Source organism: Ovis canadensis, chromosome 20 (genome assembly GCF_042477335.2).
Source record: "Ovis canadensis isolate MfBH-ARS-UI-01 breed Bighorn chromosome 20, ARS-UI_OviCan_v2, whole genome shotgun sequence".
In the NCBI taxonomy this organism is placed as follows: domain Eukaryota; kingdom Metazoa; phylum Chordata; class Mammalia; order Artiodactyla; family Bovidae; genus Ovis; species Ovis canadensis.
This window is the reverse complement of record NC_091264.1, coordinates 22,221,821-22,352,802: the sequence shown is the minus strand read 5'-3', so window position 1 is coordinate 22,352,802 and position 130,982 is coordinate 22,221,821. Positions and strand designations below refer to the sequence as shown.

Here is a 130,982-nt window from a genome sequence, read left to right as displayed (position 1 = left end):
GTCACAATGCCAGATTAACCATCAAATAAAATTTCCATTGAGAAAAGTTCAGAAATGTAATCATCTTTTTTTTTTTACTCGAATATGTTTATTTATTTTTAATTTTTAAAATTATTTATTTTAATTGGAGGCTAATTACTTTACAATATTGTATTGGTTTTGCCATACATCAACATGAATCCGCCATGGATGTACACGTGGTCCCCATCCTGAACCCCCTTCCCTCCTCCCTCCCCGTACCATCACTCTAGGTCATCCCAGTGCACCAGCCCTAAGCATCCTGTATCCTGCATCGAACCTGGACTGGCGATTCATTTCATATATGATATTATACATGTTTCAATGCCATTCTCCCAAATCATCCCACCCTCTCCCTCTCCCACAGAGTCCAAAAAGGTGTTCTATACATCTGTGTCTCTTTTGCTGTCTCACATACAGGGTTATAGTTACCATCTTTCTAAATTCCATATATATGTGTTAGTATACTGTATTGGTGTTTTTCTTTCTGGCTTACTTCACTCTGTATGATGGGCTCCAGTTTCATCCACCTCATTAGAACGGATTCAAATGTATTCTTTTTAATGGCTGAGTAATACTCCATTGTGTATATGTACCACAGCTTTCTTATCCATTCATCTGCTGATGGGCATCTAGGTTGCTTCCATGTCCTGGCTATTATAAACAGTGCTGCGATGAACATTGGGGTACATGTGTCTCTTTCAATTCTGGTTTCCTCGGTGTGTATGCCCAGCAGTGGGATTGCTGGGTCATATGGAAGTTCTATCTCCAGTTTTATAAGGCATCTCCACACTGTTCTCCATAATGGCTGTACGAGTTTGCATTCCCACCAACAGGGTAACAGGGTTCCCTTTTCTCCACACCCTCTCCAGCATTTATTGCTTGTAGACTTTTGGATCGCAGCCATTCTGACTGGCATGAAATGGTACCTCATTGTGGTTTTGATTTGCATTTCTCTGATAATGAGTGATGTTGAGCATCTTTTCATGTGTTTGTTAGCCATCTGTGCGTCTTCTTTGGAAAAATGTCTGTTTAGTTCTTTGTCCCATTTTTTGATTGGGTCGTTTATTTTTCTGGAATTGAGCTGCAGGAGTTGCTTGCATATTTTTGAGATTAGTTCTTTGTCAGTTGCTTCATTTGCTATTATTTTCTCCCATTCTGAAGGCTGTCTTTTCACCTTGCTTACAGTTTCCTTAGTTGTGCAGAAGCTTTTAATTTTAATTAGGTCCCATTTGTTTATTCTTGCTTTTATTTCCAATGTAATCATCTTAAACCTGAGTCGCCTTTGCTTAGGCAACAATGGGCCGCTGCTCTGAAAATGTGATGCGGTACTGCTACAGCCAGATGGTGATCGTGGTGGAATTTAAGTTGGTTTTCTTCAAGTTCAAGAAATGCAACAAGGCAAAATGGTTGTCTGAGGTTGCCGGGGTCCAGCCCCGGTGGATCCAGGGTAATTCGAAGGGGAGACAGAATCGGTGTCTCAGAAAAGAATATTTAATTAGAAATATAAGATTAGGAAAAATAGTATAGGAGGAAAATTTAGTGGAGAAAAGAGGCTGGATAACTTGGTTTATTCGGAGAGCTAATAAAACCTCAGGACAAGAGGTTTGCACCATCTACGTTAGGCCACCGGCACCTGCTTGAATAATGGAGGGTGCCCCGCCTTGGGCTCCCTCTCGTGTGGGTCTTAGAAGCCAGGGCAAGTAAGCAGATGTGGTGAGCCTCTGCTCTCCAGATGGGAATTCAGCCTGAAAAGGAAAGGGAGGGAGAGGGAGAAAGAGAGAGAGAGAGTCTACATGGGGGGAGCCAGATTTCCAAGAAACCAGTTCGAGAAGCTGGTCTGAGAAACTGGTCCATCCTTTATTGTCCGGAAAGGCTTTTTATACTTTTAGTTGTACATAGAGATCAAGGGATAATACAAAGTTATGCAGCGTCAGCAGCCCTGACTCTTATCGAGACCAGGCTTTCACTCAGCATACCTAGCTGTATACACAAGTCGTAGGTGATTTACATCATCTTCTGGCCAGAAGGCCAATTAACATTTTACGGCCCTTTTCTGATAAGGGTCTGTCAACCAGAAAACTTATTTGTCTTAATAGTGTGTGCTTCCCAAAGTCTGGCGCCACTCTCAGAAAGCACTAAATAAAGTTACATTCTTACATAGCAAGGACACAACAATTTATAACAAAGAAAGAGGAGTACAGTGATTTATAACAAAGAGAAAATTAATTAACTCAAAAGTCTAGTGTTGCTAACATCAAAACTACTATGTTCCTTTTTCTATATCCCAATTACATTGATTAATATCCTTCAGGTGCCTAAAAGATAAAGAATATGGAGGCCTGGCAACAGTCATTGACTCAGCAATGAAACCCGTCACCAATATAATTTTTAGCTTTTAGAAAAGTCTCTATATCTTTAAGATGCTTTAATCTTCGTGGTAGGGGGCCATAAACAATTCACAAGTGTAGTTAAACCTGTCAGGCAAGTTAGAGAACCATCGGAGGGATTTGAGCTGAAACATTCTTTTCATATGCAGGAGACTAATTGGAGCTCTAAGTTAACTTTTTCCAGAGAAAGGTGATGGGGGACAGCCCCTGTTAATGTCAGAAGAGTGGAAAGCACAGTAAAATAAGGCAGGCAAACTCTAGTTTTGGGGGTAGATGCTCAGGAAAATCCAGGGGGAACCCCTGAAGCCAGATCATGCCTTTGCGTATGTCAGGCTTCCTTCCTCATGATCTTTGTCACAGGCAGGATTCCTCACGCTGGCTCCCAGCATGAGGAAGCCTTACAAATAGCTGTGAATAGAAGAGAAGTGAAAGGCAAAGGAGAAAAGGAAAGATATAAGCATCTGAGTGCAGAGTTCCAAAAAATAGCAAGGAGAGATAAGAAAGCCTGCCTCAGTGATCAGTGCAAAAAAATAGAGGAAAACGATAGAATGGGAAAGACTAGAGATCTCTTCAAGAAAATTAGAGATACCAAGGGAACATTTCATGCAAAGATGGGCAATAAAGGACAGGAATGGTATGGACCTAACAGAAGCAGAAGATATTCAGAAGAGGTGGCAAGAATACACAGAAGAACTGTACAAAAAAGATTTTCATGACCCAGATAATCATGATGGTGTGATCACTCACCTGGAGCCAGACATCCTGGAATGAGAAGTCAAGTGGGCCTTAGGAAGCATCACTATGAACAAAGCTAGTGGAGGTGATGGAATTCCAGTTGAACTATTTCAAATCCTAAAAGATAATGCTATGAAAGTGCTGCACTCAATATGCCAGCAAATTTGGAAAACTCAGCAGTGGCCACAGGACTGGAAAAGGTCAGTTTTCATTCCAATCCCAAAGAAAGGCAATGCCAAAGAATGCTCAGACTATCGCACAATTGCACTCATCTCACATGCTAGTAAAGTGATGCTCAAAATTCTCCAAGCCAGGCTTCAATAGTACGTGAACTGTGAACTTCCAGATGTTCAAGCTGGATTTAGAAAAGGCAGAGGAACCAGAGATCAAATTTCCATCATCCACTGGATCATCAAAAAAGAAAAAGAGTTCCAGAAAAACATCTATTCCTGCTTTATTGACTATGCCAAAGCCTTTGACTGTGTGGACCACAACAAACTCTGGAAAATTCTTAAAGAGATGGGAATACCAGACCACCTGACCTACCTCTTAAAAAATCTGTATGCAGGTCAGGAAACAACAGTTAGAACTGGACATGGAACAACAGACTGGTTCCAAATAGGAAAAGGAGTACGTCAAGGCTGTATATTGTCACCCTGCTTATTTAACTTATATGCAGAGTACATCATGAGAATCACTTGGCTGGAATAAGCACAAGCTGGACTCAAGATTGCCGGGAGAAATATCAATAACCTCAGATATGCAGATGGCAGACAGTGAAGAACTAAAGAGCCTCTTGATGAAAGTGAAAGAGGAGAGTGAAAAAGTTGGCTTAAAACTCAATATTCAGAAAATGAAGATCATGGCATCTGGTCCCATCACTTCATGGCAGATAGATGGGGAAACAGTGGAAACAGTGACAGACTTTATTTTCCTGGTCTTCAAAATCACTGCAGATGGTGATTGCAGCCATGAAATTAAAACACACTTGCTCCTTGGAAGAAGAGCTATAACCAACCTAGACAGTATATTAAAAAGCAGAGACATCACTTTGTCAACAAAGGTCCATCTAGTCAAGGCTATGTTTTTTCCAGTAGTCATGTATGGATGTGAGAGTTGGACTATAAAGAAAGCTCAGCACTGAAGAATTGATGCTTTTGAACTGTGATGTTGGAGAAGACTCTTGAGAGTCCCTTGGACTGCAAGGAGATCCAACTAGTCCTCCTAAAGGAGATCAGTCCTGGGTGTTCATTGGAAGGACTGATGCTGAAGCTGAAACTCCAATACTTTGGCCACCTGATATGAAGAACTGACTCACTGGAAAAGACCCTGATGCTGGGAAAGATGAAGGCAGGAAGAGAAGGGGACAACAGAGGATGAGATGGTTAGATGGCATCACTGACTTAATGGACATGAGTTTGAGTGAACTCCAGGAGTTGGTGATGGACAGGGAGGCCTGGCGTGCTGCAGTCCATGGGGTCACAAAGAGTCAGACACGACTGAGTGACTGAACTGAACTGAACTCTCCAATTTCATGGGGGGAGTCCCGGTGGAAATCTGACATTTTCTAAGGGGATTTCTGCACTAGCCTCCACGTCTCCTTTTTCTCATATTACCTCAGTCTGCAAGGCACTGAATGGAGCAATGGACAACATGGAAATTCAGGGAAGGGAGAAGAGGTGATGAGGCACTTTCCAGTCCAGCCAGAGAAGCCCTGTGTTTCTGTCCCCTCACGGCCTGTATCCATCCCTCCCTCCTTAGGCCACTGTTCTTAATTATTACTGTCACCGACCTTACAGAGGAAGTCTGCCACTGTATCGATACAGATCTGGGTGAAGGACACATTGAATTTAATATTCTATAAGAGGATCGGTTCAGTTCAGTTCAGTCGCTCAGTCATGTCCGACTCTGTATGACCCCATGAATTGCAGCACGCCAGGCCTCCCTGTCCATCACCAACTCCAGGAGTTCACTCAGACTCACGTCCATCAAGTCCGTGATGCCATCCAGCTATCTCATCCTCTGTCATCCCCTTCTCCTCCTGCCCCCAGTCCCTCCCAGCATCAGGGTCTTTTCCAGTGAGTCAACTCTTCTTATGAGGTGGCCAAAGTACTGGAGTTTCAGCTTCAGCATCATTCCTTCCAAAGAAATCCCAGGGCTGATCTCCTTCAGAATGGACTGGTTGGATCTCCTTGCAGTCCAAGGGACTCTCAAGAGTCCTCTCCAACACCACAGTTCAAAAGCATCAATTCTTCCGTGCTCAGCTTTCTTCAGAGTCCAACTCTCACATCCATACATGACCCCTGGAAAAAATATAGCCTTGACTAGATGGACCTTTGTTGGCAAAGTAATGTCTCTGCTTTTGAAAATGCTATCCAGGTTGGTCATAACTTTCCTTCCAAGGAGTAAGCGTCTTTGAATTTCATGGCTGCAGTCACCATCTACAGTGATTTTGGAGCCCCCCAAAATAAAGTCTGACACTGTTTCCACTGTTTTCCCATCTATTTCCCATGAAGTGATCATGTAGATACAAACCCAAATCTGGTTTATTTTAACTCGAGTCAATAAGAAGCAAGTCCATTGGGCAAACTGACTATTCTGTGACCTCAGGGCACTGACCAGCTTCCCAGTCACCACGAGAGGTCACCTCATCACAGGCTCTAAGGCCTAGAAGGGACAGTAGAGATGACCTAGTTCAATCCACGAATTTTTCAGAGTATAATGCAGGCAGTTCTGCTAGAACTGAGCTTCAGGAGACAAGGAATTCTTTCTTCTTCCCCACCACTGATGGATTCCTGGTGCCTAGAACAGAGCTACTCAATAAATGTTGATTCACTGAGAGTAGGAAGTCAAAAAATTCAGGCATACAGCCGAGATTAGAAAAAGAAACACATTTCCCTTTTTGATAGCCATATAAACAATGGAAGCCATATCTATTCTAACAAAAGTACCACATGCAGTTTTCTAGTACACAGCCTGCCCATTGCTGTTCATAACAACTGGCCTCTAGGGTGTATATCAAGTTCTACAAATTTGGAAACATCTACTAATTCAGTTTCTTCATTAGTTTCTGCCAAGTGAAAAAGAGAATACCCCCTTTTACTTTCACTTTGTAATTTGAAAGAGGAAATGTATGACAGAAGAGTTCTTTAGATGTCATTGGCAAAATTAATGCAACTGGTTGCCCAAAGATGGTATGGGTGAAAAATGTGCCAACTTCAAAAATATTGCAAAGAAACTGATTAATTAGTAGATGCTAATGAAGACTGTCACGACTTAACGACTAAACCACCAGTAAAGGAGAGAGTGCATTGGAGAATACCTAAGATTGCTGAGGTTGGCATAAATAAAATCACAGAAAAATTTGGTCATAATTCTTGGTTTCCAGATTAGATACAAAATAAGACATTGGGTTCTCTGATAGAAGATTCTGATGTTGACACTGAAGTCTATCCATAGAGCAAAGATTCTGAGATGCTGGCTAAAGAAGTTAGTGCTTGTCCTCAACAAACTTCCGAAACCGAGAGAACTGGCTTTTCACAGATGTGCTCACCAGAGAAGTCTCTCTCGACTGTTGTCCACTCCTCCAGTTCATATCCACGGCTTTGCCTTCTCAGTCTTTATTTCCAGGTCCACATCCGTCTATGAACATGTAAGTGTTAGTCGCTCAGTCGTGTCCGACTCTTTGCAGCCCCATGGACTGTAGCCTTCCAGGCTCCTCTGTCCATGGAACTCTCCAGACAAGAGCACTGGAGTGGATAGCCAATCCCTTCTCCAGGGGATCTTCCCAACCTGGGTCTCCTGCATTGTAGGCAGATTCTTTATCATCTGAATCATCAGGAAAGCCCCTCTGTCTATGCTCGTTGCCAAACAGGATCATTACAAGGACTTTACCCTTGTAAATCAAAAATCAAAATATTTTCTTGCTCCAAAGAAGACATACGGATGGCCAAAAAGCACATGAAAAGATGCTCAGCATCATTAATCATCAGAGAATTGCAAATCAAAACTACAGTGAAGTATCACCTCACACTGATCAGTGTGGCCATCATGAAAAAGTGTATGAAAGAAGGCTGGGGACTTACCTGGTGGTGCAGTAAACGAGTATCTGCCTGCAGTGTAGAGGGGCACGTGTATGGCCCCCAAGGACAGGCAGATGTCTCTGCTTCCTCAGTGGGCTGTGGGGTGAGTGGTGGTGGGTTTGTGGATGGGGTTTAGGTGAGAACTTACATAATGTTATCAACCAATACTACTTCAAAAAAAAAAATCTCTACTAGAGATTATATAATGTGTTGAAGGTCACAGAGTCTATTTTTTGTAAAATGATTTCTTTCACTCTACAGCATGTCAAATAACTCTACAATTTTCAGTGGTAGCATAATACTTCTTGTATGAAATTATGTTATAATTTACTTGCAAGTCCTTATTAGTTTGTTTCCTTTTTAATTTTAAAAAATTTAAAATCTTTTTTCTATGCTTTATTTCACTACTTTAAAAATTAATTTTTATTGGAGCATGGTTGCTTTACAATGCTGTGTTAGTTTCTAGGACTTCCCTCAGACGGTGGGTGAGACGGTAAAGCGTCTGTCTACAATGCAGGAGACCCGGGTTCGATCTCTGGGTCGGTAAGATCCCCTGGAGAAGGAAATGGCAATCCACTCCAGTACTATTGCCTGGAAAATCCCATGGACAGAGGAGCCTGGTAGGCTACAGTCCATGGGTCGCAAAGTGAATCAGCCATGATACTCATATATCCCCTCTTTTTCAGGGTCCCATCCCATTTAGATCACCACAGAGCACTGAGTAGAATTTCCCTGCGCTATATGGTTACAGAGTTCAATCTTTTGATACAAGTACATCTTCCTCAAAATCTGTTGTTTTACTTCATATCTCATGGTATCTCATAAGTCAAGGAGGGTAGTGAACAGCTTTTAGACAATCATCTTCTTTCCCAAGGAATATCATTTCATTTCTTTCCACCTCTGTACAGTCAAACCCTGAATATGAGAACCGGAAAAGTTGAAAAAATGTCCCAAGAAGAAATACGCCAATTCACTTTCCTTTTTGGTTCCTGAAATCTCCAAGCACATTTTCAGCGATCCAGTTCAGTGGGTTTTGGTGATGACCTAGTGATGGGTGCCTATCAACGGTCCATGAATACTTTTTGAATGGAGAACTTTCTTTGAAGGTGTTCTACCCAGAGACAAATGAGATCCCAAGTCACCGGATTGATTGGCCTTTCCCCAAGGTACTGTCCAATCCTAAAGTTCACAGGTTTTCTCATTTTCCTGCTCTGCAAAGTGAAGCGTCGGGTCCGTTGGTGGCAGCTGCGGTGACTGCCAGAGCTTCTCGTACACCGTTTCTGTTTCAGGGGTGGAAAGATGAGGGTGACCGTCCCCAGGAACCCTGGGACTGTGGCTGGAATGGTGATGGCTGTGTTTCTGGTGCTGAGGATCCCCGAGGCTCACTGCAGAGAGGCTCCGAGTAAGTGCTTGACAGCTGCTTTTCAGAGCTCTCCAGTCTGGGAATTAACCTCTTATGTCTCTTTGGTTTAGGGCTGGATACAGTGCACTCTGGTCAAATCGCAGGGAGAATTTAGAAGAGCTTCTATCAAGGTCCAGAGTTCTCCTCTTCAGAAAAAAGAATGTTGCTAGATTCCTTTTTGCAACCTCTGCATTTAGAGGGAAGGCTAGTGTCTCTCAGGGAAAAGACTTTGGGATCGCAGAGTTCTGGCAGAAAAAGAGAAAGTCCATTTCTATACCAGAGGCCAGGCAAAATGAGAAGCATTAAGACTGCTCAGAGAGTAAGTGGCAAGGATTTACTGTCTTAGGCACTCTTTGGGGCGAGGGGTGTTTATGTCCGCTCGGACTGAAGGTTGGAGAAATTCAAGGCAGCTTTACTCTCTGAAGAGGGTGAGCTCCTTGAGTGCGAGCTGCAGGTCCTCAGGCCCTTTGCCGGGTCTGAGAGGAGAAACGGGAAGGGTCCAGGCAACGATTGTCTCTAATTCTGAGTTTATGTACAACCCTGAATTCATATTGCTGAGGAATAGGGCTGTGAGACTAGTGAGAAAAGAAGAGAATTAATATTTACTGTGCATGCACAGATTTCCAAATCCTGTAGTGATACATTATACACAAGCACATGTGCACAGATGACTCTAGGGCAAGTGTTGTTAGCCACTGTTTATGTTTAAACATTGGTTATTTTGGAATACAACATTATTTGTATAACACAGACATTATGCAAAACATATATGAAAAGTTTAATAAAAGTGATACAGAAATATCCAAAAAACCAACAACCAGGTCTGAAATGACTATGCCCAGCACCCCAAAAGACCCCCATGTCCATCTTCCCAATCACACCCACTTCTAATTTCCAGAAGTCAGCTCTATTCTGACTCTTCCAATCTTAATATTACTGCTTTTCTTCACGGTTTGGACATATATGAACATGTCCTTAAACAATATAGCTTAGTTATTTCCCTCTTTACATGTTCTACAAGTTTTTTATTGTTACCAAACTATTTCTTATTGAAGAATAGTTGGTTGACAGTGTTGTGCCAATTTCTGCTGTGCGGCAAAGTGACTCACTTGCTGAGTCACATTTACACACATTCTTTTTTGTTCTTTTCCACGACGGTGTATCACAGGATGTTGACTAGAGTTCTATGTGCTCTACAGTAGGACCCTGTTGTTTATTCACCCTGAATGTAGCAATTTCCTCCCCCAAACTCCCAGTCCATTCCTCTCCTTCCCCGCAAGCTGCTAGAAACCACATACCTGTTCTCCACGTCCGTGACTCTGTTTCTGTTTTGGAGACAGGTTTGTTTGTGTCGTATTTTAGATTCCACGTTTAAGTGTTACCATATGATATTTGTCTTTCTCTTTCGGACTCACTTCATTTAGTATGATAAACTTTGGTTGCATCTGTTCTATGAATGTCTTGTCTCACTTCTGCTCAGAATAATGTTTGAGCTCTGTCATAGATCTTTCATATAACAATCATCAATCCATTTTCATTGTTGTGTAGGAGATCCCATGTTATGAGTGTGCTACAATGTACTTACCCATCCTTTTTTTTCTTTTATTTGAATTTCAAAGGTAGCACATATTCATTGTAACAATTTCAAACCTTATTAATATAATGTCAAAAGTAGAAGTAACTTCTTTCCCCTTCGTCTCCCCTTCCCCCACCCCCAATTCCACTTCCTGGAGAGAATCCCTTTATCAGTTAGGTGATAACCATCCAGATTTTTCTCTGTGCAAGTGGCTGGTTGGGATGCAAGGCTGAACTAAATCTCACTCCACGGGCTCTCCTGTAGAAAATTTCGTGTACTAGTTTATATATGGCAAATATATATGTTAATTGCCAAGTTTATCTCTGCTTGCTGTCTCATAGGACACACAGGCTTAACAAGGACAAATGGACTGTGGACTTTCTCCACTAAACTTCTTTCTCCCCCAGGTTTTCTCCTCTTTGTAAATACCACCACCATCCCACCCAGACGTTCAGGCCCTGAGGCTGGGGGACGTTCTTGAGTCCTTCTGCACTGTAGGACCCCAAGTCCAATCTGCTGGCTCTGTCTCCAAAATGTGCCCCTGTCCAGACACTTGTCACACCCTCCACTGCCAACCACCTGGCCTAAGCCCTCCTGTGCTTACCCATTTCGATGTGCGCTTTTGGATTGCTTCTACTTTTCCCCCTATGTATCCTGAAGCATATGAGCCTGCTTTTTCTTCGGCTGTATATTTAGAATGGAATTGGAGGTTCAAAATGGAATATGTATCTTTAAAACAGAATATGCAAAAGTTATTCAAATTGATTGCTTCTGATAAAAAGAACCCAGTTCTTGGCATTTTTGGTTTTTTAGATGTTATGCTTTCTTATCTGGTAGATATAGAGTTGTATTTCACTGTATTTTTCTTTTGAAGTGTAGTTGATTTACAATGTGTTAATTTCTGCTGTACAGCAAAATGATTTAGTTATATATATATATACATTCTTTTAAAAAATTATTCTGTTCCACTATGGTTTATCACAGGGTATTGAATACAGTTCCGTGTGCTGTACTGTAGGAACTTATTGTCTGTCCATTCTTAAATAACAGTTTGCATCTGCTCATCCCAAACTCCCACTCCATTCCTCCCCTCCCAAAGGAAGTGTCTGTATTTCACTGTATCTTTAACTTGAATTTCTTTGATTTTAATGAGGATGGGCAACTCTGCCTATGTTTATTGTCTACTTGTGTTTAGTCTTTATTGTAGTACCTATGTTGACATTTCTCCTTTTTTTTTCTATTATAGTATCTGTTATTTGTTTTTAAGAAATAAAAAGAATACTATACTCCAAACCAAGCATGTGGTCACCCCATGCTTTACCAGTATTTGTTGGCACTTCCTGGCTTGTCTTTTCATTCCCTTAAGATATCTTTTGATGAGCACAAGCTGTTATTCTAATGAAGTTGATCATTCATTTCTCCTTTATGACTTGTCATTTTCATGATTTGCTGAAGAAATACTTTATACTTCCAGAGTCATGAAGATGGTCTCAGATTTCATCTCTAATGTATTGGCAGGATTGCATTTCATACTCAGAGCTTTAATTCATCCAGGTTTAGTTTGTCCAGGGTGTGAAGAATGGTCTAGCTTCATCTAAATTTTTCCTGGGGATATGATTCTAGGGGTTGAGAGCAGATTTTATTTAATCCTTTGGTACTTTCCTTCTGTCGTCCATGCCTTCCTAAGACAAGTGGCTGGTTGGGATGCAAGGCTGAACTAAATCTCACTCCACGGGCTGTCCCGCAGAGAATTTCGTGTACCAGTTTAAAGGCATGTGCTACTTCACCAATGGGACGGAACACGTGAGGCTTGTGGCCAGACAGATCTACAACAAGGAAGAGATCCTGCACTTTGACAGCGACCTGGGCGAGTTTGTGGCTGTTACAGAGCTGGGCCGGGTGTGCGCTGAGATCTGGAACACCCAGAAGGACCTCCTGGCGGAGTTTCGGGCTTACGTGGAGACGCTGTGTAGACACAACTACAAGGAGACGGTCGGCTTCACTGTCCAGAGGAGAGGTGGGTTTAGGACGGGCCGAGATGCCTTCACACAGAGCCTCGTGGGGAAGGACGCAGGAAAGTGATCTTTTGTGGTTTCCCAGCATCTTGGGGGGACCAGGAGGGGTGTCAGTCTCTAAGGGGGAAAAATGTTGGAAGGTCTGGCAGGGTAGAGTTGGGAGGGTGTGAAAATCACTGGGGGCTTCCCAGGTGGCGCTAGTGGTGAAGAACCCACCTGTGAGTGCAGGAGACCTGAGAGGCGTTGGGAACAGTGTCTGGCAGCTTCAGTCCTTCGAATGTCCCAAGCCCTGGCTGTATCTGGTGGGGCTTCTGAGTCCCTGTCACCTCCTAGGCTCCACACCTTCCTACAGCATCTGACTCTTATGTACTTCCTTCATCCTTACCCTCGCAGAAGTAATCCTTCATCCTTGAAATGCTCTCCTTTTCTCCACCTTCCCTTTTTTTCTCTATTGAAATCTCTCATCCTTTCAGCCCCAACCTCAAGAGCAGTGCTTCTGTCTGCTTTGCTGGGGCAGCTAGGTGGAGCTGGCCTTGGTCCTCCAGCTGTGAGCACAGCACACTTGGCATATATGGACCCGTGCACATGGATGGTATGTATATACAGTTTAAACGTTATCCTGTCTGTTAGCAGATGCAAGCTATCATATATCGGATGGATAAACAACAAAGTCCTGCTGTAGAACACAGGGAATGATGTTCAATATCCTGTGATAAACCACAATGGAAAAGAATATGAAAAAGAGTATATACGTGTACACATATATAATTGAGCCACGTAGCTGCATAGCAGAAATAAACACATTGTACATCAACTATGTGGTGGTTTAGTTGCTAAATTGTGTCTGACTCTTACGACCCCCTGGACTATAGCCCGCCAGGCTCCTCTGTCCATGGAAATCTCCAGGCAAAAATACTGGCGTGGGTTGCCATTTCCTTCTCCAAAAAATCAACGATACCTCAATAAAAATCAACTGTACTTCAGTAAAATAACCTACTTCAGCAAAAAATTATCCAGTCTGTGTTACAAAGAGCTTTCACATAAATGATCTTGTTCAAGAAACCAGTGATTGCTAAACAAAGGTATTCTTCTCTTACAAATTAGGCTAGCATATAAGCTAAATAAACCCAGAGCTGGAATTCTAATAGGTGACAAATATTTGTTATTTTTGTGGATGTGCATGCAAGCAGGTTAAAAGAGCATTATTTATAACAAAGCCTGAAAACAACCCAACTTTTCGTCAAGAAACAAATTGAGGCATAATTATATAATAGACTACTACTCAGCAATTAAAAGGAACAAACAGGGATTTCCCTGGTGGTCCAGTGCAGGGGTAGTGGGGTTCTTGGCCAGAGAACTAAGATTCCACATGCCGTGTAGCAACTAAGCCCATGTGCCAAACAAAATATCCATGCTGTAATGGAGGCTCCCCTGCCACAGCTAAGACTGGATGCAGCCAAATACATAAATAAAATGTTAAAAAGAGAAACAAGCGAATGGACAAATGAATTGAGTTATAACCATACAATAGAATAGCATGCAGCAATGGAAGGGACAGGAAACCATTAGGTGGGCGGGTCTCATAGAAACTATGTTGAGATGCAGAAGCGAGAAGCAAGGTGGCACAGATGGCAACGTTCCATCCACACAAAAATCACAAACAGGTAAGATTAATCTACGGTGTTGGAAATTAGAATAGTAATTGCCTCTGGCCACTCCAGTGTTCTTGCCTGGAGGATCCCAGGGACGGGCGAGGCTGGTGGGCTGCTGTCTATGGGGCCGCACAGAGTCGGACACGAGTGAAGCGACTTAGCAGCAGCAGCAGCAGCAGAGGCGGTGGTAATACCTGCTATCTGGTCTACTGTGGTTTCTAAGGACAGACTGCAGCCCCTGGTAAGAATTCTTTGTTGCCTCATTCTCTAGTTTTGTCTCTTTTCCTCCTAGTGGAGCCTACAGTGCCGGTCTCTTCAGCCAGTACAGAGGCCCCGAACCTCCGTAATCTGCTGGTCTGTTCAGCGACAAATTTCTATCCTCGCCAAGTTAAAATCAAATGGTTCCGGAATCAACAGGAGCAGACAGCTGGAGTTGGGTTCACACCTCTTACTCAGAATGGGGACTGGACCTACCACATTCACGTGATGCTAGAGACAATACCACAGCTTGGAGACGTCTATGTTTGCCACGTGGACCACCCCAGCCTCCAGAGCCCCATCACAGTAGAATGGCGTAAGGGCCGCTTCATTGACCCTACGGACTCGACAGAAAAGAAAAACTTCAGGGAGAGCGCTGGGTCTGGGGGGGTGGAGTCCGTCCTCATCCCTCACGTCCTGTGTAACCCCCTGATACAATGTCTGGGCTGGAAGTGACCGAGGACTAGATCCCAGTATCTCAAGTTGAAAGGCATCTGTTGAGTCCTTATCTCATTTTCCCCCCAAGATGGGATGGTGGTCCCTTCACATGATCGGACCCCTCTCCCCTCTCCTCCAGGCTGCAGTTCAGCCTGAGTAATGCACCTTCTGAAGTGTTCAAGCTCTGGGCTTTGACATAGAGGCTGGTATCTGAAGGTGACCCGTGGAGGACAGACAAATGGACATGTCTCCTTGGGGCTGCCATCCTCTCCCCATCATCCATCAGAGCCCCTCGGGATCTTTGCCTGCCTTCCCCTCTTCTGTCTGGTTTCTGAGCCCCTCTGTCTCTTATACACACGACCAGACTCCAGGCTTCCAGACAAGGATGCTGTGGGCCGTGGGGACACTGACGTGTGGGCTTTTACTTCCAGGGGCACAGTCTGAATCTGTCCAGAGAAAGATGTGGAGCGGAATTGGAGGTTTTGTGCTGGGGCTGATCTTCCTTGGTGTGGGCCTTTTTGTCCACTTTCAGGATAAAAGAGGTAAGGCACCTTGGGAGAAAAAGGGGAAGACAGGCGCTAGGCTGAAAAGCCTCTGTTGATCCTTCTCTAGTGACTGTCTCAGTGACATTGGGGTGGTCTTCTTTTGTGGTAGTTGAATCTTTATTGTATGTGGGTGGGAGCAAAGAACGTTCTGGAACTGCCCCCCTCATTTCCTTTTGGAGGCTGAGATGAACAGAGATGTTATTTTCTCACCAGCCGGGTGAATGAGTTTTTATTTCCCTTCCTTCCAGCTAGCCAATCCTGAGGCCTCATCCACAGGTAAGACCCCTCCCCTTCTGGTCCGGAACAATGGCACACACAAGATAGATGAAGCTGTGGAGTGGGTTGGTCTGGACTCTCTCACCGGCCTCTGTTATTCCATTCTTGGTTCACACCACATTCACTCATATGAGTTGAGGTCAGGGAAAAGTCTGGAACCTTCTGTGCAGTCTCTGCAGGAAACCTCAGAGGTGGTTTCTCCAGAAGAGGACCCAGCCTTTGCTATCAGCCATTCAGAAGTGTCTGAATGATGCCCTAGACTCCACCATGACAGGAAGTACTCCTGAACTTGCCGGTAGGAGAAAGGGCAGGACCCACAGTTCTCACCAATCTGATTGGTCCATGACCTGTGCTCAGAACCTGGCCACGTGGCCCTTCAGCTGAAGATGTGTGTTCACTTTGGTAGAGTATGGTCCTTCCCTAGTGCCAGGAGACACAGTGAAGAGCAGGTGTTAGACGAGATTAATCTCAGTGTCCCCAAGGGACCCAGAGGGGCTAGGGCTGAGTCTGCCTTGGGGTGGGTGTGACTTGTGAGTCCCGCGTCTCTCCTCCAGGGTTCCGGCACTGACCCCAGTGTTCTTCCTCCTGGGGTCTGTCAGGACTCTTTCCCGATCTTGTCCTGCTAGTCTCTGTGGTTCCTGCCTCCCTTCTCTCAGGACCTGTGAACAAGCCAGCTCCGCCCGCACCATCCGTCAGGACCTGACTCCCGGTGACCCAGAAGCAGCTGTCACATGCTCTTTTTGTTTTGATTTTTCCTGAATTTCTGCCCATGACTCAACTTTCCTCTTCGGCTCTCTGAGCTGCCTGCTGAGTCTGTTTGAACCATAAATGGCCTCAACAGGCGTTTCTGATCTCGTTCTCTTCTGAAGACTGCCCGTGAATTCAGTGTCAGACTCTTTCATCTTTCCATCAAATAGTTTTCAAAATTAAATAGAATCGTGAATCCCTTGTGTTCCCAATTCTTATGGAGTGTGATGGTGGTGGTCCTGGGGAAACACTGACAAAGAAAAGGTCAGATTCTCAAGTGCAGTTATGTCCCCAAGAAGGTCAGATCCAGGCAAGGAGACTGGAAAGTCATGGGTCCCCATCCTTGGTCTAATTCAGGTATCAGGTAACAACATGAAGTGAGGTGTGAAGTAAATTCAATTTTCCACTGTCTGTGGGTCCTGGAAGCTGGGATTGTGTGCAGCAGATTTTCCTGACTTCCACTACAGTCTAGTCTGACGAGTTTTTATGTATTTGTGCAAGTGAAACGGTTTGGTCCCTTCATGGACCCAATGCCTAATGTGATGAATCAAACTGAGAGCACAGATATCTTCTGTCAAGTGCCCTGTCTCCTTGGGGCAAAAGATCAATAAAATTATTGCTCATTGAATCCAAACTGCCGGAATGTATAATTAACAGTGGAAGGTTTTATTAGCAAGTATTTTTTCCCAGTGCATATGATGAAAACTCTCCTAAAATCAGCCTAAACGGAAACATTCATTTGGGGGTCTCATGTAATTGGAAAGTTTGTGCTCGGATTTGACTTCAGAAAAATGCCTAGATCCCAGGATGTCAGTGAGACCCTCCCCCCTCTCTCTTGGCCAGTCTCTGGGCCCTCTCCCCACCTTCTGCCTCAGTCTCTCCTCTCAGCGTACCTCTCTGTATCTCTCTCCATCTGTATCTCTGTTTTCCTCTTTTTGTCTTTCCATTTCTCTTTTGCCGTCTGTCTGAAGGACCCTTTCTCTCCCTGTTAATCTGTTCGTCGGTTTTCCTGTCTTTCTGTCTCTGTGAGTGCTTTTCTTCTTATATCCGTGTTTCAGCTTCTGAGTGTCTCTCTTTCTCTGTATTTTGCTGCCTCTTCTCTCTCTGTGCCTCGCACGTGCATTTCCGCCTCTCAGAATGCCTCCTGCCCACCTCTCCACGCCTCACTCTGCTGGCTCACGTGCCTGACTGTCGCTTCTTCTCTTTCTGTCATTCTCTCTGCCTGTTATCCTTTTGTGTACATTCTCTCTTGATATTGTTTGTCCCTCTGCTTCTCTCTGTCTCCACCTCTCATTTGGGATACGGGTTTCTTGCTTTCTCTGGCTCATGCTCTGCGCGTGTCTCTTGAGTTCTGCGCTTCCCTGTTTGTGTCTCTTATTTTCTCCTATGGGAATCAAGCATTTTCCACATGGCTGGTAATACGGCCATCTCAGATTTTCAGCCCATCACCCAAACGACAAAAGACCATTCTGTTGAGTTTAATTTAAAAATCTAGATGAAGTCTGATTGAGCGACACTCCAAGCTTTCACTTGGACCGTCACAGGACAGTCACTTTATCCATAGGTATGAGGGACTCTGATTGACCAGGCTTGAACTCAATTCTCTGTTGTAGATGGAGACTTTTTTCCTTTCCCAAAACAAGGATGGAAAAGAGTAAGACTGGATGGATAAGCAACATGTCACCACCATCATCCATTATGCAAAACTTTGATACCTGAAGTTTCTCTGTCTCTGCTTTTCTGTTGGAAAAAAAATTCAGATGTTTCCTCTATGTAGAATTTATGTAGTCCGTATACAACCAATGCTTTACTTTCCTATTCTAAAGGGAGAAATACCAGATCACATTGACCTCCAAATCTAGGATCTCTGATGATGTAAATTTCTTTTTCTACCATAGATATGGCTCTTAGTGGTCCAAAAGTTGTGGTGAAATGATAAGTTCACCCCCCACTAGTACAGGAGGAAATGATGGCATAACCACAACAAACATAATCGTCAAATGAGTGAAAGGTTCAGAGTGTGTCCAACTCACTGAGCTGGCGGAGGAGCGTAATACGTCACAGAATCTGGCTGAAACTTGGCTCTGCTCCCAAGGAGGGTCTACACTGCCCCGGTCCTACCTGGTCCCTCTGTGAGATGGCCCAGGACAGGGCTCTTCTGTGTCACAATTTAGAAGTCCTCCTCATTTTGGTGGGTTTAAAGGGGCACGTGACTTTGTGTGGGCACTCTGGATGCTGAGGAATATCTTAGACATGTATACTTCTTTTTTTAAAAAATTTACCCAAGGTATTTTTTTTTTTATGATTTGGAAATAAATTAAGGATACTATCTCAGTCTACCATTCTGAAGAATTATTCATCTACACGACATAGTAAGCCTTCATTGACGTTCTTCTGCTATGAAACGAACAATCTTTAGACAGATTTGACATAACACCTAGAAATTTTTAACTTTTAAGCTTATATGTGTGTTTTTAATTGTGCATTAGAAAAGATGCAGAATTTCATAGAAGACAACTTCATATTCGAACCTATGCAGTTATTCCACTCAATGCTGAATGTAAAATCCCTAATTCTTTTTTTCTCCTGGGAATTCGTTTTTTCTCTCACTTCTTTCTTGTTTTTGCATAACCTTTATTTTTTAATATAAATTTATTTATTTTAATTGGAGGCTAATTACTTTACAATATTGTATTGGTTTTGCCATACATTGACATGAATCCACCATGGGGGTACATGTGTTCCCCATTCTGAGCCCCTCCTCCTACCTCCCTCCCATCCCATCCCTCTGGGTCATCCCAGTGCACCAGCCCCGAGCACCCTGTCTCATGCATTGAACCTGGACTGGTGATTCGTTTCACATGTGATAATATACATGTTTCAATGCCATTCTTCCATATCATCCCACCCTCGCCTTCTCCCACAGAGTCCAAAAGACTGTTCTATACATCTGTGTCTCTTTTGCTGTCTTGCATACAGGGTTATCATTACCATCTTTCTAAATTCCATATATATGTGTTAGTATACTGTATTGGTGTTTTTCTTTCTGGCTTACTTCACTCTGTATAATAGGCTCCAGTTTCATCCACCTCATTAGAACTGATTCAAATGTATTCTTTTTAATGGCTGAGTAATACTCCATTGTGTATATGTACCACAGCTTTCTTATCCATTCATCTGCTGATGGACATCTAGGTTGCTTCCATGTCCTGGCTATTATAAACAGTGCTGTGATGAATATTGGGGTATGCGTGTCTCTTTCAATTCTGGTTTCCTCGGTGTGTATGCCCAGAAGTGGGATTGCTGGGTCATAAGGCAGTTCTATTTCCAGTTTTTTAAGGAATCTCCACACTGTTCTCCATAGTGGCTGTACTAGTTTGCATTCCTACCAACAGTGTAAGAGGGTTCCCTTTTCTCCACACCCTCTCCAGCATTTATTGCTTGTAGACTTTTGGATAGCAGCCATTCTGACTGGTGTGAAATGGTACCTCTTTGTGGTTTTGATTTGCATTTCTCTGATAATGAGTGCTGTTGAGTATCTTTTCATGAGTTTGTTAGCCATCTGTATGTCTTCTTTGGAGAACTGTCTATTTAGTTCTTTGGCCCATTTTTTGATTGGGTCGTTTATTTTTCTGGAATTGAGCTGCAGGAGTTGCTTGCATATTTTTGAGATTAGTTGTTTGTCAGTTGCTTCATTTGCTATTATTTTCTCCCATTCTGAAGGCTGTCTTTTCACCTTGCTTATAGTTTCCTTAGTTGTGCAGAAGCTTTTAATTTTAATTAAGTCCCATTGTTTATTTTTGCTTTTATTTCCAATATTCTGGGATGTGGGTCATAGAGGATCCTGCTGTGATTTATGTCGGAGTGTTTTGCCTATGTTTTCCTCTAGGAGTTTTATAGTTTCTGGTCTTATGTTTAGATCTTTAATCCATTTTGAGTTTATTTTTGTGTATGGTGTTAGAAAGTGTTCTAGTTTCATTCTTTTACAAGTGGTTGGCCAGTTTTCCCAGCACCACTTGTTAAAGAGATTGTCTTTTCTCCATTGTATATTCTGGCCTTCTTTGTCAAAGATAAGGTGTCTATAGGTGCGTGGATTTATCTCTGGGCTTTCTATTTTGTTCCATTGATCTATATTTCTGTCTTTGTGCCAGTACCATACTGTCTTGATGACTGTGGCTTTGTAGTTTTTCTGAGAATTTTTGCAATAATTTATCATTTTGTGTGGTGTATTATGAAACCCTAACGGGGGAATCTGTTAGGCAGTACCTATTGATAAAACTAAATTCTTGATGAATCGAGATCCTGAAATGCAGGCTCAATTACTGTAGCTTCTCTCTCTTTTTGCTACGACTTCAAGTATTTCAACTGCAGCCCCAGGTCCTCAGCTTATCTATTCTTTCCTCCTGTGAATGAGCAGGAAAGGATGACAAAGAGATAGATTCCTCTGATCCATCTTCCCAGGTTACATTCTAGTGAAAATCTTCAAATGAGAGGCATTTAGACCTTTATTAGGGAAGAACTGCATCACATTTTAAGGTTCCTAAGTGGTCATTCTACCCCCTCACACAGATTTTCCCTGGCTCCTCCTAGGTAGCAGGCACATCTCACCCTGAGTGTTCCTTTTTTGTCTAACTTTACTTCTAACAATGTCTTTACGGAGCAGATACTTTAATTTTTAAACTATTTGACTTAGTTATGTTGGATTTTTGGCCATGAGCAGAAAGTAGGCCTCTTAAAGATGATTTATATTTATGCTTTTGATGGACCAGATTGAAAAGATTTGATTCTTTCCTGTTTAAGACACTGTCATTTCTTTTTTGAATTATTGAAACAGCCTCCCACTCATTTCTCTACTCCTTTCTCAATTCCTACAATTTACTTTCCGCAGAGCAATAAGAAATATTCTGAAAACCTAAATCACATCACATCTATGTAAGGCCTAAATATCTCAAGTGTTTCCCTACCGTACTTAAAATTAAACCTAGATTCCTCAGTTGGCTAACAAAATCCTCTGTGACTTGGTCTGTGTTCATACTTCTGAGTTCATCATATGCCTTTCTACTGTCCCACTTCATCTGTTTGGGTTATACTGGATGCTCTAAGAAATCAGTCTTAAAAATTCAGCAGATCAGCAAGGCCGCTGAAGAAAATGTAATTCCCAGCTTTTAGGTTGCGCACACTTGCCCGTCAACACCAGTATAGTCCCCGATATAGAACAGGCACGTGGTACATATTTGCGGTTGGCTTCATGGGGATCTCTGTTTCAGGGCTTCCTCTGTCTCTGGAATCTTTTCTATTTGGGTGTATATTTGTACTCTTGTGCCAATACTGCACTTCTAATGACTACACTTTTATCATCTGCTTTGGTATCTGGAGTGTCTTCCCTCTTCCACTCTAGATTTTCTTTCCAGAATTGTCTTGGCTACTTTTGCTCACCGACACACACAGACGCCTTCCTACAGCAGGATTACATCATTATCATCCCGTGTCACTTTGCTGTTTCCCATATGTCTCTCTGATGGATAGGAAATGGTCCTATTTGAGTGGGATTTAAAAGTTGTCTCCATACTGTGTTCTCTACAGGAACAGAATTGCTTCATCATACAAGATCTTAGAGTCAACAGTCTTGCTAAATTCTTATAAACCTCAAAAGTGATTTTTTTTGGATTCCCTAGCAGCATGCAGAACTTCCCCATCCAGAGGCTGAACCCACACCCCTTACCCTAGACCACTGGTCCACTGGACTGCTGTGGGGGGCTCCTCTTGTAAGTGATCTTGAAAAATTTTTTGATTGCCCCCAAACACAGTTTTTGTACACAGGTATAATGTATTAAAAATAATGGGTTTGTCTCTTCCTTTCTGACCTTTATAGCTTCTTTCTTTCTCTACTTCTTTGAAAGAGATATCCAGTAAACTAGTGAATAGATGTCATTACAAGCTGCTATACTTGTTTTGTTCCTGAGTGCATATCATCCATCTGCTTTGAAGTTCTCATTCAAAGTATCTATTTTGGGGCTGTTAGTGCCAGGGACAAGAGAAAATGGTGTTTATCTAATTTCTGTTAATCACAGAAAACATGTTAAAAAGTGATGGCTTCTCCAAGAAAACCTCTTCAGTACTCAAAAGTTGACATTTTCATATGATTCAGAGTACATCTAACTCTTCAGTATTCTGGTTCTCTATAAATGAATAAGAGGTCAATATGTCATCCATTGGGACTTGGTACCCTGAAAAAAAATGCCCATGAAGATGATGAATTGGTAGAAAGACTTAGAAGCAGGGTCTTGGCCCTTGGGTGGAGATGCCAAGGTCTACTTCTGATGAAGGTAATAAATTGGCACTGACATAGACAGCGATTGTGAATACACATTCCTAGACGTAAGGCTCCACTATAGTAGGCATTCAGCACTATTATTTATTTATGGCAGAAGCAGGCATTGATTTGGCCTAAGGAGTTTCCCTCCCCACACCTCCGGCTGTTCAAGTGATAAACATAGCCTGTTTCTACAAGAAGAGCCCAGAGGAACAAAATTTACTTTAAATGCTTTTAAGCAGAAAGGAGTTTATTAAAAGGCTTACTATGGCTTAGAGAATCAGCAAGACACGAGGTGGAAACAAATCAGGCAACCTGGGAAGCTAGCTTGAGTCAGAAGCATCACATTACAGAAGGTCCTGACTACAGGAAGCTACTGGGACACCTGTCTCTTTACACCACGAAGTGACAATATCTCCTAACTCTGTGACCAAAAAACAAAGCACACCCACTGGTGTCTTTTCAGGAAAGAACACCGTCAACATGTCCAAGCTTCTCTAGAATGCCTCTGATCAGCCAAAGCCAGATGACACCTAAGATCATCCAGGAATGTGGATGTGGGTATGATTATAACAAGTGAGGTAAGTCATACAGAGAAAGACAAATATCATATGATATCACTTGTGTCATATGATGCAAACAAGAGACATCACTTTGCTGACAAAGGTCCATATAGTCAAAGCTATGGTTTTTCCAGTAGTCATTTATGGATGTGAGAGTTAGACTATAAAGAAAGCTGAGTGCCAAAGAACTGATGCTTTCAAACTGTGGTGTTGGAGAAGACTCATGACAGTCCCTTGGACTGCAAGGAGATCCAACCAGTCAATCCTAAAGGAAATCAAGCCTGAATATTCATTGGAAGGACTGATGCTGGAGCTGAAGCTCCAATACGTTGGCCACCTGATGCGAAGAGCCAACTCATTGGAAAACACACTGATGCTGGGAAAGACTGAGGGCAGGAGGAGAAGGGGGTGACAGAGGATGAGATGGTTGGACGACATCACCAACTCAATGGACATGAGTTTGAAAAATCTCTGGGAGACAGTGAAGGACAGTGAAGCCTGGTATGCTGCAGTCCATGGGGTTGCAAAGAGTCAGACATGACTTAGTGACTGAGCAACAAATCACTTGTACGTGGAATCTAAGAAAGTGGTACAAATGAACTTATTCATAAAACAGAAACAGACTCACAGATGTAGAAAACCAATTTATGGTTACCAGGGGGAGAAGTGAGGGATAAACTGAGAGACGGAGACTGATACATACGCACTGCTGTATATAGAATAGACAACTAACAAGGACCTACTGTAGAGCTCAGGGACCTGCTCTGGACTCTGTAATGGCCTATGTGGGAAAAGAATCTAAGAAAGAACGGATTATGCATATGTATAACTGGATCACTTTGCTGTACAGCAGAAACTAACCTGACACTGTAATCAACTATACCCCCAAAATTAAAAAAAATCATGATATGATTATAGATGGAATCTCAGAAAAAACGATACAAACGAACTTATTTACGAAACAGAAACAGACTCACATAAAAAACAAACTTATGGTTATCAAAGGGGAAAGGTGGGTGGGAGTGATAAGTTAGGAGTTTGAAATTAACATATACACACTATTATACATGAAATAGATAACTAACAAGGACCTATTATGTAGCACAGGGAATTCTACACAATATTTTGTAATAACATGAATGGGAAAAGAATTTGAAAAAGCATAGATATGTGTATATTTATAACTGAATCAATTTGCTATACACCTGAAATGAATAGAACATTGTAAATCAACTATAGTCTAATACAAAATAAATTTTTTTAAAAAAGAATGAAGAAAAAAAAGATTATCCGTGAATGTGCTTTCTGTCTATAGCACAGCACAGAAGCAGTAGAAGAAGTCAAGAGGAACACTGTTTGAACACCCACTACACAGGGGACAGCGAATCCTTAAAAATACTTTATTTCAGTTAGTAATATCAGTTATTTCCAGATAGAACCCTCTGCAATAAAAAATAAGGGGGGATGATATTGTTACACAATAGGTGATGTGCGGATCAACTGCTTCTGGGTTCAGTAGACGTTTTCTGCTTAGAACAACAACAATGTCTAGTCAACTTTGTCTCAAACTCACAACCAGTTCATTTAGGTGTGATTCTCAGTGAGAAATCACTGATTCGCCGGTCTCTTTATGCACTATTTTAAGCTATTTTTATGGCTTCCTTCTTTTAGTGACTGACAGCTGGCCTGAGAATGGTCTTATCTTGCAAACACAGGCTTTGGTTTCGCTGAGGAGAAGCCAGCATCACCGCACTTTCTTTTTCAGTCTGCTGTGGGCCGGGAGTTTCCAGAAAAGCACAGAGTAATCTGGGTAATCCTTCCACAGGGTGTCTGTCCTCCCCTCTGCTTTCACTCACTTTCTGTCCTCTCACTCCAGAAAATCACATTCTTTGTCTCTTTACGGCTGTAAAACATTTTACTTGAAGTGGTAAAATAGAACTCTATATAGAAAAGCAAGTTAAATCCACTGATATCACTATACCTACACAAATGGCTAAATTAGAAAAAAACAAATGGAGACTATCTAATGTCAAGATGCCTTCTAGCCTAAATGCTCACCTTTTGCGTTTGGTTGTGTAAAATAGTACAACCAGTGCTTTAGAAGGCTGGCCATTTCTTGGAAAGATAGACTTATCCTATGACACAACAATGTTGCTTGTAAATCCTTACCTAAAGAAATGTAAACATATGTCCATAAACTGGCTTATTAAAAATGTTCAGAGCTACTGTTTATTATTTATATTAGCCCCAAACAGAAAATAACTAAAAAGTCTCTCAGCAAAATCGGAAATCAACAAATTTCCTTTCTTCAGAGAATAACAAGGAGCGAATTATTCACACAGGCAACATGGATTAAACTCACAGGCAACAACAAGCCTCATGTTGGGTGAAAGAAGCCAGACAAAAGAGAGCACAGACTGTACAATGTCTTGTTTGCGAGGTTTTGGAAGTCTACCTCGACCCCAGGGAGCTGTGGCAGTAGTAACTCTAGCACAGTGCTCCTTCGGATGAGACACATGGGATGACTAGGGATTTATCACACGTGCACCTCCAGAAAAGGGCTTCCCAGGAGGCTCAGCAACAAAGAATCTGCTGGACAATGCAGGAGACGCCAGAGACGCAGGTTCAGTCGCTGGGTTGGGAAGATCCCCTGGATGAGGAAATGGCAACCCACTCCAGTATTCTTGTCTGAGTAATCCCATGGACAGAAATTAAGATGATCCTAGACAGTGTATTAAAAAGCAGAGAGATCACTTTGCCGACAAACACCCATGTAGTCAGAGTTACAGTTTTTCCAGTAGTCGTGTATGGATGTGATAGTTAGACCATAAAGATGGCTGAGCACCTAAGAATTGATGCTTTCAAACTGCGGTGCTGGAGAAGACTCTTGAGAGTTCCTTGGACAGCAAACCAGTCAATCCTAAAGGAAGTCAACTCTAAATATTCATTCAAGGGACTGGTGCTGAAGCTCCAGTACTTTAGCCACCTGCTGTGAACAGCCAACTCCTTGGAAAAGACCCTGATACTTAGAAAGACTGAGGGCAGGAGGTGAAGGGAGTGACAGAGGATAAGATGTTTGGATATCATCACTGACTCAATGGACATGAGTTTGAGCAAACACCAGGGGATAATTGAAGGACAGGGGAGCCTGGTGTGCTTCCGTCCATGGGGTTGCAAAGAGTTGGACAGCACTGAGCAATGGAACGTGCATGCGTGCATCAGCAAAAAATGACAAGATTGTGAACAAATGGCTATGATAAGTCACCCCACTGAAAAATTACAAAATACCCAAGCCCTTGTCTTAGACTGCTTTTAGGAGAACTTGATTTAAGACAAATGCTTTGTGCAATTATTGTCAAGAGCCAGGTTAAATGTAAATTTGTTATTACATTTTAGTCACTAAGTTGTGTCTGACTTTTTGTGACCCCATGGACTATAGCCTGCCAGCCTCCTCCATCCATGGGATTTTCCAGGCAAGAATACTGGAGTTGGTATTTGGAGTTGCCATTTCTTTCTTCAGGGGGTCTTTCTGACCCATTGGATCGAACCTGTGTCTCCTGCTTGGCAGGAGGATTCTTTACCACTGAGCCACCCGGGAAACCCAAACGCAAATATATATATAGATATATATGCTTAGTTGCTCAGTTGTTTCTGACTCTTTGTGACCCCATGGACTGTAACCCACCAGGCTTCTCTGTCCATGGGATTCTCCAGGCAAGAATACTGCAGTGGGTTGCCATGCCCTCCTCCAAGGGATCTATCTTTCCAACCCAGGGATCGAACCTAGGTCTCCTGCATTGCACGCAGATTCTTTACCGTCTAAGCCACCAGGGAAGCCCAAGAATACTGGAGTGGGTAGCCTATCCATTCTCCAGGGGATCTTTCTGACCCATGAATCCATCAAGACTCTCTTGCATTGCAGATGGATTCTTTACCAGCTGAGCCACCAGGGAAACCCAATATATGCTGTGTTTTTCATGTTTCATCAAGAATGTGGACCTAGAGAATTCCCTGGTGGGCTAGTGCTTAGGACCCAGTGCTTTCACAGCTCATAGCCCAGGTTCCACCTCAGTCAGGGGAAATGGGAACTAAGATTCCACAAGCCTTTGGCTATGATAAGTCACCATACTGAAAAATTACAAAATACCCAAGCCCTTGTCTTAGACTGCTTTTAGGAGAACTTGATTTAAGACAAATGCAAAAATAAATAGATAAATAAACAAAATGCAGACCTATAATTGTTTACCTCGAAGCACACTTCATTGCATTCTGATTACAATTTCTCATCTCAAAATCAGTAACAGACTTCCAGTAGGATTTATTTCCCTGTAAATTTAAAGAGACAACATATTAATCTACTAAGTTTTGATTATGAGGTTCTTAAAATCACTGCTATACCTTGCTAATCCAACAGCCATTAGCTCCATGTTTGTTGTTAACAGAGCTCCCAAACTGAGTTTAAGAATATGGGAGTAATTATCAGCTCTTTCTGTGTGCCTCTATCAGTAAATATTTTCCTTCACAATCTTACAACATATTAAAAAAGTAATTTGTTGAGATCCAGACAATTCTTTTTTCTATTTTGACAATGTAAAATTCAAGAGAAAATGATTCTGATGAAGTACCCCTAATTACATGTCAGCATTCACTTTTTTTCAGTGCATATCTACATGAGTGAAATCCAAATCAAAGGTCTTCTGCAGGGCACACAAGCCTCACTCATTATATTGAAACAATTTATATAATTTTTTGATTGGGTCAGGTCTTAGTTCCTCCATGTGGGATCTCTAGTTCCCTGACAAAGGATGGAACCTGGGCCTCCTACGTTGGGAGCACCAAGGCTTAGCCACTGCACCACAAGGGAAGTCCCTCATTCATTATTTTTAATTCTCTGTTTTGCCACTTCTGTTAGGAAACTATTGACCAAAACCACCCGCCTTGGCCAGGCACAATGATAGCCACTTGCATGAGTTGTCTCACAAAAGGATCTCCCGATAAGGAACAAGGTGTGGCCCCCGAAAACCAACTGGGAGAATTTGCCAAAGGCGCAAAGCGGGGAGGAGACACCCGCCCACAGTATGTGCTACCGACTTCCCAGAATCCTTTGCTCTGGAATTCATCTCGGCTGAGTGATGCGTGAGCCACCAGGAAGGACCCTGCGTCAAAACGATTGGCCAGAGACAAGCGGGAAACTAACCAGTCTCCATGAGACCCGGGCCTCGAGGCAGGGGGCGGAGCAGTCCCCCGGGCTCCCCGACCCCCTGCTCCCCGCCGGGCGCGCCTTTATAGCGTCTCTAGCTCTGTCAGCACGTGTGTCTCCTGGGACGGCTCATTTCCGAGTGTCCAGTCTCGGGCCGTGGAGGGGGTTGGGTCTCCCTTCCTGCAGCTCTTCCAGTATCTGGCTGTACCAGTGATGCACTCCCCTACCCTCTGCTTTATTTTTATTCTTTGGGTTTTTACTTTTCCCTGAAGTGCTTCCCTCTTCCTTCTTGTCTTGCTTTCTGAGGTACGTGTGAAGCGACCACTTCCAGTTTCAGATCTTTCCTAAGCCTGCATCTGTCGCTTGTCCTCTGGTGATGTTCCTTTTGAGACTTTGCCACCAGAAGAACTTTCCCAAGAAGGAGTCCCGTCATCCAACAGAAGATGTTGACTATTTTCCTCTATTGTGTCCAACAATATAAGCTTCATGTAACCTTTTTACCTTGAACTGAGCCTGCAGGTCCTTTAACGAGGATAGGATGGGTAAGAGTCATCACGATCCTTCCAAGTATTTTCCTTATTGATCCATATCCTTGGGCATTGGATCTTAAATTTCTATTAGTTTAAAAGGTCTTCATGTCTCTTAAGTGTAAACATATCATTTTCCTTAAAGAGCACATTTCCTGAAGTAAACTGGATTTATATTTCCTGAACTGGGTTTATATCTAGGAAAGCTATACACACAATTCTTTAGCTCATGACTTGAGAATATTTTTATAATAGGAGATATAATAATACTAACATTTCTTTTAGAGTGACATGTAACTTCTGTCGGGAGAGTTTCATGAACCTGTGTGCAGAGTCTCATCAATAACAAACCATGCGGTTTATAAAGCAAAACACAACCAGCTTCCCAGGAGCTTCTTGTGTGCACATTCTGATTACTATCTTTTCCTTTAAGAGGAAAATATTACTCTGAATTTTGTGAAAACTATCTTCTTATTTTTCTTATGTATGCATGACTTTGAATTTAATATAAATACAAAATAACTTTATTCTGTTTGTTTCTTTTGATAAATATTTTGTTTAGGAGAACCACCATTTTCTTGTGTGTAGTTATATGCACATCCATTGTTACTGTTTAGTCACTTCAGTCGTGTCCGACTCTGTGCAACCCCATAGATGGCAGCCCACCATCCCAGGCTCCCCCGTCCCTGGGATTCTCCAGGCAAGAACACTGGAGTGAGTTGCCATTTCCTTCTCCAGTGCATGAAAGTGAAGAGTGAAAGTGAAGTTGCTCAGTCGTGTCCGACTCTTAGCGACCCCATGGACTGCAGCCTACCAGGCTCCTCCGTCCATGGGATTTTCCAGGCAAGAGTACTGGAGTGGGGTGCCATCCATTAGGATGGTTATTATCAAAAACTCAGAAAATAACAAGTGTTGGCATGAATGTGGAGAAATAGGAACCCATGTACATTGCTGACAGGAATGTAGAATGGTGTAGCCATTGTGAAAATCAGTATGGTGGGTCATCAAAAAATTAAACATACGATTACCATATGGTCTAGCAATGGAACTCTCTATTATATCTCCAAAGAGTGGAAAACAGGGACTAAAAAAGCAATGTCCACAAAAGCATTATTCACAGTAGCCAAAGATGGAAACAGCTCAAACGTTTGTTGATGGATGAGTGGATAAACAAAATGGAGTATACGGACATACGAAATACTGTGTGTGCTCAGTTGCTCAGTCATGTCCAACTCTTTGCAATCCCATGGACTGAAGCCCTCCAGGCCCCTCTGTCCATGGAATTTTCCAGGCAAGAATCCTGGAGCGGGTTACCGTTTCCTTTTCCAGGGGATCTTCCCAACCCAGGGATCAAACCTGTGTCTCTTGTGTCTCCTGCATTCCCAAGTGGATTCTTTACCACTGAGCCACCTGGGAAGCCCAGTGGAATATTATTTAACCTTAAAAAGGGAGGAAAAGTGGACAAAGGCTACAACATGGCTGAGCCTTGAAGATATTATGCTAAATTAAAATGCTGCTAAGTCACTTCAGTCGTGTCTGACTCTGTGCAACCCCAGAGATGGCAGCCCACCAGGCTCCCCCGTCCCTGGGATTCTCCAGGCAAGAACACTGGAGTGGGTTGCCATTTCCTTCTCCAATGCATGAAAGTGAAAAGTGAAAGTGAAGTTGCTCAGTTGTGTCCGTCTGTTCACGACCCCATGGACTGCAGCCCACCAGGCTCCCCCATCCATGGGATTCTCCAGGCAAGAGCACCGGAGTGGGGTGCCATCACCAATCACAAAAGGACAAATACTGTATGATTACATTTGTGTGAAGTGTCTTGAATAGTCAAATTTATAGAGATAAAAAGGAGAATGGGGATATCCCTGGTGGTCCAGGGACTAAAAATCTGCCTGCCAATGCGAGGAATGAGTTTGATCTCTGGTCAGGGAAGATCCCACACATCGCAGGGCAACTAAGCCGATGAGCCACAACCACTGAGCCTGGTCACCTAGAGCCCGGGCTCAGCAACAGGAGAAGCCACCGCAATGAGGAGCCCGTGCAAAACTAGAGAGTAGACCCCACTCTCTGCAGCTAGGGAAAGCCCTTGCACAGCAATGGAGACCCAGCACAGCCACACACACACACAACTTAATACAAAAAAGTAGAATGGTGGTTATCAGGGGCTGAAGGGAGGGTGGAAATAGAGGCATCATTTAGTAGTTACAGAGTTTCAGTTTAGGAAGATGAAAAAGTAATGGTTGACAGTAATGGTTGCATAACACAGTGTAAATGTATTTAAGGCTCCTGAACCACACCCTCAAAATGGTTAAAATGGTGAATTTTAGTTATGGCTCTTCTACCCCAATCGGACACGACTGAGTGACTGAACTGAACTGAACTGAACCATAATGAAATAGAAAAGGAAAGAAAGAGAAAGGGCAAGAAACAAGGAAGTTAAGAATACCTCATGCCTGGAATTGGTGTAAAGATGTATATAAAATTAAGTAGTTTAAGCACAAAGAATGCTCAGCAAGGACTAAATGTGACCCCTGGAGTTTGGACATTGAGATTGGAGTTTTGATTCCAGATAATATGAATTACAGTCAGAGGTAACATGATGGGTGCTTTCCATGTGACACTCATTAGGCTAAGTGTTTTATATGTATTATCTTGCGGATCCTCTCAACAGCCCATTTTGTGGTTACTAAAGGATTATACTGTATAAAAATGTGAAATATGGTGGTCTTAATACATTACTGAAATCTCAGTCTATTTACAAAGTCTCATACAATAGAACAACACCGATTAAAGATAGTATGCTAATAAACCTAATTTGGGGACTTCCCTGGGCATTCAATGGTTAAAACTCTAACTTCAGCTGTAAGGGTCATGGGTTCAATCTTTGGTCAGAGACCTTAGATCTTCCATGCCGTGCAGCACAACTGAAAATAAAATAAAAATAAAAAAACACATAATTTGTGAACTTGAGGGTGGAGTGCGTTTACATAGTACTTATAGTATTGCTAAATGGGGGTACCTTACAGGGCAGTGAGGTTGCCCCTGCTCTGGGCCTGTCAGCCAGTCTCTCCTTTCTCCTTGATATTAACCCAGATAAGAGAAAGTGCGGGGCGTTTTCTGAGACACAGACAGCATTATCTTTTTCTATCGTTCTCACTTCTATGCTCTGTCTCATCCCACCTGGAGACTTTCTGTCTCATCAGGATGAAAATGGGGAGGAGAGCTTTACATCATTCTGCTCCTTCACGGATCCATGTTTCTGACTTTGCACTCTCAAAATCCAGTTTTGATGTTTAAAAGATTTTATTTCAGTGTCTGGTCTGGCACCGCCCCCCCGCCTCAACACACACTTTTTTGCATGTTAGATATAAACACTGCACTGAGGGGAGAAATTTTGCTTTATATTCATTGATACTTAAATGTAAGAAGAGAGAGAGTGCAAAGAGAAAGTTTAGGGAGGAAAAAAGGTCCCCATTTAAGAATATCATTTTCACACTTTGGCTGTGTGGTATTAACATGATCTGAGAAACAGGTTCCATGGAGCTGACATTTCCATGAGCCTTCCAACACAGGGGCTTCCATGCTTATACAGGAGTTAGCCCTAGGAACAGAGAAAATGGACACCCTGAACAAAAATACCCTAGAAAGAGATTTGTCTTTTAAAAAAATTTCTTTTTGTTGAATTACAATGTTGTGTTAATTACTGCTGTACAGCAAAATGACTCAGTTATACATACATCCATCTGTATATATTCTTGTGGTCATTTTCCATTATGGTTTATCACAGGATACTGAAGATAGTTCCCTGTGCTACACAGTAGGACCCTGTTGTTTATCCATTCTACAAGTACCAGTTTGCATCTGCTAATCCCAAACTCCCAGTCCAACTTTCTCCATCTCCCTCCTCCCTTGGCAGCCGCCAGTCCATCTGCTATGCTCCTGATCCCGCTTCTGTTTCATAGGAAGGTTCACTTGCGTCATATTCTAGATTCCACACAGAAGTCATACCCTATGGTATTTGTCTTTCTCTTTCTGACTTACTTAGCAAGACAGTCTCTTGACGCAAGATCTATTTATTTGTTTGGAACAGATGTTGGATTAAAGTGACCAAGAAGTAGGTGGCTGGGTGGAACAATCCAGGTCTCTGTGACAGGTAGGCAATGAATCAAAGACTAAGTTGGGAGAATTCGTGAGGGTCAGTGATCTTCGAAGGAAAATTCCTCCATAAAGTCCGCCCCAGCAGGGAGAGCAGGAGGGTGTGGAAGGAGCTCTGTGATGAAGTGGACCAAGGAGCACGTCTCAGTCAAGGTCAAGATGGGGAACTGGAGCTTGAACCATGCCTTTCTTTTCTTGTAAAGACTGATCACCTGAAACACCAAGCAGCATGAGGCTGATGGTCCTGTGCTCCTGATGCTGCAGTGAAAACAGAAATGAAGACTTTCCTCTCCTGAGAACAAGTGAAAGGAACAGTGCACAGAGGAGAGAAGCAGCATACACAGACCTGAAGGAGTTAATCACCCCTAGCTTTCCTTTCAGCATTACTCAACTGTAGCCTGTATCTCACAGAATGAACCTGACACCATGTAAATTATATCCGGTACCTACTGCCCCTTAACCCTACGCAAATTACATCCTGCACCTGGTGCTTACCTTCCCAGCGCTCCCTTTGCAGACCACCCCTTGTAGCATTTTGCACTGCAGAAAGAGGGCTGCAATATTATAAATCAGAGACAAACTGACCCAATTATTGGGCTTCCTGAAGCCAGTTCTGTTCTGAAACAGTAAAGAAGAATGCAAGACTCTCACTGTTTTGTTCCTGACCACAGACCTTGGCCTGTGAACCCCAGCTATATGGTCCCCTCCAATTCCCCATCGCGTGGGGCACTAGCCTGCTATGCTCTGCTGTGTTCTTCCCGCAGCCGACAAAAGCCATCTTTCTATTCCTCCAGACTCTGTCTCCGTATTTTTTATTCAGCATCAGTGGGCAGAAAAAACCAAGATTTTGGCGGTAACTCCGTCCCAGCGTCAACCCATCTCCAATTTGCCCACAGTTGTTCAAACACATGTATGTATCCTGGATGCCAATCTTCCACCCTTGCCTTCCCTGCCTGAAGTGCCATCTTTCTAGATCTGATCCTTACCTTCCCATCTTTCAGGCCATGACTCATGGCCCTTCGACGTCTGGAGGCAGCACCTGAGCACCGGACTCGGAGGATGAGGACAGTGCCCACCACGATGCCCATGAGGCCCATGGGCAGCCCCAGGGCACAGACCACAGTCTCTGTCAGCTCTGATGTAGGGGTTGGAATCTTGGGCTCTGAGAACAAAAAGACTTATAGGGTCAAAGTGATACCGAGCAGGGTCCTGTGATGCTCCTGTGCACAAAAGCCTTTCTGTGTCTCCCCGTTTGTTGTTTGCAGGAAACGGGCTTCGTTCAGCCTCCATGACCTCTCTGAGTTCAAGAGGCAGGCTCAAACAGGTGTTATTCAGGGAAGGGAGGGGATGTGGAGACAAGGGAGGAGCAGTTAGGAAACAGCAGTGCAGCCTTGGGGCAGGGTCCTGGCTCCCCGTCAAGGGATACACACAACACTCTTTGAGCTGTTTGGCAGTTGTTGAAATCTCCAACCAGTGGCGAAATTAACTATATGCTGCCCATGGCACACTGACCCCAGACTGGCTGTCAACAGAAGGTTAATGATGCTGACTCCCTCTTGGCTCACCATCAGCCAATTAGAAGAATGTTCAGGAGCTGATCACACTCTCTTTGACCACACCATTACTATAAAACTCCTCACTACCCCCTCCAGGTGGGGACACACAGTTTTGAGAGCAGTAGTCCACTGGGGCCCCCTTTGCCTGGCAAAGAAATAAAGCTGTTCTTTCTACTTCACCCCAAACCCTGTCTCCAAGATTTGATTCAGTCTCAGAGTCCAGAGGCTGGATTCAGAAGGAATGCAGGTGGATTGGATGTGGAGAAGGGCGTGTGTTTTGGAATGCACGTACCCCAGTGCTTGACGAGGGGCTCTTCCAGGCCCCAGTGCTCCACTCTGCAGTCATAGAAGTCTTCACTGGCGGGAAGAAAGGTGAGGTAACTGAACTTGAGGAAGGAGTGGTCACTCTTGGGGTAGAAGGTGGTCTCAGTGATACCTTCTGCAACAAACTGTCCATTGTAAAACCAAGTGATGTTGATCACAGGAGGAAAGATGTTGTCCACTTGACAGATGAGGGTGTTGGGAATCCCCAGGACCACGGAGGATTTGGGAAACACAGTCACTTCAGGGATGTCTACAATGAAGACCAAAGATGGATTGGAATTTCTGACAACCGTGCCTTATGCTCCTTACTCAGTTTAGGGGAGGCTCCCCAACCCTATGCACAATCTCCCCAGCTCTTAGTGTATTATTTCCTATGTCCTTTCAGACTCACTTTACAGTCAGCCATAACCTCCCTTTATTTTCACCTGTTTCTTAGATTATATATTGATCATTATTACTATTATTTTACTGGTAGGACCACCCAAAACTTTGACCTTGGCTCTTCTATCTTCGGAATGAGGAAGATTAGTGCTATCTGTGGTGACTTCAGAACAGGGGCTGACATCTTTATCTACAGATGCTGAACTGTCCTCTGAACTGTGCTGTGAATTCTCTTCTGAACCGTCCTCTTCTTTAGGGTCACTATGAAGCTTAGAACACGTTCTTCTCGCTGGGAATCCACAGGGCAGAGTGGGTCAGTGTGTGAGAGCTAGGAGACAGATGGGCCACGGGCTGAGCAGCTGCAACTGTTCTCCTGCTGATGCTTTAGGACACAATACCAGCAGGAGCACGGGGCCCTGATGAGGTGAAAGACAAAGCGACCACAGCTTCCTCGTTCTGGTGGTCAAGGGGATTTCCCAGCCTGAGGCATGTGCAGAAGAGGTCTTCAGTCTAGGAGGACAAATGAGGAAGGAGACACCAGCCCAGAAGATGTCCTGTCAACCCCCTAGAAACCTTTGCGCCAGAATCCACCTTGGCTGAGAGATGCATGCCCATCAGGAAGAATCCTGAGTCAGGTGAAAACTGGGCACAAGCGAGATGACTGGCCCGAGACAGCCCAGAAAACTGCCCCCATATAAGCAAGCTAAATCGTCCCTACTGTGTGCAGCTCAGCCCATTTGGAGTGAGTCGCCATTTACGTTTAATAGTGAAAGACTGGTTAATAATAGCAATGCATTGTAAAAACTTCAGAAGGAAAGGAGAATCTTTTATGGACCATTTGTTTTGTGTGTGGCAGTTTTCAGTTATTAGTTTTTAAAATCAGCACTTTCTAATGGAAATAGCTTGATAAAAAATCTGTCCAGGGTTTTGAGACCCATTAAAAAATGTTAAAAAAAAAAAAATCCAAACTCTGAGTTCTTTTATGAGCTCTTCCACACATACTCTGTTTTTAATAAACACTGTCTTGATTTCACAAGCTTGGTCTCTTTGCTGAATTCTTTCTTCAAAGGAGACAAGGGCTGAGGTACTACTTGGCTACTTAGGCCAAGAGCTTGGGAATATCCTCTTTTAGAACTTCAAGGAGTGGTTCTTGGAACTTGGGGAGGGATATTTCAAGATTAAATCTGTAGCTGAGGACTGGGTATTTGCCAGGAAATGGAATAGAAAGGGGGAACAATTTAGAGTGTTGGGGGGAAGACTAGCTACCTTGGGGAGGAAAAAGAGACCAGGAACAGGAGATAGATACCGTGAAGAGAGGCCACACTTACCGTTGGTGGCAGGTGTAAAGTTGGAATTTTTCATCAAGATGTCCAAATTTCTTTTTGACATAACAATGTTTCTCAGGGCACTCTGAATTTCAAACATTGTGATATTGTTAAACTCGGGCAGCCTCCAGACAGTCTCTTTTTTCCTCAGGTCCACGTAGAAGAGCTCGTCTCCATCAAATTCAAACGTGAACTGGCCAGAGGCGCCGTACGTCTGGTAGACATTTGTGCCGTAAGTGCCCACGTGGTCCGCTGGTGCGTGGCCATGCCAAAGCAGGAAGGTAAGAACAGGGAAGCGGGATACAGGGGAGGGGAAAGAATTGGATTAAATAAAAACAGATGAGAAGTGGTCTGTCTAGGAGTGTGGGTTCATATTTGGCCTGGTCCTACACCACTTCCTATTTCTGTCTTTTTTATCCTAGGCTTAGGGAGGGTTATGTACATGCCAAGAGGTGCTAAGATGCTGTCTTATTCACTCTGTACCCCAGTAACTTGAGGGGTTCATGGCACATAGCAAGATTTCAGTTAAATGAGTTAATGAATGCTTGTGTGTGTGCTAGTCTCTTCAGTTCAGTTCAGTCGCTCAGTCGTGTCCGACTCTTTGCGACCCCATGAATCGCAGCACGCCAGGCCTCCCTGTCCATCGCCAGCTCCCAGAGTTCACTCAGACTCATGTCTATCAAGTCAGTGATGCCATCCAGCCATCTCATCCTCTGTCGTCCCCTTCTCCTCCTGCCCCCCAATCCCTCCCAGCATCAGAGTCTTTTCCAATGAGTCAATTCTTTGCATGAGGTGGCCAGTCATGACCTATTGTTTGCGACCCTCTGGACTGTAGCCCAGCGGGCTCCTCTGTCCTTGGGATTCTCCTGGCAAGAATACCAGAGGGGGTTGCCATGCTCTCCTCCAGGGGACCTTCCTGACCCAGGGGTCAAACCTGTGTTTCCTGCATTGCAGTTGGATTCCTTACCCCTGAGCTGCTGGGGAAGCCCTAGGTAATGATTACATAATTTTAATTCTTAAGTTTATTTCTAGTCACCTAATCTCTTACTTCTCATAGCACCTATCTCATTCTTAACACACTATGGAATTTATTTACTTATGAAATGTGTTTTTTTTAAAAAGTTATCTGTCTGATTGTAAGAACATGAGTTTCCCGTGAATAGTAATCTTGACCTGTTGTTGTTGTTTGTGCCACATAGCATGAGGGATCTTAGTTCCCTGACCAGGGATTGAATCCTTGTCCTCCGGCAGTAGAAGCATGGAGTCCTGACCGCTGGACCACCAGGGCATTCCCAGAAATCTTGCTTTATGCCCAGAGGAGTGCTTGACACCTCGCTAAATATTTGTTCACCTAATGAATCACAGTTAGAAAATGTTTTGAAGATTCCATTCCATTCTTCTTCTCTTTTCCTTGACTTCCCACCCCACCCCACCCCGCCTTTGGGTTTCAATAACTATTGTCAATGCCCATGACACAGTAGGACAAAGTTTTGGACAGGACACTGAAATTTAGTGGAATAAGCCACCTTCAAGAAGGTGTTGTGAATACAGAATGGAGGAGCCAAGGGGGCTGATTAACCAAAATTAATCTGCTTTTATCCTCTTGTTAGAGCTTTGCTGGCTGGAGGTGACAGGACTGGTAGTTTGGGTTGACAAGCTGAGACTAACCTATTTTAAGTTCCCAGGTTTTCCACCAACATTACCTAAATTTCCAAAACAAACAATCAAATGTGAAGTTATAATAAATCATGCTATACTTGGGCATTACGTTGCTTTTTAGTCCATGGGGTCTCAAAGAGTTGGACAGAACTGAGTGACTTTCACACACATACACATACACACAACTCTTTGTTATTTAGAATGCACATCTGAAAATAGAGTTGCCATATGGTCCAGCAATCCCACTCCTGGGCATATATCCGGAAAGAACTATAATGCAAAAAGATAAATGCACCTTTATTTCACAGCAGTGCTACTTATAAGAGCCAAGACATGGAAACAACCTAAATGTCTACTGACAAATGAATGGATAAAGAAGATGTATATATATAGTTGTTTAGTTGCTAAGTCATGTCAGACTTTTTGTGACCTCATGGACTGCAGCCTGCCAGGCTCCTCTGCCCATGGAATTCTTCAGGCAAGAATACTGAAGTGGGTAGCCATTCCCTTCTCCAGGGCATCTTCCTAATCCAGGGATCAAATCTGGGTCTCCTGCATTGCAGGCAGATTCTTTACCACCTGAGCCACCATACTCCAATATAAAATAAAAATTAAAAAATTCTTCACAATTGTAAACCCCCACCCCTCAACTGTACACTCACCCACGATGTCTTCACCTCCACACAGGCTCATCATGGCTGCCAGAGCGAGAGCCCTCAGAATCAGAGCTTTCTTCATCCTCCTCCTCCTCCAAGGGTTTCCTCAGGAGTGGCTGTTCCAAGTGGTGCCTCACCAGGAAGGTGGTCTAAAGAGAACTGCTGGAGAAATCATGTTGGAGCAGCCCATGCCTCACCCTGCTCTATCGTGTTTCAGCCCATCAGAGAAATTCCCTGAGCTGACACCTCAGTTGCCAGCTGAAGCATTTTTAGGAAGAGACCTGTAAGAAGCCTGGAAAACTCCCTTGTTTTGAATTATCTAAGGGCATAGATTCAAACGCGAGCAGAAGGGTATCATACATAGGAGGAATCATCAAAGAGTAAAGCTTGTCGCAAGAAAATTTGAACGGTTTTGAGAGATCCTAAAGAAAGACGCTTGTGGCTTCCCTTGGGGCTCAGCTGGTAAAGAATCTGCCTGCAAGGCGGGAGACCTGGGTTTGATCCGTGGGTTGGGAAGATCCGCTGGAGAAGGGAAAGGCTGCCCACTCCAGTCTTCTGGCCTGGAGAATTCCATGGACATACAGTCCATGGGGCCGCAGAGTTGAACACGACTGAGCAACTTTCACACAGAGCATAGATTCAAAAGGGAGCAGAAGGAACTTCCATTGTATAAATGAAAGGAGAAACACTCTGACAGAAAATTCCAGTTGCATGGAGCTTACCTCCTATACTTTGGATTAAACTTGTCCTCAAAAAGATCTCTACCAGTACGAGTCAATAAATGTCTTTTATTTTTTTCGACCCTGATATTTTTCTGCTTGGTGTGCATTTTATGATTTGTTTAAAACTGAAGCTTGTGAACAAGGTGCATGTCAAAGAGAATTGTCCCCATTAGTTACAGGCTCTGAGGTCCTACGCGGGGTTCCACATCTGTGCAGAGTCAACTCTAGAATTGGTGGTGTGTATATTTGAAGCTACCCGTGGGCTCACACTCCACTGTCTCCTTTAACATGTGCCTTTATGGACTAGGAGATATTTCTGGGTCCACTCAGAATCTACTCCGTTTACCAGGAAGCCTCCCACTTTCTGTGTAAGAAAACCGGCTTTTTATCATATCATTCTAACCTACTTTCTATTTTGCAGAAGTCTCTTGAGATGCTAGCAGCAGACAGAATACTGTTGTTTTCAGTAATACTAGATTTCACCCGATGTTATTTTCATTTTTAATTTTTCTCATTCACTTAAGAGGCTGAATTTTTTATGCAGAAGATCAGAACACCATCAAACAGTAAGAGACCGCAGAAACAGCCTGGGAAACCCAGGCAAAGTCCTGCTACAAGCTAATAGACAATAGGGGTGCGTGCGCGCGCACGCGCAGTGCATGCGTGTGTGTGTGTGTGTGTGTGTGTGTGTACAGTTGTCAGGGAAGGTTGTAGGAAGATCTGTTACTATGACTTTCTGCCTGCCCGTCTGTCTCATCCATCCATCACACATTTAACCACTTCCTAGATGTTTTTGTGCCTGGGATGGCAGTTTTTCATTTGGACACTGACTAAAATGAATTTTTTTTCCTCAAAGGATACTGTCTAGTTTTTAAAATTTGTTAATTTTAAGTGTACAGAGTAAGGATTCAGTATCTGCATATATTGTAAAATGATCACCAAAATGAGCTGTTAAGTTCCCTCACCATACATGACCACAACACTGCTTCCCTTGTGATCAGAACTGTTAAGATCTACTCTCTCAGCAATTTTCTGATAAACAATACAGAATTATTAACTATAGTCACCATGCTATACATTACATCTCCATGGCTTTTTAACTTTATAGCTGAAGTTTTGTATCTTTTGACCCTCTGCTCCTATTTGCCCACCACATCTTGTTGTCTTTGGCAACAAGAAATGTGTTCTTTGTATCTATGAGCTCATTTTTGTTTGTTTTTCTAGATTCCACATATAAGTGAAATCATACAACATTTGTTTTTCTTTATTTGACCTGTTTTACTTAGCATAATATTTTCAAGGACTATTCTTGTCTCAAATGGCAAGTTTTTTTTTCTTTTTGGTGACTGAGTAATGTTTTCTTATATGTCTATCTATCTGTCTTATCTTTCTATATTCAGTTTATATCAGTCACTCAGTCAGCTCCAGCTCTTTGTGACCCCAAGGACTGAAGCACGCCAGGCTTCCCTGTCCATCACCAACTCCCGGAGATTACTCAAACTCATGTCCATCGAGTTGGTGATGCCATCCAACCATCTCATCCTCTGTCGTCCCCTTCTCCTCCCACCTTCAATCTTTCCCAGCATCAGGGTCTTTTCTAAGAAGTCAGTTCTTCTCATCAGGTGGCCAAAGTATTGGAGTTTCAGCTTCAGCATCAGTCCTTCCAATGAATATTCAGGATTGATTTCCTTTAGGATGGACTGGTTGGATCTCCTTGCAGTCCAAGGGACTCTCAAAAGTCTTCTCCAACACCATAGTTCAAGAGCATCAATTCTTCAGCACTCAGCTTTCTTTATGGTCCAACTCTCACAGCCATACATGACTAGAAAAACCTTAGCTTTGATGATATGGACCTTTTTTGGCAAAGTAATGTGTCTGCTTTTTAATATGCTGTCTAGGTTGGTCATAGCTCTTCTTCCAAGGAGTAAGTGTCTTTTAATTTCATGGCTGCAATCACCATCTGCAGTGATTTTGGAGCCCCCACCCAAATAGTCTGTCACTGTTTCCATTGTTTCCCCATCTATTTCCCATGAAGTGATGGGATTGGATGCCATGATCTTCGTTTTCTGAATGTTGACTTTTAAGCCAACTTTTTCACTCTCCTCTTTCACTTTCATCAAGAGGCTCTTTAGTTCCTCTTCACTTTCTGCCATAAGGGTGGTGTCATCTGCATATCTGAGGTTATTGATATTTCTCCCAGCAATCTTAATTCCAGATTGTGATTCATCCAGCCCAGCATTTTGCATGATGTACTCTGCATATAAGTTAAATAAGCAGGATGACAATATACAGGCTTGACATACTCCCTTACTTATTTGGAACCAGTCTGATGTTCTATGTCCATTTCTAATTGTTGCTTCTTGACCTGCATACACGTTTCTCAGGAGGCAGGTTAGGTGGTCTGGTATTCCCATCTCTTTAAGAATTTTCCACAGTTTGTTGTGATCCACACAGTCAAAGGCTTTGGTGTAGTCAATAAAGCAGAAGTAGATGTTTCTATATTACATTTTCTTTATCCATTCATCCATTGATAGGCCCTTAAGTTGTTTCCATATCTTGGTTGTTATAAATAGTACTGTAATGAACATGGGGGTGCATATATCTTTTTAATTTAGTTTTTTCATTTTCTTTAGACAAATACCAAGAACTGGAATTGCAGGGTCATAAGGTAGTTCTCTTTTTAATTTTTTCAGCACATTCCATAGTGTTTTTCATAGTGGTTGCACAAATTTACACTCCTACCAACAGTGCACAAGTGTTCCCTTTTCTCCACATTCTTGCCAACCATTGTTGCTCGTTGTCTTTTTGATAAAAGCCATTCTAATAGGTGTGCTGGTGCTGCTGCTGCTGCTGCTGCTGCTGCTGCTAAGTCACTTCCGTTGTGTCTGACTCTGCGTGATCCCATAGATGGCACCCCACCAGGCTCCCCTGTCCCTGGGATTCTCCAGGCAAGAACACGGAGTGGGTTGCCATTTCCTTCTCCAATGCATGAAAATAAAAAGTGAAAGTGAAGTTGCTCAGTTGTGTCCGACTCTCCACGACCCCATGGACTGCAGCCCACCAGGCTCCTCCGCCCATGGGACTTTCCAGGCAAGAGTACTGAAGTGGGTTGCCATTGCCTGAGGTGATATGATATAATATTGTGGCTTGATTTCAATTCCTTTGATAATTAGCGATGTTGAGTACCTTTTCATGTACCTGTTGGTTATCTGTATGTCTTCTCTGTAAAAATATTTATTCAGATCCTCTGACCCATTTTTAATGAAATTTTAAAAATTAAGCTATAAAGGCTCTTTATATATTTTGGATATTAACCTCTCATCAGACATATCATTTGCAAATATTTTCCTCTATTCAGGAGGTTGTGTTTCCTTTTGTTGATGATTTCCTTAGCTGTGCAGAGAATTTTTAGTTTGAAATAGTTCTACTTGTTTATTTTTAGATTTTTTGCCTTTGCTTTTGGTTCAAATCTTAAAAATCATCACCAAGACAGGTATCAATTGCATTCCCTTTAGTTATCTTCCAGGAATTTTTTTTTTTGAATTTTTATTTATGGAAATAATTTTATTTATATTTATATTTTTCATGTATTTAAACATTCATATTTTTAAAAGATCTTACTATTTTTTACTGAAATCACTTAGATGTTAACATAAATATTAACAACTGTTAATAAATTCTATTTTCATGACATTATTTATTGAGGCAGACATATAAATTAATTATAATTTTTAGAGTATAAATGATTAAATTATGTAATTTTGAAATAGTGCGTATGTTGGAAAAACCCACTGAGATCTAGATCACACAGACATGTACTCTCTCATTTCATATTTGCTAGATTTTGTGTCCACGTCTATAGAAGAGTGAGAACAATATCAATTACTTAAGGATTTAATACATAAAAATCATCTGGCACAATGATAAGATATTCAGAAACATCAAATTTAAAAACAAAACATGCAATGTTATAACCACTATATGTAACCAGAGTTATCTTTGTAGAAGTTACTTGTTTTCTGATAGCTTTATTTAACAGAAACAACGGAAACAATATTTCTGTTTTTGTGTCTGTATCATCTGAATTTATGTAAACTGATTTTATATCATGATTAATATTTTGCTTTGAAAAGACAGAATTAAATTGGGTAATTTGGATATTAATATTATGACTGCTTTAATAAATTTAACTTAAAAAGTAGTCCTCTGTTCTTGTAAACTGCTTTTATTCCAATATTGATATAGCATTTCAGATTGTAGTGTGTATCATTAATAAAGATTGCCAAATATTATTTTTAAATTTAGATCAGTTCAGTAATAAGTGCCTGACATACCACAGCTTAACTGAGCACACTCCCACTCAGCATCAGTTCAGTTCAGTTCAGTCACTCAGTCATGTCCGACTCTGCTACCCCATGAACTGTAGCACACTAGGCTTCCCTGTCCATCACCAACTCCCAGAGTCCACCCAAACCCATATCCATAGAGTTGGTAATGCCATCCAACCATCTCATCCTCTGTGGTCACCTTCTCCTCCTCCCCTCAATCTTTCCCTGCATCAGGGTCTTTTCAAATGAGTCAGCTCTTCATATCAGGTGGCAAAAATATTGGAGCTTCAGCTTCAACATCAGTCCTTCCAATGAACACCCAGGACTGATCTCCTTAAGGATGGACTGGTTGGATCGCCTTGCAGTCCAAGGGACTCTCAAGAGTCTTCTCCAACATTACAGTTTAAAAGCGTCAATTCTTCGACGCTCAGCTTTCTTCACAGTCCAACTCTCACATCCATACATGACCACTGGAAAAACCATAGCCTTGACTAGACAGACCTTTGTTGGCAAAGTAATGTCTCTGCTTTTGAATAAGCTGTCTAGGTTGTTCATAACATTCCTTCCAAGGAGTAAGCATCTTTTAATAGCATGGCTACAATCACCATCTGCCTGATTTTGGAGCCCAGAAAAATAAAGTCTGACACTGTTTCTACTGTTTCCCCATCTATTTGCCATGAAGTGATGGGACGTGATGCCATGCTCTTAGTTTTCTGAATGTTGAGCTTTGAGCCAACATTTTCACTCTCCTCTTTCACTTTCATCAAGAGGTTCTTTGAATTTTATACTGAAATCAGATTGATTTTGTTTCTTGCAGCTCAAGATGGAGAAGCTCTATACAGTCAGCAAAAATAAGACCAGGAGCGGACTGTGGCTCAGATCATGAGCTCCTTATTGCAAAATTCAGGCTTAAATTGAAGAAAGTAGGGAAAACCACTAGGCCATTTGTGTATGACCTAAATCAAATCCCTTGTGATTGTGCAGTAGAGGTGATAATTAGATTCAAGGGATTAGATCTAGCAGACAGAGTGCCTGAAGAACTATGGATGGAAGTTCATAGCATTGTACAGGAGGCAGTAACCAAAATCATCCCAAAGAAAAAGAAATGCAAGAAGGCAAAGAGGTTGTCTGAGGAGGCTTTATAAATAGCTGAGGAAAGAAGAGAAGTGAAAGGCAAAGGAGAAAGGGAAAGATACATCCAACTGAATTCAGAGTTCCAGAGAATAGCAAGGAGAGATAGGCCTTTAAAATTTTTTTAAATTTATATTTAATTGAAGGATAATTGCTTTACAACATTGTGTTGGCTTCTGCCATGCATCAAATTGTTAAGAAGGTCTTCTTAAGTGAACAAAGCAAAGAAATAGAGGGAAACAATAGAATGGGAAAGACTAGGGATCTCTTCAAGAAAAGTGGAGATATCAAGGGAATATTTCATGCAAGGATGAGTATGAGGACAGAAATGGTAAGGACCTAAAAGAAGCAGAAAAGATGAAGAAGAACCAGCAAGTGTACATGGAAGAACTATACAAAAAAAGGGTTAATGACCTGGATAACCATGATGGTGTGGTCACTCACCTCGAACCAGACATCTTGCAGTATGAAGTCAAGTGGGGCTTTGGAAGCACTACTATGAACAAAGCCAGTGAGGGTGATGGAATTCCAGCCGAGCTCTTTAAAATCCTAAATGGTGATGCTGTTAAAGTGCTGCATTCAATATGTCAGAAAATTTGGAAGACTCAGCAGTGGCCACAGGACTGGAAAAGGTCAGTTTTCACTACAAATCCAAATAAGAGCAATGACAGAATGTTCAAACTATCATATAATTGCACTCATTTCACAAGGTTATGCTCAAAATCCTTCAAGCTAGGCTTCAGCAGTACATGAATCAAGAACTTCCAGAGGTACAAGCAGGATTTAGGAAAGGCAGAGGAACCAGAGATCAAATTGCCAGTTCATTGGATCTTGGAAAAAGCAAGGGAATTCCAGAAAAATGTCTACTTCTGCTTCATTGACTATGCTAAAGCCTTTGACTGTGTGGATCACAACAAACTGTGGGAAATTCTTAAAGAGAAGGGAATACCAGAACACTTTACATGTCTTCTGAGAAACCTGAATGCAGGTCAAGAAACAACAGTTAGAACCAGACATGGAACAATGCCACTGGTTCAAAACTGGGAAAGGAAAACAAGGTTGTATATTGTCAATCCACTCATTTAACTTCTGTGCAGAGTACATAATGTGAAATGCTGTACTGGATAAATCACTAACTGGAATCAAGATTGCTGGGAGAAATATCAACAGCCTCAGATATGCAGATGATACCAGTTTAATGGCAGAAAGTGAAGAAGAACAAAAGAGCCTCTTGATGAGGGTGAAAGAGGAGAGAGGAAAGTTGACTTGAAACTCAACTTTCAAAACAACTAAGATCATGGCATCTGGTCCCATCACTTCATGGCAAACAGAAGGAGAAAAATAGATGACTTCTTTTTCTTGGACTCCAAAATCACTGTGGCTTCAAAGTCTCTCCAAAATGACCACAGTCATGAAATGAAAACATACTTGCTACTTGAAAGAAAGGCTATGACAAACACAGACAGTGTTTTAAAAAGCAGAGACATCATTTTGCCAACAAAGGTCCATATAGTCAAAGCTATGGTTTTTCCAGTAGTCACATCCAGTATGGATGTGAGAGTTGGACCACAAAGAAGGCTGAGAGCCTAAGAGTTGATGTTTTCAAACTGTGGTACTGGAGAAGACTCTTGAGATTCCCTTAGACTGCAAGGAGATCAATCCAGTCACTCATAAAGATAATCAACCCTGAATATTCATTGGAAGGGCTGACCCTGAAGCTGAAGCTCCAATATTTTGGCCACCTGATGAGAAGAACTGACCCATTGGAGAAAAAAAATACGCTGATTCTGGGAAAGACTGAAGGCAAAAGGAGAAGAGGGCAGCAGAGAATGAGATGGTTAGATAGCATCACCAACTCAGTAGACATGAATTTGAGCAAATTCCAGGAGATAGTGAAGGACAGAGGATCCTGGTGTGCTGCAGCCCATGGGGTCACAAAGAGCTGGATAAGACTTAGCAACTGAGCAACAACAACTAGGAGTTTTATGACTTCAGATCTTTAATCAAGTATTTAACCCATTTTGAGTTAATTTTTGTGTATGGTCTAAGTTAGTGATCAACTTTTATTGCTTTGCATGCAACTTTCCAATTTCCCCAATATCCCAATAATTTATTAGAGTCTGTCCTTTCCCCACTGTATATTCTTGACTTAAAAAAATAAATTCATTGATTATATATGTGTGGGTTTAATTTCTGTTTCATTGTTCCATATGTCTATTTTTATGCCAATAGCATACTGTTTGGATTACTATAGCTTTGCAATATGGTTTGAAATTAGGGTGCATGATGCCTCTAGCTTTGTTGTTGTTTCTCAAGTCTGCTTTAGCTAATCAGCATCTTCTGTACTTCCTTACAAATTTAAGGAATATTTGTTCTAGTTCTGTGAAAAATGCCATTGGAGTTTTGATAGGGATTGCATTGAATCTGTTGATTGCTTTAGTACTATGGACATTTAAACACTATTAATTCTTCTAATTTCATCAGTTTGGTATATCTTTTCATTTATTTACTGAACCTCTTATAATTTTCAGAGATTTTTCATCTCCTTTATTAGAAGTGAGCTGCTGTAGATCTATTCTTGGATTTTTTATATTGTTTCATTGATCTAAGTACCCATCCTTCCAAAATAGCCATTAGTTTTGATCACTCTAGCTATAAAATAGCTTTAATTTGGTTAAACAACATTTATATTTGGAAATAAATGTCCCACATGTTTATTTTTCTCCATTCAATTTGTTTTATCTATCCTAATTCATATGCTTTTTCATAAATGTTTCAGAATAAGTTTTCTACAACTATTAAAGATTTTGCTGGAACTTAGACTAAAATTACATTAAACCAGGATGTCAACTTGAGAAAGAATTGACATCTTTCCTATGTTCAGGGTTTCAGCTGATAGATATGGTTACACTTTCCATTTATTTATATCTTTGACTTCTTTCATCAGCCTTTTAGTGTACAAGCTCTTTACATGTTCTGTTAGTTATACTTAAGTCTCTCTTTCTGGTCTTATTGTAAATATTATATTTTTAACTTTTGTTTTATGTCTTCATTGCCATATATAGACATACATGTTGATTTTTTCAATTGATTTTGAAATCTACACTTTTGATAAAATCCATTATTAATTATATAGAATTTTTAAAATATAAATTTATTTATTTTAACTGGAGGTTAATTACTTTACAATATTGTATTGGTTTTGCCATGCATCAACATGAATCTGCCACAGGTATACACGTGTTCCCATCCTGAAGCCCCCTCCCTCCTCCCTCCCCATACCATCCCTCTGGGTCATCCCAGTGCACCAGCCCCAAGCATCCAGTATCATGCTTCAAACCCGAACTGGCAATTCGTTTCTTATATGATATTATACATGTTTCAATGCCTTTCTCCCAAATTATCCCACCCTCTCCCTCTCCCACAGAGGCCAAAAGACTGTTATATACATCTGTGTCTCTCTTGCTGTCTCACATACAGGGTTATTGTTACCATCTTTCTGAATTCCATATATATCTGTTAGTGTACTGTATTGGTGTTTTTCTTTCTGGCTTACTTCACTCTGTATAATGGGCTCCAGTTTCATCCACCTAATTAGAACTGATTCAAATGTATTCTTTTTAATGGCTGAGTAGTACTCCATTGTGTATATGTACCACAGCTTTCTTATCCATTCGTCTGCTGATGGACATCTAGGTTGCTTCCATGTCCTGGCTATTATAAACAGTGCTGTGATGAACAGTGGGGTACACATGTCTCTTTCGATTCTGGTTTCCTCGGTGTGTATGCCCAGAAGTGGGATTGCTGGGTCATAAGGCAGTTCTATCTCCAGTTTTTTAAGGAATCTCCACACTGTTCTCCATAGTGGCTGTACTAGTTTGCATTCCCACCAACAGTGTAAGAGGGATCGCTCTTCTCCACACCCTCTCCAGCATTTATTGCTTGTAGACTTTTGGATAGCAGCCATTCTGCCTGGCGTGAAATGGTACCTCACTGTGGTTTTGATTTGCATTTCTCTGATAATGAGTGATGTTGAGCATCTTTTCATGAGTTTGTTAGCCATCTGTATGTCTTCTTTGGAGAACTGTCTGTTTAGTTCTTTGGCCCATTTTTTGATTGGGTCGTTTATCTTTCTGGAATTGAGCTGCAGGAGTTGCTTGCATATTTTTGAGATTAGTTGTTTGTCAGTTGCTTCATTTGCTATTATTTTCTCCCATTCTGAAGGCTGTCTTTTCACCTTGCTTATAGTTTCCTTTGTTGAGCAGAAGCTTTTAATTTTAATTAGGTCCCATTTGTTTATTTTTGCTTTTATTTCCAATATTCTGGGAGGTGGATCATAGAGGATCCTGCCGTGATTTATGTCAGAGAGTGTTTTGCCTATGTTTTCCTCTAGGAGTTTTATAGTTTCTGGTCTTACATTTAGATCTTTAATCCATTTTGAGTTTATTTTTGTGTATCACGTTAGAAAGTGTTCCAGTTTCATTCTTTTACAAGTGGTTGACCAGTTTTCCCAGCACCACTTGTTAAAGAGATTATCTTTTCTCCATTGTATATTCTGGCCTTCTTTGTCAAAGATAAGGTGTCCATATGTGTGTGGATTTATCTCTGGGCTTTCTATTTTGTTCCATTGATCTATATTTCTGTCTTTGTGCCAGTACCATACTGTCTTGATGACTGTGACTTTGTAGTAGAGCCTGACGTCAGGCAAGTTGATTCCTCCAGTTCCATTCTTCTTTCTCAAGATTGCTTTGGCTATTTGAGGTTTTTTGTATTTGCATACAAGTTGTGAAATTATTTGTTCTAGCTCTGTGAAAAATACTGTTGGTTATAGAATTTTTTATGAAGGGGAGGGCATTCCTTGGAAATTTTTGTGTGGACCATTATATCAAATGAGGATAGGTATAATGTTATTCAGGGGTTTCCCTGGTGGCTCAGACAGTAAAGAATCTGCCTGGAGTGCAGGAGACATGGGTTTGATCTCTGGGTCGGGAAGATCCCCTGGAGAAGGGTACAGCAATCCACTCCAGTGTTCCTGCCTGTAGATTTCTCATGGACAGAAAAGCCTGGAAAGCTACAGTCCACAGGGTTGCAAAGAGTTGGACACAATTGAGTGACTAACATGCACAGACACACGCACAGACACACACACACACAATTTATTTCTGATATTTTTGTGTTCTGACCAGTTCCTCTTCATTCTGTAGATGAAGGAGGGTCCCCTACCTTTAATAGTATGAGATGGCTGAACAAACAACATCCAAATGGACAGATGAATTGATAGCAGTTTATTATGTAGACTCACAGCCTGAGGACACAACTCCCTCCATAGGGGCACATGGAGGCTGCACTCAGGAACACGGTGAATACCTAGGGGCTACGGAAGACAATCTTTGTAGCAACAAGATAATGGGGTCCCCCTGGACTTTATGGAAGGACGTTTTCGGTTGTCAGAATAGTTTCATTAGCTCATCGGGATGTGAAACCTTAGACTGAGAATCAAGGGCAGTTCAGCTGTTCAGGTTGATGGGAAGTAGCTGGGTAGAGAAACAAGCCTAGTGAAAGTAGAGAAGGAACTCATAATCTGGGACTCTTTGAGGCCTGAAGAGGTCTTGGCTGCAATTCAAATTATAGATCTCACAATATAGCACACCACTGATTTCTTTTTCTTGTTTTATGACGCTGACAAGACTTCCATTAGTGTGTTAACTAAAGAAGGAGAAAGGCATATGACCATGTGGATAGAATTATAAAATAGCTTTTAGAGATAGAATTATAAAAATTTAAACCTCTTATTAAACAATGAGTATGCAAGAGAAATTTTCTCAGTCTAAGAAGACTACTCTGCTGCACACGTCAGACTCAGTAGTGAAATATTTAAAATCTTCTTGATATCTGGAGTACTGGAGATGGTAGACAATGAAAAATGGAGAGAAAAATAAAGCTATAAGGGTTGCAATAGAGGTAAAATTGTCATTATTTACTCTTAATTTAATCCTACACTTTGAAAATAAAAATAATAGACAAACTAACAGATTTAATAGCATTGTTGGATAAAAGGCCAATATACAGAAAACCAACTCTATTATGTTCTACAAGAAATGAAGAAATATCAAAACTGAGAAAATAATATCATTCAGAGTAGCAATCCCAAATATCAAATATCTAGGAATAAACCTAACAAGATATGAGTAAGACTTCTGTACTGAAAACTACAAAACATCATTGGGAGAAGTCAGTGAACCCATGTAAGCGATGACAACAAAGATCAGAGACGGTAAGGGTAAGTATTTTAAATGCTAGTTACCTCTAAATTAATCTATATTCAATTAAATTTTCATTGAAAATCAAGATAAGGATGTTTGTTTGCTTGCTTGTTCCTTCTGCTTTCTCTTTGGTCTCTGTGTGTGTGAAGGTGTGTTTATGTGCTATTGTTCAGTCGTTCAGTCTCTCAGTTGTGTCCGACTCTTTGCGGCCCCATGGACTGCAGCACACCAGACTTCCCTGTCCTTCACCACGTCCTGGAGCTTGCTCAAACTCATGTCCATTGAGTCGGTGATGCCATCCAACCATCTCATCCTCTGTTGTCCCCTTCTCCACCTGCCTTCAATCTTTCCCAGCATCAGTATCTTTTCTAATGAATCAGCTTTTCGCATCAGGTGGCCAAAGTATTGGAGCTTCAACTTCAGCATCAGTCCTTCCAATGACTATTCAGGCTTGATTTCCTTTAGGATTGACTGGTTTCATCTCCTTGCAGTTCAACAGACTTGCAAGAGTCTTCTCCAACACCCCAGTTCAAAAGCATCAGTTCTTCAGCACTCAGCCTTCTTTATGGACCAACTCTCACGTCTGTTCATGACTACTGGAAAAACCATAGCTTTGACTATGCAGACTTTTGTTGGCAAAGTAATGTCTCTGGTTTTTAATATGCTGTCTAGGTTTGTCATAGCTTTTCTTCCAAGGAGCAAGTCGCTTTTAATTTCATGGCTGCAGTCACCATCTGCAGTGATTTTGGAGCCCAAGACAATAAAGTCTGTCACTGTTTCCTCATCTATTTGCCCCGAAGTGATGGGACTGGATGTGTATGCGTGAAGATTGTAAAACTAAATTGAAAATTTGAACATAAATCTTATAGCCTAGAATCACCTAGGAAATGTTCAAAAGTAAGAACAAACCTGGGAGGAAATTAGTACAACATAACAAAAGGCTTGTTAGATTATGCTGTGTTGTATTGGCTATGCTAATTGACACACTGTGGTATATTAATCAACATAGTGTGATGTTTGCTTGGGTGAAGATGAATAGGAAAACAGAATACAATAGAAATTCTAGAACCAGATCCTCTCTCAAATAAAATGCTCTTGTCTATGGTGGCACTGCAAAGCAATGGGAGGAAGATGGTCTTTTCAATAAACATGACTAGGTCATTTGAATGTCTCTTTGAGAAAATTTACCATGGCACTTACTCTAATCATTGGGCTTCCCGCATGGCGCTAGTGGTAAAGAATCCACCTACCAATGCAGGAGATGCAAGAGATGTGGGTTCGATCCCTGGGTAGGGAAGATCCCCTGGAGAAGGAAATGGCAAACCATTCCACGTTTCTTGCCTGGAGAAGTCCATGGACAGAGGAGCCCTGGTGGTCTACAGTGCATAGGCTCACCAAGAGTCAGACATGACTGAAGTAACTTAACACTCACATGCACACTCTAACCATTAATAAAATAAGTTCCAGACAGATTGAAACATTTGGTAGGTTTTTGAAATGGAAGGTGGTCCTTGTCCCCTCCTCCCTATGTCCTCAGCCTGCCATCTGTCTGTGGAAAAACTTTAGCCAAAGAATATGTCTAATCAGAGAAGTGAGAACACGCAGAAACAAAGGGAAATGGCCACCTCCCCTTACATCTGGACCGGCGCCGAGCTCAGACTGTGAGAACGTGGTGGAGAGGACACCACACGTCTTCTGAGACTACATCTGAAGAAGTCTTGGGGCATTTAGTTTCCTCTCGGAAGTGCTGAGCCACCAGGTGAGAACTTGTCTTCATTGCTGGTGGGACCACATGGGCCACGTTAGAGGCGCTGGATCTGCTGAGAGAGAAGCTGTCTCCACATCCCAAGGGAGCCTCAGGAGACCTCCCCCCCAGCTGCCATCTGACTGCAGCCGTATAAGGGACCTTCCGTGAGAACCACCTACTATGTTCAGTCAACTCTCAGGACTGTAAAAAAAATCACTACATGGCTGTAGTTTAAAAATAACTAATTAATTACTTTTTGGTTGCCTGGGTCTTTGTCACTGTGTGTGGGCTTTCTCCCGCTGCATGGAGCTGGGGCCACTCTCTAGCTGTGTGTGTAGGCTTCTCATTGTCCCGTCTTCTCTTTTGGTGAAGCTCGGTCTCTAGAGCGCCGGCTCAGTACTTGTGGCAGCAGGGCTTGGTTGCTCTGAGGCACGTGAAATCTTTCTGGAGCACGGATTGAAGCCATGGCCCCTGCCATTGGCAGGCAGATTCTTATTCACTATACTATCAGGGAAGTCCAAATGGCTGTAGAAGTTTTGGAGTAATATTTTTGGAAGTGGCTGTGGAAATTTTATTTTTATTTATTAAAATTTTTATTATGGAAATTTTCAAATATAACTGAAAATGGAGGAGTAGTGCAATGACTTCTACACAGAAGTATAGGTCATGAAATGGGAGAAGGCATTGGCACCCCACTCCAGCACTCTTGCCTGGAAAATCTTATAGATAGAGGCGCCTGGTAGGCTGCAGTCCATGGGGTCTCTAAGAGTCTGACATGACTGAGTGACTTCACTTTCACTTTTCACTTTGATGCATTGGAGAAGGAAATGGCAACCCACTCCAGTGTTCTTGCCTGGAGAATCCCAGGGACGGGGGAGCCTGGTGGGCTGCCGTCTATGGGGTCACACAGAGTTGGACACAACTGAAGCGACTTAGCAGCAGCAGCAGCAGCAGGTCATGAAATATTGTGGTTTTCAAAGAATTTCATTTAAAACGTCCAATCTACTGGCACAAAATTCTTTATATTCTGTTAGCATCTTTTTAATGTTTGTAGAATCTGTAGGAATGGCATCTTTTCATTATAGACGTTAATAATTTGCAAGTTGGATTTTTCTTCCTCGTCAATCTTGCAGGTGGATCATCAAAAAAGAAAGAAAGAAAGAAAGAAAATTCTAGCTTTGTGATTTTCTTTATTATACATCTATTTTCTTTTAAAATTAACTGCAAATCCTTTATTGCTATCAAATAAGAATCAATTTTTTTTTTTTTTTTTTGGCTGCACCAGATGGCATGTAGAATCTTAGTTCCATGACCTGGGACTGAACCTGTGCCCCTGCACTGGAAGCTTGAAGTCTTAGCCACTGGACCACCAGGGAAGTCTCTATACATCTATTTTCATTCTATTTATTCCCTCTCTCACTGTCGTCATATCCCTTCTTCTACTTTTCTTGGTGTGTGTTACTCCAGTTTACACAGCGTATTTTCTTAAAGACACTATTCTTTCTCCATTGGATATTTTTGGCTCCTTTGCCAAATATTAGTTGACTGTACATCCAAGGGTTTAATTCTGGGCTCTCTATTCTATTTCAATGGTCTGTGTGTCCATTTTAACATCAGGCTATATTGTTTTTATTACTATAACTTTTTACTAAAGTTTCAAATCAGGAAGTGTGGTACCTTTGGCTTTGTTCTTTCTCAGGGTTGCTTTGGGTATTCTGGGTCTTTTGTACTTTATGATTTTCTTTCTTTTTTTTTTTTGCTACCCAGGCTGGCTAGTCCTACCTTCATTCATGTAACACTTGGCATATTATCCCTTTGCATGGCTATACCATAGTTCATCTGTTCTTTCTCTGAAAATTAGACTGTTTCTTTTCTCTTCAATGACATTTTTAATATGTCATCTTGGGCACATATGTGAGAATTTATTTAGAATGCTTTTAACTAAGATGGAAATCTGGGATTATCTGACTACCCAAAGAGGTATACACCAGTATTTAACATATAATTTTTTAACATACAGAATATTTATAATCAAGATAAGTTTATAAGTTTCTCTCTTAGAATTGCTCCAAACCCTGGTGCAACAAACATTCAAGTAGAGGTTTCTTTAGGCTCATGTAGGATTGTTCCTGTAAGACAGATATTGTCTTAGTTCCTTCAGGCCCCCAGAACCAAATACTATAAGTGGGGTAGCTTATAAATAACAGAATTTTATATCTCACAGTTCTGGAGGCTGGGAAATCTGAGTTCAGGGTGCCAGCAAGGTTAAGTGCTGGTGAGAAACCTCTTCTGGGTTTGCAAACTGCCAACATCTCACTTGTAGCCTCTTATGGTGGGAAGGGAAGACACTGGTCTCTTTGGTCCTTTATAAGGGCATTAACGTCATAGACAGAAGAACCAGAGATCAAATTGCCAACATCCACTGGATCATGGGAAAAGCAAGAGAGTTCCAGAAAAACACCTATTTCTGCCCTATTGACTATGCCAAAGCCTTTGACTGTGTGGATCATAATAAACTGGAAAATTCTGAAAGAGATGGGAATACCAGACCACCTGACCTGCCTCTTGAGAAACCTATATGCAGATTAGGAAGCAACAGTTAGAACTGGACATAGAACAACAGACTGGTTCCAAATAGGAAAAGGAGTACGTCAAGGCTGTATATTGTCACCCTGCTTATTTAACTTATATGCAGAGTACATCATGAGAAATGCTGGGCTGGAAGAAGCACAAACTGGAATCAAGATTCTGGGAGAAATATCAATAACCTCAGATATGCAGATGACACCACCCTTATGGCAGAAAGTGAAGAGGAACTAAAGAGCCTCTTGATGAAAGTGAAAGAGGAGAGTGAAAAAGTTGGCTTAAAGCTCAACATTTAGAAAACTAAGATCCTGGCATCTGGTCCCATCACTTCATGGCAGATAGATGGGGAAATAGTGGAAACAGTGTCACACTTTTTTTGGGGGGGCTCCAAAATAACTGTAATGGTGATTGCAGCCATGAAATTAAAAGACGCTTACTCCTTGGAAGGAAAGTTATAACCAACCTATCTAGCATATTCAAAAGCAGAGATATTACCTTGCCAACAAAGGTCTGTCTAGTCAAGGTTATGGTTTTTCCAGTAGTCATGTATGGATGTGAGAGTTGGACTGTGAAGAAAGCTGAGCGCCAAAGAATTAATGCTTTTGAACTGTGGTGTTGGAGAGGACTCTTGAGAGTCCCTTGGACTGCAAGGAGATTGAACAAGTCCATTCTAAAGGAAACCAGTCCTGGGTGTTCATTAGAAGGAATGATGCTGAAGCTGAAACTCCAGTACTTTGGCCACCTCATGCGAAGAGTTGACTCACTGGAAAAGACTCTGATGCTGGGAGGGGTTGGGGGCAGGAGGAGAAGGGGACGACCGAGGATGAGATGGCTGGATGGCAACATCGACTTGAAGGACATGAGTTTGAGTGAACTCCGGGAGTTGGTGATGGACAGGGAGGCCTGGAGTGATGCAATTCACGGGGTAGCAAAGAGTTGGACATGACTAAGCGCCTGAACTGAACTAATAGGGGCTCAGCTTTCAAGACCTAATCACCCCCAAAGGCTCTGCTTCCTAATACCATCACATTAAGGGTCAGGTTTCAACAGACACATGTTGTAGAGGCACAAACATTCAGAACATAGCAGATACATAGATGCGGATTTTATTGTTGTCAATCATGCAACATCTGCACTCTTAATTTTAATCACCGTTTTAACTGCTCAGCTGTGTCGGACTTTTTGCGACTCCATGGACTGTGGGCTGCCGAATCCCTCTGTCCATGGGATTTTCCAGGCAAGATTTCTGGAGTGGGTTGCCATTCCCTTCTCCAGGGTATCTTCCTGACCCAGAGATTGAACCCAGGACTCCTGCATTGCAGGCATATTCTTTACCATCTGAACCATAGATACAACCAAGTTCATGATGTTACTAATAATATATGAGAGAATCCATTCTCACAGAATCTTCTAAATCCTTTATTTACAAAACCAGACTACTACATTTGCCAATTTGGGGGAGAAATATTTCATCATATTGCTATCTGAATTTGTATGTTTTTGATTATTGGTGTGTTTCAGTAAATATTTTATGCTTAATGGCCTTTGGTATATTATCATCTGTAAATAGTCTAGATCTTCGACCAATTTTCTGTTGTTTATTTTTGTTTATTTATTTATAGATTTGTTGGCGATTTTAGATGATAAGAAAGTTAATCCAATTGTCAGCCTTATGTGTTACAAAGTTTTCCTGAGCTTTACATATTTCTTTAAAACTTATTTTATCCATGCAAATATATTTTTAATTTTTATTCAAATACATATTTTTACTTATGTCTTCTAGGTCTTCTGTCTTGCTTAGGTAGACTCTTTTTCTTAAAAAAAAAAAAAAAGATTATTTTAACAAATCTCCTGAGGTGTAATTAGCTTACCACAATTTCATTCTTTCTACATGTAAAATTTAATGTTTTAGTAAATTATAGATTTTTTTTCTTGTTTTAAATTTATTTTTTATTGAGGTAACATTAATTTAGGAGAAGGGGATAACAGAGGATGGGATGGTTGGATGACATCACTGACTCTATGGACATGAGTTTGAGTAAGCTCCGGGAGTTGGTGATGGACAGGGAAGCCTGGCATGCTGCAGTCCATAGAGTCACAAAGAGTCGGACATGACTGAGCAACTGAACTGAAATGAACATTAATTTATAACACTATATAAGTTTTGCATTAAAATATTTTATTTCTACTTTTGTGTACACTAGAGCATGCCAGAAATTTAGTTCCCATTCACCTTCATGCAGTTGATCCCCTTTATCCATTTCAGCCTCCTCCCACTTCTGGGTACTTATCCAAAGACTATGCAAACACTAACTCAAAATGATATATGCATCCTCATGTTTATCACAGTAATATTTGCAATAGCCAAACTATGGAAACAACCTAAGTGCCCACCAACAGATGATTGGATTAAAACAAGACGTGGTATGTGGTATATATATATATGTATTTATACAATGGAGTACTATCAGCCATAAAAAAAGGTGAAATCTTGCCATTTGCAACCACATGGATGGACCTCGAGGGTATGATGCCAAGTAAAATAAGTCAGATAGAGAAAGATATATATTGTATGACTTTACTCATAATATGTGGAATGCAAAAACAAGCAAAACAAAATAAATAAAACATATCAAACAAAAATAAATGCTTAGATACAATGAACAGAGAAGTGGTTACCAGTGGTGTGTTTTGATTGGCTGATTCAACTTATTTACATTTAGGGTGATTATTGATCGATGAGGACACAGTACTGTTATTTTCTCTTTTGTCTTCTGGTTGTTTTCGGATCTCTATTGCTTCCTTTTTCCTTGTGTTTCTATCTGCCATTTTAACTTGGTGGCTTTGTAGTATGTCTTCTTCATTTTCCTTTTTTTTTAATGTTTCATATCTCTGCTCCAGATTTATGTTTTGTGGCCACCATGAAGTTCATATAAAACATATCGTAGTCCAGGTTCGATGCAGGATACTGGATGCTTGGGGCTGGTGCACTGAGATGACCCAGAGGGATGGTACGGGGAGGGAGGAGGGAGGGGCGTTCAGGATGGGGAACACGTGTATACCTGTGGCGGATTCATGTTGATGTATGGCAAAACCAATACAATATTGTTAAGTAATTAGCCTCCAATTAAAATAAGTAAATTTATATTAAAAAAGTGTATCGTAGATAAAATAGTCTTTTTTCCTGCTGATAGCATTTTATCTTCATTTACCTATTCGGCTTGTGTACTTTTCCCTTCCCTGTTTGTATTTTTTGTTGTCTCAAAAGAGCCCCTTTTGTGTTGTGTTTGTTCCCAAGTTGAAGTAGCTATAGCTATTTTTCTGCCTTTCCCCTCTTTAATCTTTATGCTAGGAGAAAGTGTTAAAAACTCTGTTCTGATTACAGAGTTGCAATTTTCTGCTTCTATGTATCACCTTACTCAAATTTGTTGCTTTTGGAAAGTAGCCCTTTGGCTCCTTCCCTGTTTGCCCATTTCTGTTCCTCTCTAACCTTAAAGGAACTTAGTTAGAGGAATGAGATCACTGAGCAGTTGAAACTGACTTCCGACTTATGCTCTCATGAATACACACCATGCCTTGTCTAACCTGTACAAAGATTCCACTCTCTTGTATTTCAAAAAATACATATAAAGAAATGTGTATGGAGGGAGGCAGCAGGGGTAGAGAACAAAGAGGACCAGGAAAGAATGAAGATAAGGTACTGGGATCAATCCTGGGGACTTCTGGGTGCAGGGTAGGGGCCGAAGAAGCCACCCAGGACTTTTTCTGCAGGGTCATTCAACCCAGAGCAAATTAGACCCTGAGCAAGTACTCTCGTGAGGCGTGAACGCTGTACAGCAGAAATGAAAACAACACTGCAAATCAACCATATTTCAATAAAATTAACAAATAAAGACTGCCAGGCCAGCAGCCACCAGAGGGGCATCTCTTTGATTAAAGTCTCTGAAAGTAATACAGTCAGAGGCCCACGGTCTGAAGTAGGAAACCTTTTCAAGCTGCAAAAAAGCTGGGACTGAAGGTTCTTGTCTGAGTGTCACGGTCTCTGCTCCAGCTCAGGAGACCTGCAGGGGACGGAGGAGAGGGCTGTTTCCATACCACCGCCTCACGCTGTTTCTTCCCCACTTCCTGGGGGCCTCCCCTGAGAGCTCTGCAGTAAGAAGGCGGAAATCAGTCTTAAGCCTCCCTGAACCACAGCAACCTCAGGCCATGGGCCTCTTATTTTATTATTTTTAGAGTTTTCATTGAAGAGATGCCCCTTTGGTGGCTGCTGGGCTGGCAGTCTTTATTTTTTAATTTTATTGAAATATAGTTGATTTACAGTGCTGTTTTCATGTCTGCTGTACAGCAAAGTGACCCAGTTATACACCTATATACATTTCAATGCTACTTTCCATTTATTTACGGTCGCACTGGATCTCTGTTGTGGGGCGCGGGCTTTCTCTAGTTGTGGCTGGTGGGCTTCTCACTGCGGTGGTTTCTCCTGTTGCAGAGCGCAGGCTCTAGGGCGCATGGACACAGTAGCTGTGGCATGCAGGCTTATTAGCCCTGTGGCATGTGGGATCTTAGTTCCCCAACCCCGGATGGAACCTGTGTCCCCTGCATCAGGAGGTGGCTTCTTAACCACTGGAGCACCACAGAAAACCCCACAAACATACATTTTTAAAAAGTTCTTTTCCTTTATGATTTATCTCAGGATATCGAGTTTCCTGTGCTATACAGTAGGACCTTGGTATTTATCCACCCTGTATATAATATCCATCTGCCAATCCCAGACTCCCAATCTCTCTCTTCTCCACCCCCTCCCCCTTGGCAAACACAAGTCTGTTCTCTTATTAACTGTGCAAAGCTTTACTGCAAACTGCCTAATCAGAATTCAGTCTTTCTCATTTTGTCTGTTGCCCCATTTGTCATCTCCACCACTGTTCCTAGGAGACCAAATCTCTCTCTAAAAGGGGACGAAAGGGCATTACCTTGGCTGAAGCCCAGTGTCCCCTAGGAAAGGAGAGGGAGGAGGCACATTCTCAGGATACAGTGTCTCAGCCCCTGACCACCCCCTGAGATTCCTCAACACCACAGCTTGCATCACTGAATACCAGGGTGGACAGGGGAGCAGACCCTGGAATGCATATGACCTAGGAAGCTTCCATCACACAAATCCAGCACCATTTCATCAGCCTTAGTGTCTCTTCTTGCATTTGCCCAAGGATTTCCATCTGAGATCTCCATGCATGCTAACCCTTCTCTTATCTCTACAGGCCATCACCTCTTATATTTTACCCATAGGTACTTTCTGGATTTCTAGGAAAGTTAAGATCAACTAGACAAAGGTTGTATTCAGAGAACTTCATTGAGTAAAGCCATATTTCTTCCTCCAAACAATCTGCGGGGCATCTCAGCTGCCAACAGGTCCCTTACCTCCTGATGTAGAAGAGCAGCCCCATCCCAAGGAAGAGCAGACCCAGAACACAGGCCCCAATTCCACTCAGCAGCTTTTCTTGTGAAGATTCGTCCTGTGCCCCTGAGAAAAGAAGCCAGTTTCTGAGTGATTTTTAACCCAAATCCAACTTCTGTAATTGAAATTGGGGGGAAGAAGCCTGCTCTGAAAAAACTGAAATAATTGGCCATTCCTAGAAAAGAGATGAAAATTCAAGCTGAGTTACTACAAGGTTCAGGCAGTGAATCATTTAAATATCCCAGCCCTGATAGAAGGCCACACATCTTCAACATCTGATGGATGAGGAGCCTGGGACTGGATGAGGTGGGGAAGTCTGTCTTGGCTGACAGAGCTAATAAAAGGCAGAGCTGGGACTGAACTTCCCTCAGGTCAGGAAGGTCCTTGGAGGGGGTGTGCCCCTTCTCAGATCACAGTGAACAACTCAGGGCAAGAGTGTCCGAAGCACAAGCCCAACTTGACACAGAGGACTGGTGCCCAGGAGGTCACAGGAGGCTCTGCTTGCTGGGCAGAACTGGCTCCCCAGGGGGCCCAGGCATTTACAGAAGTCATCAGGGATATCTGCAAACTATTGGAGGAGCTCCATCACAGGATGTCACACGGCAACCCCAACAACCTCAGCTGAATGAGACGAGAACATGGAGCCCATGGACACCTGTGCGGGGAGGGGAGAAACCTGACGCTTGGGGGTAAGTGGGCCCCCTCTGTGGTGGCTGAGAAACTTATGAGATCAGGGAGCGCCTCACTCCATTCTGCTGTGACAGGGCTCGTCCGGCTGGGGTGCTCCACGTGGCAGGTGTAGACCTCTCCACCCTGAGGAACTATTTCAAGCATCACCATGATCTGGAAGGTCCAGTCTCCATTAGGGATCAGGCCTGTGGAGACCACCCCGGTCTCCTCTTCCTGGCCATTCTGGAACCACTTGACTTCAATGTGGCCAGGGTAGAAACCATTCACAGAGCAGACCAGGAGGTTGTGGTGCCGTAGAGGCCGGCTCTTTACAGGAGACACAGCCACCGTAGGCTCAGCTAGGAGAGAAAACACAGCAGGGGTCATTGCAGGAGACAGACTAAGTCTCCTGACCAGACTGCAGCCTCCGACAGGCCAGGCTTCCCATGTGGCTTCAGAGGATGTGGTGCCATGAACCTTGCTTGAATTTAACCCCAAAACCTCCAACCCCTATTAGAGTTGAGAGATGTTGAGGAAAATTGTGGGGTTTCTTTTTCATAACTTGAAGGAGTTACTTATTGTTGAACTACAGTATTTACACTTTTTACAGGACACAGGGTATATTCATTAAAAGTGTGATTTCTGTAACTAGGCTCTTTGGGTTCAAATTCAGGCTCTGCTTCTATCTGGCTAATTCTGGAAGAGTTTTTAAATTACTTTGTGCCTCAATTTTCTTATCTCTAAGGAAGATAATGAAGCAAACTTACCTCTTTGAGTTAGATGAGTCATATATAAGATGGACCACTATATATAGAAAACTATAAAACACTGGTGAAAAAAATCAAAGAGGACACTAATAGATGGAGAAATATACCATGTTTATGGATCAGAAAATCAATATTGTGAAAATGAGTATCCTACACAAAGCAATCTATAGATTCAATGCAATCCCTATCAAGCTACCAACGGTATTCTTCACAGAGCTAGAACAAATAATTTCACAATTTGTATGGAAATACAAAACACCTCAAATAGCCAAAGCAATCTTGAGAAAGAAGAATGGAACTGGAGTAATCAACCTGCCCAACTTCAGGCTCTACTACAAAGTCACAGTCATCAAGACAGTATGGTACTGGCACAAAGACAGAAATATAGATCAAAGGAACAAAATAGAAAGCCCAGAGATAAATCCACGCACCTAAGAACACCTTATCTTTGACAAAGGAGGCAAGAATATACAATGGAGGAAAGATAATCTCTTTAACAAGTGGTGCTGGGAAAACTGGTCAACCACTTGTAAAAGAATGAAACTAGAACACTTTCTAACACCATACACAAAAATAAACTCAAAATGGATTAAAGATCTAAATGTAAGACCAGAAACTATAAAACTCCTAGAGGAGAACATAGGCAAAACACTCTCTGACATAAATCACAGCAGGATCCTCTATGACCCACATCCCAGAATATTGGAAATAAAAGCAAAAATAAGCAATGGGACCTAATTAAACTTAAAAGCTTCTGCACAACAAAGCAAACTATAAGCAAGGTGAAAAGACAGCCTTCAGAATGGGAGAAAATAATAGCAAATGAAGCAACTGACAAACAACTAATCTCAAAAATATGCAAGCAACTCCTGCAGCTCAATTCCAGAAAAATAGACGACCCAATCAAAAAATGGGCCAAAGAACTAAACAGACAGTTCTCCAAAGAAGACATACAGATGGCTAACAAACACATGAAAAGATGCTCAACATCACTCATTATCAGAGAAATGCAAATCAAAACCACAATGAGGTACCATTTCTTGCCAGGCAGAATGGCTGCGATCCAAAAGTCTACAAGCAATAAATGCTGGAGAGGGTGTGGAGAAAAGGGAACCCTCTTACACTGTTGGTGCAAATGCAAACTAGTACAGCCACTATGGAGAACAGTGTGGAGATTCCTTAAAAAAACTGGAAATAGAACTGCCTTATGACCCAGCAATCCCACTTCTGGGCATACACACCGAGGAAACCAGAATTGAAAGAGACACATGTACCCCAATGTTCATTGCAGCACTGTTTATAATAGCCAGGACATGGAAGCAACCTAGATGTCCATCAGCAGACGAGTGGATAAGAAAGCTGTGGTACATATACACAATGGAGTATTACTCAGACATTAAAAAGAATACATTTGAATCAGTTCTAATGAGGTGGATGAAACTGGAGCCCATTATACAGAGTGAAGTAAGCCAGCCAGAAAGAAAAACACCAATACAGTATACTAGTGCATATATATGGAATTTAGAAGATGGTAATGATAACCCTGTATGCGAGACAGAAAAGAGACACAGATGTATAGAACAGTCTTTTGGACTCTGTGGGAGAGGGAAAGGGTAGGATCATTTGGGAGAATGGCACTGAAACATGTATATTATCATACGTGAAATGAATCACCAGTCCAGGTTTGATGCATGATACAAGATGCTTGGGGCTGGTGCACTGGGATGACCCAGAGGGATGGGAGGGGAGTTCAGGATGGGGAACACACATACAATCATGGTGGATTCATGTCAATGTATGGCAATACCAATACAATATTGCAAAGTAATTAGCCTCCTATTAAAGTAAATATATATATATATATATATATATATATATATATATAAAGATGGACTACTGCTGCTAAGTCATCTCAGTCATGTCCGACTCTGTGTGACCCCATAGACAGCAGCCCACCAGGCTCCTCTGTCCATGGGATTCTCCAGGCAAAGAGTACTGGAGTGGGGTGCCATTGCCTTCTCCAAGATGGACTACTACTCAGCCATAAAAAAGAACAAAATAATGCCATTTACAACAACATGGATGCCCCTAGAGATGATCATACTAAGTGAAGTCAGTCAGATAGAGGACAGATACCACATGCTATCACTTATATGTGGAATCTAAAATATGACACAATGAACTTATTTACAAAACAGACACATGGACACAGAGAACAGACCTGTAGTTGTCAAGGGGTACGGGCTTGGGGGAGGAATGGAGTGTGAATCTGGGGTTGGTAGATGAAAGTTATTATATACAGAACAGATAAACAACACGGTCCCACTGTATAGCACAGAGAACTATATTCAGTATCCTATGATAAAGCATAATGGAAAAGAAAAGAGTATTAAAAGAAGAATGCATGTAACTGAATCACTTTGCTGTACAGCAGAGATTAACACAACATTGTAAATCAACTCTACTTCAATAAAAAATATTGACCATCATATTTTTAAAGAAGACTTGATAGACTTAAACTATGTTAAGAAACAGCTAGGGGAATTCCCTGGTGGTCCAATGGTTAGGACTCTGCACTCTCACTGCCAAGGGCCTGGTTCAACCCCTGATTGAGGAACTAAAGTCCCACAGGTTGTGTGGAGTGGCTGGAACTTAGTGCTCAATATATGTTAGTTACTCGTTGAAATTTTTTTTTTTTTTTTTACTATGAAAGAAAATACGATTCAAAGCTTAAGGAAAAATGAGAGAACAGCAGTGGGGTTGGCAGAGTTGTAGAGCTGCATGGAAACTGTTCTTCCCCTGAGCAGCAGAGACGGCCTCAGAGGTCATTCTCCACGAGGGGTGTCTCAAGGAAAACATAAGTCCTGTACAGGAAAAGCAGCAAGGAGAGTTCATCATTTTAAAAGTTGTTTAAGCTTTATACTCAGCTGATGAATCTCTCCCTTCGTCTCCCTTTTTTCCAAAGAAAGTCACAGTGGGATCACACCAGACACTGAATCTGCCTGTGCCTTGATTTTGGACTTATTCTTCTCTAAAGCTGTGAGAAATACATTTATGTCATTTTTAACATAAAGCAGTTTATGGTAGTTTATTATAGTAGTCGGATCTGATTATAGCTGTCTGACATTATACAAATGGCAGAGTAGAAGACGTGAGCTCATCTTTTCCTGCGAGAACACCAAAATTGCAACTAGTGGCTGAACTATTGACAGCAGAATGTTGGAACCCACCAAAGAAAAGATACCCCACATCCAGGGACAAAGGAGAAACCACAGCGAGATGGTAGGAGGGGCTCAATCAGAGGCTCTTGGAGAGTACAAACAAAATTTGCCCACACCAGGACCCAGGGAAAGGAGCAGTGACCCCCACAAGAGACTGAGCCAGCCCTGCCTGTGAGTGTTTGAGGGTCTCCTGCAGAGGCACAGGTCAGTAGTGGCCTCCCACAGGGACAGGGGCTCTGGCAGCGGCAGTCCTGGGAGGCGTGGTGTGTGGCTTACGTCCACTTGGAGGAGGCTTACGTCCATTAGCCCTATCCTTAGAGCCGATAGCCCCAGCTCAGAGACTGCAGAATCCAGGACTGGGCTGCCTCAGGGAGAGAGCACAGCCCCAGCCATCAGCAGAAAACTGGATTAAAGACTTACTGAGCACGACCCTACCCTCAGAGCAAGACCCAGTTTTCCCCACAGCCAGTCTCTCCCATCAGGGAGCTGGCACAAGCCTCTTATTGTCATGCATCAGAGCTCAGACAGAATGAAACTATAAACACAGAAAACCAACCAAAATGATCACATGGATCTCAGCCTGTGTAAGCCAATGAAACTGTGAGCCATGCCGTGCAAGGCCACCCAAGACAGACGGGCCATGGTGGAGTCCTGACAAAACATGGTCCACTGGAGAAGGGAATGGTGAACCACTTCAGCATTCTTGCCTTGAGAACCCCATGAACAGTATGAAAAGGCAGAAAGAATGACCCTGAAAGATGAGCCCCCCAGGTCAGAAGGTGTCCACTATGCTACTGAGGAAGAGCAGAGAAACAGCTCTGAACTGTGGCGCTAAAAAAAACTCTTGAGAGTCCTTTGGAGAGCAAGGAGATCAAGCCAGTCCATCCTAAAAGAAATCAACCCTGATTTCTCATTGGAAGGACTGATGCCGAAGCTGAAGCTCCAATACTTTGGCCACCTGATGTGAACAGCCGGCTTGTTGGAAAAGATGCTGATGCTGGGAAAGACTGAAGGCAGGAGAAGGGGGTGACAGAGGATGAGATGGTTGGACAGCATCATTGACTCAATGGACGAGTCTGAGCAAACTCTGGGAGACACTGAAGGACAGAGAAGCCTGGTGTGCAGCAGTCCATAGGGTCACAAAGAGTTGGTCTTGACTGAGTGATTGAACAACAATGTTTGGAATTGTTATCATTTTAGTATTATCTCTCCTTCTAAACTGACATTTGTGATCAGAGTATGGCCTGGGACTCAACACCTGAAACAACCTCTAACACTATCAAAGTGAAAGTGAAGTCACTCAGTCGTGTCTGACTCTTTGCGACCCCGTGAACTGTAGCCCACCAGGCTCTTCAGTCCATGGAATTTTCCAGGCAAGAGTACTGGAGTGGGTTGCCATTTCCTTCTCTAACACTGTCAGGCCCTAGGTAAATACAATTATTTTAAAAGAAAGAAGTGGGGGATGCATTTGTACAGAAACATGAAATAGTAGATTTAAGATTGATGGTAAACCATTAGTCACGATTTTGCTGTTTCTATTTCAGTAAATAAAAACTGTTAAACACTTAACATGGAAAATATTAAACAGAATCTAATAGAAACCGCAAACTGGAGAAAATGTTGACTCAAAATGTTAATAATCTTGCTGCATAGAGAAGTCATAAAATTACTGAGAAAAACACATGGACCCCAGCGATAACAGATTAATAGTGTTTGGAGCAGTCATTGCTGCTGCTAAGTCACTTCAGTCGTGTCCGACTCTGTGTGACCCCATAGACGGCAGCACACGAGGCTCCGTCGTCCCTGGGATTCTCCAGGCAAGAACACTGGAGTGGGTTGCCGTTTCCTTCTCCAATGCTTGAAAGTGAAAAGTGAAAGCGAAGTCGCTCAGTCGGGTCCGACCCTCAGCGACCCCATGGATTGCAGCCCACCAGGCTCCTCCATCCATGGGATTCTCCAGGCAAGAGTACTGGAGTGGGGTGCCAATGCCTTCTCCGGGAGCAGTCATTACAACTGGCAAAAAAAAAAAAAAAAAAAAGTGATAAAAGAGAATTTTAGAAATAAAAGAAATATAAGTTAAAAACAATAAGATATAAATTTCCAACTAAGTGACAATATGGAAAATAAAATTTACAATGGGGAGTGCCAGGTAAATTGTTTACAACCATACAAAGGGTTAATATCTAACTACCTAAGTAGTATTACATTATAAACATGGTAATATTAGTATGTTAATATTAAGTAACAAAATTATATCCGGAAGTTGGCTTCATAATCATTTCAAATATGTAAATATGTACATACCAAGAAAGCAAAAAAGTAGTCGGAAATTTAGAACTAAAAGCAGCTTCAGAAAGGTCAGAAGGGTGTGGGAGGTTCCCCTCTACTGCACCCCTAGAAATTAGTGCCCCCACTAATTTATTCTCAGCGCAACACTGCTGCACATAGACCCCAGCGCACTTACCACGGAGGGTTCAGCAGTGAGGGGTGTGCCCAGAGCAGACTGGAGCTCTTCTTACAGTCTCCCAGTCCTTTCACATTCCTCAGCTCCCCCCCAAACCTCCTAAACCACAGACACCTCGAGGCCCCATCCCGAATCTCTGCCCCACTTCAGCCAGCCTTCCCCTCCACCCGCCCCCCAGCCCTCCCTGGGCGGCAGGAGGCCCAGACGCCCGCCCGTCCCCCGCATCTGTCTTTCCACCTCGCCCCTCTCTCCCCCTCTCAGACCCCGATCCACTCCCCCACCACACCACCCTCTCTCCGCCCACCGCACACTGACAAAATCGCACACTAGCTTTCTGACAGCAGGCTTTCACGAGGACCCCCGTAGCCTGCCCTGTCCTCCCCCATCCGACTCACTGGACTGTCTAGCTCTGTCTCTCTCTCTGTCTCTCGGTCTGTGTCTCTGTCTCTGCCTGTCTGTCTCTGTCTCTCCATCTCTGTCTCTGTCTGTGTCTCTGTCTCTGTGTCTCTGTCTCTATCTCCACCTCTGAAATCTCCATCTCTCTCTCTGTCTCTGTCTCTCTATCTCCGTCTCTCTGTGTCTCTGTCTCTCTATCTCCGTCTCTCTCTGTCTCTCCGTCTCTCTCTCTGTGTCTCTGTCTCTCTCTGTCTCTCTGTGTCTCTCACTCTGTGTCTCTGTCTCTGTGTCTCTGTCTCTCTGTGTCTCTGTCTCTGTGTCTCTGTCTCTCTACATCTCTCTGTGTCTCTCACTCTGTGTCTCTGTCTCTGTGTCTCTGTCTCTCTGTCTCTGTGTCCCTGTCTCTCTATCTCCGTCTCTCTCTGTCTCTCCGTCTCTCTCTGTCTCTCTGTGTCTCTGTCTGTGTGTCTCTGTCTCTCTATCTCCGTCTCTCTCCGTCTCTCTCTGTCTCTCTGTGTCTCTCTGTGTCTCTGTCTCTCTATCTCCGTCTCTCTCTGTCTCTCTGTGTCTCTCTCTGTCTCTGTCTCTCTATCTCCGTCTCTCTGTGTCTCTGTCTATCTCCGTCTCTCTCTGTCTCTCCGTCTCTCCGTCTCTCTCTCTGTGTCTCTGTCTCTCTCTGTCTCTCTGTGTCTCTCACTCTGTGTCTCTGTCTCTGTGTCTCTGTCTCTCTCTCTCTGTGTCTCTGTCTCTCTATCTCCGTCTCTCTGTGTCTCTGTCTCTGTGTCTCTGTCTCTCTATCTCCGTCTCTCTCTGTCTCTCCGTCTCTCCCTCTGTGTCTCTGTCTCTCTCTGTCTCTCTGTGTCTCTCACTGTGTCTCTGTCTCTGTGTCTCTGTCTCTCTACGTCTCTCTGTGTCTCTGTCTCTGTGTCTCTATCTCCGTCTCTCTCTGTCTCTCCGTCTCTGTCTCGGTCGCTCTCACACTCCCCTCCCCTGCACCGATCTCTCACCCCCATCCCGGCTCACCTCTCCTCTGCACCGTGCGGCTTGCAAAGAACTCGTAGTTGCTGGCGCAGAAATCGTGCACGGCGGCGCGGGCCCGCTGCAGGGCGTCGGGCCAGCGGTTCCAGCGCTCGGCCGCCGGCCGCCCCATCTCGGTCCGCGCCCGGTACTCGCCCACGAGGCTGTCGAAGCGCACCTGCTCATCGCGGTTGTAGATGTACCTGTCCAGGAAGCGCACCTGCTGCGTGCCGTTGTAGAAGTGACACTCGGACTTGCCCTGCACCATGAAGAGTGCTGCGGGGACGGGAGTGCCCTGGTTACCTGGCGCCCGGCGCCGCGGGGCCACGGGGACCGCCAAGGGCTCCCCTCGGAGCCCCGGTCCGTCCTCCCCCGCCAGCCGCGCAGGGGGAAGACGAGCTCTGCCCCTGAGCCGATCGGGCTCCTCTTGGCCACCAGGCTCGCCTGGCGTCGCCAAGTGTGGCCTGGTCGGGGTCCCCACCACCGCCTCCTCCTGGGACCCTCCACCGCGGACACCAGCGCTGAGTCTCCCCACGACCTCTGCCCCCGCCGCCCCTTTCCTCCTGTGCGTGCTTGATCAGGACTGCCCACCTGCCAAACCCTCGCTGCCCCTGAGATTCCAGGAAGGGGAAAGCGTGCACCGTCCCTCTATTCGTGGAGCTTGACATTTAGTGAAAGTGATGGACGGAAGCCAAATGCACAGCAATTTATACAGGAATGAGAAATGTCAGGATAACAGGGTGGCGGTCTGTGAACGATGGGAGGACCTAAGCTAGGTTAGGGCGTCAGAGGCACGGTCTCTGAAGACACTGAAAGTGTGAGGTGTAAGGGGAAGTGGCTGAGAGCTCGAGGAAGAGTGTGTGTGTTTAGGGGAAAAAGAGAGACACATTTAAAGTAGAAATGTGGAAAAGAAGTAGACGTGTGGAAAAGCTGGAAGAATTAACTGATGAACTTCCTCAAGAAGACAGTTCACTGAACCACAAAAAAGTGAGAGAAAGGAGGCTAAAAGATGAGACTGGAGAAATTACATGGAACCAGGCACTTGTAGGCACTATTAGGATTTTGACTTTATGCTAAATGTAATGAAAACTATTGATGGGTTGTAGGAGATTAAAACCGTAAGCCCAGGTCCACCATTCCTTTTCCAAGTCTGGACAGCTCAGAAAGGCAGATTTTCTAAAAATTTGGTGCCAAGATTCATTTGGCAGTTCTGACCTGCTGACAGAAAGGGTCAGCTGGGTCTCAGCGCTCTTATTGGTTGCACATGGTTCTGTAGCTTCATTGTGTGTAAAGATACAGAGATACAAATATACACACACATACCATATGAGTGTATATCTTTGTAAATTTTGGGGTCTTTTCTTAAATTGCAGTATCGTTGATTTACAATATTATATTAGTTCCAGGTGTATAACACAGTGATTCAATACTTTTATAGATTATACTCCATTTAAAGTTATTACAAAATAATGGCTATATTTCCCTGAGCTGTACTATATGTCTTTGCTGCTTATTTATTTTATACATAGTACTTTGCATCTCTTAATACCATACCCTTGCCTCATTCTTCCTGCCTTCCGGGTCCCCACCGGTAGCCACTAGTTCACACTTTGTGAGTCCGTTTCTGTTTTGCCATACACATCTGTTTGCTTTATGTTTTAGATTCCACTTATAAGTGATAACAGAGTATTCAATTTTTTCTGTCTGACTTATTCCACTAATCTTAATACTCTCTAGGTCCATCCATATTGTTGCAAATGGCAGAATTTCATTCTTTTTTATGACTAATATTCCATTATATATGTACCACATTTTTATCCATTCATCTGTCAATGGACACTTAAGTTGCTTTCACATTTTGGGTATTGTAAAAAATGCTCCAGTGAATGAACATTGGGATGCAACATTGGGATGCATGAACCCCTGCAATCTAATCGCCATGTGGTAGCTAGAATTATTAAAAAAAAATTAATATAGGGCAGTAGTTCAGTGGCTAAGACTCTGAGCTTCCCATGCACAAGGCCAGCGTTCACTCCTTGGTTAGAGAACTAGACCCCACGTGCCGCAACTAAAATCCCACATGCTGCCACTAAAAAAAAAAAGATCGTGCAGGCTGCAACTACAGATCTGCGTGCCGCAACAAAGAAGGAAGATCCCACGTGCCACGACTAAGATCCAGTGCAGCCAAATAAATAAATAAATATTTTAAAAACTATACAAGTGGACTCACTTTGTAACTTCCCTTAGTAGCTTCACGTATCTCTGTAAATAAAAGTCAAATTTCTCATCATGGCCATTTGGGCCTAACATGATTTGGCTCTTGACTTTCTCTCCAACCTCACCTTATTCCACTCCTCCACCTGCTTTATTTGTTTCAGCTGCTCAAACCTTCTTTCTGTCCCTTAAACACAGCAAACATCTTCCCACATTTCTACCTTTCCCTTGGTCCCTGGAGTATTTGTCCCTTAGATCTTTCTCATGATTGTTTTCTTCTCATCATTTATTGGATGTCACTTTCTCAGGAAAAGCCCCCTAGACACTTGCACTGAAGTCAGGTGAACACTGTATATCTATTTCTATATCTATCTATCTATCTATCTATCTATCTATCTATCTATCTATCTATATATTATGTGGCTCAGACAGTAAAGAACCTGCCTGCAATGCAGCAAACCTGTGTTTGATCCCTCCAGGGTCTGGAAGATCCCCTGGAGAGGGGAATGGCAACCCACTCCAGTATTCTTGCCTGGAGAATTCCATGGACAGAGAAGCCTGGTGGGCTACAGTCCATAGTGCAACAAAGAGTCAGACACGCTAACACTCACTCATCACATATAATATACACATATAAACAGCATTTACTACTGTTTCAAATGTTTTTCTTGGTTCAGTGTTTATTCGGTTGTTGTCTTTCTTGACATTAGGTAATTTCCATGATCATAATGGACTTCTCTGTATTATTCAAATAGAATTCACTGAGCCTAGTACATAATAGTTGCTCAAAAAAGTATTTGTCATTTATGGTTTGGGGAATTAATCTTTGTGGGGCTTCTGGAAAGCAGGAAGGGGCTCCCACTCCAACACAGTTTTGTAATCATGACAACTTAATTCCTCAGCCAGGGTTGAACCTGTGCCCTCTGCAGTTGGAGGTGGAGTTTTAACCACTGGACCACTGGGGAAGACTCTATACCTTATGTCTCTGCTATATCCTGTGAGAAATTCAGACTAACTTCCTCTTTCTCTTCTTTCTACTGTAAAGAAACATTCACAGGTGATTTTAAGAGACAAGCAACATTTTATGAAGTTTCATCTCATCCAATGGGTCTATTATAGTGCTGCAGGTTTGTGCAAACTTTGGGAATTTTCAGTAGTGGTGATGACATGGTTGGGGAAAGAATACAGAAAAATGGAGGGAGAGGTAACCAAAGATGGCTGATTATGGAAAACTGTTGGCATGATGAATGAACATATGAAAATTGGGCTCAAGACTCCAAGAGGTAATGAGTTCCCTTGACTTCCTTACTGGCTTTCAGCTCCGTGGGATGGAAACAGCCTTGACACTCTCAGTATCCTGCTCAGGGTACATGGTTTGAACCACATGAAATGGCTGATGTGTGACTATTTTGGGTTTATAAAAATATAATTTAATATGGTCTATTCTATACCGGGATTCCCAGGTGGCACTAGTGGTAAAGAACCCACCTGCCAGTGCAGGACACATGAGAGATGCAGGTTTGACCCCTGGGTTGGGAAGATCTCCTGTTGGCAATCCACTCCAGTATTCTTGCCTAGAGAATCCCTTGGACAGAGGAGCCTAGTGGGCTATGATCTATAGGATCGCATAGAGTCAGACACGACTGAGCGACTGAACACACACACACGCATTCTATATTAGTTGAATCTCTTCTTGAAGGTTCAGGCCAGATCAAGAGGCGATGTAGCAGAAACTGAGAGGATAGAAAGGTTCAAAATAGCCACAAGAAGCACTGGCCTGTGCCGGGTTTTCAGTTCTTCTTGAGTTCTTTAAGGCATCACAGAATGCCCCTTAGATGCTCCTTAACTACAGGCTATTCCGAGTACTGAGGATCCCCACTTTAGTTCCGGAGTGCGTTACGCCACAGGAGAAACGAGAGAAAACGAACCCCAACTTGTGCCAGAGAATCTCCAGTCCAGGAACACAGGCCTTATAAACCGTGGGGTTTAGGGAGAAAGAAAAGGAGACAGCAGATAACCAATAAGGACCTACTGCATAGCACAGGGGATGCTACTTAATAATTTGTAATAACCTAAAGGGGAAAAGAATCTGAAAAAGAATATATATATTATACTATAAGAATATATATACTATATATATAAAAGAATATATATGCTACATATATATGTAACTGAATTGCTGTGCTGTATACCTGAAACCAACTCAATATTATAAATCAACTATGAAAAAGTGAAAGTATTAGTTGCTCAGTTGTATCCGACTCTTTGAAACCCCACAGACTGAAGCCTGCCAGGCTTCTCTGTCCATGGAATTCTCTAAGCAGGAATACTGGAGTGGGTTGCTATTGCCTTCTCCAGGGGATCTTCCTGACCCAGGGAACGAAGCAAGATCTCCTGCACTGCCGGCAGATTCCTTACCTTCTGAGCCGCCAGGAGAGGCTAGCACATACATATCATGTGTATGTATGTATAACTGAGTTGCTGTGCTGTACACCAGAAGCTGACCCAATATTGTAAATCAATGATACTTTAATTGAAAAAAGGAGGAGACAGTGGGGAGGCCACTTGGAACATCCTCACATACTGGGGAGAGGAAGCAGTGTCACAGATCCCGTGGAGGACACAAGAAGGGTCTTCCAGGAGAGGTCTTTCTAATTTCTTTTGAATCCCCTTAATGTTTTCATTTTGAATTATTTTGGAAATCATTTCTAAATCCTCTCAAAACCCTGAGGGAATGGGATGCGAGACTGGAGAGGTTTTATTAGAAGAGAGTTGAGAAGAAATAGGCTATATGCATATATATGAAGGCTCCTTGGGCAGGTCTCCTAAAGAGGGCAAGTATCCAGGCACCTTTTGAATGGAGGATTCACATGATAAAGATAGGGCTTCCCAGGTGGCTCAGTGGATAAAGAATCCGCGTGTGATGCAGGAGATGCAGGAGACTTGAGTTCGATCCCTGGGTTGGGAAGATCCCCTGGAGGAGGGCATGACAACCCACTCCAGTACTCCTGCTTGGAAAATCCCACGGATAGAGGAGCCTGGGGGGCTACAGTCCATGGGGTTGCAAAGAGTTGGACACGACTGAAGTGGCTGAGCCTGCATGCAAGCACTCATGATAAAGATAAGTAGTCACTGGAGAAGATGCTGATTTTTGAGCGATGTGGCCTGGACAGAGAGGTAAAGCTAACTCCCTTCCTCCCCCTCCCTCCACAGCAGCTCATCATCCAAGGTGTGCACTTACTTCTGGTGTTTCCAGCCCAAGCCAGGAGAGGGCTCAGCACCATCAGTATCACTGGCAGAATTACTGTCCAGGAGCCTGGGGGGTACCAAAGGCACACCATGCAGGAGAACAGAAGAAGGCAAAGTGCAGGGGAGCAGAAAAATCTCGGTGAGGACTAAGATCCCCCCTCCACCTACATCTCAAATATTACCAACCTGGGAACTCATTGCTCTGTTTCTGGATTGGGTCGGCTGTTTGGGAGAGCCAATCAGATTCATCCGCGGACAACATCATCAGTTGCTGGTCAGATATTCAGTATGCAGTTCCTCTTTTGAATCCTTAAAAGGATTGTTTTAATTTTGTGCTTTAAAAGTTTGATCCGTTTTGTAGTTGTAGCATTTTAATTGGGGCTCTATCGTGAGCCAGCTCTGCTGGTCAGTGATGGTCACCTAAGTTTTTCAGGATCATCTCCCAACGCTGCCTCTACCTTTAGTGGACCTCCAGAATACACATAAGAGAAAGCCGCTAACAGAGAGTGATCTGTGGGCAACGGAGTGTCTTGAAGGTACCTTTGCAGAGTGTGTAACTAACAGTGTAATAGGGTCCATGTCCTAATCCCATCCTGCAGGGGCTCAGAGATAGGTCTCAAATCAGCAACTCTGCTTTAGAATAATTAGTATTTTATGTGAAAAAGTGATTAATCCCTCCATCCTGGTTCCCATTTTTGACTCTCCTCTGCCTACTGGGGACATGTCCCCTTTTCTTGCTTTACCCGAAGGAAAAACACAAGCAGATGTTGCTCAGAACACAGTGTAGAGTGTTCAGTAAACAGAACCCTGTGAAAAAAACTATTAATTACCTCTTTTGATGCAACCATGATTTAGACATATCATTCTACTTTTAGATTAATGATTACATCTTATATTGATATATGCATTATCTGTGATTCAGAATGGACTTTAAAGGAAAGCTGTCATCTAAAGCTCTGCATTAATTCTTTGTCTACCACAATTCTGATAAACAGTCCATCTTTACGTGCTTTAATGTATCTAGTGACAGGAAACTCACCATGCTACCATAAAAATGACTAGAACTGGTACTTTCCTGGTGGTCCAGTGGCTAAGACTCCATGCTCCCAATGCAGGGGGCTCAGATTTGATCCCTGTTGAGGGAACGAGATCCCACATGCCGCAACTAAGAAGTCACACGCCATAACTAAAGTTCCTGCTTGCCACAACTGAGACCCAATGCAGCCAAATAAATAAATATATTTTTAAAAATGGCTAAAATTTATTGAGCAATTTTTGAGCTGGCTTTCTGTATCATCGTTTTATTGAATTCTCACATCATCTCAGTGATTGAATTACCAGAAGATGGACAGAATAAAAGGGTGGAGAAGAGCGACTTTTGCCAGGATGCAAATCTGATGAGTGATACTCTCCACACTCAACCAAGTTAAATGTGATTCCGAACCCCACAAGATCAGCTATTACTTCATAACAATCTACATTCAATTTCTGAAGAGAACAGGGTCCTTAGATTTAAAAAAAAATGTTTTCACTGCATCTCAATGGAAATGAGAATCCAAGAGAGGCCCATTTTCGTGAATGACAGCATTTTCTGTAAACTGAGGCAGTTGCAGTGTTGCAAATCCAGTTCCTCCAAAAGTTTCCCCTCATCTTCACTGTTGCTTTCCTCTGGAAACGATGAACTTTGGCACGGATCTTTTGTCATGACACTAGAGCTCTTGTCCAAGTCTCCTTATTGAAGATAAAAATGACCTTAACATTCCTAAATCCAGTGCATTGGTCTCACTTATCATTCCAGACTTTTCAGCATAATGTAGTGCAAGTTTGAACACTGCAAAAGAGAATCAAATGGTGCCTCACTTACTTTGGGAAAAAAGGTTTCTTTGCCTGTGGAGAGTTCAAAATTTTCTTGGACAAGGAGAGCTTGAGGAGCAGTTACTATTGTCCCTGGACTTGAGGAGCATCTGTGTCCCCAGGACCCCAGTGATAATTCAGTACTGCTAGCAGCTGTGCAGTTGCCCCAGGAAACGCTCATGTTTAATTTGACAAACAGAAAATCATAATTTACTCAGAATTCACCACTTGTGACAGTGTGGAAACCCTAACAAAGGCTCACCTGAGACGACAGGATAAAAGGAATGCTGAGGAAAAGTAATTCAATATCGCAAACATACCAAAGCCCCATGAAAGAGGGCACTACCAAAACTCATTCATACAAATCTGACATAGAGCTTATATAATCATACAAAGTTCTTTTCAAAAAGGATGGGATGTATACATTTATGAGTAACCAAGAGGTACTGCTTTAAATGTTATAAATCTCAACTTTTCTTCAATACTAAACATAAGGACAATTCAGGTAAAACAATGCAGTAACCGTCACCACATCATCATCCCTAAGGTGATCTTGAGGCTGAATTTCTTCACTGAAAACAAGAGGAGAAGCAATCCTGCTCAGCTCCGACTGTGTAAGAGAAGTCTCAAGTAAGAGCTTATCTCCTGAGGAAAATGCAGTTCATCTGGTTTCTGGAATAAAGTGTAGATTCAGTGTAGAAGTTCTAGTCTCTGCTCTCGATGCATGAGACCATACGCTTGCTTCTTTGGGCAATAAATCAACACTCGGGAACAAACAAGTGAGATCACATGCACAGACCTTCACTGACCAACAAGCAGGTGGAAGTTTGTATCATTACAGGATGCTTTGAGCCCCACAGACCGTCGCAGAACAGGACTCACTTGTAGAAAGCCTGGAAAGTTGCAATACATCTGGGAAAAATGGGTTCTTCATTTTCGCAGGCTAGTTAGCATGTAGAATGTCCCTCTCTTGTCCAAGCAGTTTAATATATTCTCTGTAGTTTTCAGAAGCTATCAGCACTAAGCTGGAAACAAAAGTGAGAAGCAGGTCAGTGGTTCCTTTATTTAACGAAAAATATTAATAACAGGGAATGGATCAACAGGACCCATTTCTTCTTACCAAGGAAGATGCATATCCTCCACGGAAGACTGTGTCATTTACAGGCTGCGTCAGCCCTCAGCAGGCTTAGTAGGATGCTTTCCACTGAGGTTTTAGCGATGTCCTCCATTCAGTTCAGTTCAGTTCAGTCGCTCAGTCGTGACCGACTCTTTGCGACCCCATGAATTGCAGCACGCCAGGCCTCCCTGTCCATCACCAACTCCCGGAGGAACTTTTAAAAACTATTCGTTTTTATTAATTTATTTGGTTGTGCCAGGCATTAGCTGTGGCGTGTGAATCCAGTTCCCTGACCAGGGATGGAACCCAGGGCCCTTGCATTGGGAGCTTGGAATCTTAGCCACTGGATCACCGGGAAGATGCTTAAAGATGATCTGGGGACAAAAAAAACAAAAACCCAACAAACAACAGCAACAACAACAAAACCCTTTTTTGCGCCAATAACAGTGTCTGCTGGCCGCCGGCCCCAGAACCGGACACCGGCTGTTGAAGCTTGCGGAGCCCCGCCCGCCGAGGACAGAGGGGAGCGAAGCGGCGACGGCGCGAAGGGGCTTCAGAGCGCGAAGGAGAGACCCCGGAGCTGCCGCTGGGGAGGTGGTGCGAGCGGAAAGCCGGAGCACTAACGGGAGAGACCAGCCCCCGACCGCGCCCTCCCTCTGGTCCCGGGGAGCCCAGGAGCAGGGCAGGCGCCCTCTGGTTCTTGGGAGCTCGGAGGCTGGCGGGGCCGGGGTGTGCGGAGGGGGTCATGGAACTTTAACTTTTTAGAGGATGAAGTTGCAGATGGTCACGCTTCCTAGTTCCGTCAGGCCGAATGCCCTGGGTCCTAAGAGGGAGGTGCTGGTGAGATGGGGTACCCAGGGCATCTTTCAGGGCAGCACTGGGTAAATGTGCACCGTGGAAAATGTCCGCTGCCCATTTTTAATGAGATTTTTTTTTTTCCTATTGAGTTGTATAATACTTCCTCAGATCTCAGTGACGCTTTATTGCGACTGTGCTGCTGAGTGCAGTTATCATCTTGATTTTACATTCTTTCATCAGCCTTTTTGGAGAAGGAAATGGCAGCCCACTCCATTATTCTTGCCTGGAGAATCCCACGGACAAAGGAGCCTGGTGGGCTCCAGTCCATCGGGTAGCAGAGTCGGACACGACTGAGCAACTAACAGACGCGCGCGCGCGCGCGCGCACACACACACACACACACACACATATTGAGTTGTATGGATTTTTAAATATATTTTGGATATTAACCCCTTTATCAGATACAAGATTTGCAAGTATTTTCTCCCATTCGGTAGGTTGCATTTTTGGTAGGTTTCCTTTGCTTTGCAAGACTTTTTTACTTTGATGTAGTTCTACTTGTTTATTTTTATTGCTTTTGGGGTCAAATTTTAAAAAATCATCAAGACCTATATCAAGAAGCTTAACACCTACGTTGACTTATAGAAGTCTCTGGTTTCAGGTCTTGCATTCAAATCTTCAACCCATTTTGAGTTAATTTTTTTGTATGGTGTTATTATTGATAGTTGTCTAATTTCATTCTTTTGCATGTGGCTGTCCAGTTCTCCTTACACCATTTACTGAAGAGACTGTCATTTCCCCATCGTGTATTGGCTCTTTTGTTTTAAACTAAATGACTGCAGCCATGAAATTAAAAGACGCTTGCTCCTTGGAAGAAAAGCGATGACCAACCTAGACAGCATATTAAGAAGCAGAGACATTATTTTGCCAACAAAGGTCCGTATAGTCACAGCTATGTTTTTTCCAGTAGTCATATATGGATATGAGAGTTGGACCGTAAAAAAAAGCTGAGTGTTGAAGAATTGATGCTTTTGAACTGTGGTGTCGGAGAAGACTCTTGAGAGTCCCTTGGACTGCAAGGAGATCCAACCAGTCAATTCTAAAGGAGATCAGTCCTGAATATTCATTGGAAGGACTGATGCTGAAGCTCCAATACTTTGGCCACCTGATGTGAAGAACTGACTCATTGGAAATGACTCTGATGCTGGGAAAGATTGAGGGTGGGAGAAGAAGGGGATGACAGAGGATGAGATGGTTGGATGGCATCACCGACTCGATGGATATGAGTTTGAGCAAGCTCTGGGAGTTGGTGATGGACAGGGAAGCCTGGTGTGCTGCAGTCCATGGGGTTGCAGCGTCAGACACAACTGAGCAACTGAACCGAACTGAACTGACCAAATATATGTGAATTTGTTTCTGGGCTCTCTATTGTGTTCCATTGGTCAGTTTTTATACGAATTCCATGCTGATCACCACAGCTTTGTAATGCTGTTTGAAATAAAGTCTGGAGTCTATAGAGTCTATTGCTCTTACTGCATCTTCCATACTTCATGAGCTTCCCAGGTGGTGCTAGTGGTAAAGAACCCCTCTGCAATGCGGGAGATGTAAGAGGCACAAATCCCTGGGTGGGGAAGATCTCTTAGAAGAGAGCATGGCAACCCACTCCAGTATTCTTGCCTGGAGAATCCCACGGACAGAAGAGTATGGAAGGCTACAGTTCACAGGGTTGCACAGTGTCAGACATGACTGAAGCAACTTAGCACGCATGCACATACTTTGTAATGTTTCATTTCACTAAATGTTAAGAATGAAAGGGGCTTTAGGGACTATCCAGACAATTTCAGCCTCCATTTACCGTAAATACCAATAATCAGATTCAGATCAGTCATGTCCAACTCTTTGCAACCCCTTGAATCGCAGCACGCCAGGCCTCCCTGCCCATCACCAACTCCCGGAGTTCACTCAAACTCACATCCGTCGAGTCGGTGATGCCATCCAGCCCTCTCATCCTCTGTCATCCCCTTCTCCTCCTGCCCCCAGGCATCAGAGTCTTTTCCAATGAGTCAACTCTTTGCATGAGGTGGCCAAAGTACTGGAGTTTCAGCTTTAGCATCATTCTTTCCAAAGAAATCCCAGGGCTGATCTCCTCCAGAATGGACTGGTTGGATCTCCTTGCAGTCCAAGGGACTCTCAAGAGTCTTCTCCAACACCACAGTTCAAAAGCATCAATTCTTCGGCTCTCAGCTTTCTTCACAGTCCAACTCTCACTCCATACATGACCACAGGAAAAACCATAGCCTTGACTAGACGGACCTTAGTCAGCAAAGTAATGTCTCTGCTTTTGAATATGCTATCTAGGTTAGTCATAACTTTTTTTCCAAGGAGTAAGCGTCTTTTAATTTCATGGCTGCAGTCACCATCTGCAGTGATTTTGGAGCCCCCCCCAAAAAAATCTGACACTGTTTCCACTGTTTCCCCATCTATTTCCCAGGAAGTGATGGGACCAGATGCCATGATCTTCGTTTTCTGAATGTTGAGCTTTAAGCCAACTTTTTCACTCTCCTCAGCAGGCTTTTGAGTTCCTCTTCACTTTCTGCCATAAGGGTGGTGTCATCTGCATATCTGAGGTTATTGACATCATAATGCAAATACAGCAAGTCCACTACATACAAACCTTGTTCTGAATTTTCAAAGATGCAAACCTGCCTTCCATCATGGTCAGGCTTTAGTGAAACTGCAGCTCATCCTGTCTCCTATTGTTGACCCTTCAGCTCTGCCGTCTCCCACCTTCTCTCCCTCCTCGTCGGTAACTCTTCCTGCCTGCTCACTTGATGCCAGCCCCTGTATGTATGCCAGCTGTTGTCCTGTACTGCTGTACTTTTCAAAGAACTGTAAGATTAAAAATGTTTTATCTTTTGTGTTTGTTTTTTCATGTATTATTTGTGTGATAAGTACTATAAACCTATTACAGTACAGTACTATATAGCCGATTGCGTTAGTTGGGCATCTAGGCTAACTTTGTTGGACTTCCGAACATGGTCAGAACATGAATAGAACTTGCTTGTGTGTAGACTTACTGTAGTCTGAGGAGTGCATCTTTCCCAGCCAAGGTCACCTGCTAAGGCCTCCTCACATCCTGTCCAGACATTGGTTCCCTTCTAATTTACACTTTTGTAAATATCACTTGGCCTACATGTTCAGAAGCATTTACAGGGAATGTTAAAATATTTACACAAAAGCATCAAGAGAAGAGAGCAGCTGGGAGATCTCAGTGGCTTATCTTCATGGAACGTAGGAGCAGGGAGCCTTAATCTAAATGGAAAGTTTGTTAGCAGCACCCGTAAGAACCCTGCCGTTAAACAGCCCATGTCCAGTTCTGAGAAGGGCCCCTTCCCCAGCAGGGAACCTTGATGTCCCGGAATCCCAGGCTCATAGCCCAGGTCTCTTCCCCCACATCCGACACCACCAGTGCTTGAAGGATGCTGTTACATTTTCTCTCTGCAGGGTCCCAAGGAACCTCCTGAGATGTGGCCTCATCCTGGGTTTCCACACTTTGCACTCTTTGTGTAGGTGCTAGTTCAGAAGGAAGGGGGCCCAGGCCAGCGCCCTCCACTGAGACAGAAAGGCTCACCAACAGCTAGGGGCCAGGCGGCAGACAGAAGCATCCTGGGGCCAGGCTGGGCGGCAGACAGAAGAATCCTGGGGCCGGGCCAGGCCATGAGGCACACGGATTCGATTCCCTGACCAGAGATCCAACTTAAGCCCCCTGCCTCAGTAGCTTGGAGTTTTAACAATACAAGACCGCCAGGGGTCTGTCTGTAAACTTTTCTGTTTTTTCCAGTGCTGGGTCTCCAGCACTGCACAAGCTTTTCCCTGGTTGTGGCAAGCGGGGCTACTCCCTAACCGTGGTGCGGGCTTCCCACTGTGGTGGAGTCTTTTGCTGCAGAGCATGGGCTCCAGGGTGGTGGGTTCAGCCATGGCCCGAGGGCTGTGTGGCTCTCGGGCTTAGCTGTCCTGTGGCATGCAGGATCTTCCTTGATCAGGGATCGAAAAACCCGTATCTCTTGCACTGGCGGGCGGATTCGTCGCCACTGAGCCACCAGGGAAGCCTCCTTCACAGGTTTTGTGTGTTTGGAAACCTCTTGTAAATCCAGGAGACTTGATGGGTCAAGAAAAGGCCAGTTGTGTTCTAAGTGAGTGGGACAAGGCACTCTTCGCTTATCTCACTGTTTTCCCCCCAAAGCCTGAACCCTCAGCTGTGTTCAGGAAGAAAAGGTGATGCTTTGTCTTGGATAGAGACACAGAGCTGCCATTTGAATTTTCATACACACATGAAAGATCAGTACCAGCTGACTTAGAACAGATGTGTGTCTGAGGTACAGGAGTGATCTAAGTCCTTGTTACTCAACATAGTCCACAGACCACCAGCAGCAGCGTTGCCTGTTGGCCCCAACCCCGGGCCCACTGAGCCAGAGCTGCACTTCAAAGACGTATATGCAGATCTGTTTGGCAGTGACCCTGCCCTGGGATCATTCAGATAGATAAAAGCAGACCAGCAGGTGACGCTGAGAAAAGTGGACGGACCAGATGAACTAGGGGTCGGGGATAGGTGAGAGATGCGTGTCTGAAGACACAGGTAGGCAGTGGCTGTCTGCTGGGCCTGCTGATCCAGTCTGAGCGGATTCTCCACGGTGCACGGAGCACCTGAGTTACTTGCATGTAATTCACCACATGATCGCTGACTCAGCACGGTGACGGTTTGGAATAAAAGGAAAATTCATGTCCGGCGGCCACTGCTCCCCTCCCCACAGGGCTGAGGGCTCCTGGGGAGGTCAGGCATCTATCTGTTCTCATCACTGTGCTTCTTTCTAGAAAGAGCTGAGGATGGCGCATGATAAAGAAATCATTTTCTGGCGTACCTGGGCTAATTAAAAAAAATTCACCACCATCCGATTAGTTGCAGAACTCATTTTCAAGAGTTTTCACAATGCCAATTCCATTCTTTATTTCCTCATACCACAAACATTTTACTGCCTTTTTACAACCTGAATTTACATAAGCAAATTGCAAAGGGAAAATAGGCATTCTTTTATCCTCCAAAATGCATGTAAGAAATATAGCACAAATGAACAGGCTTAGCTGAAGCTTTATGGCAATTTCTTAAAATGAGCATGACAGTTTAAATATTTATGCCTGTAAAGGTTTGCATAATCTACTATACATAGTTATTTCAGAAGCAGTTAAGACATTAATTGGAGAAAAACTTCAACAAAAAGCTCTAACAAATGTGTGCAACTTAAATTATTTACAATTAAACATTCAGGGTCCTGATTCACAAAACTTAGTGCATATCATGATTTTTGCAGAGAAGCTAAGTAGTACGCAGAATATTCCTTGGGTAAAATCTAGAATAAATGGCTTTTAGAAGAATGTCTGTAATATGCTTATTGGAAACTAGAGGAAAAGTAACAAAACAAAAACTTCAGCAACTGCATTTGATTTGAAAATTTAAGTAGACAGCAGCAATCAGAAAAAACAGGGGCCACAAGAGAAGAGCTGGTGGCATTTGATATTAGTTTTGTTATGTACAAGGAAAAAAAACAATTCTCCCCATTTTTGTCCTTAAAAAAAACCCCAAAACACCCCCAATAATCACTACGTGTGAACTCAGAGTCTTTCTTCTTCCAGAGTTGTCTTCAAACTTAACACCAAAACTAGCAAATGTGGGTAAAAAGTACCATCAGTTCAGTGGGTTTTGTTTTAGTAGAGAAAGCCTGGGACAGGGTTACCAAGGGATTAGCTATTCAAATTATGAGAGAATTGTCACAGATAAGGCGTCAGAACCCCAAGCTTCCCCCTGAAGCACTTTGGTGGATTCAAAAGTGATTTTACATATATGCCAAAGGAGATGATGCAAAGAAAATGAGCAGGACAATCTGTTTTCAATGTAAAGTGACAGAATTTTCAGTGAATCAGGTACCAGGTTAAAGCCTTAAAAAAAAAAAAAAAAAGCCAACATTTACAGTAAACATTTTAAACTCTGGAATGCAGATATAGTACAGTTACGGGTAAGTTACATTTACAAAACTGCTTCAGACAGTAGTTGCTCCAGAGTCAGAATTGAGAAATGTACAAGCCAGCTCATGAGAACCTTAGATACAATGTTATTAAAATACATTGTTAATCATAAAAATACTTTACTATGTACATGTACACTGTATAAACTCTAGGTCTGCTGAATCCCACTTCTGCCAGCGCAGCGCACTATTTCCACCGGCTCCTCACACAACGCACACAGCTGGTCCAGCCGTCAGTTCTTCGGGAACGCGGGGAAGGGCTTCTCGTCCTGCAGGGCGTCTAGGTGGAAGAGTCGCTTTTACTTCCACTGTACCTTACTTTCCTAAACGCTGGTCCGAGTAACTCTGGGCACTCACATGATTCATTTGCGATTTGATTACACTTTAGAAGAAGGCTATAGTTCATCTGGTCAGTTATTACACTGTCCTGCTTGTAGTCGGGATGCTTTGCGATAAACTCCCTCATCCATTTGGCAACTGTCATTAATTCTCCTGGCGGGGGGAAAATAATTTTTTTAAATGACAACTTAGTAGCATTTTTTTATTTGTTGGGTTTGCGTTTTATCTTTAGAAATACGACATTTAGCGCCTGGACCACACAACCCTGAAGAAGAGTCAAGAGGCGTTTGGGTCGAGCCACAGGGCAGGGGCTGGGAACAAGACGGTTTTCACCTTGTCTGAAAAACTCCTTCTGGGAAAGGTTTCATGCTGCCGGCAGGAGCAAGAACACACATGCCCTGCTGCTATGAGGCCTGCTAGGTGCCAGCCATACGGGGACGCCGCCCACCCTAAGACACAGGAGCCAGTGCCTGTTGACTAGTCCGTGTCCTCCCGTCCAGCCAGACCTGCCCGTATCGGTGTCAGAGACTGCCCTGGACGGGGGGCTCTGGGCTCCCCAGAGAGACTCGATCCAAGAGGGACACAGAATAGTGCGTAGATGCACTCAGAGAAACCCGCAGAGACAGCACTTGGGGGGTCACCCTCTTGGCTCTGGAAACCTTACAGAAGCCTCAAGCGAAACACACAAGTCGCTGTCCTCTTAGTCACAGCTGACAGCTCCCGGGTCACCGGGATCTCAAAGCGGGAAAGCAGAGGTCCCCGGGCGCCCCTACAGGGAGCCAGGCTAGTGGGCCCGAGTCTGAGCTATGTGCTTAGTTGGTTGACCCTGGAACCAGCTTAGGCTCATATAGAGCCCAGGGTGCTGCAGAGCACACACAGTTGGGCAATAATGACAAACTATCCACGTACGGTATTTCATCTCCTGAAATGCCATCGGGTTAAAGATTCAACACTGGTTTATGAACCAGTAAGAGAAAAAGCGCTGCTGATTCTCTTTCACAGCAGACTGTGAAAGACAACAAGGTGTATGTAACTGCAGAGATGGTACTACGCGGACAAGTGCAGTGATCAGGATGCTGTATACTTTAATAAAAGACCACTTTAAAAACTGAGTATTTTAAGACTGTGAGGTTCTGTCTATGCTAAGAGATTCTTTTTTAAAGCACAAAGGAAAGCGGAGGCTGCCGTACCGGATGCCCTCTTCTTGATGAGCCTCAGGTAGTTCAGGATGCTGCACCTGGTGTCCACGTCCACCTCCATGCTCTCCAGGTAGGAGTTCAAGACGGGGATCAGCCCGGGGAACACGCCTTCCTGCGAGGAGCAGTGCGCGGTCAGGCAGGGGCGCCCTGGGGGGGCTCTGGGCAGGCAGGTGGGGAGCAGGCCAAGGTAGGCCCTACCTTGCCGTTGATGATGGTGTCGATGGACATGAGCGCGTACTCCTCGGCCGCTGGCTCCGCCCTGCCCGCAGCCTTGCCGCAGCCGTCCACCACGGCGTTGCCACCTGCTGGAGGGGTGCGGGGTGCATTAGCAACTGGTGCGGCCTCCGGGGACCCCAGAAATGCAAGAAAAGGTGGTACCTTTGCAAATGTCTTTTCTGAAATAAAACAGTTCCTGCAGGACGGCATCTCGCTTCTGGGCGACCTTCATGTTCTCATCAACCTGAGGAGGAAGCCATCATGACCACATCAGAGCGTGCCCGAAGTCGGGGACACTCGCGCTCCCACGGGGGTGGGGCTGCTGCCCTCCGCGGCGGGGACCCACCTGTGAGGAACCCTCCCACCCCCAGCGCTGGCTGGGGCCAGAGAGGCTGCACGCTCACGTGGAGTCGTGTCTCTCAACCCCAGCCTGGGATGAGCTTTTCAATAACGGGGCAACTTGAAGAGACACGCACCTTAGAAATCCATGTGAAACTTACACGCATGGAGGCTGCCTGAGAAAACTGGGGGGAACGTATGGTGCTGGGGAGGCAGGGAGCTGTCCCGGCTCACAGCCGGAGGCATGGAGGGAAGTGCTGAGGCCCTGCTGCCTTGGCGGGTGGGGGGTCCTCTGTCCTCCCTGCCCAGGGCTTTGCTGCCTCACCCAACCACCTGGCAGTGGGCAGGTCGCCAACACTGCCTGCCCGCCTGGGGCTCTGCCCACTCCCTCAGGAGCCCCCAGCTCCCTCTTCGTGAATTCATTTATTTCGATCAACATAAGAAATCTTAGGGGACACTCCAATATACAAAACGGACATAAGTCAGAGGTCACACTGGAAGGGACGGCTGAGACAAAGTCCTGGATCAGCTTTGCCCTTCACACCCATTAATTCCTACAGGTATTTATTTGTTTTTAAAGGTACATATGACCTTCGGATTAATGTAGACAGTTCTAGGAACATGTTCAAATAATAATCCTCATATGTCTGGCTTCAATCCTAATCAACACTTGCATTTTTCTTAGTCTTGACCAAAAGTCACAAAGATCAACAGTTGTAACTTCTGCTTTCATAAATTCCTTTTTCAGTCTGTTTTTACTACTGCTCTTTAGATTCTGAATTTGACTACCTAGGTTTATTTTTAATCTTTCTGTTAAAGCATTTAAAGCTATGGTTTTCCCTTGAGACCAGCTTTGCCTGCCTCATTTTCCTATACAATCTACAGTTCTAATTTTGATTTAATCTAGAACCTATTAGGAAAACAATTTAAAATTTCCAACAGTTAACTTTTTCCTGAACATTTTCTTGATGAGTTTTGGTGGAAACGTGACTTACTGTATGCTGTCTAGTTCTGAGAAGTGAAAATTTCCCTCGATTAGTTTTTGATATTCTTCCTCGGGGCATTCAAAAGGCACGTGTGGTATGAGATCTGTGATATAAACGACACAGCCCGGCTTGTTAGCCATGCTGTTCACCTCTGCTGAGGCTTTTCTCTTCCTCTGACTGTGTGGCCTGTCAGTTACTGAGCAAGGCGCTGTTGTTAAGTGATCTCCTCCACCATCCCGGCGCGGCCTCAGGACAGCCCGCCCGGCCCCACTCTACACCTGCACACCGGGGCGCCAAGAGGACACCAACCGTCCAGGTGAAAAGGCTGGTAGGTGGTGCAAGCCAACTGAGTGTTCACCTGGACCAATATCTTACCCAGTGCACTACAGTGCCCTTAAATTCGTTTATGCTCGAGAAGCTATGCTTTCTGGATGATGAAAAAAAAAAAAAAAGAAAGAATCATGTCTCTCAATGATCTTGGATGAGCAAGCGGATAAACTTGCTTTCTGCATCCCATTGAAGACTTTCTCACATTTCTCTGCTACAACTTTGCCATTCCTGTGTTTTTTTTAAGTTATGGAGCTCTTTACTGTCAACATCTGTCCGTGTTTTAGGTGTAGCTTATGCAAATCACACTGCCATTTTAGATCACCGCTTTCAGCACTTGAATAGGAGAACACAGCCTATTCAAATTTGTCTTCATCTTACGTTCCCCACTGTGTGTTCTCCTGGGCACACTGTCTTCCCATGCCCACGGCCCGAGACCCACTGCTGTGGCTCCGAAGTTTCCTTTGTTCTTTCCCCACCCCCTTTAGCTAGGAGATTAGAGGCGACAAATCCTATTTCTAAGCATTAAGTGTGAGACAGTTCAGTTCAGTTCAGTTGCTCAGTCGTGTCCGACTTTTTGCAACGCCATGAACCACAGCACGCCAGGCTTCCCTGTCCATCACCAACTCCTGGAGATTACTCAAACTTATGTCCATCGAGTCGGTGATACCATCCGACCATCTCAGCCTCTGTCGTCCCCTTCTCCTTCCGCCCTCAATCTTTCCCAGCATCAGGGTCTTTTCCAATGAGTCAGCTCTTTGCACGAGGTGGCCAAAAGTATTGGAGTTTCAGCTTCAGCATCAGTCCTTCCAACGAACACCCAGGACTGATCTCCTTTAGGATGGACTGGTTGGATCTCCTTGCAGTCCAAGGGACTCTCAAGAGTCTTCTCCAACACCACATTTGAAAAGCATCAATTCTTCGGCGCTCAGCTTTCTTAACAGTCCAACTCCCACATCCATATATGACCACTGGAAAAACCATAGCCTTGACTAGACAGACAAGTAGTTTTGAAACTCTTTCTCCAGATGTCAGCCATTAAGAAGCATCTAATACTCCCTTCCTTCCACTGACCCCTTGCTAGATAAGATTTCTGTCTGACTTTGAGCCCTAACTTCATCTTTTTTGTTATAATTACTTGGAATTTAAACACTAGCTTGGCTGCCAGAGACATCCACGGTTCTGGTTCTTTAACCTTCAGGATTCTGGAGACTTCTCTCCATCTCTTCCAGCATTTAATATTACAGATGAGAAATGAGACCAACTGATTTTTCTTCTTTTTGGCAGAAAGCTAAGTAGCCTAATTTCCTCTCCTTTCTGGACAACTGATCTTTTCTTTGAGATTCTTCCTAGATTTCGGTTCTTCTTTACCTATTTCTGTCTCATCCTTAATGGACTCTTGCTCAGGGAAAATTATATTCATCTATTTTCTTTATTGTATCTCACATCTCTTTTGTGTAGACTACTCTCTTCTTCTAATTATTAGACGAACACTGAACTTTTCAAATAATTTCTCTCTTGCTTTTCCCATGAGTTCTGTTTCTCTGCCGTCCTACAGGGACGAACTCAGCTTGGTTCCCGAAATCAGTGACTTCGACCTTCAACCACATCTGCTTACTGCGGAGTATACTGAGTTTTAAAAGTGTGGCTACCACATTGTTTCTGAGAACTCCTCTGCTCCCCAAATGCTCTTTGATCCACAGGGCTTGTTTATTTAAGATGCGACTCTTCTCTAGAATTTCAAGGGCATTAGTGAGAATTTCTTAAAATATTCTTTCCAGTTTCCAAATTAACCGTGTTCTACTCAGGATAACACACTCTGGGGGCCCATGGGCTCTTCTCTTTAAGGCTATTAAAAGTTTTCAAGTTTCTTCTGCCTTTCAGATATCTATACCAGGCCCTGGAACAACGTGTGTCCCCCTAGATGAAGATGCTCTCCAGCAGTGAACATCACAGTACTCCATGATCTGCTGCTGGTCGAATTCTCGGATACGGAGGAACCGACTGTAAGTTGCATGTAGTTTTCGGACTGTGTGAGGGTCAGAGTCCCTAAGGCCTGTGTTGTCCAAGGGTCAAGAGTATTTACATTCATAAGCAAAGGCTTAGAATGGCAGCTCTCCGAGACCCATGACATGGGCTGATCTCCCCAGGGGGTGCCCCGCAAGGCTAACAGGGGCCCGCAGAGTCCTGCAGGTCACCTTGGGCCTAGGCGCAGTGGGCAGGCAGGGTCTGCCTGACTGCCAGACTTCTTTAGGGTGCATGTATGCACGCTGGCGGGAGTGGCCCCCACAGAGGAAGGGGACATCGGGGGCAGGCACTGGCCCGGTGGCTCTGGTCCTCCTCCGGACGCTCGCCGGGACAAGCAGCGTGTCCCGCTGTCTCTGCTCTGGCCCTGAGCCCCGCAGACCCCCACTCTGCCCGGCAGCCTCTCCCAGCCCCACTCTGTGCCGAGACCCTCCAGCCGGGAGCCCAAGGCCTCCATGCTCGCTTGGCTATGCCCCCAGGGTCTGCAGCATTGCAGCCTCACAGCTTGGAGCTATTTCAAGGCCCTGAACAGCTTCCAGAAAGCTCCATCTTGGTTTTAGTAGGGCTGGGGTGGATTCAGATCTGCTTTTCCGATGGTGCCCTGCCATCCGCATTCTCCAGAAACCTCCCCAGCTCAGTGCCTCTGAGGCGCCCCCTCCCTGCACTGAGTAGTCACGCGTCCCTTCCTCCCGAGTCTGAGGTTGTGACCGGCCTGGGAGCTGACAGGATGAAACACACTGGGGGGCACCCCCTCCCACCACCATCTTAAGTCAAAAGCCTAGAAATTGGCGGCTATTCAAATGAAACTCTGAATGTCCTTCAAATGGGCCGAGTAAGGAGCTACCATCAGCACTCTGTTTCCAGGAGTCTCCACCAAAATGGTCCCCAGATCTATAGTATAAGCTTTGGTTTGAAAGGAAATAAGAAACAGGGTGGAAGGGGAACACTCTTTCTAAGGAGGAACAGGTCTAAGTGAGGTCAGAGTTGAAACAAGTATTATACAGAAAGGAGTATCAGATGATAATCCAGATACCCACAGCCAGCCCTACGCTGAACACCATCCTTACCTTGGACAGTGGGATGAGAAAGTCCAGTTTGTAGGACAGGATAACCCTGGTGAGCAGCACCACGAACACCACATACGCAGAGTTCTCAAAGTCCGTCAGCTGAACCTGGACGTGGGGCCAAGATGTCAGGGACCCACTGTGCCTCCCCGAGGGGCCCCGTGGGTCACAGCGTTCCCATGCACCTCCTGAGCCCCCACCTGGGGCAGGAAGCCTCTGCCCACTGTCTACTCCCGGAAAGCAGTCCTCCTGAGCCACTGGGCTTGCATGTCACACACACACAGACACACACACACACACAGACACACACACACGATCTGTGGTGCTGTCTGTGTCACCCGAGCCTCCAGGGAGGGTATAGGTGGGTGGGTGGCGGTCAGGTGGGAATAGGTTCGACAGAGTTGGTTCCGGCCCGCGGGCTGCATACCTCCATGGGCCGGAATTCCACTCTCCACCCAATGTCAGAGTTTGGAGGTGGAGGCTTGAATCGCATTGTCTGCCAATTTGTGGACTGAATATTCTGTAATCAAACAGGAGAGAATAAAACCAGTTTTCCACATATCCAGAAGATACTAAGATGATTTCATATTTAACATGTGAAGCAGACTATTTACTGTCTATACCCTTCGACATACAAAGAAAACTGAACAGCGAGCATTTTGCAGAAGTGAGGTGACATTTCAGCGACTCTGAAAGTAGCAGTCATGTTCTTTATTTTTTAAAACGTTTGTTGCAGATACCTCAAAGTGGTCGGACTCGTTGGCATCATCCAGGTGGATTTTCTCTTCAAACAGAGTCAGCGGGTCTCTGATGAAGAGATGCGCCACGTGCTGGGCCAGCAGGTGGTCGAGGCCTGTGGAGAGGTCACACCAGGCTCACTCCAGAGCTGCTCTCCACGCCCCGGGGGACGGCAGACAGCTCGGGTGGGAGGGGGAAGGGCGGGGCGGGGGGGGTGGTGTTGAAGAAAGGCAGCTAGGAGCTTAGGAGACGCTGGGTTGTGCAGGATTCCTGTGCCGCCCCGAGTTTATCCTGCAGACCCGAGGGGAGTGTCGGAGTTGTGTTCACCCCTTAAACGACGCCCGTGGGGATCTGAGGGACACACCTCCAAAGTCAGCTCTTTTCGCTAAAAGTTAAGCTCTCACAAGTATCTGGGACTTGAACCTTCAGGGCCAACAGCCTCGTAAGAAAAGTTACGAGACCTCACGTTAAAAATAGAAGCCAGATGGGAGTCAGCAGAGGAGTTTAACAGAGTTTTGAAGAACTAAAGGCTTGCAGTCAAATCTAGACAAGGGGAATGGAGGCTTACCCTCCTGCAACAGCTGTTCGTAGATTTCTTTGTCTTTTGTCAGGTCGATGTCATTGTATTTCTCACCGCACTCAGATAAGTAACTGTCTATTGAGTCGTATCGGGACTTACTGATCCTATAGTGGTTGTTCTTCAGTGGCTAAAATTGAAAAAATACAAACGGATGCCATATACAGTGATGTGGAAATAAACGAATGCCCCAAGTAATTATATTAAAAGGTTCGATGCTTTATTAATAATTACATAAAACTGTCCAACCTGAACATGAGATCCTGAAAAATAGCTATGAACCCTGAAAAGTATTAGAATTAAAAAAAAAAAAATTGGAGACAATTTAATCTTTTCTCAGATCTCAGTTAAATGTACATACATATTTCCTTTTTTTTTTTTTTTACAAGTGGTTCACCATTATTATTAAGACCAGAAAATGCCCATGTTGGGAGCAAAAATATAAACCCACCATGTATTCTTGCCGGAAAATCCCAGGCACAGAGGAGCCTAGTGTGCTTATATATAGTCCATGGGGTTGCAAAGAGCTGGACATGACTAAGCCACTAAAACTTTCACTTTCATAATGTAAACCAAAAAATTTGGCTTAAGCCATTAAAAAACCATTAAAATATCTACTGTAAAGCTTATTTGTACTTAGCATGGTCAACAATTTATGAACAATTATATAAAGACCAGAGCAGCAGTAGCGCAGCCCTGGTCAAGAACATGAGAATCACCTGTGAGGAACTCCTCCTTTACTAACACGCACGCCTGCATCTCAGTTCTGGACTTTTCTTTACTCACTGCGTCTGGGGGTGGGCAGGGCTGGGTAACTATTTTTAAAGAGCTCTACAGGCGGTTCTGATGCACACTCTTGGTTGGAGAGATGCAAGGTCAGAGCTCAACATGCAAACAAGAGGCACAAACCTACACTTCTTAGGCAAAACTCACCCTTTATAAGGGGCCAAGGAATCTGACAACAGATTGTGCTTTCCCCAGCAGAGAAAGCACCATAGGCAAAGCACTCATGTAGCGCCAAAAGCTTTCTGGCAAAAACAGCCATCAGCACTGACTCCCAAACAAAGAGAACCTGTTCCATTAATCTTAGAGGGCAAAACGAACACAGATGGCAACAAATGATGGAAATTGGCCTGGCACGGGCCCTCCCCCCACAACCAAATCACATCTCCCACATTCTCCCCCCAAACACACCATAAAGCCCGACAGGCTGATGAGCTTCTTCCCGTGTGTGACTAACCCACTCAGGATGGAAACGGTGTAAGGGAGACTTCAACACTGTGAGTGGCGACAAGCCCCCCTCTTCACCTGCTGGATTCAAAAGGCTGGAAAGGAAAAGTGTGCCCACCTCCAGTCCTCTCTCCTCCCGAGTTCTATCATCTACAGACGCGGAAATCACGCCCCAGCGACAGTCAATGTCTGACACATAGCCTCGGTAAAAAGGCGACGCAGCGCTCAAAGCCATCTAGGAACAAACAGAAGTCAGCACCCGCAAGGTCACAGTGTCACCAACACGCTGAAGAAGGCTCCATGCAGTTATCCCCGGTCTAGAAGCGCCAGCTTACGCCACCCCTGCGGGCTCTACCACAGGCACTGTGCCCGCCTGCTCCTGGGGAAGGACGGCGGGAGTGACTCCAGCCCTGGCCTCTGCTTCCTTGAATCATCCTCTCTAGACGGTGAGGACAGGCGGGATGAGAGAAGGAAAACAGCTATGCTTGAACTTGGCGTTTAACACATAAATGCCTCGCTAGCTAAAGCACTGCTAAACTCTTCCGCTTGGACGCTTATCCAGGAGCTCTCCGTCTGCATTCTAGCTGTGTTAGTTCAGTTCTAAATGAAGGCTTAACTGGACTTAAATAGCACATGGTCAGCAAATTTTGCACATGCAGTCTTTATCTGATACAAAAGAGTAGTTAAAATTAGGTGTGATTTCTACTTACGACAATTGGGCAGATGGTAGCCAACTGATCATAAAGGTATCTGGCCTCAGATATGCTGCAGGCTTGGAACGTTACCTGTTTAAGAATCACAGATTATTAGAGAATACTACAAAATCATCACCATCCTCCCCAAGGAGCCAGTCCGAGAAGGAAGGTCGTTGCTCATGGCATGTGAGGTCATCCCACTGATCGCATCACTGAAGCCAGTTTTAAAAGCTGTCTCAGAGGGAACTTGTCTAGAATATGGCTTTAATCACGTTTGCATGGGATATAAATAACCATGTTCTGATGTCAAGTAAGATGAAGAAGTCAGGAAAGAAACCAGGACCTATACTGACAGTGAAGCTCAGCCAGGCACTTCTCTATGGCTGGCCATCCATGTGCCACTGGCTGCGGGCTTGTATACATTTTGGTACAAAAGGAGAATCGGGAGATGCGAATAATGGGCGTCAAAGCTCCCCACTGTGGCACAACGGGTAACAGCTTGGAAGGGGGCAGGACTGTAGAGAAGGCAGGAAGAGAAGGCAGTTTAAACACTATGACTGCCCAGGAGGAACTGCAGGCTGGTGGAGGAGGCACAGAAGAGCCACAGTGGGCCCGGAGGCCGGTGGGCACAGACCAGAGAGAGCAGACCTGGATCTTGGCCCCGGGGGGTCCTTGGGCAGGTGGGGAGCTGCATCACCAGGACGCGACGGGCTTACTGAGCCACGGAAGAGACCAAGAGACCCTGTAAGCGCGCTTTCTTCTCAGGTTTTTGATTGGTGTCTCTCAGACGGTCTCGTACACACTACATTTACAGGCAAATTCTGGAAAAGTCAACCCTAGAAAAATGTGCTTGAGAAAACTGGCGGCTGGAACTTAATACCCAAGTTACAACAGTGATACAGCTTACAGCTTAGTTATTTTAAGTACATTTAAGAGCTAGCTTCCTTACCCCAAGAACGAGAGAGGCACAGCCAAACCAAACAGGACATCACCGCCATTAATGATGGGAAAGGAAAACAGTATTCTTAACACCTTAAAAAGGTATGAATGGTTTTCGCTTCTGGTATCCTTTCAAAGTATCATATAAAGAAGAGAAGCAATTTCCCCTCAGGAAAATGAGGAGGGGGGAAAAAAGAAGAAACATTGATTTTAGGAAACTAAGTACCTAAAATTTATCTAGTACCCAGTGTTGAAATCACAGAATTTTCTTGGGGTGGGGGGTAGGAAGGCAGCCTATCATAACAGGCATGAACTTATTAAATGATTCTTGAAAAGTCCCCCAAGAATCAAAAATTTGAATATGGTTACTTTTTGTTCTGTATAGTGAGTTGCTCAAAAGCCTTAAAACAATACTTTGAAATCATTTTGTCCTGCTTTCTTGTAATGGGTAGTTTCTAGAGTTCCACTTAAAAGATAACAGAGAGACTTCTGTGGAGATTGGTGGAATCTGTCTCATTTTCCACTTACTCAAAGTAGCTGGGCTAAAGACTTTTAAGAGTAGTATTGAAAGTGGGGTGGCTGGACACGCCATTTAGAAAAAAAAAATGCTAAACCCATGACACAAAGCTTAAACTAGATGGAAAACTGTATCTACAAGCAATAAAAATGCCAACTACCTGCCATTAGGACACATTTGTTTGTATAAACACTGTATCAAGGGAAAGAATGATCCCTTTGGAATGGGGCGACAGTGCAGTCTTCGGCAAAACACCTTGGTTTAATAGCAAACCGATGAAAAAAGGCAACTGGCACTCGGACAGCACTGCTGCAATTTTAAAGCCATGCGCTGTTAAGTTCTAGAGTTTAATGGCTCTCTTCAGAAATACTTGTAATAAGATAGTTAAGTAGATATGCAGTTAGAAGTCAAAAGGTCTCCTTTTTTATGGAGTGTACCCAGCTGGAAGGAAACTCATGGCCTAGGTTTGGCAGACACGCTTTATACCACTTACATCAGTAAGTCGGGGAAAACGGGGGGAATGGGATCCTCGGCCACGGTTAAACACACTTAGCATGGATACATCTGAGTCTGACATTCAATTCTGATTATACATAGCTGGAAAAATGAACACATCCGAGATCCAAGTGCAGGAAGGCGTGCCTCTGTGCAAAGCTGCCTGAGATGGTGGGACACAGAGTCACCAGCCGTGTGTGCAGAGCAGAGCCACCCCATGTGGGGCCAGGCTTCACGGTGCTCCAACCAGCCAAGTAAAGTAATAAAGAGGCCCTCCTTTTTATCGGAGATTTTGAAACATCTAGTTTTGAGCCACTCCTACTTCTAACATTTTATTTTTTAAAATTTGTATTTACTTAGTTTTGGCTGCACTGGGCCTTCGCTGCTGTGCGTGGGCTTTTCACGGCAGCGGCTTCTTGTGTGGAACACAGGCTCGAGGCGCACAGGCTCAGCTGCCCTGAGGCATGCGGAATCTTCCCGGGCTAGGATCGAACCTGTGTCCCCCTGCACTGGCAGGTGAATTCTTAACCTGGTCTTTAACCTTAAGGTGGTCTTTTCCTGGACCACCAGGAAGGTCCCAACATGATTTTAAACAAACTAAAGATTGAAACCAGTACTGCTGTTAATAAAAACAACAAAAGAGTATGAGCTGAGTCAGACTTAGAAAGGGCCTTAATATAAACTCTTCTTTCAACTGCTGAGAAAACTGAGGCCAGAAGGGAAAGGAGTTAGCCAAGTACCCGAGAGATGACAGCTAAAGCCTGGGGCGGGCAGCCTGAGGGGGTCCCCCCACAGATCGCCTATGGGATGGGGACGCATCGCTGCTGTAGGCACCAGCAATCAGATTAGACCCGGGGTGCGGGGGGAGCAGTTTAATCATGTCATTAAAAGAGAGGCTATTCTATGTCCTGTGAAACAGCCAGGGGCAAGGCAAACCGGGGCTGTTAAATATTTATTCTTTTTATACCACTATATAGCCTTACAGGAAGATAGATTGTTTAAAGTCCAAACAATCCTTCCCTTGGACCACAAACTCACTGGGGTGCATCCAGGGTTCATTTTCAGAAACAGACTTGAGCAGTTTACAGTCTCAAAGCTAAACCATCACTAGATGGCAGCAGAAATTAGGCACAGAAAGAACTGAGACAGTGGCCCTGGAACATTCCACATTTTAAGTTCACGAGCAACTATTTCTTTGCAGTGAACTGAAGATTTTGCGAATTCTGTTCAGTGGTACCTTCCAATGAATTTACTAATATAACTTCAGTGGTTTTCAGAAAGATGTTACTAGTTACAGTAATATTTCAACCTGATGAAAATTTTAAAAACGAAACTCGCGCACCTCAAGAAAAGAAGGTAATCAAGACAAGTGGAGGCGGAAGCACCTCTCGGGGTCTTTGCACGGTACCTGCAGGCAGCAGTTGCCCATCCCGAAGCCCATGGCGTCCATGTAGATGTGGTCGGGCTTAGAGGCCTTCGCGGCCTCCTCGTCCTCAGGGAAAGTCTCTATAAATGGAGCTGGGGTGTTCTTGTCCTTAAAGACTGCAGTAATAAAAACAGAGAGAGAGAGGAGAGAGCAGGGAGTGAGAGAGAGTCAGCATCGACAGCGGGGCAGGGGCTGCCTCCCCCGCCCCCGGACTCACTGGGCACGTTGATGGCCACTTTCTCGCCCCTCCGGTGCCGGATGTTCCTGGTGAGTGTGCTGAAACAGACGACAAACGTCCTGAGCGGGCTGCCCAGAAACCCTCAGACAGAAGAAGAATTCGATAAGACAGCGCTACGCGGGACGGCTCCTCCCTCAGACAAGTCCCCTAAGGAAGCCCTACAGAAAAATCACACGAGGGGTTTCCTGCAGCCTCACCCGCGGGCTCCTGCCTGAGGACGCCACCCTCTCTGCTGTCCAAGCCCCCTTCCCGGCTCCGGGTGACTCCCCAAACCAAGCTCAAGTGTTAAAGGTCTGCCGTGGTCTGGCCTCACGCTATGCTTCTAACATTTTCCATGCTAAGTCCAAAACCTGAGCCAAGTTGAGGTCATCACGTTCCCTGCGCCTCACGGGACCCCAGTACCTCATCGCTGCCCCCATCCAACCCCCAGTTTAACACCATCTCACGGCCCACCACCTGATCCAGAAGCCCCCAGACATGCTGTGAGCACCGAACATGTGGCCAGTCCTAAAAAAGACGTCCTCTGAGAGCAAACACACAGCAGATTTTTAAGACTTGGTTTAGAAATAAAGTAAAACTTACTAGTAATTTAAAAATACTGATTGCAAGTTGGATGTGTGTGTGTCCTTAGTCACTCAATTGTGTCCAAGTCTTGTGACCCCATGGACTGTAGCCCACCAGGCTCCTCTGTCCATGGGATTCTCCAGGCAAGAATGCTGGAGTGGGCTGCCATGCCTTCCTCCAGGGGACCTTCCGGACCCAGAGTCAAGTCTGAGTCTCCTGCTGTACAGGCAGAGTCCTTACCGTCTGAGCCACCAGGGAAGTTGGATATAGCTATAAATGTAATTCACTATTTTTTTTTTAACTTTTTTAACGTGGCTACTAAATTACTATTAAAATGACATGTGTGGCTCGCATTATGGTTTTACCAGGCAGGGCTGCTGCCCGCCTGGCATAACGCCAGCGCTCTCGGGAGGCCTGCCTTTGACTCCCCCCCCCCGCCATCAGAAGCACCTTCCTCTGTCGGGTGTTGACATCTTTGGACATAATCTACCTTTTCTTACAGCTGACCATCTCCTCTTTGGCACACTCTAACCCTAATGTTGGAAACTAAGCTTCTGCGTCTTCCTCTTCCCCAAAGATTCCATGCGTAGCGGGTGTGAAGACGTGTTACAGGGAATGAACACCGAGCTGTCACAGGTCCCTAACTCTAGGTAAGGAGCCCGGGTTCAGGATGACAGGGGAGACCCAAAGGTACAAAGCTGAGATCAGACCGGTGTGGGTCCTCAAGCAACCTGAAACCCTGGAATCAAAACTACAGAGCAGAGGGTAGCGCGTGCCTATTACACACACAGGCACTGGACATGTCACCTTATAGTCAAGGTACACGAGCAGGGTGAGGAGATCAGAGACACTGGAGGTAGAAGATTAAAGTAACGACAAGAAAGCTTCTCCAAACAGGGACTGAAATGACCTGGGATTGAAATGACTTTGCAGCTAAGTGAACAACTTTAGGATGACTCGGAAAACAGGCAGATCCAGCCTGGAAACAAGCGGCAAGGGCCGTGCAGCGCACAGGAGGGTCCCGGTGGGGGCGGGGACGACACTGCACCCAAGGCAGGGGCCGGGCGCTGAGTCACGGCACTCACCTGAAGCGCGGGTGCTTGTTGATGGCTTCATCGGGAAAGAAGAGGGACTTGGAAGCTCCTCCTTCTACCGGGCTGGGTTGGAACTCAGGCAGCGTGAACCCAGGGCAGCCTAATCTACAAGAAATGGAAGAACTAAAGAGATGGAATGTGTCTCCAGGGTTAAAAACTCACAAGTGCAACACTGCCTTGTTCAGGGGGGCCCAGGTGTTCTGCCAACCCCGGGCCCCTTGCAACCAGCCCGCTGCAACCCGTCTTGCTCACCAAGCTCTTCTCCTGTGATTGCAGCCTTGGGCTAGTTTATCAAAAGCCTCTGTCCACCCAGGGTCTGCAGGGCACATGTCACAGCCGCCTCAGCTATTTCCCCCAGGAGCTTCTGTCTGAGGCATGCTCCTGTACCGGCTGTCAGCCCTGCACACCCTCACTTCCCGGCAGTGTGGGTGCCCTAGGAAGGGTCTCCTGTTTCCTGCCTCTGCCCAGCACCTCCCGAATCCCTCCGGATCAGGCAGGTCCCCCACAGGTGACCCCGTTCGCCTCCAGGTTTCCCCCGGAGGCTGAAATCCAACCCTATTATCTCACTAGATTTAAGAAGCACTTTGATTCCAACACAGAAACAAAGCTCCGCTTTCATCCGTAAACGTAAAGCTCAAATTCCACATCACGGGCAGTGATGCCACCAGCTCTCCCAAGTTTAAGGTCACTGCTGAGTGTGCTGGGGGCGGGCATGGGACTCACAGAGCAGCGCCAGCAGAGAAAGAGTGGCTGCTGGGGGGGCGGGGGTGCACCTCCAGGGTGGGGAATTTCTGGCCTCAGAGCCAAAACTAGCTGGTGCCTTCTTTATTTTCAGCCTCACCTTTAATAAAACCGGTTGCCCGCAACCACCTTGTGAAGAACAGTGAACTTGCCCATCACATCTGGAACAGTCCCAGATGTGACGGGGTCTCGGGAGCGTTCCTGCAGCAGCCTGCGTTATCCACGCCGAGCCGGAAGCCTTAGGCGAAGCCCTCGCAGAGAGTGACAGACCGAGGCCCGGGGACTCTCCGCTGACCAGGGTCAGGCTGGAGCGGGGAGGTGAGCGCCAGCGCGCTGGGCAGGAAGTGGGCGGCTGGGACTCAGACCTGCACGCCCAGCAGGGCCTTCCCTCTAGACGACCCATCCGACCATCCGACGGCGCCTCCAGGAGTGGGGACACCCTCCACCTGCCCTGCCGGGCCAGCACTGGCAGGCGAACAAGGCCACAGGGACCGAGGAACTGCACTTCCGGTTGCATTAGCCTGAGTAATTGACGTGTCAACAGTCACGTGAGCACGGGATCACAGGGCCACCCTGCAGTTGCACCCGTTTATGAACAGAGAATCCCCCTGTTCACACTGAAAAAAGCCCAGCCTCTTCTCCCTCTTGATCCCCAAATAAAACTTTCCTTATCACTTAACTGTGCATTTAAGATTAGGCTTTTACAAACCAATAATTATTACTCTTGGTTTGCTTACAAATCCAAAAATACCCTCCCATCATAAAAGATAAACTTAAAAAAAAAATTAGATTTTTAGAATAAAACGTATTCCTCGCTCAACCTTCCTTCCTTCATGATGTGAGAAAAAGATACTTCTCTAAAACATTTGATGAGGTGCTTCAAGAAGGCCTCGATTATTTCGATGTGACCATGGAGATTTTAAAAAAGAAAATTCCCTTTAAGTGTCCTAAGACTGGTGGTGTGACTTCTAAATGCCTGTGTTCCCAGAGGACATTTATTAGGAAAAGAAAAGGTATAAAAATAGTTCAGCGTGTTCCAGGCTTTGGATACCAATCCTCAAAGAGCTTCTGAACTTTGGGGAGGTAAGCATACTTTGCCACGACCTGAGAGATCTCTCGCAAAGATAACCAGATTTACGATTTGGTAGAACTGCATTCTTGCGTACAGGTCCTACATAAAACCGTGTGATATTTATGCACCTCATTCTAAGCCAAAGGCAGAATCCCATTGACTTCATATTCACTCTTGTGAACTTGTAGCCATAAGCTGATTTGACGAGAAATCCTAACTTGTTTCAGCGAGATCTGAACATGACCTGACGGCTCCCGTGTTCTTTGTGTGCACCGCCCATCCCAGGAGCACTGAAGCCAACCTGCTGATCTGACCTGCGGGCAACGCGTGCCCTTCCTTATACAATGCCCCTTCCCCTCGGCCCGGGAGTGTGTGGCCCTCAGGTCCTCCCCCAGCCCCCCACTGCTGCCCCCACCACCACCGGAGGCCAGCATGTGGCTTGGCCTGCAGCTCTGACATTACAGATTCAGTCAGATGCTGCGTGACGAGGATAAACCATCCACAGTATGAGAGCTGCAGGGTCAAGCGTTAGGTTGTGATCTGCTCTCTGGACACCCGATGCTCTGGAGCGCCAGCTGCGCACGTTGACACAGGGACTAACCTGGGAAAGGAAGTGATGGTGCAGAGGGCCTGGTTTTCCCCCAGGAGAGATGTGGCCTCTTTGCGCCGTTTCCTCATGTTGTCCTCAACCGTGTTGAATTCAGACATGGTCCCACCATACGGCTGCCCAGGTGTCCCCTCGATCATGTAGCTCCCGTATTCTGGTCTCCAAAGGGTCGGATGGCTGCAGAGGAGAAAAGGTTTCGGGTCCCTCTTACTCTTCTGCTGCAGGCTGCTCCCTTTTCAGTTTTGAAAAAGCGGCTTCCAAAAATTTAGAAACCACTGGGTATACAAGAAGCCAAGAATGCTTTACGGTTCCCAGAGCCTGTTAATCTTCCATAACTCTTTAACTGTGTAAGGGTTACAAGTGCTGGGTCCAAAATATTTATAAATAACTGAGCTGCACGCAGGGCACGCACTGTCCAAGACAAACAAGCCCGTCCACTCTGCGGGGAAGGGCGTGAGGGCTGAAGGCTCCTTCAGTTTAACGCTGGGCTCCAAATGCAAACCCAGCCTCCCAAAATTTAGTGGGCAGAAAAGTGAACATGCCCTCTTCACCTCTGTCTACTGAAATAAAGAAATATTTTTAAAAGAACATCTTTCCAGCCAAACAAAATCCATCTGCACGTTTTCTCTGGCACCATGGTTTGTGATCTTGGGAATACGTTGCCAATTTTTTTTTTTTTTAATATTTAAATAGTAAACAGACTTTATGTGGCATTTACTCTTCCAAGCTCTCACTAATGTATTTAGAGTGTGAGCACCCTAAAAGGCACCCCTGATTTACAGAAGAGGAAACTGAGGCACAGAGAAGCAAAACCCCTCACCTAAGGGTGCCCAGCTATTGAGTAGAGGGAGCGGGATTTGAACCCAGGCAACTGGGAACCAGAGCCTGAGCCCTAAACTGCTGGGCTCCCTGGTCTCCTATACGTGGGAGGAAAGATGTCACGCCGGTGGTCCTAACAGTTTCAGAAACTCAAAAACAAGGCCCCAGTCCATCAGCTTACTTTGGGTTCGTCCTTTCCCCCTTTTCTTGCAGAGTTTCAAGAAGTTCCTCTCCAGACAGGACCAGCTGGGCTTTTTTCTTTTCATGATCAAAAGACACCAACATGTACTCCACCTATTGAGAATAAAGGAGAGAAAGATGAACATTCCTCCATCCAGACTCGAGCTTGATGCGACCTTCAGGAGAGAGAGAGCAGCAGGGAGGTTGGGAAGGGTCACAGGGAGCTGAGGAGTCACCCTGGCTTACACGACGGAGCTTGTATGACGCAAAACCCGGAGAGAGCGGCCAACAGTGGTCTGGCAGGAGGACCAGAGCTCTCACTCACGTCTGTCTTCTCCTGTTTTACGTAGTCCCTTCTAGAAAGGTTAACACGCCCACTCTGACAAACGGTACTTCGAGAGAGAAGTTTTGAAACTAAGATTCTGTAAATTGCGGCTCCAAGAAGCAGTCGCGTTTTACAATGTATTCCCTCAGTGGGCTTACTATAAATTTACGAAAGGGGTTACCTGGGCGTACTCATCAAGGTAGATGACCCTTCCTCACTGGTAGGTTACTTAATCATCCCACTATAAGCCCTGCTAGTGGACCGTTAAATCATAATCAAACACATCTATATGGAAGTGTTAGCACCAGAGTTGTGGCAATTTCTTTTTTAAAAAGTATACGTTTCTTCATTACTTTAATTTTTTTTATTAGTTTTTTGGCTGCACCGGGTGTTAGTTGTGGCAGGCAGGATCTTTAGTTGGGACATGTGGGATCTAGCTCCCTGACCAGGGATCGAACCCTGGCCCCCCTGCTTGCGAGCACGGACTCTTTGCCACTGGTCCGCCAGGGAAGACGCTCGGCAATTTTGTTTTCGTTTCTCAAGAGTAAATTCAGGCCACTTCCCCACTCTGAACTGACACAGAATTTACAATTCAAGGTGCGCTAGTGCATCTATAACAATACCTGGTGGAATTCTGATAAAAATCAAGAGTGAAATACCGAAGTAAGACTTTTCTGGGCTGAGTATAAATAGAACCTGCTTTTGTTTTCCCTGAACTTGTGTGCTTTAAGTCATGAGAGCTGGGATTAATCCTGAAGGTTGTGAACCACTATTTACGGTTAAAATAAGACACACAGCATCCATATGTAAGTGAAAAGATCGGAGCTGGATCGTTCAGGGAAACATGTGAGAGCACCCTTTGCGAAAGGCCCCAGACCTGTGCCACAAGGCAGCCGGCTCTCCAGAATTACCTTGTCTGGCTTATCATAAAAGAGGCAAGCAACAATGCACCCATTATCTGCCTTATCCACCTGACATTCTGCATGTAAATCCAGATCCAGCCTTAAAAACAAACCAAAGCCGGGAAGCCCAGCAGCAGGCCTGGGGCGGGGGTCGGGGGAGGTGGGGGTGGGCTGCTCCCCCTGGAGGGGGGCTCTGGCCTGAGCCTAATTCACATGGACCCGTCTCCCCAGCCTTGCAAGGTGCTTGAGTCAGACATCCCTATCAGAGACTTCCAAGAGACTGTTTGGCCCTTCAGCTAAAAAATACAAAAGGGAAAAAATGTTAGTAACCATAGGGAAACAGCTTGACAACAGGCTTAAATGAGAACAAAAAATAAACTTTTATTAGTTGCTGTATGGACTGAATGTTGGTGTCCCGCACCTCCAACCATATGTTGAAGCCCTTCACCCCAATGTGACTGCATTTCGAAGTGAGGCCTTGTGGGGGTGGGAGTGTACCTAGGTCAGGAAAGTGGGGCCCTTTGATGGGACTTGTGACCCTCAAGAAGAGATGAGGAAGACGAGTTCTCTCCCCCAGGCGAGGACAAAGCGAGAAGGCGTCCGACTATAAGCCAGAAGAGGGCCCTCACCCAGAACCAAAACTATCAGCATTTTTGACTCCGGACTGTCTGACCTCCAGAACTGTGGGAAATAAATGTCTGTTGCTTAAGCCACCCAGTCTGCGGTATCTGTCCCAGCAGCCTGAGCAGATCGAGACAGCTGTCTTATTGATGAGTTCAAGTCCCTACTCTTGCTTCTCTATTACGAATTTTTTAAGTTCAAAAAAAAATGAGTAAGATGGCTTGATTTACGTACATGAGCCAGAAACGTGTGATCTGCACCTGTACAATCACTCAGTGTTCAAATTCCAGGAAGCTGCAGGCTGCAGAATCTGGAATTGCTCCCAACGTTTACAAGTTTTCAGGTAACACCTACAGATTCAGGGCTCCTGAAAAGCTAAAACCTGATGGAACAGGAAACTTTGTTAGGTCTTAGAGGATATATGAAAATATCCTACGTATGAGAAACAACTTTACCTTTAAACAAGCATAATGAGCAGTGGTCTGCTAGGAACCTCTGGATCCTCGTCTTGCCCACCACGCACCGTAGGCACGATCACCCACTTTGCAGATGGACAAAGAGGCTGAGCGGACTGCCCCGGGGAAGCGAGTGTCAGCAGCAATCTGAACCCCGGCCTGCCAGGTCTCAAGGCCCAGCACAACTTGTTGCTAGGACCACAGAGGATTTCAATCTTGGATAAGGATAGGAATAAGCTTTCTAAAAGAACTGTTGTAAGCTGTGAGGCAGGGAACGGTTCTAATACTGGCCGCAAATCTCTCAGCCTGGATTATACCTCCACTTTATGAAGTAGGCCTGATGTTCCATCATAGAAGCGGAGCTCACACAGTTCCAGGTAGAGATCTAAACTGATGGGTTGGCTTGCCTCTTTAGGCCCAGCTCAGATGGTCATTGCTCTGTGCTGCATTCTGAGCCCCACACCGTCCTTGCCCCACTCCAGGTAGAAGGATCCCTCTTCCTTCGATCACTGGTTCCAACACATCTGCCTTGCACCATCTGTTGGGGTGAAGTCATCTTCTTAACAAGATAACATGCTTCTTCCGGAAACAGAGATGAAGAGATACTCCCCTGCTGACTGGGTTCCCACTGGCTGTCTATTTATCAAAATGAGCAAGAACGTTGGCACGAATTTATACAACCTATATTGCAATTATTTTTGTTAGTTTCCTGGTTTTGAAATTATTGAAATCCTGTTTTCAGAATCACACAAGTTTAAAGCTTGGGTAGGGCAATAGAACAGAAAGCTCAAACTGAGTTTGAGCTTTAAATATCAGCCAAATGGGTGACATTTAAAATGCTAACAAACCAAACCCTCCTTAATTAAAAAATAATCACCCATGATCTCATTAAGCAAGTGAAAGAGAAAAACAGAATATTTACAAGAGGAAGAGAAACTTTTGGATAAAATTTACTTATCTTGGGGATAAAATCTAAGTTTAGAAGGCCTAGAATTCCCTGAACATTTTATAAACTCTTATAAACATTTTATAAGGCTTTCTGAATTATCCCCTACAACCTCCTCCATTTTTCTGCATTAGGGCTCCAAAGGCTTCTTTAGCCTCTCAGCTTTTTGTTAACTTATTTACCCCTTCCTCCATCCCAATATATTTATGTTTATCTCCAATTCTAGTTCATACAAGCCCTCAAAGAAACAACTCATTCTTTAGGCGCCAATCTAGAACAGTAAGGGAGTTTGGTTCAGTTACAAAAAGTGACATATTAGAAGAATGCGTTCCCAATATAAAATGCCTAAAGCCACAGGGAATTATTTCTGGATTTTTGTCCCCATCCTAAACTTCCTATTTACATACAAAGGATGAGAGGAAAAGACAAAAGCAAAGGGAAAACAAAACAGGACATTGAGGCCCTTCTGCACACAACATGATTCTAAGGACTGGCCTCTGCCTGCTAACTTCAAATACCATCTATGCTGGCGTGGTGCAGTGTCTCTCTACGTGCATGGCACACAACGCGGCTCTAAAGGCAGACACCCAAGGAGCATTATAAATGGGTACAGAGTGACTAATTCAAACCTGCACGATTAGCATATCATTTGCAAGGAGCAAAAATAGCCATCTGTTCTCCGAACAGATTACAACTCCCTGCAAATAATTTAAGGCACTACTACTTGGTGCCCATCAGCCGTCTCTTTAAATGCAAGGAGAACAGGCCCAACGGAAACGCCCAATTAGTTTTTGAGACACTCTACTTAAAATGTGCACTACTTTTTCTACAAATAAAGTTAAAATCCTTTAACTTTCTATTGCTCAAAGACTAAAGGCTATCCCACTAGGATAAAAGTCACTAATATTTCTGAGCTGCTGAATCAAAGACAAAGGCACATTCAAAAGACTACTACGTGGTTTACTAATGATAGAGGGTTGCTAGGAAGGGCCTGGACACGGTAGCCTTCCAGCCATCCAACGCAGGTCTGCACAAGCAGGAGGGGCTGTGTGTTCACCCGCAATTAGGCCAATAAAAGTAAAGAACTTTAATGGAGGGTGATGTAAGTCAATGCTGAACACAGACAGTGAGACACTTGTGGCATTAAAGCTCAAGTTAACAGTACTATTCACGTAATATTAAAATGCTGACATTTTTAGAATTCAAGTCATTAAATAGCACTAATTACTTTAAAATTTAAATGTTCTTCCTTTTTTTTTTTTTTAAAGGCATTTTGATACTCTACCACGAAGGTAAGGGTTTCAGAAAGCTCAGAATTTGAGGAAAGCCTAGACATTTTATAAAATATTAAGTTTTAAATTTCTGCTTCCCAGAGATGAAAACAGTGCTTGATTTGGAATCTAGATCTATTAAGACTCAGAATCAGCCATAGGCAATTCCCTATTTAGGGAGACAGTACTTTGAGAAAGTCCCTCTGTCAATTTCTGTGTACATTAGAAAAAAGGGATGTTCAAATCCCTTTGAAACAAAGTTATACAAAGGTCCCTGGGCCACCTCTCTAAGTATCTAACCGATCATGTGTATCTGACCTCTCAAGAGAGGGGAACCCATCACCACATCCTTGGGGACAATGAGGACCTAAGTGCTTCCCAGGCACTGGGAGAAGGACTCCACCGCTATACACCTGTGCCCAGGAGGTCAGGCCGAGGAGGGCAGGGTGGGGGCACTTAGCCCTGGAGGAATGGGCTGCAGCCACATTGCTGACATTCGCAATTCAGGATTTAGGGCCAGCTCCTCCCGTTCACCTGCCAAGGCTGGGAGTACTCTTGATTCCTACTGGAACCACCTGTTGTTTCTAAGAAACCTGGTTTTCTCCTTACACTGATCTCCTAAACAAGCCCGAAGCTGTCCTGCGATCAGGCTCTAAGTGGCTGATGACCCACGAGCGCCGAAACGCAGTGTCCTGCAGCCCCCCTCCAAGTCCTTTGACTCAGGTCCTATCTTTGGCAAGTGCTGGGAGCAATGCAGGTGCAGAGCCAAGCGGATGACTCCTGCTCTCAAGCTCATGCGGGGCCTGGAATGACAGTCAATAACCCAAGGGAGCCAAACGGTTTGGGCGGCAGCTCAGGATGACCATCAGAGCTGGGCCTATGTTAACAGGAGGGTCTGGTTCCACCTGGGGGATCAGAAAGCTTCCTGGGGCAGGGGGTTGGCCAGGCAAAGGAGGGGGTCCTCATAAATACAGCCCTCCACCTGACAACTACCCTGACTGCAGTGTAATCACCTGGCTGGCTGCCCAGAGATACAGATAAACTGAGCCCGCACCCCCAGGGGACCGTGTCACGTAGCCCCGCCTCGAGAACATAAACTGCTTTAAAGTGAGAGGCCCTGTCCTCTGCCCGGAAGACGGTGCCCTCACCCGGCAAATGTTAATGACCAAGGTCTTCGAGCACTTTCGACCATCCAGCTGGATGGCACCCATTTCCATACTGAGCGTGACACCCAAGCCTGGAACACCCAAGGACGTGCCCGCCACGGCGATGCTACTTGGTTTCAGAATTACCTGCAGTGAAACAGCGAAGACCTGCGCGGCAAGATCTGAACAGCTGCGCTTGAAACGGTGGATGGACTTGAGCTGACCGCCACAAGTCCAGCAACCACCTGTACATGGTGATATTTTAGACTGTAACTGGAGAGACGTTCTTTTAAAAACTGCCCTGTTTTCCCCAAAAGGAAACATTTTAGTAGCTCACTCTCGGAGAAGGCAATGGCACCCCACTCCAGTGCTCTTGCCTGGAAAATCCCATGGACGGAGGAGCCTGGTGGGCTGCAGTCCATGCGGTCGCAAAGAGTCGGACACACCGAGCGACTTCACTTCCACTTTTCACGTTCATGCACTGGAGAAGGAAATGGCAACCCACTCCAGTGTTCTTGCCTGGAGAATCCCAGGGACGGGGGAGCCTAGTGGGCTGCGGTCTATGGGGTCGCACAGAGTTGGACGAGACTGAAGCGACTTAGCAGCAGCAGCAGCAGCAGCAGCAGCAGCAGCAGCAGCAGCAGCAGCAGCTCACTCTAAAGTTACATCAGGGAACTATACTCAGTATTTTGTGATAACCTCTAAGGGAAAAGAATCTGAAAAAAAAAACACATACAGGTATGTGTTTATGTCTATACATATATTTGTATATATATGTGTACATATAACTGAACCACTCTGGTGTACACCCAAAACACAGCATTGTAAATCAACTATACTTCAATAGAAAAAAAACAAAAAAGAAACACACGGGCCAAAAATAAATAATTTTACATCAAACTCTTAGAATATCTGTTCTATTTTGACTTTCCCCTACTATGAAATGCTGTTTCATACCACAGGATGACACAGGGTGCACATCAGGGAAGTTTACACAAAATAAAGTGACCTTGGCCTGGTCTTCCGCTGGCGTGTCCTAGACGTGGACTTCAGCTAACCAAGCAAGAGGCTCTTTATTTATAATACATTAATCTCAAAGATAACACTGCGTAAAATGACGAATTTCTTATATGATTAAGTAAAGTGACTTCCTTGAATCACTACCAAAACAAATTCTTCCCAGGCCAAGATTAAGATAAGAGGCCTTGGTGAAAAACTTTTAAGATTCAGGAGAGAGCAGGGAAAACTGATGGATCTCAGAAAGAGGACAACGGAGACTTTTCAGTAAATGGGGGGGAAAAAAATCCTCTCCTTTATTGGAGACACTAGGCAGGTGTGACTTCCTGGATTTAAAATTAAATAAAAGTTTCAGTTCCCAAGTTCCTAACTGGGAATTGCAAACAATTCGATTACTGCAGCAAGTGGTACTGTACAGCACTGGGAGAACTCTCCTCCTGGAATTGTTTCTGGAGACACTTACTGAGGCACTGCTGCTGGTTCAAAGGGAATCCTGCATGCAGACTGGCTCTTTCTCGTCCTACAAATGCTGTGAGACCTCTACCTTCTGGGCCTCTGAACTGACACTGGCCGATTTTTTTTTTTTTAACCATGCCACTACATGTCAGGCATATGGTTTTAATCTTCTGATGTTTGGATGGCATCACTGATTCAATGGACGTGAGTTTGAGCAAACTCTGGGAGATGGTGAAGGACAGGGAAGCCTGGCGTGCTGCAAGTCCATGGGGCTGCAGAGTCAGACATGACTGAGCGACTGAACAAGAAATCAAGGCCAGACTAAAGTACTCCTACCTTATTTCTGAATCAAACTAGCAGAACCCAACTGGCCTGCTCTTACAAATTAAACTCAGAAAAGACAGCAGATTATGTGAAGTTATCAAAGGGGATGTTTGCTGTGGCCATCAACAGGGGTACTCTGCAACTCAGAAACTTAAGTCAGAAGACACTTCCTCCTAAAGAAACAATATTGTAAATATAAATAGTTCTTATGTGCTGGACTTCGTTGTGTGCTGGACTTCGTCGCTCAGTTGTGTCCGACTCCCTCACGAACAGCAGCCCGTCAGGCTCCTCTGTCTATGGGATTCTCCAGGCAAGAATACTAGAGTGGGTTGCCATGCCCTCCTTCAGGGGACCGTCCCAACCCAGGGATCAAACCCAGGTCTCCTGCGTTGCAGGCAGATTGTTTATGGTCTGAGCCACCGGGAAGCACACAGTAGTTCTTATTTATCTCAAAACATCTGCAGATTAGAACCTTCCAGATTCTGAGGATAAGTAAGTTCCTTGGCTTTTTCCTGAGAACAGGGTCCTGGTCACCAAGTGGCTGACAAGAGAGGGTGCCATGGACCAACGGCTCTGCAGTGCACAGCTGGGGAGAGGGCAGGGAGGGAAAACGGATGAATCTCTTACAGGGGACGATACCTTGCAGTCAAGGGGGAAAAAAAACACCACCCTCTCCCTTACTGTAGACAGCAGGCACATGTGACTTCTTGGATTTAAGGAGTAAGGGCCCCTGGAGGACTCCCATGAGGTGCAAGAGAACTCTGAGCTTCAGGAGGGCGGGCTCTGGGCTCCAGGTGAGAGAGGGACAAAGCAAGCTTGGCCCCTGTGAGTGTGCTTAGCAAAGAACTTGGCCCCAGCTCAGGGACCACTGTGGAGACAGGAGAAATTCAGGGGTTTCATTCTCAGGAACTGGTGGTAGGTCAACCCACCCGACAAAGGAAGGGGTGATGCTCTCTAAGGAGACTGAGAGCTGGTGCTGAAACAGGATGTCCAGCTCCCAAGCCACTGCTACGTTCAGAGGGCCCCCCAAGCCCCCAGGATTCCACAGCCCAGTCGAATGTCCTTCCATCATAGGGAGGGTCTCTCATAACCGTGTCTCACAGAGGCCCTGGACGCTGCGGCAGGCCCCACCAGCAGCTCTGACCTGCTGAAGACGGGGTCTGGGGGACGGAGATGCGCCAACCCAAGCCCCTTCCCACCAAGCCTGCAATTCATGGGGAAAGGCTACAATCTCAGATACCAGAGCTCCTGACTTGGGGTGCTGATGCTGGCCTGCAGCCTGGGTCCAAGGTCCGCTCCTTGGCATAACTATCAGGTGAGGTTAGCCTGATCCCCAGAGAGGCTCATCTGTGTCTGCGCTTTTCCCAGGGCTGGGCTGCCAGCAGAAGATTAGCTGAGAAGGCAGCAGTCACATCACTAAACCTGTTAACATCTGCCCTGAGGACAGAGAAAGTGACTGCACATTCTCCATATTTCAGACCTGAAAGCACACTGGCCTTGCACAGTGGCTCGAGACCTTCATCACTGGAGCCCACTCCCCCGTCACCCCCCCCACCCCCCACCCCCACCCCTCCCCACCCCCCACCCCTCCCCACCCCCCACCCCTCCCCACCCCCCACCCCCCCCCACACACACACACTCCTTTCCCTTCTACCTCCAGCCTCCTCTCGGCTTGGAGCCTCATTTAAACCTAAGTTACTTTGCCAACAAAGGTCCATCTAGTCAAGGCTATGCTTTTTGCTGTGGTCATGTATGGATGTGAGAGTTGGACTGTGAAGAAAGCTGAGCGCCAAAGAATTGATGCTTTTGAACTGTGGTATTGGACAGACTCTTGAGACTCCCTTGGACTGTAAGGAGATCCAACCAGTCCATCCTAAAGGAGATCAGTCCTGGGTGTTCTCTGGAAGGAATGATGCTGAAGCTGAAACTCTAGTACTTTGGCCACCTCATGCGAAGAGTTGACTCACTGGAAAAGACTCTGATGCTGGGAGGGATTGGGGGCAGGAGGAGAAGGGGACGACAGAGGATGAGAGGGCTGGATGGCATCACCGACTCGATGGACGTGGGTTTGAGTGAACTCCGGGAGATGGTGATGGACAGGGAGGCCTGGCGTGCTGCTATTCATGGGGTCACAAAGAGTCGGACCAGACTGAGCGACTGAACTGAAGGGCTGTATATGTTTTTCTTGTATAAAAAGAGGATAACGCCTACCTCAGGGGGTCACTAGTGATTACAAAGAATCACGCCTGTCAAGTGCCTAAAGCGGAAGCGAGTCCACGTATCCTCCAGTGTTACTGGGGATTACCTTCTAAGGTCTCAGCACAGGGGCACACATATTGAGGCAGAATGGTGTCTTGCAAGTGTTCTTAGCAGGGCACGATGGCCTGTAATCAACATTACCCAAAAGACTTGAGATAGAGCAGAATATCATGAATGTTTCACCCTAACGCTGCTTCTCATGGCATTTATTTCCGGTACCCGGGGTCTCAGTAAAAGGAAAGCCTTCTGGCACAACACCCATTAGCACTGCGAAAGCAGGCACGGATCAAGTCACTCCCCTCTCGACCACTGCCAAGGTCTGAAACTTAGAGGAAGGCAGCGCCCATGCCACGCGGCCGCCCGGCTGCTCCAGCCCAGCCCCTCCTCTCCAGTCCTGCCCCCAGGTGACCGCGGGGCCTTGATGCTTCTCTGGGCCTGCACGGCACCTCTGCTATCTGCTTGGCAAGCTCTGGCCGCAGGCCTTTGGGAAGCTGGCTCTGGAGGGGCTCTGGTCAAGCGCCCACTCTTCAGAGGACCCCTGGCTGACTCCCAACACCAGGACCCCTCTTGGCCCCACGTCCAAGGGCTCCACCCACACTTGGGCCTGGTGAAGTTGTGGAAGGTAGTTACCCTGGCCAGAGCAGTCGCAATTTCCCCTCTCTCCTCACAAATATTATAATCATGGACATTAGGGACATGTTTTAATCTCTGGAAAATATGGAAAAGAACCACCGTGTCCCTTCCAACACTTAACTACTGTTTCTGTAGTTACACTCTTCCAGAAATTCTCACAGTATAGGACCATCTCTTTTTCGTTCCCTCTCAAATGCAAGACATTGCATACTCTGTATTGCCAGGAAGGGAGTTTCTGTTCAAATCCATTGTCTTGCTACCCAAGGCTCACCCCTTCTAGCACATGATCTCTTAGACTGTATGCATACATCAGTGGAAATCTTCCTAAAGCTGATTACGTCCTCTGGCGCTACAACAGGAAGACACTAAACACACTTCCATTTACGAAGGCTTCAGACTCCAGGCAATTTCATTTCTGTAAGGAGAGTCATAACAGAGCAAGGACCTGGGAGGCAGCCACCAGCTACCGCGCCTAGATCTGCTTCTCCAAGCTGCTCTTGGCATTGATTTCTCACTATGTAGTTCACCCTGAGCAGAGGAAAGAGACGACCGGCGTGCAGGAACAGCGTATGAAGTGGGTGATCTCTGGGTGAGGGCTTGGGACAGGCTTCCAGGAGTAAAGTGTATGCCCTCTGTGCTACATAACTTGCTTCCTAGTTGCGGCTGTTTGCGTTCTGAGGCCAGCAATTCCTGACCCCTGGGTCCCTCTCACCCAGCCAGAGCGGCCCTGGGCCGAGGCAGCACCGCAGGCCGGGCTGCTGTGCCTTCCAAGCGCCCAACTTGTGTAAACACGTGAACACTTGAGCGGGAAATGAGGGGAGTGCTCCCAAATAACCTTTCTAGGTTGCTCTGAGGCTTCCAGGGCTCAGCATATTCTTTCAAACAAAAAACCTTTTTTAAATTAAAAAAAATGTAAACGTTCGCAGAGGCTCTGGCCTCTGGGTTTGTTTTAAAACCCTGCTTCTTCAGCACACAGTTCAGAAAGAGGTTAACTGAATCCACAGGACTGAAAAACAGGCCTGGGGCATGGGAGACAGGACAGTGGGTTTGTGTGAAAATCTACGTTAATTACGAACATCTGGTTTGGGGGTTCTTTTGTAACCTTGTTGTGGAAATAAGTTCAATTACTAAATCCTGACCATAGCAGACACAAACATCTAAAAACTGAGAGCTCTCCAAACAGAGTGGAGCCGTGGCCGTAGGAACTCTCCAAAAATACACCAACACAGGTAACCAAGCTTTCTAGATGCAGAAGATGTGTTCTTTTGGCTGGATGTCTAACGCTTATGATTCCTTAATTTCTCAAACAAGATCTGAGAAACTCAGCCTTTAAGAGGTGGCAATTCAGGGTCATCGTTCTGAACTACTCAATCCTTTATGATCAGTTTCAGTATACAGTCCCCTTGGCTACTAAGTTCAGTGACCAAAATGCGTATGCTTTCCGAGCTCAATTCTGTTTCTCTCTGAGACTCATAATCAAGATTTCAAGGACCCTACAAGCTGTGAAAACACGCATGGGCTTTGTGCCATTTATCTTGGCAGGAAACCAATTCTTGCTCTTTTCCCAAGTTCTTAATATGTTCGGGATTGGTCTCTGCCAAAGCCTCCGGTCCCTGCCTAACCGGCCAATTTGGGCTCACTTCCGTTCCCGTCCCCATAATCCCTTGAAAGCCTGCCGCCCTCCCTGCCCCCAGGGTGATCCACCGCCCCTGAGGTCCTTCTTGGGGTCCCACACACGCCTGGGTCCCTCATGGGGGTCAGCGGGGTTCAGGGGCACTGGTCAGGCTTCCTCTCTGGGTCAGGCACCTCGCCCTCCTCAGTTTTAGCCCTGTCTGCAGGCCTGCGGCCGCCCCACCACAAACACAGCCTGCCCAGATGTTGCGCCGGCTTCCTCTGCCCAGTATCTCTGCTGCACCAGCATGGGGCTCCTTCACCTGGAGGGTCCCAACCCAGAAGGCCCAAGCAGTTTCGCAGGAACCAGCCCCCTGGCCCCCACTCCAGGCAACACTCTCTCCCCTTCCCCACCAACGAGGCATCCTCTGCAGGAGCTCCTAGCCTCCAGTTACCTTCCCAGGCAATTTTCCCACCCCCTCCAAAGGGACCTGGGCTTTGCTGGTGGCTCAGCTGGTAAAGACTCCGCCTGCAGTGCGGGAGACCTGGGTTCAATCCCTGGGTTGGGAAGATCCCCTGGAGAAGGGAATGGCTACCCACTCCAGTGTTCTGGCCTGGAGAATTCCATGGACTATATAGTCTATGGGGTCGCAAAGAGTTGAACAGGACTGAGCGACTTTCAGTTCACTTCTGAAGGGACCCAGGATTCCGTACCACCATTCCTAGACTGACACTCCCATCGCCAGACCCTGGCGCAATGCACGGCCCATCGCAGAGGCCCTTCTACAGCCTCGGCCTCTACCCTCGCCCCCTGCCCTGCTCTGGTCCCACGCCATGGCAGAGACCCTCAGTTTCAGGAACTTCACGGTTGCACGTCTGGACACGCCCCTCCCTGGCGCCCTTGCCACCTCCATCCGAGATCCTCCCAGAAGTCCCCCATCCTGCCCCCATCTCTAAGGCTCCCAGGATTTGCAGGTAGAGAGCAAACTTCTCCCTCCTCCCTGTGCCCCCACCGCCCCCCCCCCGCCGGCACGCCACTGGTGCTCTTCCAGGGCAGAGAACGCCTCCCTTTGCTCAGTTTCTCTCTTCAAGCCCATGACCGACCATGGGAAGTCCATAATAAACAGCAGTCACTTGACAAATACATAAAAGTCGTCCATCACAGAAATAAAGTCATTAGTGTTTTGCCACACGTTAAGGGAGGCTGAAGTCTTAGCTTTTCTGAAAGAAACATTCTGCAATATCATCTTGCCTTTTTAAATAGAACCATTGTGAGGCTCAGAGGTTTATGTAGGAAATTAAAACCTAATATCAATGGGTTTGTAATTAGACTACTTTTTCCAGGAGCCAGTAAAATATGTTCTTTTTGAAAAATGCTAAAACCCAAAAAGGTAACAGGAATAGGAAATGAAATGGATTCTACCATCTCTTGCACACATTTCCTGATTTTCGTAAGTTATGTGGAGTTGTTTTCTGAAACAAATAGCTGAAAAGATACAGTTGAAATTGTAGGGCTTCCTGGGACTCAGTGGTAAAGAATCTGCCCGCCAATGCAGGGGACACGCGTTAGATCCCTGGGCTGGGGAGACTTCTCAGGCCACAGAGCAACTAAGCCTGCACCACAACTACTGAGCCTGCGCTCTGGAACCCAGGAGCCACAACGACCGGGCCCACGTGTGGCAGCTACTCAAGCCCTTGTGCCCTGGAGTTCATGCTCTGCGACAAGAGAAGCCTCCGCAGTGAGAAGCCCGTGCACCCCAACTAGAGGAGCCCAGCTGCCTGAGGCCTTGCTCCAGTTTTGGAGAGCGGGGACTCCTTGCTAGCTGTGGAGCACAGGCCATTGCGGGGGGTCCTCTTGCTGCGAAGCACAGGCTCCCAGGCCCGCCAGCTTCAGCAGCTGTGGCGCGTGCTCCGGAGCATAGGCTTAGGAGTTGTAGCTCACGGGCTTAGCTGCTCCGAGGCATGTGGGGTCTTCCCAGACCAGGGAATGAACTCGTGTCTCCTGCACTGGCAGGCGGATTCTTTACCACTGAGCCACCAGGGAAGCCCAGTAAATTATTAAAAAAAAAAAAAAAATTGTAGGGGCTTCCCTGGAGGCCCAGTGGTTAAGACCCCTGCTTCCAATGTGGGGACACAGGTTCAATCCCTGCTCAAGGAACTAAGAACCCACAAAGCATGCAGTGAGATCAAAAAGGTTTTTTTTTTAAATTGTACGTGCTGTGCTCAGTTGCTTTAGCCATGTCCGACTCTTTGTGACCTTATGGACCATAGCCTGCCAGGCTCCTCTGTCCATGGAATTCTCCAAGCAAGGATACTAAAGTGGGTTGCCATGCCCTCCTCCTTTAAATTGTATCTATATACATGCAGGTAAGGAAGCAACAGTTAGAACTGGACATGGAACAACAGACTGGTTCCAAATAGGAAAAGGAGTACGTCAAGGCTGTATACTGTCACCCTGTTTATTTAACTTATATGCAGAGTACATCATGAGAAACGTTGGGCTGGAAGAAGCACAAGCTGGAATCAAGATTGCCGGGAGAAATATCAATAACCTCAGATATGCAGATGACACCACCCTTATGGCAGAAAGTGAAGAGGAAGTCAAAAGCCTCTTGATGAAAGTGAAAGAGGAGAGTGAAAAAGTTGGCTTAAAGTTCAACATTCAGAAAACTAAGATCATGGCATCTGGTCCCATCACTTCATGGGAAATAGATGGGGAAACAGTGGAAATAGTGTCAGACTTTATTTTGGCGGGGGGAGCTCCAAAATCACTGCAGATGGTGATTGCAGCCATGAAATTAAAAGACGCTTACTCCTTGGAAGAAAAGTTATGACCAACCTAGACAGCATATTAAAAAGCAGAGATATTACTTTGCCAACAAAGGTCCATCTAGTCAAGGCTATGGTTTTTCCAGTGGTCATGTATGGATGGGAGACTTGGACTGTGAAGAAGGCTGAGCACTGAAGAATTGATGCTTTTGAACTGTGGTGTTGGAGAAGACCCTTGAGAGTCCCTTGGACTGCAAGGAGATCCAACCGTTCCTAAAGGAGATCAGCCCTGGGTGTTCATTGGAAGGACTGATGCTGAGGCTGAAACTCCAATATTTTGGCCACCTCACGCAAAGAGTTGACTCATTGGAAAAGACCCTGATGCTGGGAGGGATTGGAGGAAGGAGAAGGGGATGACAGAGGATGAGATGGCTGGATGGCATCACCAACTCAATGCACATGAGTTTGAGTGAACTCCGGGAGCTGGTGATGGACAGGGAGGCCTGGTGAGCTGCCATTCATGGGGTTGCAAAGAGTCGGACACAACTGAGCGACTGAACTGAACTGACACACACATATATATACACAAGTAAGCATACAATTCAAAACCAAATGACAGAATTTTTTGATTAGTCTTACAGATGAGGAAATTGTCGTCCAGAAGTTCTGTACCGAAGATCACACAACTGTTTGGAAGAAGACCTGAGCTGTGCTCCCACCTTCAAGTTAGCCCATTTTTACACATGTATGCAAACTTCAAAATAACTGTGTTTTAACCAAAGGCAAACAGTGATACAAAGTAATGAACATTACAGCATAAAGGCAAAGAAAATCCTGACTTTAAACATTTGACTAAATCTAGGTTGCTGGAGATGTAAGCACGAGGGCTAGCTTTTGGACAAAGTTTATAGACAAAGGAGAGAAAAGCTGAAGGAGAAACAAAAAAGGTGCAGCAAAGACTTCCACCTCTGATCAAGATGGAGTGATAGCGATCAGTTTTACCCTCCCATTGTTTACCTGTGATACAAGGAAAATGTTTGAGTGAGTGAGACCAACATATGCTCCAGGTTCCTGCCTGCAGAGAGGCACTAGACCCTGGGCAGGGAGGTGAAGCAGAGCCTGTCGGGGAAGGGGGCTCCTTGAATTGAAGACGGGGAGCTGAAGGTCTGTCTGAAGGAACCAAGTCAACTAGAGGTCACAGGACCAAAGAGAAGAGAGCTGCACCAACAACCCCGTAGATCTGCAGAGGGTCCGTATTGAGGACTTGGCACTGACCTGAACCACACCTGAGAGGCAAGGACCCAAAGCTGGGACAGGGTGCCTTCCCACAAGCCAGAACAGAGTGACTCCTAGTTCAGGGCACTGCGGCAAGTCCTCCTGAAGGCCTTGCCTCAGCAGAAGGGCATAACTAGCCCTAAGCTGAGACTTCTTGATCCAACAAATTGTAAAAGAAAGACCTGAAAGGATCAAACGTGCTTAGTCACTCAGTTGTGTCCGACTCTTTGCATCTCTTTGGACTGTGGCTCGTCGGGCTCCTCCGTCTACTGGATTTTTCAGGCAAGAATACTGGACTGGGTTGCCATTTCCTTCTCCAGGGGATCTTCCTGACCCAGGGATTGAACTCGCATCTCCTGCATTGCATGTGGATTCTTTACTGGTTGAGCTATCAAACCATCCCCAAATAGTGATCTTTCAGAACAAAGCTTTTAGGAAAATACAAATATCAAGCACCCAAGAAGGTAAAATTCATGACATCTGGCATCCAAATATTATCAGTCACGCAAAGAAGCAGAGGAACCTACTGAAAATAAAGAGGAAAAAAAAAATCAATTGAATCTTACCTTAAATGACAAAGATAGAATTAGCAAAAACATTAAAAGTTACTAGAACTGTACGCCATATGTTCAAAACACAGTTTTAACAAGGTTGCAGGATACAATATAAATACATAAAATCCATTTTAATGTATTAGCAACAATCAATCAGAAATTGTAACTTAAAGAGTAACGCAATTTACAATAAAAAATATGAAACAGTGATAGATTTGACAAAGGACATGAGAGACGGCCACCAAAAACTACAAAACACCGCTGAGAGAAAAACAAAGAAGTGGAGAGACGCTCCTGGGTTGGAAGCGTCATTGTTAAGATGTCAGCTCTCCCCAAATGATCTATAAATTTGATGCAACCACAGACAAAAATCCCAGCAGGGTTCACTTTGGGTAGGAACTGCCAAGCTGTGCTAAAATTCATGTGGAAATTCAAAGAACCTAAAAAATCAAAACAAGTTGAAAAAGAGCAAAGTTGGAGAGTTAACACTACTTGGGATCAAAACTTTATAATTATAAATTATAGCAATAAAAGAGTGTGGTATTGGCATAAAGATCAAGAGATCAACGAACAGTGTGAAGTCCAGAAACGAAACCGCACCCGCAGAGGCGACGGACAGTGTAAGATGTGCAAAGGCCTTCAGCAACAGAGAAAGGATTCTTCAACAAGCCGTGCCAGAGCACTGTGCAAAAGCAACCAAACCACAAAATCCATACCCGGCATCATATACAAAAATTCACTCCAAAGGGGTCATAGGCCTAAATGTAAAACTAAGGAAAGAGTTCCTTACCAAAAACATGATCCTTAAAAAAAAAAAAAAAAAGGACATTAGATTTCATCAAAACCAATAACTTCTGCTCCTTAAAAGACACAATTAAGAGAATGAAAATAGACTGGGAACACAAATGTGCAAAGCATGTATCTGATATAAGACCTACATCCAGAATACAAAGAACTCTCAAAACGCAGTAACAAGAAAACAACTCAAACAGACAAATTATTTCAACACACTTCACCAAAAAAGAAAAAAAATACAGATGGCAAATAGGCACATGGAAAGGTGCTTAAAATCAGCGGTCTTAGAGAAATGCAAATAAAAAATACAATGAAATACCACCACAAGTCAATTAGAATGGCTAAAATTAAAGACACTAATATTAAGTCAGACTTTATTTTTGGGGGCTCCAAAATCACTGCAGATGGTGACTGCAGCCATGAAATTAAAAGATGTTTACAGTTATGACCAACCTAGATAGCATATTGAAAAGCAGAGACATTACTCTGCCGACTAAGGTCCGTCTAGTCAAGGCTATGGTATTTCCAGTGGTCACATATGGATGTGAGACTTGGACTGTGAAGAAAGCTGAGTGCTGAAGAATTGATGCTTTTGAACTGTGGTGTTGGAGAAGACTCTTGAGAGTCCCTTGGACTGCAAGGAGATCCAACCAGTCCATTCTGGAGGAGATCAGCCCTGGGATTTCTTTGGAAGGAATGATGCTAAAGTTGAAACTCCAGTACTTTGGCCACCTCATGCAAAGAGTTGACTCATTGGAAAAGACTCTGATGCTGGGAGGGATTGGGGGCAGGAGAAGAAGGGGACGACAGAGGATGAGATGGCTGGATGGCATCACTGACTCAATGGACATGAGTCTGAGTGAACTCCAGGGAGGCCTGGCGTGCTGCGATTCATGGGGTTGCAAAGAGTCGGACACGACTGAGCGACTGAACTGAACTGAACTGAATATTAAGTGGTGACAAGAATATGGCTGAACTGGAACCAGCATATTCTGAGGATGGGAACACAAAATGGTACAATCGCTCTGGAAAAGTTTGGTAGTTTCCTTCGAGAGTTAACATACATCACTCCTACATAATAAACAAGATAGACGAAGGCCTAAGTCCATAGAAAGACTTGAACGTTTACTTCCATAGCTTTGTTTGTAACAGCTAAAAATTGGACACAATTCAAACAGTGAAAAGATAAACAAACTGTCGTGTATACATACAGTGGAATACTACTCAGGAATGAAAAGGAGCGAACCGCTGATACATCCAACACCACAAATGAGTCTCAGGACAAAAACCAGACCAAAGAGTACATGCTGTGTGATTTCCTAACTATGAAACTAGGAAATGCAAATTGAGCTATGGTGACAGAAAGCAGGTCAGCGGTTGCCTACAGATGCAGGGGACGGAAAGCGAGTTGTGAAGGGACACAAGGACATTTCTGGAGACGATGCATCTTCATTATGCTGACGGTGGTGACGGCTTCACAGGTGTATGTGTATATATATATACACATTATATCTATGTCAAGACTTAGTAAATTGTACAGTCTAAATATGTGCAGCTTATGTCCACTATATCTAAAAAATGCTGTTAAAATACACCTAACTTGGTCAAATGTATAAACAGAGGATATGAATAAGCAAGCTCATTAGGATATGGCCTATCCAGTTAACGCAACAGCAGTAATGCCCCGTGTAACAACATACTCACATGGGCGTCGAAACAAACATTCAGAAACACAAATTCTGTGTGAGAGGCTCAAATAATATTCTGCCATCTTAAGATTTGGGGTCTTACACTGAACTTTACTGAGGTTTCTCCTTCAAAATGAAGCTACCCACAGAGTTCTTGTTAAGTACATTTGCTAACACCACTTCTAGACATTTCTGAAAGTGGTACCACTAGAAACGGTATCCTGGGCATTCCTCTTCCTGGAGAGGAATTCAACAAGGATACGACGGGGTGTTAGTAACTCATTCAGAGGTCTGGAAACATCCTCAAGGTGAGCCAGGTGTACGGAAGGAATAAATCTTTCCTTCCATTGTGTTTTCCTCGTGCCTTTAAGGTACAGCAAAGCTTCCAGGTATCCAAAGCCCTCTGCATGCTCATCCTGCCCGCTCACTGTGCCGACACCACAGCCAGGTGACAGAGCCGCTCACCTTCTCACCTTTATTACACTGCTCACTCGCCTGGAATGACTTCCCTTTTCTTTATCTAGATAAGGCGGGGATTCTCTAGGGCAGCTTCCCAATGACACGATGAAGCACCAGAATCACCTGAGGGGGTATGAGTCTCACATGTCTGCAAAGGGCACAAGGGGAACTTCTGGAGGGCATGAAAGTTTTATATACAATATATACGTTTCATATTTTAAAGTTTTGACTGCCGTAGCAGGTATCTAGCTGTATACACTTCTTAAAAGTCACTGAGCTCTACATTTAAAATGGGCGTGTATTATTTTATGTAAATTATAACTCAATGAAACTGGTTTAAAAAGAAAGTCCACATAAAACTATACAACACAAAATGAACAAGGGGAAAGAAATTCCCAAAGTGAGATGGACACCAGAGGCGGCACCCAAACTCAGCTCCTAACATAAACGAAATTGACCCTCGAACCAGGAGGGGGTCAGCGATGCCGACTCTCGCCATAGCCTGACATCTGCATGTTAACTTTACAGTCCAGATCACGTAGTACATATTTACTGAAAAAAAAAAATCCATGTATAAAGTGGACCAGTGCAGCTCAAATCCAGCTCAAAACCCCAACTGTACACACAGGGTCAGTGATCTGGTTCTCTCATCTTCAAAAATGAACCTCTTGGTTGAGAAAGGTAATTATGGGGGGGGGGGGCGGGGAGAGAATCACCAGAAGGTGCCAATCATGTTCCGCTCTTTTCCCTGGCTTTCATCGCAGAGCTTTAGAATGTCAGTAGAGGCTGTTAATGTCCATGATGTATGGGAAGAGAGGGAAAGATGCAGCAACTGTGCTTCACGTGCAGAGAGCACACGACGACCAATCTGTGCTCAAAACCATATTCTAAGAAGTCAGTGTCAAATAATGCATTAAAAAAAAAATTTACTTCACTCTGTATAATAGGCTCCAGTTTCATCCACCTCATTAGAACTGACTCAAATGTGTCAGCCAGAAAGAAAAACACCAATACAGTATACTATCGCATATATATGGAACTTAGAAAGAAGGCAACGATAACCCTGTATGTGAGACAGCAAAAGAGACACAGATGCATAGAACAGTCTTTTGGACTCTGTGGGAGAGAGAGAGGGTGGGATGATTTGGGAGAATGGCATTGAAACATGTAAATTATCACATGTGAAACGAATTGCCAGTTCAGGTTCGATGCATGAGACAGGGTGCTTGGGGCTGGTGCACTGGGATGACCCAGAGGGATGAGATGGGAGGGAGGTGGGAGGGGGGTTCAGGATGGGGAACACGTGTACACCTGTGGCAGAGTCAAGTCAATGTTTGCCAAAACCAATACAATATTGTGAAGTAAATAAATAAATAAAACTGAGATTTAAAAAAAATAAAAAAAGAATACATTTTAAATTCTGAAATGCAGTTCAGAAATACAATAAACCATGACTGACTAAGCTAATGGAACACCATTATATGTGAACGGCAAATTTCAGTTAAAAACCCACAAAAAATGGAATGCCTCATTCCCCAAAGACCGTGGCTATTTAAATGAGACAATTTAAATGAATGGTATCTTGGATATTTAAACATTTCCAAGCACATATCTTAAGCTACCATTTATGAGTCTTACTTAAAAGACAAGGCACTGATTGTAAGCCATTTCACCAACATTATCTCATTTAATCTTACTAACTCTATAAGGAAGGAATGACTTTCTCCATTTTACAGATGACAAAACTGAGGTTAAGACAGGTTAAGCAACTTGTCCAAAGCTACACAGAACCTTCGATTAGACTCAGATGGCTATGCCTTTGTCCTTTCTAGATTTATAGTTCAGGATGTTAGTTTTGCTATAAAATCATAAGCTTATTAACAAGCTATGCGTTTTCTAATTAGTCATGCAAGCATCCTCAACCTACACAGTAATTTGAAGTTCAGTGAGTGATATGCCAGCCTTTTATAAATCCTTCTCATGGTTTTAGGCATGATCCCAACGCACTCATAAATATTAAAGATGTATTTTCCTCTTAAAAGTTCATAGGTACTTATATCCGCTAATTAGAGGACAACTGACCTTCTTTCCTTTGAAAGCCACTATAACATTGGGTCAAAAAAAAAAAACAACTCAGGAAAATGTATGTTCCCTTTAAAATGTTTTTCTGATACCTCTCTAACCAGGAAACTTTGAAGAAATTTGATGAAATCTCATACACTGTAAATAATCCAAAACCTGGTATAATGTATTTAAGAAAGGTCCCTGGAGTCAGACAGATTTCAATTCTGATAATGCCTGTGCCACTAAGTATCTGAAAAGGCTGGCAGGTAGCTAACCCTAGAGGGATATTGGAGTCGTGTTTACTGCAACATGTGCAGCTTTTATAAACTTCCTAGGTGCATACTCCAAGTTATAAACAAAATCTGTACCTAAACGTTGTGTGTGGGCTGTGGAGAGAGAAGTGCTTATTTTTTTTCTTGCATAAAAGAAGGCTTAACGGACATCAGGGCCCCCAGGAACAGCCATCTCAACTTCCCCAGACCCCCATCCTGGGCCTACACGAAGCATCTTCTCTATACCTGGGAGTTAAAACTTCAATTCCCTCCAGAAGCAGCGGGATCACTGGTGGCTGGGGTTGGGATCTTCCACATTCAAGGGGAGACCTGCACCTGTAAGCTGACCTGGGAGTCTGCCTGTTTGTAAGGTTTTCATGGGAAAACACTAGTGAGCTCCAAAAAGCCAGCACACACATCTGCGCGATACAACCCCTTTGGCCCGTGGCTGGTGCCAGCCTTCTCTCTCTCAGTCGGCAGTTTAAAGACGAGCTATGCCCAGGGGGATTTCAAAGAGGAGCAACTCTGTTCCAAAGGAGAAAACTGAGGCTCACAACCATACAGGCCATTGGCAGGCCTTGGAATACAACACAAGGGCAGCTCCAAGAGCAAATTCTTCCCGATAAACACCATCAAACACTGCCCTAGCGCCAGGCATTTCCAAGATGGCAGGCTCTCCTTCCAACCACGGGTTTAGACTCCTTTCATCTTTTTTTTAATCCAAGACCATGGTCCTGTAAGCACAACACCAAAACCTCCAGAAAGAGCAGAATTTGGTATCACACCAACACAGCCCAACGTATCATGTCCCAAACACCCCTTTCTGTCTGGTGGGGCCAACGTGCATCTCCGGGGCCACAGCCCCCACCACGCCCTTCCCCACTTTTATCTGCCTGGCCTGATTCTTGGTTGTCGCCTAGGCTTCTGGATACGGACAAGCTCACTTGTGGGCTAACCCTGCCTGCAGACCTTACTCGGTAGTTGTGACAGGGAGCTCCCACCAAGTGCAAGGATCAGTGCTAACAGTGTTAACTTCTGTCCTGCTCTCAGTACCCCACCTCACACGATCAGTGTGGGACCCTGACTTCCAAACTCCTTAGCTGCAACCAGAGTAGTAATTTACTGCAACACAGGCACCCAACATACCACCCCCCACACACTCAAATTATTCAGGTTTGACACAATATCCTTGCTATGTATGATAAACCAATACTCTTCATCCTACTCTTCATTGTTTACAGTCTTGGAGAGACAAAAATCTAGCAGAGGAGGAAAGACCATAAAATACATAAATGAATACACAGTCATCCCTCAGTATCCATGAGGGGCTGGTTCCAGGACCCACCAGACACCACAATCCACAGATGCTCAAGGCCCATAGTTAGCCTTCCATTCAGCATCTGTGGATTCAACCACTCTCGAATCGGGTCATGTATCCTTTTGGACAAAAAAATCTGTTATAAAAAAATCAGATTCCTAAAATCGTCCAAATTTATTTCTCAACCTACTAATGGATCATGATCTCCAGTTTGAAAAGTAATTTTTGGTAACATAACAGTGATTACCTTTACATAATGCCAGAGGTACACAAACACCAGCAAATACTTAGGTATGAGATCCCGCACCACCCACCACCGCCCCACACCCGGCAACCCTCAAGTCACATCTTCTCTCTGCCCAGAAATGCAGAGGTACCACAGTGGAGAACCAGCACCTGAATGCCCCAGGTCAAAGAGAGAAGAGAGGAACAACCTGGGGCAGACTAAGGTGTCAGTCAGGTGCCATTCCAGGAGGAGGAAGAGTGCGGCTTTTCTCTTCATCACCTGAGAAGTTTACACAATCTCAAGTCTTCCCCTTGGGTCAGGCTGCCCAATTCCCAACTGGACTGTCAGTACTGGCAGGCAGGAATTTCTCTGTGAAAATCCTACACTATCCAGACATGACTGAAGCATGATTTGGAGTAATAATACATGGTCAGTGGGTATTTCTTAAATCTAAGATAACTTTTCTAATTCGTGGTTTCTGTTAAACAGTCCTCATTGCTAAGGACACTGGTTTGTTAGTGGGAAAAAAGGGAGATGTGGGACAGAAAAAAATCTAGAGGGAACACAAGAATAGATCATAAATACAAGTACATAAAATGTCGGATGCTGTTGAAAACAAAACCAAGGATTAGACTAAAACTGAAGAATTATCACCGAACACATACTGTACCCCTCTTCTGTCCAATAAAGTATGGCGAACCATATAGTAGAAATATGCGTTACAAGTCAAGTTACTTTTCTAGCTTACAAGAGCACAATTCCTTCAACTACTATGAGAGGCAGAGGCATTTTCCCATCATAGAAAAACAAACTTTTTGCAAGAAGACAGATCGGGCACTGGTGTAGCAGCACCCTGACACTTAGGTCAGGAGTGATAACACTGCCGAGAAGATAAATAATTTACACCTGAGCAAGCCATGGGCCGTAAAACACGAAAAACAGATGGACCTTTTGAGAAGTCACTCGATTCGAACTGTATATACAAGTGATTCTTAAAAACAGGAAGCCAAGGAAGACACAGAAAGCTTTGGCAGAAAAGACTCTTAACAGCAGGCAGTGCTTTCCAGATCCTTCCAATAAATAATGGTTCAACACTGAGACTCGAGGCATTTCACCTGGAAGCGCACACATGGGGAAGCACGGATCCGGAAAGTTTACAGGCTAAATCTGGGCCATGGAAAGGCACTCACAAATCCTAATTTTGAAGCTCTCCGAGTTCCCATAATTCGTTTTAATTCACACCTATAAAGTTGTGGTCGAGAGGTGGTTGATGAGAAGCTGGAGGCTTAAAAGGTAACTGGATGAGGTGGGGCGGAAGTGAAATCCTTTAGACCTGATCCCGAAAAGCAACCGGCCTTCTGAAACCAACCTAGTCCCTTTCACTTCAGTGGCATTTTGAGACGGGACGGGGACAGTGGATCAATAGGCGGCGGCGGCAGACACCCCAGCCTGAAAACTCCTCCAGGCACCCGGTGTCACACTCTGGCACGCTCACGCCTTCCCAGCGCCTGCTCCGCGTTTGCTGAATGGAGAGGAACCCCAAATGAATGAATGGGACAGAGACGTCTGGCCAGAGGCTCTAAGCAGGCAGGGCCCTGGACAGCGCCGGGCGCCCGACCCTCGGGGCAGCGCGGCGAAGGGCGCGGACCGAGGGGGCCGGGGACTCGCCGAACAAAGGGGCGCGGGGGGCCGGGCGCTCACCTCATCGCCCCACTTGAGCACGTCCTTGTGCCGGTCCTTGACTGCGTGGTAGATGTGCAGGAACTGGAGGATCCCGTGCCGCCGCACGTGGTCGGCGTGGCGCTTGGTCTCCTCCCAGCTCAGCGGCGAGCCCTGGGACAGCAGCCCCATGGCCGCCCCCTCTCTCCGCCCTCGGGGCCGGCGGCGGCCGCTCCGGGCTCGGGGCGCGCGGCGCGGGTCGGACGCTCAGCTGCCCGCAGAAGGCGGCGGCGGCTCAACCCCGGGGTGGGGTGTGGCGGGGGGGAGGCGCCCTCGGGCCCCAGCCGGCCGAGGGAGGGTCCAGTCCCCTCCGGCTCCCAAGCGCGGGGTCCTTGCCGCCCCGGGGACCTAGGTAGGGATCGGGCGCACCGCGCGGACAGCGGCGGCGGCCCCGAGGCCGGGCTGGTTGGCTGGCTGGCCCTCCGCCCGACCCCTCGCCCGCTCTGGCTCCCGCACCGCTCCTGCTCCGAGGCGGCGGCGGCTGGCGCTTCTCTTTGCCGGTGTCGTGCACTAGCTCCTTCCTACTTGTGACCAAAACCTGCGCCGCTGAGCATGCCCAGTACTCCCGTCCGCCCGCCGGCCACTCCCGGGCGCGAGAGGCCGCTCCGGATTTTATAGGCTGCTGAAGGGGCGGGGAAAGGGGCGGGTCCGGTGAGGGGTGGGGCCGAGCGCCCGCGGAGACTCGGGGGCCCGGGGTAGGCGTGCGGAGGCGTGGTTAGGGCGGAGTCCAGGGGGAGCATCCGCGGAGGCCGCAGTCCGCCTGGCTTTAGACAAATGATCTCTGTGAAATTCCTTTTTTTGTAATCCGAAAAGAGAAACTGAGTTGGGGAAGAAAGTTGATTATTCGAGCTAATGAAGAATCCACCAGATTATTTTTTTAGGTGAGAAAGGCCTCACACTTATAAAGACAGGTGAGAGCATTATGGTGTGGCAAGAAAATTTGTCTATAGGTTTTAAGACGTGAACATATTAAGTATTTGTGTAGTCTCTAACTATTTGGTGACATTGGTTCTTTAGATGGCACAGGAACCATTCATTGCAACCAAAGGGTTGCAGTTCACCCATCAAGCGATTAAAATGACGCTCCTGTGAGCTTACGTTGGAGGTGGAGGATATTAGAAACTTCTTGAGTTGGCCCTCTCTTGGCGGCAAAGGGAAGGGACGGGGTACCTCGCCCCCAAATAACTGTTAAAATAATGTGTTAACAGAGCGATGAGATGACAGATGAGGCTGACAGTGACAGCGCTAGATCATACACGTATTGAGACCAGAAAGTGTGTACTTCCTGCGCCAGCTTCCCTTACAGCTAACATTTAGTGAGCACTGTGTGGATTACAACAAACTCTGGAAAAGTCCTCAAGAGATGAGAATACCAGACCACCTGACCTGCCTCCTGAGAAACCTGTATGCAGGTCAAGAAGCAACAGTTAGAACTGGACATGAAACAACAGACTGGTTCCAAATCCCGAAGGGGGTACATCAAGGCTGTATATTGTCACCCTGCTTATTTAACTTATCTGCTGAGTACATCATGAGAAATGTTGGACTTGATGAAGCACTAGCTGGAATCAAGATTGCTGGGAGAAATATCAATAACCACAGATAGGCAGATGACACCACCCTTATAGCAGAAAGCAAAGAACTAGAGCCTCTTGATGAAACTGCAAGAGAGTGAAAAAGTTGGCTTAAAACTCAACATTCAGAAAACTAAGATCATGGCATCTGGTCCCATCACTTCATGGGAAATAGATGGGGAAATAATGGAAACAGAGACTTTATTTTTGGGGGCTCCAAAATCACTGCAGATGGTGACTGCAGCCATGAAATTAAAAGATGCTTGCTCCTTGGAAGAAAAGGTATGACCGACCTAGCCAGCATATTAAAAAGCAGAGACATTACTTTGTGAACAAAGGTCAAAGCTAAGGTTTTCCCAGTAGGCATGTATGGATGTAAGAGTTGGACTACAAAGAAAGCTGAGCGCTGAAGAACTGATGCTTTTTAAGTGTGGTGTTGGAGAAGACTCTTGAGAGTCCCTTAGACTGCAAGGAGATCCAACCACTCCATCCTAAAGGATATCAGTCCTGAATATACATTGAAAGGACTGATGCTGAAGCTGAAACTCCAATACTTTGGTCACTTGATGCGAAGAACTTACTCATTTGAAAAGACTGAGGCTGTGAAAGACTGAAGGTGGGAGGAGAAGGGGACGACAGAGGATGAGATAGTTGGATGGCATCACAGACTCAAAGGACATGAGTTTGAGTAAGCTCTGGGAGTTGGTGATGGCAGGGAGGCCTGGCATGCTGCAGTCCATGGGGTCACAGTCAGACACGACTGAGCAACTGAGCACTTACTGATTGTCAAATGGATAAATGATCATAGGGGTCTCTTCTCCCCATCCTTCATACTGGACTTGCCCATCTCAGGGTCTGGGGACATGGAAATCCAAGGTCTGGCTGTAATGTCCACAGGGGTGTGTGTGTGTGTGTGTGTGTGTGTGTGTGTGTGTGTGCGTGTGTGTGTGTGTAGTGTGAGTGGGGATGTGAGGGTATTTGAAGCTCAGAAGATAATGTTTCAATCATCTGT

The 130,982-nt window shown here is 44.7% G+C and overlaps 4 protein-coding genes across 15 annotated transcripts; 1 reads left to right on the top strand and 3 right to left on the bottom strand.

The window, feature by feature from the left end:
* Positions 1-8,268: 8,268 nt before the first annotated feature.
* On the top strand, positions 8,269-16,762 carry LOC138426068 (rano class II histocompatibility antigen, A beta chain-like). Of its 3 annotated transcripts, none has more exons than XM_069564730.1 (7): positions 8,269-8,391; positions 8,515-8,627; positions 11,951-12,220; positions 14,163-14,444; positions 14,998-15,108; positions 15,360-15,387; positions 15,942-16,762. In XM_069564730.1, exons 1-6 carry the CDS (start codon positions 8,351-8,353, stop codon positions 15,371-15,373), a joined length of 831 nt encoding a protein of 276 aa, XP_069420831.1. In that variant the 5' UTR covers positions 8,269-8,350; the 3' UTR covers positions 15,374-15,387; positions 15,942-16,762. The 3 variants fall into 3 exon arrangements, with proteins under 3 accessions (XP_069420831.1, XP_069420832.1, XP_069420833.1); XM_069564731.1 differs by having other exon boundaries at positions 15,987-16,759; XM_069564732.1 differs by having other exon boundaries at positions 16,044-16,332.
* Positions 16,763-24,396: 7,634 nt separating this feature from the next.
* Positions 24,397-38,998, bottom strand: LOC138426066 (HLA class II histocompatibility antigen, DQ alpha 2 chain-like). Of its 7 annotated transcripts, none has more exons than XM_069564725.1 (6): positions 38,800-38,935; positions 36,482-36,730; positions 34,741-35,022; positions 33,879-34,054; positions 27,257-27,336; positions 24,397-24,913 (listed from the first exon to the last, which is right to left on the bottom strand). In XM_069564725.1, exons 1-6 carry the CDS (start codon positions 38,873-38,875, stop codon positions 24,859-24,861), a joined length of 918 nt encoding a protein of 305 aa, XP_069420826.1. In that variant the 5' UTR covers positions 38,876-38,935; the 3' UTR covers positions 24,397-24,858. The 7 variants fall into 7 exon arrangements, with proteins under 7 accessions (XP_069420826.1, XP_069420827.1, XP_069420830.1 ...); XM_069564726.1 differs by lacking the exons at positions 24,397-24,913; positions 27,257-27,336 and adding exons at positions 32,022-32,338; positions 33,388-33,510; XM_069564729.1 differs by lacking the exons at positions 24,397-24,913; positions 27,257-27,336 and adding an exon at positions 32,022-32,338 and having other exon boundaries at positions 38,800-38,998.
* Positions 38,999-57,728: 18,730 nt separating this feature from the next.
* On the bottom strand, positions 57,729-75,207 carry LOC138425424 (DLA class II histocompatibility antigen, DR-1 beta chain-like). 3 transcript variants are annotated; one of them, XM_069563302.1, is made up of 5 exons: positions 75,012-75,207; positions 69,563-69,832; positions 61,769-62,050; positions 60,986-61,088; positions 57,729-59,631 (listed from the first exon to the last, which is right to left on the bottom strand). In XM_069563302.1, the coding sequence occupies exons 1-5, from the start codon at positions 75,109-75,111 to the stop codon at positions 59,604-59,606; spliced, it is 783 nt and encodes a 260-aa protein (XP_069419403.1). In that variant the 5' UTR covers positions 75,112-75,207; the 3' UTR covers positions 57,729-59,603. The 3 variants fall into 3 exon arrangements, with proteins under 3 accessions (XP_069419403.1, XP_069419401.1, XP_069419402.1); XM_069563300.1 differs by having other exon boundaries at positions 58,135-59,717; XM_069563301.1 differs by lacking the exons at positions 57,729-59,631; positions 60,986-61,088 and having other exon boundaries at positions 61,516-62,050.
* Positions 75,208-83,767: 8,560 nt separating this feature from the next.
* GCLC (glutamate-cysteine ligase catalytic subunit) lies at positions 83,768-128,984 on the bottom strand. Of its 2 annotated transcripts, none has more exons than XM_069563298.1 (16): positions 128,379-128,984; positions 103,294-103,406; positions 102,288-102,470; positions 99,865-99,978; positions 98,195-98,253; positions 97,960-98,093; positions 94,616-94,690; positions 94,024-94,140; positions 92,667-92,805; positions 92,101-92,213; positions 91,788-91,880; positions 91,364-91,468; positions 86,782-86,863; positions 86,602-86,708; positions 86,395-86,515; positions 83,768-85,357 (listed from the first exon to the last, which is right to left on the bottom strand). In XM_069563298.1, the coding sequence occupies exons 1-16, from the start codon at positions 128,526-128,528 to the stop codon at positions 85,146-85,148; spliced, it is 1,917 nt and encodes a 638-aa protein (XP_069419399.1). In that variant the 5' UTR covers positions 128,529-128,984; the 3' UTR covers positions 83,768-85,145. The 2 variants fall into 2 exon arrangements, with proteins under 2 accessions (XP_069419399.1, XP_069419400.1); XM_069563299.1 differs by having other exon boundaries at positions 86,602-86,705.
* Between the last annotated feature and the right edge of the window lie 1,998 nt (positions 128,985-130,982).

Excerpts from the sequence above, each read along its gene's own strand:
- LOC138426068 (XM_069564730.1), top strand. The coding sequence starts at position 8,351 with ATGAGATCCCAAGTCACCGGATTGATTGGCCTTTCCCCAAG. Across the intron at positions 8,628-11,950 it reads TCACTGCAGAGAGGCTCCGA|AGAATTTCGTGTACCAGTTT; the intron begins GTAAGTGCTTGA and ends GCTGTCCCGCAG. Across the intron at positions 14,445-14,997 it reads CCCCATCACAGTAGAATGGC|GGGCACAGTCTGAATCTGTC; the intron begins GTAAGGGCCGCT and ends TTTTACTTCCAG.
- LOC138426066 (XM_069564723.1), bottom strand. The coding sequence starts at position 38,875 with ATGAAGAAAGCTCTGATTCTGAGGGCTCTCGCTCTGGCAGCCATGATG. Across the intron at positions 35,023-36,481 it reads CTTTACACCTGCCACCAACG|ACATCCCTGAAGTGACTGTG; the intron begins GTAAGTGTGGCC and ends TCTTCATTGTAG. Across the intron at positions 34,055-34,740 it reads GCCCCTCGTCAAGCACTGGG|AGCCCAAGATTCCAACCCCT; the intron begins GTACGTGCATTC and ends TTTTGTTCTCAG.
- LOC138425424 (XM_069563300.1), bottom strand. The coding sequence starts at position 75,111 with ATGGTGTGCCTTTGGTACCCCCCAGGCTCCTGGACAGTAATTCTGCCA. Across the intron at positions 62,051-69,562 it reads CCGCACGGTGCAGAGGAGAG|CTGAGCCTACGGTGGCTGTG; the intron begins GTGAGCCGGGAT and ends TTTCTCTCCTAG. Across the intron at positions 59,718-60,985 it reads CTGCTCTTCTACATCAGGAG|AGCTCTCAGGGGAGGCCCCC; the intron begins GTAAGGGACCTG and ends TTCTTACTGCAG.
- GCLC (XM_069563298.1), bottom strand. The coding sequence starts at position 128,528 with ATGGGGCTGCTGTCCCAGGGCTCGCCGCTGAGCTGGGAGGAGACCAAG. Across the intron at positions 98,254-99,864 it reads AACAAGCACCCGCGCTTCAG|CACACTCACCAGGAACATCC; the intron begins GTGAGTGCCGTG and ends CGTCTGTTTCAG. Across the intron at positions 92,214-92,666 it reads CGAACAGCTGTTGCAGGAGG|GCCTCGACCACCTGCTGGCC; the intron begins GTAAGCCTCCAT and ends ACCTCTCCACAG.